The sequence below is a fragment of the Dreissena polymorpha genome, chromosome 8 (assembly GCF_020536995.1).
Source record: "Dreissena polymorpha isolate Duluth1 chromosome 8, UMN_Dpol_1.0, whole genome shotgun sequence".
Lineage (NCBI taxonomy): Eukaryota > Metazoa > Mollusca > Bivalvia > Myida > Dreissenidae > Dreissena > Dreissena polymorpha.
In genome coordinates, this window is record NC_068362.1 from 67,597,004 (window position 1) to 67,741,182 (window position 144,179).

The 144,179-nt window shown below is 35.3% G+C and overlaps 1 protein-coding gene, 1 long non-coding RNA gene and 2 pseudogenes across 2 annotated transcripts; 3 read left to right on the top strand and 1 right to left on the bottom strand.

Annotated features, from left to right (window-relative positions):
- The first annotated feature begins 4,863 nt into the window (after positions 1-4,863).
- LOC127841510 (uncharacterized) lies at positions 4,864-118,840 on the top strand. The gene is made up of 18 exons (XM_052370381.1): positions 4,864-4,903; positions 25,437-25,565; positions 30,120-31,178; positions 41,403-41,801; positions 63,191-63,243; positions 65,669-65,741; positions 66,605-66,657; positions 66,962-67,198; positions 68,521-68,745; positions 70,243-70,309; positions 76,186-76,314; positions 81,633-81,764; positions 84,124-84,252; positions 95,314-95,455; positions 100,767-100,833; positions 101,384-102,077; positions 112,573-113,082; positions 118,517-118,840. The coding sequence occupies exons 2-18, from the start codon at positions 25,520-25,522 to the stop codon at positions 118,684-118,686; spliced, it is 4,185 nt and encodes a 1,394-aa protein (XP_052226341.1). The 5' UTR covers positions 4,864-4,903; positions 25,437-25,519; the 3' UTR covers positions 118,687-118,840.
- On the top strand, positions 5,323-5,520 carry LOC127843310 (small nucleolar RNA snR44; annotated as a pseudogene).
- LOC127843307 (small nucleolar RNA snR44) lies at positions 6,092-6,265 on the bottom strand (annotated as a pseudogene).
- On the top strand, positions 50,625-52,567 carry LOC127841523 (uncharacterized). The gene is made up of 2 exons (XR_008031048.1): positions 50,625-50,981; positions 51,127-52,567. It is a non-coding gene; the product is annotated as an uncharacterized LOC127841523 (long non-coding RNA).
- Positions 118,841-144,179: the final 25,339 nt, after the last annotated feature.

Sequence of the window (144,179 nt, forward strand, 5' to 3'; positions counted from 1 at the left end):
TGAAATGATGTTAATATGTATTTATCATCATCATTATCATCGTGTGTATTATGCATGAGTGTGAGGTTTTGTTGCGTTATTGCTTAATTTGTATATGTATTTATTGAAGGTCTCGTATAATTTGAAATCAGAATTTAATGTGTTCTATCGTGTGTTGCGTTTAGTTAAAATATACGATCATATGCCCATTAATGTTCTAATATAGGTGTGCCTTATAGTAATGGATACACGAGTATGAGATTAATCGGCTACCCGTTATATATATAACGTTACGTATAGAATTAATTTCGTCATTACGCGTGGTAAGCTGAACAGAAAAAAAGCAAATGGCTTAAGCATGGTAGAAGAATATTATTGCATTATACTTATGTTTATAGTTTGTTAAGAAAACAAGACCTTTACTTGAGATATGCCGATAGGATGGCATAAAAATTGTAATATAATGAATGCATAAAAAACATGTCTGTCTCACCACAAAGCAAACGTAATTGATTGTAATCGATAAAGTGTATTAAGTCACGTTATAAATAGATAACAACAGCTTATTGACAACAACAACTATAACAACGCATTCGACCTGAACAACAACTTCGATGGGCAATGGACAACGCCTGACATCACAGCCAAACACCAACTTCAATGTTAAAGGGGCCGTTTAACGTTTTAGTAAATTGACAAAATTAAAAAAAAAGTTGTTTCGGGTTCGCAAATTTTCGTTTTAGTTATGATCTTTTTGAGGAAATAGTAATACTGACCATTTACCATGCTCTTAAATATCCATTATATCCATCTTTTGACGATTTGAAAACCTGAAAATTATAAAGCGTTGTGCGAAGCGAAACGATTGAATAGTTTGGAAAGTTCTGTTGTTGTCCTTATATTTTGGGAAACTACGAGGATTGCTTATATAGGTAAAAAAATACATCCGCTCTATGCATGAGCATGGATGGTCGAGTGGTCTAGGCGGGAAACTTTTTACTCCAGGACTCCAGGGGTCAGTGGTTCGAGCCCTGTTGAGGGTTACCTTTTTTTCCTTTTTTAAAATTGTATTCTTGTTGTTTTCTTTACTGAAGATGTTTAGGTCCAATGTTTAAATTTATCAATATAAAGCATTTAATGGCAAGCTTCAATACATGCCGAAATCTGTTAAACGGCCCCTTTAAATTGACAACACCTGGCGTTACAGCCGGACATTCGATCAACGTCATTGGACCTTTGGTGTGATTCCACGTAATGTCAATTGACAACTACATAAGATGTATTGTATTATATAAGTATGTGCCTACCCCTTAAAAAAACATTAAGGACTTGCCGTCACGTTATTGTTGTATCAGCGATATACTGGGTCAGTTAAGAAATTATTTGTTTTAATAGATTACTAATATCATAAAATTTATATTTAAAAAAATGATGAAAAGAGGTATGTGTCACGTAATAGGTAAATTTATATGATAAAGTTGCCTAAAATGCCTTCATGGTGGATATAAACATCATAATTATGAAAACTTACGTTTATTAATGAATAGTTTAGATATTAATTTATGAAATATTACGAAGTTAGCCATTATAGACACTCACGATTGTTTGAGTTTTGAATTGGGTTACATGTGGAATTAAATGTATTGATAAAAATTTAAAAGCATCCGTATTGTATTAATAAGAATATTGTGAGGACTTGTTTAACAGCAAAATAAAATCTCAATGAAAACTTCATCAGACTTGTATATGCATTTTATCCCCTCGAGCTATGCGTCAAAACTGTCCGAAATCGAATTCCCACAACAATGGCTTAGTAAAACAAAGTAGTTCTTGCTTATCCGTGACACATTTTTGACATGCCTTTAAAATAAGACAACTGCTAGAACAAACTGAGCATACCCTTACTTCAACGTATTAGAACGTACTGATGCGTACTTTTCCTTCTTCGAATTTTATAAATTTGTACAGATTCTTGGGCACTTAACACAATACTTTGTACGGAAGTGCGGTTTCAACGCGTGTCATCGAAGGATACAATATGATTTCCAACAATTTGTGCGTTTGAATTGACCTATTTCATGCGGTTACCCCAGTTTTGATCGTGCGTTCGTTGTGCACGTGTGTATCTTATATAGTACACGTTAATTGTGTAGTACTGTTTAAAAATTGATTCCTGTCCAAAAATAAAAGACCGCGTGGCACAGTAAGCTTTCTTTCCTTCAGGTGCAGCTTAAGATTTAATGTATTCGTATTTTGTCTGGGAACAGGACTATTTTATAACGCAGTATTAAGGAAAGATGTTGATAAGTCACATTTCTCAAATGATTTAACGTTTCACCACGCTCCGTCTCGACAAAATACGGAATAGTAAGCCCACGAGGATTATTACGAATTTTTAAATAATATGTGTAGAATTCCATCAAAATGTAAGACAAATTACAGGCATTACATTATTATCAAACTAACAAATATTTTCAGTTTAAGAGCAAGGCCAATGTAGTATGTGTGTCGGCGTTAAGGTAGGCACAACACACAACATGAAACATCAATTACTGGTGCTTGGCTTAACATAAGGCCGTGCATGGGGTACTCTATCTTCATATACGTGAGATGGTGGACGAGGGACTGCCATAATTCTTCAGAGACTCATACATGTTAAAATGTGAATATTCCCAAGCTCTGTAATATGGAGCAATACCTGTTACAACCAACCAAGAGCGTGCATATCAATGTTAGTCACCAACGTAAAAAGAGAGTGTCTATTCCCCTCCTCATGCACAATGTGGAAATACCATCTGTGCAAAAGGCTAAACATTTCGGTATTATACAAACTGATTCTATGCAGAACATCCAAAAAGCTAATGTGGATGAAAATTTTAAAAAAGCAAGAAGAAGCCATATAGTGTATTCGGTATTGGTTACAAAGGTCAAGCAGGACTAAATGTACTGTCAATTATTCATCTTTACAAATCTTACGGTCTTCCGGTGCTTTTATACGGATTGGAACTGTTATTACCATATGAACGCATGAGTAACTGTCTCGAGACATTCCAAAGAAAGTGTGTGAAAGAAATTCTTACATTACCAGATAACACAGCCAATGCAGCAATATATCTTCTATCCGGACTTTTACCGATCGAAGCACAAATTCACATACAGGCACTGATCTTACATACTATATGCTCGCAAGATAAAAACAGTATTGAGTGGGCGCTACTTGAACGTCAGATTAACTTTAAATCAGTTGACAGCTCATCTTAGTTCACAAAAGTGCAGCATGTAATATGGAAGTACGATTTGGGGACTGTTGCTGACCTTGCTGACGACACACCCACGAAGGGAAGATGGAAGACACGTGTACACAAGGCGGTGCAAAGGTACTGGACTGATCAAATAGACAGCTTAACACCGTTATATTCCATATTGTTCTTCTTGAGACAAGATAAGACGTTCCAGGCAAGATTCTTCCTTTACTCTCGTTGGAATACACTGCCAGGGAGTCAGAACGGTTAAAAACAAAGGCACGGTTACTCACAGGGACGTTTTATACATGCTTCAAACAAAACGTAAGAAATTTAATCAGTTTGATATTAACCCAACACGTCAGATGTGTGGTAAAGAAAACGACACCGCAGAACATTTTGTGCTAAAGTGTAGTGACCTTCATAGTGTCAGACAGTCAGAACGACAGTGGGAGCAGATAACAGATACTTCATTCAATACTTTACCTATAGACGATCAGCTCTACATACTCATCAACATTTGGCAAACTTTAAAGACTTTCCTGAAAACCCAATTGTCTACAGAATATCACGAGTTTGAGAAGCATTGTGGACGTTTGTTGTATGGGCTGGACAGGACACGTCAGTTGCTCTTAGTAACCGAAGCAAGGCAGCGACCACCCCGTACCAAACACACACAAAACTAACAAAGGACATAGGTCTTAATTAAACAGGCAATAGTGTTTATTGAACTGTGTGCGATTTTAAGGTGTGAACAGTGTAAATGTGTAATATAGATTGTTCATATTCGGTGTTGGATTATTGACTGTCTACAAACGACTGTTTGGTTCCTCTACAAAGGGGGTTAAAGAAGAATACAGAATATGGACATATTCGAAGCATACTAACAGAGGTTATTGCAGAAACATTAAATGAATTCACCGACCGCGTCGGTGTCATGGCAGTAAACAATGTCATTATGATAGTAAGTAGAATTATGTACTGGTTGAGGTGTCTTTTTCAAATATGTGCCGTGCGGGAACTCAGTTTGATTGGAACATCCCACTTACTAAAACACTGAAATGTTTTGTGAAAACATCTGGGTTATGTGTGACGTTTTTGCGCCATAAAACGGATATGGTTTCGATTGACTGTTTTAAATCGGTTATTGGTGTATTAATTTTTAAATTATTTGTTTGTGGTGTGACTGTATGAACTAAGTGTCTTACTGTCGGGCAATTTTTCATTTGTTTTCAACACAGGACATCTTAAAGATGATATCCCTTTTTTTGCCAAGGGAGATTGACTTTTTTAATATTTAAATGTTAATGGTATCCTAAAATATTTGTCAGTGTTGATGGAAACAAAAAAAAATGGTTGTAAAAAGTATTTATTAAATGTCTTTAGAAAATATGTTGTTTTTTTTCGCAGCCGGGTACCATTCTGCGAATGGTGAAGTTTAACCTATGACGTCATTAACGCGTAATCAACGACCACAAACCGCAAGATAACATTGTGTCACACCGGTCTTACTGACAATAACGTAGTGACGTCACCATCTATGTATAGAATGGCAAGATAATGGAAGGAGGCAATCGCACATTCTCGGCCCTTTCCGTCAAACATCGGATAAGTTAAGATAATCTGCGAGGGGTACCGAATGGGAAGGAGGAGCTGAAATCGAAAGTTCATTTTATTAAGTGGTAAATATTTTCGTTGGCTTAATAGATTATGTCAATGTTTTGAATAAGTGTAGTGTATTTATTACTTTCTTCAGATTTTTCAATTTTGACAACGCCACTTTCCGCTTTTGCTTCACAAATTTATTTGTATGATCCTGCTAATTTCGAAGGCTACTTTCGTTTTCGATAACAAGCTGTAATAATTGAAAGGGAACTCTTGATAAATTGGTGGGGCTTTTTGTTATTTCCTTCGTTACACATCATAACTTATTATAACTTACTTATGCTTATTGTATATAAATTGTAAAGTTTTCGCAACATTACAATATGCAAGTCGGTCCTTACTCCTTAGTCAGTTAGTTATGGTGTACGAACTGGTCCAAAACTATTCTAAACTGTCCGGGACGGTTTATAAACCGTCCGGGACGGTTTGTAAACTGTCCCGGACAGTTTACTAAACTGTCCCGGACAGTTTCTTACTTTTGAACCGCTCGTGCGTCTGTAAACTGTACCGGGCGATTTATTTTGTGGATTACAAACCGTCCGGGACAGTTTAGGAAACTGTCCGGGACGGTTTCCTGGAAACTGTCCGGGACGGTTTCCTAAACTGTCCCGGACGGTTTACAGGCATAAATTTTAGTACGGCATTGGTTCTTAAGAGGAGTCAATCAATCAATCAGAACACTCGTAACACTTCGCATTTGTGTGCCATTTCGAAAGTGAGAATTTCCTTTTTAAAAACGTTTACTCGAGTGATTGTTCGATAATTTATCATTGTTACGCGAATATGGACAGAGATCGGTTTTTAGAGACTTGTCGGGATGTGTTTAATTCCATTACAAGAATTTTAGAGACAAATAGGTCCCTTGAGGTGATTAATTCTTCACTGACAAGATTGGATGCTCTGGCTAGAAATGTGAACAGAATGACCACATCATATCCCGAGTTTACACCTACTCGACATTTTCAGGGCAGCGACTGTAAAAGAAGAAGTTCGTTACCAATGTCAGAAATACTTTGTGGGCAAATACATTTATTTCGAGTACTTAAAATATTCATTTTTAACTCTGGCGTTTTTGGCAGCAATTATTGATTAAATATTTTTAAAATCATGTTTTGTCCGAGAAAAATAGCGTCGCTCGAGATGACAACGATATTACATTACGACTTCTAAAGAAAAGCATTATTGTAAGGAGTGTTCTGATTGGCTGATATAAATAATACCGTATCGGACAGTTTAAACCGTCCCAGACAGTTTACTAAACTGTCCCGGACAGTTTAAACCGTCCCGGACTGTTTATGCGCACGAACGGTCCAAAACTTTCCTAAACCGTCCCGGACAGTTTGCAAACTGTCCGGGACAGTTTAGTTAACAGTCCGGGACAGTTTAGAAACCGTCCGGGACGGTTTATAAACTGTCCCGGACAGTTTAGAGTAGTTTTGGACCAGTTCGTACACCATAGTTAGTGGTATTTAGTATGACCGGGCGATGGCTTCTAAGTTCTTTCAGCATATGCCTATACATGTATACTCAATGCAGCTTGTATTAAACACTTAAAAAGCATTGAGCATGACCTAAATGTTGTTATTTTTGAGCCATTTTCATAGCTTATCTCTAACTAGCATCATGTATTGGAGGGTTGGAGAACAATATCCTTATACTTTCATACTTTAAGTGAGTTTAAGGAGCACCCTAGCTACCGGTCCCCCTAGCTACTGGGTGTGCACAATAGTGAAGATCCGTTAATGCTCAGAATTAAAAAATACTTTGTAATATAAAGTAAACCCATAAAAAATCAGTATTGCTTATAGCAATAGCCAGAATTTCAAGTTCAACGCTAGATTTGGTCTGGTAACATTGTTTTAAAAAGATTAAAAATGGTTGTTTTTATTTTTTTGAGACAATATATATTCCATTAGAATTTCCCCCGACAATATCCCAATGTTTACAAGAAAAGTGGGATGCGCTTGACACTTCAAGCAGCATCAAAAACATGACGTTTTTGTTTTTCACTAAAAAGTTTGAATATTAAATAACTTTACAAGTATGAACATGTCAAAGGCCAAATTCATTTTGAAGATGACGAAGACATGTGGTCCGCAAGTGGTTTGTAAACACAGTTGTATTTTGGGATATGATGACACCAGCTGCAGATTGTATGCAAATTAACGCAAATCAAATGAATCCAATCTGACTTAGCATCCATGTAATGAAATGTGTTGCAGAATGTCTGTATTTTAAAGTTTTTACACCAATGTTAGTTGTTTGAGGGTTCTTTCTACCTTTGTATGGAACTTGTTGTTGTTTTTATATGCATATCCAGGGCCCTTGCTACACTTTGGGGGATTGGGGCCCTTAGAGGGGGAAATTTCGCGTTATTTTGGGCGAAAAGGGGAATTTTAGTAGATCTTTTCACCAACCATTCAACACTTAAAATTGCTATATTTTAATGTAATTTACATAAATATACATTAAATCAAAGGTTAATAGTGTCACAGAGTTACAAATATTATTATATTATTATTTGATTTTTGATTGTGTACATTATAAATTCATACAATACAATAGTTACAGTTTCAAAGATATTGAATTGATTTCTGTGAATATGTTTGAATATGATTTCTTTGTCTACTGAATTGCAGTAGAAGGTTGCTTGGAACCACATGTTTAACTTGATATTGATTACATTGTATTAGTTACAGTCTTGGAAGTCTTCTCATGTTGAATTCACACTCAAGGTGCAGACTGTATGCTGACTGTATGCTTATCAGCTCTAGCTATAAATAATGACTGTGACTTAGATTCTTAGACTAGGTGCTAATTAATTACAGTCTTATAGAAGTAAGGAAGTAAGGTACTGTATGTTGGATGAGAGATAGATAGGATTGGTCAGTGAGATGTGTGGGTGTGACTTGGTTCTAAGGATATAAGGGTTTCAATAGAGTGACAAGTTAGTTTTATGAAGGAAGGAAGTGGAGGTCAGTAAGAAAAAGTTAGAAAGTGAGTTACAAGTTAGAGAAGGACAGTTGGAAATAGGAGGATGGAATTTGTTAAATAAGATCTGATAACAATGTAATAGAGTTAAGAAGGAATGCTTAAGAATGCAATATAGGAAGATGGAATTTGTCGAAAATTATGTGAACTATAAATGAATAAAAGAGTAAACGCAGAAAGCGAGTTATGTTATGCCATTAATAACAAGGGCATAGATTTCCCCCGGTCCGGTTACAATAGCACAGGGTTAGCTGGCAACATAGGTATAAAAGTAAAAAAAATCTGAAATAGGGGAAAAAAGAATACTATTTTAAGTGGGCATCGGCCCCAAAAACGGCCCTGATAGCATAATAGGTTTGGGCAGTGTTTACAGATCTTTAGATATTTGTTTGGCTATTTTTTTTTCGATTGTCAAGTAACCAGTGATTATAGGCAAAGTAGGTGGAGGAAATTCCTGGCCCCAAGCTCGCAATGAGACCACAGGTATTGGGCACGTGGCCAAGTCATTTTGACCAAAAGAAAATAAAAAATTCTGATATAATATATATATACAAGGCAGGTTTCTCTTGACACAGGAAAATCACCTACATCAATATTTTTAAACCATTAAGCAGGGGTTTTTATCTGATTTTGGGGAAAGGGCCTGGCCTTTTTTAAGGGGAAAAAAATTGCGCGTAAAGCCGGATTTTGGGGGAAAAAATCACACGAAACGCCGGATTTGGGGGGAAAATAAGGAAAGTCTTAAATAATCAATTAAGCATATTTTACTGTTTTTAAAACAAATTCAAGGAAACAGAAAATTAAATTATGCAATATTTTTCTTTTTTCTACACTGGACCAGGTTAACTAATATATTTAAAGGTTTAAAAAAAAAAAAAAAAATTTTTTTTTTTTAGGGGAAAATGAAATCTAGGGGAAAATTTACCAGCTGAGGGGAACAAAAAACTGATCTGACCGAACGTTCAGTGCCGATTTCACAAGAGTAAAACTATCGAAATACCCCAGCTACCGAACATAATGCGCATTAATGCAATAAAAAAAATACTAGTTTATCAAATTACAACACAGATTCGTCCTTTTGTTTGCGTTATACCGTTGGAATCGTTGTAAATCGGGAATTACGAGTCCTGAGCTCCATGTCGATCAGACACTTTATCGTTGAATAAATAGCATAAGGTGAAGGACGTTTTGCAAGAGCCTGCCATGACCCTGATCATTGTACATGATTGACATAAACATTCAAAGATAACGATTATATTAGTGTTTGGTGTGAACAAAAAGACAAATCTGTGTTGTAAAATGATAAACTCGTATTTGTTTATTGTAATAATGCGGATTATGTTCGGTAGCTAGCATATTTCGATAGTTTTCCTCTTGTTTAATCGGCACTGAACGTTCGGTCAGATCGGAGCCGACCTAGCATTTCTTCGACTTCGAGAAGTGTTTTCTTGTAGTTTATGTTGGCAAGTAGCCGTTTTGGGTCATTTTTCATCATGAGGCAACCTTTCCCAATAAAATGGTACATAGTTTACGAAAATCGACTGCCATTTAGGCACTTAATGGTTTAAAAATGTTGATGTAGGTGATTTTCCTTTGTCAAGAGATACCTACCTTGTATATATATATATATATATAGGTTTTTGGTGGAAGCAAACCGTCTTTGTGTTCATTTTAACTCTCAACAACGCCTCAACCGTTTTTACACCAACAAAAACAAAAGGACAAAAGAAGTCTATGGATGCTTTACTCGAATTATTTTTCTCTAATGTTAATAATCATATTTAGTTTTCTTCTTATATACACAGATTAAACTGAATTGTGAATTGTCAGGCGCTGTATTGGGGTAGTGTCAAACTGTCATGAATAACAACACTTTGTTTTTATTACAATAACACAAGACAAGATGGGTACCACTTTTACTGTTTGTTGCGATGTTTTTTTAAGCATGTATCCATGCGCAGTTTGTTACTTGTCAATTGTCGCGGCTTAATTGGAGTAGGGTCAAACTGTCATGCATAGCACCTCGTGGTTTTTAACTTAATTGGAGTAGGGTCAAACTGTCATGCATAGCACCTCGTTGTTTTTATTACAATTTAACACCCAATTACACTAGACAGGATGGGTTTCACTTATTGGACTGTTTGTTGCGATTTTGGTATATTGCACATTCGGATTATCCCGCTATTTATGAACTAAACATTGAATGTAAAAGGCTCATTAATGACGTAGAGTTAATTTTACAAAACAATTGTTTTGTAAACCGTTTCAAACAAATACAAAAATAAACACATTTTCAACATTTATTTCATTATAATACAACTATCGATAGCAATAAGCGACCACCATGGTGTGAATGCCTGATGAAATCAATAATTAGCCGATAAATCGCTGATAAGGTGTCATAAACAACACTGGTACACACGATAAGTAGAATCGGATTGTTAATTGGGGGCAATAAAGGGATTAGCGGGGGTAAGTGTTAGCGAAACAGAGCTTGAATAGCGAATTTTATTGGGAACCTATAGACCTTACATCGTTTTTTACGAATGTCGGGACAAATCGTCTCATATTGGGACGGCGGGACAAAGGGCCCAAAAGCGGGACTGTCCCGCCGAGATCAGGACGTATGGCATGTATGTATATATATATTATATCAGATTTTTATTTTTTTTATTTTTTGTCACAATGACTTGGCCACGCGCCCAATACCTGTGAATGAGACTACTGACTATTAAAACAAATCAGTGTTGTTTTTTTGCTGAAAATTACTTCTTTAACTTTCGGTTATTGCCCAAAGGTTGAACCTTAATGAAAAACTTTGCTCTTAATTAAGAGGCCACATTTATGAAACTTAAGAATGTGCATCTTAAACAATAACTTGTAATAACCATCTCCCTCCCTTGAGGTCAGACTGAAAGGTCAAAAGTCAATTTTGGACATCAAAAAGCTTGAAAATTCCTATTTCTATAACTTTGCCATATATTTGTGGATTTTTAGCTCGAATATATATAAAAATAAATATATATATATATATATATATATATATATATATATATATATATATATATATATATATATATATATATATATATATATATATATTATAGTGGAGCTATCCTTCTCACCCCGGCGTCTGCGTTGGACAGTGTAAAAGTTTGTGTACCACCTCAAGTATTTTCTATGTCCCTTGACATATTGCTTTCATATTTTGCAGACTTCTTTAACAACATGAACCCAACCTATAAACAAGAGCAGACAACTGTATCAAGCATTTTGTAAGAATTATGGCGCTTTTTTCACTTAGAATATGCATATTATTGATAATTCTATGTTAAAGTTTGCGTACCACCTCAAATATTTTCTATGTCCCTTGACATATTGCTTTCATATTTTGCATACTTCTTTACCAGCATGACCCAATCTATAAGCAAGAGAAGACAACTGTATGAAGTATTTTGTAAGGATTTTGGCCCTTTTTTCACTTAGAAAATTGAACATTTGGTTAAGTTTTGTAATTGAACAATTGGTTAAGTTTTGTGTTTAGGTCCACTTTTATCCTAAAGTATCAAAGCTATTGCTTTCATACTTGCAATACTTACTAAATATAATATGGGGACTGTGCAGGCAAAGTTATGTTACTCTGACTGGCATTTTGACAGAATTATGGCCCCATTCATACTTAGATAATTAAACATTTGGTTAAGTTTTGTGTGTTGGTCCATTTTACTCATAAAGTATCATAGCTATAATTGCTTTCAGACTTGGAACACTCGCTATCATGAGGGTACTGTACAGGAAGAGTTGCATAACTCTTGTTGGCATTTTAACGGAATTATGGCCCTTTTGAGCTCACCTGAGCACAACGGGCTCATGGTGAGCTTTTGGGATCGCCTTTTGTCAGTCGTGCGTGGTCAACATTTTGCCTTGTGAACACTCTAGAGGCCACATTTCTTGTCAGATCTTCATGAGACTTGGTCAGAACATTTGTCTCAATGATACCTCGACAGAGTTCAAAACTGGATCATGCTGGGTCAAAAACTAGGTCACTAGGTCAAAAAAAAGAAAAACCTTGTGAACACTGTAGAAGTCACATTTGATGCCCAATCTTCATGTAACTTTGTCAAAATGTTTTTCTTAATGATATGTTGGTTGAGTTCAAAAATGGTTCCGGTCTGTTAAAAAAACATGGCCGTCAAGGGGCGGGGCAGTTTTGCTTATATGGCTATAGAGAAACCTTGTGACCACTCTAGAAGTCACAATTTTTTTATGTATCCTCATGAAACTTGGTCAAAACTTTGGTTTTATTCATATTTCGGACAAGTTTGAAAATGGTCTAGATCGGTGAAAAAACATGGCCGCCAGGGGGCAGGGCAGTTTTCTCTATATGTATATAGTGAAAACATGTGAACACTAGAAGTTACATTTTGGTCCAATCTTCATGAAATTTTGTCAGAACCTTTGCTTCCTGGATACAACAGTTGAGTTTGAAAATGGTTCGGATCGGTAAAAGAACATGGCCGCCAGGGGGGGGGGGAGTCATTTTCCTGATATTTACATAGTAAAAAAAGCTTGTTAACACTCTATGAGTCACATTTGTAATCAAATGTTCATGAAACTTTGTCAGAATGTAAGATATCTCAGCTGAATTTGAAAATGGTTCTGGTCCGTTGAAAACATGGCCATCAGGGGTGGGGGAGTTTTCCTTATATGGCTATAGTAAAACCTTGTTAACACTCTAGAAATCACATTTATAGTCCAATCTTCATGGAACTTGGTCCGAAGATTTGTTCTAATGATAGCTCGGCTGAATTTAAAAATGGTTCCGGTCCGTTGAAAAACATGGCTGACAGGGGGCAGGGCAGTTTTCCTTATATGGATATAGTAAAACCTTGTAAACGCTCTAGAAATCACATTTATAGTCCAATCTTCATGGAACTTGGTTCGAAGATTTGTTCTAATGATTGCTCAGCTGAGTTTTAAAATGGTTACAGTTTGTTGAAAAACAAAGCCGCCAGGGATGTTGCAGTTTTCCTTATATGACTATATTAAAACCATTTTAACACTCTCGTTGTAATGAAGATGTTGGTGCACAATGATGATTATGATGATTATGATGATGATGATGATACTGATAATGGATTCAGACACATTAACATCAACCCAAATATTAAATTATAATTATTGCATTACTCAAATAAATTATTGCCATGACTTCAGATTGTTATCTTTATCTCTTGCAGAAATTCAACATAGTAAATAAAACCAATAAAACAACAAGAATTGTTACATATGAATGTTATTTGTCGTTCCATTCCCTTATCCTAATCTCTCTTATACCTGTGCTTGCAGTCTTCCAGTACAATAGTGTTGATTGATGACTTTTTAATTAGCCATTGTGTAACACTCTTGGAAATTGGCCCCAATTAACAGGGCACTCCTAAGACCTTTTGATGTCAGATGGACACCATTTATAAGATTACAATTTGAAAGGTTTTAGGCCTACAGTTTTTAGTAAGTCAGTAGTTTGTGTGTGGTTATCAAAGATTTGTGATTTTAACAGGCTTTATTGTTGTTTCAATTGGAAATATCATTGCATGGTGATACTGAATTGTTCCAGTTGTTTAAAAATACTATAATGTAAAAAATGTTAACAATTTGGTAGTAAAAAAATACAATATTATATCACATCTTTTAAGAAGCACAAACTATTTGGTTAAAAAGAAAAGTTGTTTTGGCAGTTGTTTTTGCAAAAATTATGTATTTATGCTACAGATTTTTTGTGCATTTAAATAACTAATAGTTGTTTTGATATTATAATTTTTCCAATGTCTTGTGTGTATTTACTTCTATATTTGCACACATTTGTAACTATGAGATAGGTCAAGTGTTTTTTTTTCCTTAAAAGAAGACCAATTAGAATTTCTAGTACATATTCTCATACCCGTTTTACTTCTTTATAACCGACTTTGATATATGATAAAAATTTAACATATTGTATTTAATTATGCAAAATCTATTTCATAAACTATAAATATATTGATAAAATACAGTTGTTTTCGGTATCTAAAGCTGTTCTTGTAAAACAGGTTGTAAGTAGTCATCCCCTATAACATCAAAAGATGCTGAGATGCTTATCTCATGATCTCAAAGCTGGACAACGATTTGTGAAAAAAGTACTTCTATTTTATTTTGCTGATGCACATTATTAACCAGTTCCCACTCAGAAGCAAAGTAAAAATGGCTATGTGCAAACTGCATAAAACCAGGACAGCATGCCAGTAACTTGTAGTCTGTTCAGGTTTTATGATGTTTGCTGCTCATCAGTGTCTAAGGTTTGGAAATGAAGCCTTTAAAACTTGAATTTGGTAAGAAAGGTATTTAATTAAATGTTACTTTCTAAGGGACTACAAATGCGTCAAAATACATATCTAAGTGGTAAAGGGTTAAATAACTGTCCTCATATTTTTATCCAAAACATAGCTTAGTTGCAACAGGTCTATTTTAAAAACATAAACACACACACAAAACTACTTATAACGCATATATGTATGTATCTGCCGAAGCAACAAACCCTTTCTTTTCACAAAACAACGTTAACAACCTTTGTTTAACGTAAAAAGTACTCAGGTGAGCGACCCAGGGCCACCATGGCCCTCTTGTTTAACTTAGTCACTGAATATTTTGTTAAATTTTGTGTTAAGATCCATTTTACTTCTAAAGTATCAAGGCTATTGCTTTCGAACTTCAAATACTTTCTTATTATCATGAGGGTACTGTACCTAGCAAGTTGACTTTGACCTTAACCTTTGAATGACCTTGACTCTCAAGGTCAAATTAATAAATTTTGCTTAAATTGCCATAACTTCTTTATTTATGATCAGATTTGATTCAAACTTTGACAAAACAATACTTACCTGAGAAACCACAATGGACTTCACCCAAACCATCTCCCACCCCCCACCCCAGAATCCCCTCCCAAATTTTATTTTTTTCCCTTTTTTCTTCTTATTTTTATGCGCCCGTTTTTAAAAAAGGGACGTATTATAGTTTCACCCTTGGCGGGCGGCGTCCACAGCAGTGTACGCTCTCTAATTCAAATAGTCTTCATCCAATCTTCACCAAACTTGGTCAGAAGTTGTGTCTAGACAATATCTAGGTCAAGTTCGAATATGGGTCATGCTGGGTCAAAAACTAGGTCATGGGGTCACTTAGTGCATTTCAAGGATTAAGCATGGTGTCCGCTCTCTAATTGAAGTAGTTTTCACTCGATCTTCACCAAACCTGGTCAGAAGTTGTGTCTAGATGATATGTAGATCAAGTTCAAATATGGGTCATGCCGGGTCAAAAACTAGGTCACGAGGTTACTTACTGCATTTTAAGCATTTAGCATGGTGTCCGCTCTCTAATTGAAGTAGTTTTCATCTGATCTTCACCAAATTTGGTCAGAAGTTGTGTCTAGATGATATGTAGGTCAAGTTTGAATATGGGTCATGCCGGGTCAAAAACAAGGTCACAAGGTCGCATAGTGCATTTCAAGCATTAAGCATGGTGTCCGCTCTCTAATTGAAGTAGTTTTCATCTTATCTTCACCAAATTGAGTCAGATGTTACATCTAAATGATTTCTAGGTCAAGTTCAAATATGGGTCATGCAGGGTCAATAACTAGGTCTCGAGGTCACTTAGTGCATTTCAAGCATTGAGCATGGTGTCCAAAACCTTCCAACGGGCCTATCTTGTGACAGTTTGGCACTCTTGTTGAAAGATAATCTAATTAATGACCCCCTCCACATTATACCCCCCTCTCCACCCCCACCCCATTCCCCCCCCCCACACCCAAAAAGATTTTTTTTTTAAACATGGTAAAAAACCCATTAATATTTATTTATTTCATTTTTGAAGGACCATCCCATCCAAGCTATTGCTTTCAAACTTGAAATAAAATCTTATTACTTTGTTTTAGGTCTTAACAAATGTTCAATAGACTGTGGAAAATATACCTGAACTCAGAATCCTAAATAAAGTACAACTTCTTTAAAATATAAGCGATCAATATGTTTCAATTATGGTCCTCTTCCACTTAGATTATGACAATATTACCTTGACCTTATTGAATATGAAAAATTTCCCAATGATGGCTTACATTATTCTGTTAAGCGCTTGAATAGTCGAGCGCTGTCTTCTGACACCTCTTGTTAAATGTCTTTCCAAATATATTCCATCCTAAGACAAAAAGTCCAGTTTAAAAAACTTTTCTCCATACATCAAAGGTCAGACTTAAAAGTATAAAGATAAATTTAAAGAGGCATTTCATGTTTAATCTGCTTACCCAGCCAAAAAGGTCAAGGGCACACTAAGAGGTCACAAGTCAAATTTGGTCACCAAATAGCTAATGAGTCCTGTTTCATTTTAATCATCTCCATATAAATATGGATTTTAAAGTACCTTAGCACAAATGCAAAAACATCACAAGACAAAGTGTAGCACATTACAGTTGTCTATCTACATTGTATTTCAAACACTTCAAAGATTACGGTTTACCATAAAAAGCTTTTTCTTGCTGTAACTTTATCGTTCATCTTGATATTGTAACATAACTTACCACTAATGACAACCTTGAGGTCTTGGCATTTTGTGAGTACAACGTTTCTCCCTACCTCAGAGCCTGAGAGGTCATAATCACACATAGTGGTCAAAGTTGGCTATAAAACTGCTTTCAAAGTTGTAACTGTTTGAGTTTAATTTGAATACAATTTACCACAAATAATTTAAATAAAGAGACTTAAAGTTACATGTATCACACCGTTCGATTACATGTCATGCGCAATTGCGGTAATGACGTGAATCATATTAACTGAAGTTTATTTCATCGGGAAAATTGCAAGTCGGTCCCGTTCCCCTATTGTCAATTCATCAGTATAATAACGTGGAATGAAATATACAACAACAAAGCCTTAGATGAATTCCAGTTCAATTTAATATCCATTTCAATTTCTGTATACATGACACATGTAGTTCATTATCTCAAATATATACAATTCTACATTCGCAAATTCAACGGATCAGTGAAACTTCCACAAAACCACTCACTTGTGGGTATTACGTCACAAGTTGCACGTATGATTTTACTGCAGGTGTTATGCCGCTTTATAATCGCGAAGCATACGCTATATTAGGAGACATGCGGTGCGAGTGGTACGCTGTAGAGAAAAGAGGACAACAGTTTAAAGTCACACTTTATTCTTTTGCAGCTACATTTCTTTCTTTTTTTATTTCATATAACAAATACAACAGAATTATCAAAACATATTACAATTCCAATAATTAAACATTTTCTCATAATTAATCTATAATTGGGGAAAATAAGCTTTTTTGGAGAGAACTCACTTTGCTGTGAAAAGTAATTTTGTCAAAACAATATCTTATACTAAATATTAATCATAACAGCTACAATAATAACAGACGCTACATTTGTTTGCTAAAATAAAACAATTACATTAATATATTTTATATCAGTAATATTTTTGATATGCAAAAAGTAAAAGTGTAGCTTATTTTCAATACAAATAATAAATCTAAGAATGAACATTTAATAACAGTATTCATAAAAAAAGTTACATTAATGAACAGTGAAAATGTAATATTTCCCATTGTTAATTTTGTTTACTTTCACATAAATATTGTAAATATAAAGATAATGCACAGAAATTACTTTGCATAACTCTAAAATTGCCAAATAGAAAAGTAATCATTCAACCCGTAAAATAATAGTAAACATATTATTTTATCTCAAACAAACAAAAATACAATTAAATGTCTTACCTGTAGAGAAAAGAGGACAACAGTTTAAAGTCACACTTTATTCTTTTGCAGCTACATTTCTTTTGCTGCTATGTGACTTTATGTGTCCTTAAATAGTAACTTTCCTCCCAGAAACATATTAGATAAAAATCAATTTAGATAAGATGCAATAATTATTATTGAACAAACACTATTGTCACAATAGACATGTTTGCCAAAGGGATTTTTTTGACAACAGAGGATGAATGGCTTCTTTAAGGTGCCTTTGAAGATAAGATACTTATATAATAAAAATGCCAATTAACATAATCAGTTTCTTTAACTCACCTAAGATGACAGTGTAAATATTAAACAATAAAGTTTCATTCAACTTCAAATACAAAGGTTACTATTTCAAAATCAGATAAAAATGACATTTCAAAGATATGGTCAGTTTTCAACTGGCCTCAGGTGAATACTTAGGCCACGACTTTTTTTTTTATTGGTTTACAAAAATTATTTTGAAAATGGTCCATCGGGCGGTCGAAAAAAAAAAAAAAAAAAAAAAAACATCGGAAAAAAAAGTTAATACTAATAACATCAGAACAAAGACAACATATCTTTTATAACCTTAACACAGAGACAAAAAAATCAAATTATGCAATGAAACACATCTATATCTTCCAATGAAATGAGTCCTAAAAGCACCTTTTGTAACATCAGGCAATTTTAAACACTCCATTACATGACATGCGTTCTTCTCCCATTAAAACGAAAAACTGCGCTTCATTTCCATAATTCGATGCGCTTCATTACGCAATGCAATGCCCGTTGCATAAATCTTATATAAGATAAACTACTCATACACAAATTACCCGGTATGTGTTTGCTCTTACTCGACTTATGAGATCGTACATGAAAAAAAATCGAGGTAGATCGATCCATGCGTCGTCGCGGTAATGTTTGTCAAAGTTATTGTTGTCATGAAAACTCGTTGATTTACAACGCAAAACGTCTTATTTGAACTGATGCGAATTAATTTAATCATATTTGTCAACTTCGCTTTTGCTTTATTTTGATAATTTAATCCAAAGTTTAATGTTAGCAAGTGTTTTTTTACCGGAATTGTAAACAAGGAGTCAGTTAAAGTCTTCCGAAAATGTGCAGTCTGTGTGAATTGACAGTTTGACGTCATCAAAGGAAAGCCCCTTTCTGTCGGAAGCAATAAAGCGACAAATTTCGCGCCGAAAAAATTGGCTTCCTTTGTCTAGCAATCAACATGCCGAACCAATCGTGTGTTTGTTTCTCAATTGCAATCCTCCAATTTAATAAAAGCACGTGCATAGCTCCGCCTTCGAATCTTTTGCCGAGAACGGAGGCGGAGTTTAATGGTTAATTGAGCTAGTGTTTTACGCAAGTTGAGTTCCGATTTGCCGAAATTACTCGGCCCTAAGCATTGAAACGACCAATACATTTATCAATGATTTTCCGAGATATACCGATTTGTTCCGATTTCCAAACTTTCTGTACAGTTCCTATAAACTATGGCGGACGTGTTTACAAAATTCCTAAACACATATATCGTAAATAATGGGAGTGTTTTATTGGATTATTTATACTAATTATCAAATACTTTTTTATCTACTATAATATCGGGTTTGTTTAATATAATTAACATGTTAAACAATATAGTTGCGTCACAGACTCGGAAATAAATTTTGATGGGGTCGACATTCTACTGACGCTGATTTTCTTATTGTCTGTAATTTTTACCCGAAATAAATTTTGAGAAGTGCCCTTAAAAGGACTGGTACATAATGTGTCACATTGAAAAATATCCCGATCTCTGCAATATATGTGAACCAATCGTTGATTGTACTTACTTGATTTTATTCGCAACCGTACTCAAACCGGATCGTTTTTTTTCTCGTTTCGCTCGTTTTGCAGTGCGGTCGGGAATAAAATATTTAAAAAAAAGACGATTTTCCGATTTTATTTTTTTTCCCTTTTTCCAAAAATTAGGGTCGGCGGTTTTGTAAACCAAGAAATATAAAAGTCGTGGCCTTAAGGTACAATGGACAATTTACAATTAATGGTCTTTGTTTGTAAAATACAATTATTTGTCTGGGAATAACAATTATGAACCATGGAAATTAACCAAACAAAAAACGATTAGTTGTAACAATATAAAATTACTAAACAATGTAAAATTAGCTAATTAAATTATTCCTTTTCACACATCAAATTATTAATAAATAATATTTTATATGGGGTGCATAATACAGGTATCGCCTGGCTATGAGTGCTGTAACTCATTCAAAGCAGATGCTCTCATTGGTCAATATATATTTTCCAACACAACAACACTCTGCCTTAAGGAGGGCTTTCGTTGAGTAAAGAGATTCATGTAATTTACAGACAATCATAAATTGAATCTAAAAATGTTTGGCAAAGAGGATGTTACTTTGATCTCTAAAACATTCTCCTGGATATCGTGCATGGTCTCGCACATATGCTGAAAATGTATGTGATACAGTACAGCCAAGGCGGAACAAACATTATCCGCGGCTTCGCCACGGCAAGATAATTAGTACGCGGCGGCTGAATCGTGTGTTCACGCGGCGAATCGCCGCGACACTCGGCATCGTTCCGCGCAACGATGCCGAGCCTGTATCAACCTCGCGTACTTTCGCGGAGTGAATCCGCCGCATACGTACGCGGCGGATCAAGTGAATAGATATACATCTACATGTTCCTTTGTGTAGCATAGAAACCTAGATTTACGCCACTTTCATAGTTATTAGTTTCATGTTATAAAGTGATATCATGGGCATCGTACAGTTTATATGTGCCTATCGCAACCGTTGTTTATTGTTTGTGTTTTCACTTATATACACTTATATTTGTTAATGCAGCATCAACATACTAAAACAAAATCACGGAAAGAGGAAAATAATGCATTTGAATATCAACTGTACTTTGACAACTGGCGACAGAAATTATTCGATTTATGAGGTAAATCTCGGTTTAGTACAGATTCGTTCATACGGCACAAAGACACTATTTTGTTTTACGAATCCTTTTTGCTTAGAGGACTGGATGATTCATGTAAAATATCGACTATAACAATTTTTTTTTATAAACAACTGGTAGCAAGATGTGTTGCAGATAATAAGTCAGTAACCACATTTCAACAAACTATTTTGTACAAAATTATGTGACCATGTTAATGTGTGAAATACATTCCTTACGGGCAGGAAACTAACTTACTTGCCAGGCACACTAAATATGCTTATATGATAATACCTGTTGTCGTAAAAATAAAACCAAAAACAAATATGTTTGTTGATCATTTAAAGTTTTCTAATGGTCATCTAACAGTTAATTGGTGTCTATCGCAACCGTTATTTATTGTTTTTGTTTTCACTTAAGATACACTTATATTTGTGAATGCAGCATCAACATACATACCAGGAAAGAGAAAGTTATGCATTTGTATATCAACCGTACTTTCGTTTTTCCCAAGTTACGACAGAAAGTATTCGATTTACGATGTGAATTTAGTTTTAGTGCAGATTCGTTCAAACGACACAAAGACACAATTTTGTTTTACGAATCATTTCGGCTTAGAAGAATGTCCAGTCATAAAAAATATCTAATTTTATAAACAGCCGGTAGCAAAATGAGTTGCAGCTAATTGTCAGTAACCACATTTTCACTAACTTTTTTGACCTGTTTGTTCTTTTCAGTTCAATTCAACAGTGAAAAATGCCCATAATATCACTTCAATATAAAATAATAATGAAACGGTGCAGTTAATAGATGCACACAAAGTAACTTAAACTACTTAAGCCGATTCTAAAAATGACAAAGATAAATTATTATTGAAATTGAATTAATACATGCCCTTGATTATCTTGTTTTGTTTTGATGACTTCAATTTTTGTTAAATTTTCAGGATTTTAACAATTTGTTTATAAACGGGAATGCACTCACTAAAAACACAACAGCACGCTTTTTTATTAACTATGTTATCTATTTTATTTTGAATCTGCGCACATTAAATAATAGGATTTGACATATTATTATAAATGTTCTTTTATTCTTTTTAATAACTAATCATTTAAAAAAGATTGTTTATTTTATAATACATGTACGCATCGACTCGGCGTCATGTCGCGGATCGAGGCTTGCCACGGCATGCCGCGGCGGACATATGCAAAGCTTCGTGGCGAAATTTGACTTGCCGCCGCATACTTACGCGGCTTCAACAGCTGACGCGGCTAGGACTCGTTTCGCCTTGCCGCCGCGGATCGCGAAATATGTTTGTTCCGCCTTGGCTGTACTGTATATGGAAAAATAGGGCAAATTAAAGCAGTCTAGAACAAAGAGTGTGAGCACTCTTGAATTGAAGGCTAAAATTTGTTTAAAAAACCCATTGCATTACAAATTTAATTAAGCTCATTTTAGAGCTCAACAAAACATTTACAGAAGTGTGTAATGATTTCCATGATAATTTGTTTAAACGCTTTACCTTCCGAAAAAACTTTTCAACAATAGTATGCATGGAAATAACAACTTTTGCCAGGATAACACCTGGTTCCCATCATCAGTCTCTTAAGTATCTACCCATGATTTTATGATTGAGTACACTCTAAAGACCAATTAGTGTGGTAGGTGTCACAAAGCCAACAAACTACAACTTGAACTAACTTCACTGAAATTATTAATTGATAGTGACACGCGGTTAATCATGAAAAACTGATTCACAGCTGTTCCCATCTTCACTGCTTTGGTGCAATAAAATGTCTCATTTGAAAACAATTAGGGGTTTGTGATGGATTTTATAGTGCTTATATAGAGACTGTTCAGCAAAAACTAGTTACCTCAGAGAAAATATGTGAGAAAAAAAATGGCCAAGATGTGGTTGATTCAGAGTTGTAGAATATTTCCTATTTTTAAACTGCGACTTGGACCCAAAATAAAAAAAATAAGATTGTTTTGTTTTCTTTGATGTGTTCAAGCAGAATAATTATTGGCATATTTTTCAAATGCGCAGAAGTTCGGACATTCTTATCTCGCAAAAGCATTAAGTAATCCAAGGAATTTTTCATAATTTAACGATGATTTTTAATTAGTCTTACACAAAATCAAGGAGTCTGAGTCTCATTTCCATAAGTATGGAACACAGATGATCTTCCAGCTTATTTATTATATTTATTATGAACATCCCTGGAACATAATGCAGCATTTACCATGAGCCTCCATTGAACAAATATTTCAAATGAACATATAATTATTTGATCACAAAACTTGATTACAGGACAACTTTTTGTATCAAAAACCTCTAATTTGTGAGTCAGGTACCCTCTTGATTTAAAAAATGCATCCCATTGGATGCATGATTTGCTGAAATTACTGTTCAGAGTATCATGTATGCTATATACAAAATTATTAAAAAAATGTCTCAATTGGATCTTATTGATGCAAAACATAAACATAGATAGTCCAAATTGCAACAATGTTTAGGGAATATATCCTATATAATGAGCCGCTGTCTGTGAGAAGTGGGTTTAATGCATGCGGGTAAAATGTTGTCCCAGATTAGCCTGTGAAGTCTGCACGTGATTTTTGAAAGAAGAGACTTTCTTGAAACGAAAAATATCATAAAAGGTAAAGTGTCATCCCTGATTAGCCTGTGCATACTGCACAGGCTAAACTGGGACGACACTTTAAGCATATGCATTTAAGCCCTTTTCACAGAGCACAGGTTATGTGGGTTATGTGAGCATACACATTTTTATGAGGATTACAAATCAAGAGTTTGTATTGCAAAAGTGATGATTGAATTTTCTAAAGTGATGAATTACTTAATTATGCATAGTAACTGATTACTGAATTATGGATAGTTACTGATTACGGCCTTGTATATTGTGACTCCCTACTGAATTGTGCTTAGTGACTGATTACTTAACAATGCATGCTCATTTATTCCACCAGAAAAAAAAACATAAGCAAAAGTCATAAACATAGGAGAAAAAATACTTAACAATGCTATTTACATGAAGAGCTGCAGTCAGGTTAATGCAACAGCTGTTCACCAGCAGCCAATTGTATAAATATAGATAACTTTAGCCAATCCAAAAGATAACCTTTGGTTAAATTTAAACGTTTTTGGATATGTTATCCAATGTGGTTATCCGAATGTATAAAAGTGCAAGTCGCATTGGATATCTTTATCCGGATTGGTTAAAGTTAGCCAAACAGGTGTAAATCTAAATTGTAGTTGTATCTCTTCAGGTTCGTCAGTCTCCGTAAATCTGTCATTTCGTCGAAATTGTCTTGGTCGTCTAGCGTTTGGTATGTCAATGTCAGCCATTTTGTCAGTTCTTCGTTCGGATAATGATAACCGAAGTCAAATACCTTGGCTAAATCTTATCCAAAACTTAGCCAAAACGCACGCCTGCTGTTCGGATAACTATTTTTTTATACAATCGCTAACCAAAAAAGATATCCTAAAATTGAAGATAACCGAAAGTTATCCACTGGATAAGAGTTATCCATGTTTATACAATTGTGACGTAATAACCCCGTAGAAATAAATAAATAAATTAGTTATCTTTATATAGTATAACAAATGATAGAAATTAATATGTAACAGCATACGCATATCAGTTATTCATATAGCATATTGTTTATTCTTATGATAGAAATTTAAGTACAGATAGATTTAATAATAAGGAAATATTTTAATAATATGTTTGAGTAATTGATTAATAAAATAACTGTTATAATTACTGATATGTAAGAAAATGTTAAAAGTTTATTTACATCAATATTTATATCTTATATTTAAGAAGATGTTAAAAGTTTAAAGTGGTCAAACTATTTGAGAGTTCATTTCGTGCATGTAGAATCTAGTTAAAAATGTGGGAAGGTTTGTCAATAAGCGAGTAAACATGGACATAGTGTGAGTAAATAAATTAAAAAGTTGAATACAATATACTAAGATTAGAAAATCGAGAGACCATATATCTGACAAACATTTGATTAACGAAATGGTCAACATATTGACATATAGGATTGTTATTACCTCATATGGTCATGGAAACAGACCACATGAAAGGGTCGATGGAAAGCCTTATTTGTATAGGTCATAATTATAAAATATTGCACCAGAAATAATAACTTGAAACTTCATGTCAACACCGAATAATGAGATTATAAGCATGTAAGAACTCGAACAGTTTAGTTTATCAATTCCCAAGGTGCAATGCAACCAATCCATAATAAGCACGGACCTTAGTGACAAATAGAAGTTATAAGTAAATTTTATGTAAATTATCCTGAAGACAAAATGCAGGGTTTTAGTTAGTAGTGGGCAGTCTGCGGTTAGAGTTGTCATGTTTTCTTGTCGTGGCGGCCATGTTTGCCGCCACGCTGTAAAATTGTATTCCATGAACATTAGCAAGCGTTGTGTTAAAAAATATTCAACAGAAATAAATCGCGATGAAAAGAGAAATGAACTTGGTTGTTACTGTGTGTTCTCCACGAACAATACGTAATTACCTGCCACAATTGGCTGCAGTTGTCAAATTACTGCTAGCTAATATGCATGCCATTAAGCTATAACCACTGAGTTTTGTAAAGGCTTAGAAACACAGAAACATATAATAAATTTACATCTCTGTTATTGAGGTCTACATAGGATAAAAACATAGTCAAAATTGATATGGTAATTGAAATTCTTTTGAAAGTTTTGAATTACTAATCTGTTTTCAGGAGATGTCCCTGAAAAAAAGCTTATAGCAGCTTTGGAAGCTCTGAAAAGGGATCACCTTTGGGTATCAACAAAAAACAACAACATGGAAAAACATTTTGCCCACAAGGGGTCTCATAATGCAACTTATGGTAAAGGATTTGTTGTTATATTTATATAAATTGTATCAGTATGTGTAAATGTACAATGACAATGCTATATTAACAGGTACATGAAATTAAAAATAAGAATTTTAGAAGTATAAAATGCTGCTCATTGGAGCAAGAAGTGTTCAGTGTCTGTACGATATTTTTTAAAGGGGACCCCTCTGACGGGTAGATTAGGGGTGGCGTCCAGGAGAATAATGTCCACTCAATAACTAAAACAATTTTAAACGATATCATCATGAATCTTGTTAATAATTTTGTATCTCGGCAGCGTGCAATAACCAGCCAGATCACATAAAGCACTTCCAAATTATGGTCATTGATTTATATTAAAGAGCAGACCTTGTCTGCTTGCTAACTCAGACAAAGGTAACTTTTGGTAGTATTTGTGGGCATTTTTCTACACCAAGATTACAGTAATAACCAGCAAAATTGCATGAAGCATTTTTAAATAATGGCCCTTGAATTATCCTCCTTCGGTTAAAAGCCAATCTTGAGGAAACTTAAAATAAAGTATTTTAAACACCTAGCACGGATCTAATTTGGGGCTCGTTGGGTGAAGGTCAGTGATATAAATAGAATAATTGTTTGTGCTCAATAAAATTGGAGGTATACTATATTGCGCTCAAATATTGTGTGTAGGTAACTTAAAAGAAGACCTAGCATTGGATTGCGTTTTGGGCATAGATTGTTATAATTAGATCTAAACAGTGCCCCATGAAACCGCTGTCCCATAATGCGCTTTACACTTAACACTGCTGAAAAATGGTGTATGTGAGTGTTTATGAAGTTCTTAAACACATTGTCAAAAATGGCCAGAGTAATTCTTTTGAATGTTTTTTTAAAATTCTATTTGATTATCTGATGTATATGCACATAAGAAATGCAGTATGTATACAGTTATGATACAGTAAGGTTTATATGTATGGGTGTGTAAATGAAAACACAACATGGCAACACTTTATGAATTAATGAGCTAAGAACTACAATGCAAAATTTACTGTTTTTAACGCTGTCTTTTGGCTTTGACCCTGTCATCTGAAACATATTGAGTTACAGTGAAGTTCAAGGTCATTGTAATACAGAATAGAGTAACGGTTTTCATTTGTTAACTTAAAAATTGTATTGTGTTAAAGATCAACAGACATGTTCAGACTTAAAAAAACATATTGTATAAAGGAATACCATATGCTAACATTGAAATGATTAAAAAACAACTGATTTAGAGCTTAAAAAACAATGATTTTGATAATCTGTAATTTCTGTATTACGTTCGGCAATGTCGGCCTCTATTTTCCTGGATAACATAGTTGTTCACCATTGCGTATACCCAGGGCAACCTCAATTTAAAATGACTTAATCTGACACTGTTTATTGGTGCTTTTTACTAATTCACCAAATTTTCTCCATAACAAAAGTAGTCAGGCAAACAATATCTGGACTTGTGGAGAGTTTAAAACAATAATTAAATTGTGTTGTTTTTATATGAAATCAAAACAAGACTAATTATTTTAACAAATTATTGAGAGCAGAAATGATGTAATACTCACCTCCGAAGTTAATGGTGACAGCTACGTGATCAATTTAACATAAATGAAAAATTGTGTGCATGGACAACATCGGTTGTCAACAAAATGGCCATGTCAGATTAAGAGCAAAAGAAATTAAATAAATACACATGTATTCTCAATTATTCAGTTTTAGATGACTAGACCATTAACAGAAGAATATATTATTTCAAATCAACATTATTTATTGTGACTTCATTGTGTTAAGGCTGAACCGATTATTAGGTCCTGCATTTGTTCATCGATCAGTTTCTGGTTATAATTATTACTTATCAATATGTGTCATTAATAATTTTCTGGATTTAATAATAATATGATAATGAAATCTATTTAGATACGTTGTCCGTTGTTTGTAATAAGAAAAAAAGGTACTTTTATGTCAAGCTTTACAATGACAATAGCTGATAGTGAGTCTTTTGTTATTGACTCAAAGCAAGTCATGAACGACGATGTCACTTCCGGTTTGAACCAATACATGTGTATGTTGATTCGATCATAAAGTGCGATAATTCTGCATAATTATTGGCTGACTACTCGCTGAATATGATGGTTTTGATAAAACTTTTAATGGAAATGCATGAATGAGAGCCACATTGTTTGCTCAATCGTTATGAAACGTGCATCAAACTTTTGTCTATGATATCTAAACCCGAGTTTGAAACTGGGAGACATGGTATCAAAACTAGGTCACTGAGTCAATTGAACTCAAAAGCCTTTGAATTTTTATTGTTTGTTAAATCTTCTTGGAACTTTTTCAGAATATACTTTGATGATATTTTGGCTTAGTTCTAAAATGGTTATCAAAACATCACTTAAGCTAATAAGCACAGTTCAGCGTCTTTGGGTCTCAATTGAGCAAACTAGGGCCTTTGACCCTCTTGTTTTAGCTCTTTTAACACCATGCTCATGGTGAGCTATTGTAATCACCTTTTGTCTTTCGTACGTCTTGCTGAGAACATTAATTTTGTTCTGATGATGTCTCGGCTGTGTTGGAAAATGGTTCCCATAAATTGAAAAGCATGGCCGCCATTGCAATGCAAACATCATAAAAGCCAATTTATGAATGAACTGATCCTTCTTTTCTCAGTTGAACAAGCTACTGCCTTTGCCCTCTGGTCACTCAAAAATCACCAATCTTGCAAAGCTTGTCTGTATCCATAATACTATTTTTCGGCGTAAGCTGAATTAAGCCAGCTTTTCACCTCTCCTGACCTTTGTAAGTGTCCAATAAAATTCAAATAAAATTTCCCGCGGCTAGGTACGAATGAATACACTTCATTTATTCCATTCTCAATTTGGCTGATTTGAGTATTCCACCAGAACATTGGAAACATATCCGCGTCTTTGTAACACTGTTTTACTGCATGAAACAATTTTATTTCTAATGAAAAGGCTTAATAGATAGAACAGTTTTACACTCAATTCTCGACATAAATACAGTTTGTGCGTACACCTTTTATTTTCAGAGAATTACCAGCGCAACGCGTTTATATTTAAAGGCTATGTTCTCATATTTAGTACTTACTTCCATATTCTTGTCAACATGTTAACATGTAAAAGTATAAAGAGCAGTGGAAGCGAGGCCTCACTTTAATACATTGCATTTCAACCCGGGTCAATTCGCGGCCAGTGTATGAATGTCAGAGTTTATATACAGGTCATCTCCGGAGTTCGCGGCCAGTAAAATAATAGTTATATAATAAATACGCTATCCGTGAACTAGGTGACCTGGAATTTTCTTTAGACCAGAAATATGTAGATTCTTAATGTGTTTTCAACAAAACAATGATAAATATTATTTTTGATTAATTTAACAATAATTATTCCACCATATTGACCAATGTATTAAGCATGAGCGCGATGATTATCGATACTGTTAATAATCGAATCAAACCACTAAAACAGGTTTGTTCGAAGAACGCGCCTATAAATACGGATACTTCTCGTGTGGCCGGTTGACTCGTATGTTTTAATTTCACTTCCATTCTTCTTTTGGTTTTCTGTTTTGTATCTATAGGTTTATGACCAGCAATATGTAAAAATGTAAAATAAGCCGCGAAAACTCCGCGTAACATCCCGTACTGCGTGTGATGCAGCTAAGAACTGCACAGAAAAAAGACATTCGCTATCCTTGATCTCATTCATTGAACTATCAACGCCGTATATCTTTTTTAAAGATATTTCTTGTTAATGTTAATTTCAAACAAGGCACTTACAGGGCCGCATCAATTTTATTCCTCTTTGTCCAAAGATCTAAGACATTATTTAAGAAAGAGATTAAACTTGTCATCCAATTATCACTTCATTTGCCCAGTTTTTAGAAACCATAAGTCTTTAATAAAAACACTATCAAGTCAAGAATGATGACTCACTGGAGTTATTGCCTTTTGTGTCTTAATTAAATTAAAAAAAAAAAGTTTTTATTGTACGAACCTAATGTTCGAACCTATCTTCACTAATTGTTCACAGTTCTGTGTCCATAAAAATTACATAATAAATATAAGCAACCTTGAACCAGATACCAAAGAATGGTCATTATTAGCTCGGTTCAAAACTGTGCATAGTTTGTAATGACTTGTCAATCTTGAGAAAAATCAGTATTTTTTTTGAATTTGAACCATTGATGACTTTTCATTACCCAAGTTGCATGTATATGAATCTTTTAACAATTACCCAAAGAAGAGTTCTAAACAACCTTTTCAAATGCACAATTATGATCAAACCTGTCCCAGCATTATAATGATCTTCATCTAATTCTCTACTCAGCTGAGCGCTTTATATGAACCTGGCTCATTTGTTAGAGTTCATGGTTAATGTGATACTGACTTTATTTACATTATTTACATTAATCACATTAATCACATTGGTTAGGATATATGCTGCTCTTTTTCTATGACAAACAATTAATATACTTTCTTTTAATTCATTTTAACCCATGTTTGAATATGTTTGCTTTTTCTCTTTATTTCAGGTGCCACCTTTACATTGACTGATGTTGGAGTTGAAATTCCATGGTCAGTTTTATCTCATTTTAATATTGTGGAGTATCTTAAATCGGAGAATATAATTGTTGAAGAGAACAAGGATAATACTGACGATGCATGCATTATTAGTACAAAAGACAGGAATGATGTAAAAGAAATTATCAAAAAATTTGTGACAAACAATATTCACTCAAAACCAGTACAGTTCCAAAGTACTTTAGCCTTCAAGTTATTGCTTGTAGATGATACCGGTAAATTAAACCAAAATGTTAAGGTCTTCTTGCAACGTTTATGTGGAGAATCTGTTTTGTTGTATGTTGACATTAAATCACAAATGTGTTATTTATATAGCAATGTCAAAAATGAATTGCTGAATTTACAACAAACACTAGAGTGTGCAATTGTTGAAAGGGTCTATACACAGTCAGAAATTAAATATATCCATGCATACATTGAAAGATGGTATAAAGTTGCCAAGCTGATTCCATGTTGCACAAGAAGGTTTGCAACAAAATTTGTAGCTACCCGTGATGTCATTAATGATTTAGATAGTAATGCAATCTATGAGCATTATGTGCAGGTTACTTTGAATGAAACTGAATTACTGGTGAAATGTCAAGAACTTTACAATCACTTGATTGACCTTTCAAAGGATCTATCTGTCATTGTGGTTAGCCTTGAAAAACAGGAAAACCTTCTGATTTTGAAGGGGACAAAGAAAAGTGTAAGAGAACTGATGTCGAAGTTGAGAAATATGTACATTCAAATAGAAACATCATTGAGTGCACCTGTGTCAAAAGTACATTTGATAAATGATGAATTACTAAAAGTTAGCAATGCAAATTCATTTTCTGTGAACTTAGCAGTAAATTCACCAAAAGAAGAGGTTGATGTTAATGGGGAAGTGATCGCTAGCTGGCTTAAAACCAATGGACATGGTGTTTATTTAGTTCAAGGTGATTTCTTGACATTAAATGTTGATGTCATAGTGATTCTTTCAACAACAAACTTATTCCCTTTGTACCATTCAAAAGAAGTATCATCAGGTAAGAATTTACATTGTTCTTTACTATTTCTTCTCCACATATTGATTAGAAGCATATTAATAAGCTGCTTTCTGTTGGTTGTTGGGTAAGTTAGTTTAGTTTGTCATACTTTGTGTCTAGCCTATTACTTTTTTGCAAAAGATGTTAGTTTAAAAGAATTTGCTACTTATTATTTTCATATCAAGAGGTCATGTCACTTGAAAAGAACATGACGCACAAACAGGTAAAAACTTCAGTGGACTCTGGAATTGTTTGCATATGTTAATATATGAGCCGTGGCGCAACAAAACCTGTATTCGTGACATCAGTCATGACGTTGGTAAATTCTCTGTAAAGTGGTGTCACCAATTTTTGAAATTTGCGCGATTTTGTTATCACTGAAACATAGCTGTTTTTGAAAGTTTTGTATTTACGAAACATCTTTAATATGAAATGACGTGATATGGATAATGAAATAGAAGTAAGTAATATATTTATATATATTTTATTATTATTAGCTTTTTTGCAAAATTGGTTTGATTATTAATAGACTATTAATATATAATAGAACATAGCGAACTATATGTGTTAATTACAAAATTAACCACCACGTTAAACGTTGTTAAGATATTCAGTGAACGAACATTTTATATTTACTGTAGAACTTGTCAGACTTAAAAGTTTGTTATTTTTATTTGTACATGAAGACTTTATCCCAACCTTTAATTGCAACCATGGGGTTACACATAAAAAGGTGTACAAAAGTTGTTGTTTTTTCCATTTTCCCGACCGATTCTAATATGTTGTGCCTATCCTAAAGGCTAAACAGTTTTTTTAATTAAAAGCAAAATAGTATTTGTTATTTGTTAGCATTTATCCCCACGCTTTTCTGAGAAAAAGTGGGGATATTGTGGTTATCTCCGTCTTCCTTCCGTCCGTCCGTCTATCCTGGCCACTATCTCCTACACTATACGCACAAGAACATTGAAACTTACACACATGGTAGCTATGAGCATATGTGCGACCCTGCACTATTTGGAATTTTGATCTGACCCCTGGGTCAAAAGTTATGGGGGTTAGGGTGGGGCCGGGTCAGAGATTTTTACTCATTTTGTTTGGTTAATTTACTACAGTTCAACCCCTACTTCCGGTCACCCCTCATCGCCGTTCGCCCCGTGTAGGCGGCCGGTCTGTGCCGCGACCGTCGATAAACACTATATAATTCATCCCTCTTAAGCGGTAACCCCGTTTCTCCGGCCAGCGGCCAGCAATTTTGCATCCCAAATGTTAAATTTCCCCCATATGAGTGGTCTCGCGCGAGTAAGTCAGTCATGTACATTAGCAAAATTACACCGACGCAACGGCGATAAAATCAATACTTACATCCAGTCTGCGGTTTAGGCTCTGTAGTACTGAAGCGTGATGTAAGATAAACATTTTGACAGCCAGTTTGCAAATTGCAATTAATTAGCGGCGGATTATCGGGTTAAAAGCAATATGCGATCGTTTGATCTTTTTGTTTCCGCATGTGCTAATATCACCTATTATTACTGGAAAAGAGATTATTAATTTATAATTTATTATTTGTAGTTGTTGCGTCATACTATTTCAAGCACACATTATGACAATTACCGGCCAATTAAAAGTTAAAAAGAACAACGAAACTTTTAGCCAAAATCAACTGATCTACATGTTCTCTGTGCTACAAAGTTTTATCCAAAAATCAATACACGCACGCTTTTCACGTGACATTGTAGATTGGTGCATAATTTTCGCGCGCTTTTGTCGGGACAAAGGAAATACATGAGCCTTTTTTGATGCTAGAATTTGTAAACGTCTCGTTAACATAAAACAATCGGGAGTGTGTTTCGGATAACAAATTATTACGGTATTCTCATAAGGTAATTAAACAAAGCATTTATATTTGTTTTATATTTACAATGATTTCAATATATTAATTTTGATAAAACCCTTTACGCGGCGAAAAAATGTTTTTATAATTTATGCATGAAAAGCACGATTGCCAGGAGGATTACACCCGGTTGCTATTATCAGTCTCTTAAGTAACTGGTCATGATTTTATAGTGGAGGAGATCACTGTCGGGACCAATTTGTGCGGTAGGTATTACAAAGCCATAAAACTGCAATAAACCAATTAAATTATCGATTGATAGTGACACTGGAGTTATTCACGCATAACTTATTCACAACTGTTCCCATCTTAAATGCATTGGGGCCATGCAACGCACATTGTGTAAACAATGAATCGTGAGAATGATTCTTTTTCATTGACTTGATTCTGATGATGATGATGATGATGATGATGATGATGATGATGATAATAATATTGATGATGATTAGAAAGATGAATATTATTTTTTTGAATGAAAATGATGTTTTATAGCTGATTTTAGAAAGGAAGAAATACAATTATTTTCTTTACATTGTTAAGTATATGCAGGGATTTCAATAGACGCAGAATCCTGCGTTTTGACGCGAGCAAATTAAAAATGACTCGTTTTTGACGCAACCCTTTTTTCTGCCGTGCGTCATTTTGACGCATCTAAAATTTGACCCGTGCGTCAGTCAGTTAACATCTTGAGTACCATGGTAATAAATCCCACTGTGCTCCTAAATGAAATTAATGTTTCAGTATTTGAAACTCGGTCTATAATCGAGGGAATACCCCGGGCGTTGTTTATCTTATCTCATCTGCTCCAATACACATGTCACCTTCAAAATAGTGCGTGCGCACTAACTGGGTAATTAGCAGCAGCGATTACGTGATAATAGATTGACCATCCGATAATTGCAGGGTTTTTTGCAAACTTGCAGACGGCACGGTTAAAGTAAGTCGGCAAAAGTAATTAAGTAAAAACCAAATTGATCAAAGGTCTATTAATTACGTAGATCCACTATTAAGTCCAGCGAATTTTGTCAGTTTGTTAATCCACCGATAATTACGAGTTACACTCATCTTATATAAACTGGAATCACAGTTCATTTTTTATACTAATATATTTCGGACATGTGTAGTATTCGGATTAACAGTAATAGATATACTAGATGTTCCATCCATTTTGAGTGTGTTTTGTTAGAAAAGCTATCATAGGGATGATGATTAATATAATGACGATAAATATGTGATGAAAAGGTGCTACCGATACATATCTTAAATTACTTAAATGTGTTAAAAGACTTAAATGTTTTAAAAGGAAGTAGATTTTAATGTACCAATTCATTAAAATATGTTGTGTTTTTTATCATGGTATTGTTATTTAATAAAGCAATATAACTTTTAAAGATATTATGTTACTCTTAGAGTATATTTTTATCTAAAAAATTGAATAATACAGACAAAAACACAATTAAGGCACTTCAAAATTGACCCCAGCATTTTTCAATTTGACTCCTCAAAATTTCAGTCCAGGGGTCATTGACTCCTGGTTTTTAAAATCTATTGAAATCCCTGATATGTACACATATTTACCATTTTGTTTATACAAAAATTGAACAGTTGGCCATGCACTCATCAACTCCAGACTTCCTATGACCCAATCCCCTCTTAAGAGGCCACCCCGCTTAAGCAGCCAATTTGGCTGTTTCCCTTGACTGGCTGCTTAAGAGGGGTTGGACTGTATAATTTCTTAATTTCTACACTGATTGTCTTCAGATTGATACTGAACCACTCTTATGACAATACGGTCAATCTCAACTATGCATGGCCCCATTACCAACCCTGGGGCACCCCGCCCACATAGGCCACGCCCACCCAAAATTGCCTTTTACTATAATTTCTTCATTTCAACACCGATTCACTTCAAATTGATACTGAACCTCTCTTTTGACGCTACGGTCAATCTCAGCTATGCATGGCCACATTACCAACCCTGGGGCGCCCCGCCCACATAGGCCATGCCCACCAAAAATTGACTTTTACTACAACTTTGAAATTTCATATGTAGCTGCACCTTGATGAGTTCTACATGCCACACCCATTTTTGGGTCACAAGGTTAAAGTTCATTGTGACTTCTAAAAAATAAAATAAAAATTCTGTCAAGCTTTCATTTATTCAAAACTGCACCCGCAGCCGAACATGGCACCTGTTATGCGATGCTTTTGTTTACCTAGAAATGACGCAGCAGAGGCCGATGCGTATCCCAACGCCGCATGTTTGACCCAGGGGGCGCCCTATGGTTGGTAATGGGGCCATGCATAGTTGAGATTGACCGTATTGTCATAAGAGATGTTTAGTATCAATTTGAAGTAAATCGGTGTAGAAATGAAGAAGTTGTAGTAAAAGGCAATTTTGGGTGGGCGTGGTCTATGTGGGCGGGGGCGCCATAGGGTTGGTAATGGGGCAATGCATAGTTGAGATGGACTGTATTGTCATAAGATATGTTCAGTATCAATTTGCATTAAATCGGTGTAGAAATGAAGAAGTTATAGTAAAAGGCAATTTTGGGTGGGGGTGGTCTATGCGGGTGGGGGCGCCCTAGGGTTGGTAATGGAAACATGCATAGTTGAGATTGATCTTATTGTCATAAGAGATGTTCAGTATCAAATTGAAGTAAATCGGTGAAGAAATGAAGAAGTTATAGTAAAAGGCAATTTTGGGTGGGCGTGGTCTATGTGGGCGGGGGCGCCCCAGGGTTGGTAATGGGGCCATGCATAGTTGAGATTGACCGTATTGTCATAAGAGATGTTCAGTATCAATTTGAAGTAAATGGGTGTAGAAATGAAGAAGTATATCTAAAGTAACATAAAACTAGAAATGGCGCGGCAGGGGCTGGCGCGTATCCCCACGCCACATGTTTGACCCAGGGGCGCCCCAGGGTTGGTAATCGGGCCATGCATAGTTGAGATTTACCGCATTGTCATAAGAGATGTTCAGTATCAATTTGAAGTAAATGGGTGTAGAAATGAAGAAGTTAATGTAAAATAATCTAAAAAAATGAGTGAAAATCTCTGACCCGGCCCCACCCCAACCCCCATAACTTTTGACCCAAGGGTCAGATCAAAATTCCAAATAGTGCACTGTGGCACATACGGTATGCTCATAGCTACCATGTGTGTAAGTTTCAAGGTTCTAGTGCTAATAGTGTAGGAGGAGATAGTGGCCAGGACAGACGGACGGACAGACGGCGGAGATAACCACATAATAGATTTCAAAATCTAAACGCGGACCCTAAGTTCAAGGTCAAGGTCACAGTGGTAAAAAATTTCATGCACATGGAAAGGTCTTGTCCAGATAAACATGCATACCAAATATGAAAGCAGTATCTGAAGGGACACAGCAGGTATGAGCCTTTTTCGAATCGCAGTCGCAGATTTCGAAACCTGAACGCTGACCTCAAGTTCAAGGTCAAGGTCAGAGGGGTCAAACATCATATGTGCATGGAAAGGTGTTGTCCACATACACATGCATACCAAATATGAAAGCAATATCTGAAGGGACACAGTAGTTATGAGCCTTTTTCGAATCGCGGTCGCAGATTTGAAAACCTGAAAACTGGCCCCAAGGTCAAGGTCACAGGGGTAAAAAATTTATGCGCATGGAAAGGTCTTTTCCAGATACACATGCATATCAAATATGAAAGCAATATCTGAAGGGACACAGTAGTAATGAGCCTTTTTTGAATCGCGGTCGCAGATTTTGAAACCTGAAAACTGACCCCAAGTTCAAGGTCAAGGTCATAAGGGTAACAAATTGTGTGCGCATGGATAGGTGTTGTCTAGATACACATGCATACCAAATATGAAAGCAATATCTGAAGGGACACATTAGTTATGAGCCTTTTTCGAATTGTGGTCGCAGATCTCGAAACCTGAAAATTGACCCCAAGTTCAAGGTCAAGGTCAAAAGGGTAAAAAATTGTGTGCGCATGGAAAGGTCACATGCATACCAAATATGAAAGCAATATCTGAAGGGACACAGTAGTTATGAGCCTTTTTTGAATCGCGGTCGCAGATTTCGAAACCTGAAAACTGACCCCAAGTTAAAGGTCAAGGTCATAGGGGTAACAAAATGTGTGCGCATGGATAGATGTTGTCTAGATACATATGCATACCAAATATGAAAGCAATATCTGAAGAGACACAGTAGTTATGAGCTTTTTTCGAATCGGGGTCGCAGAAAAATCTCTGATCCGGCCCCACCGGAACCCCCATAACTTTTAACCCAGGGGTAAGATCAAAATTCCAAATAGTGCAGGGTCGCACATATGCTCATAGCTACCATGTGTGTAAGTTTCAATGTTCTAGTGCTTATAGTGTAGGAGGAGATAGTGGCCAGGACGGCCGGACAGACAGACGGACAGACGCCGGAGATAACCACAATATCCCTGCGCTTTTAGTTTAAACATATTTATTTTAGCTCGATTGCATAGAAAGCCTTAGGCTTATTTGAAACGCTCTCGAGTCCGTTTCCTGGGACTAGAACCAGTACTTGGTGTCTATGGGGGAAATCTAAAGAACGCTCCCGCAGTGGGGATCGAACCCGTGACCTCCGATCGCTAGGCGGACACCATATCCACTTCACCACAGCGACCTGCGCTTTTCAAAAAGCATTGGGATAAAAATGAGTGAAAATCTCTGACCCGGACCCATCCCAACCCCCATAACTTTAGACCCAGGGGTCAGATCAAAATTCCAAATAGTGCAGGGTTGCACATATGCTCATAGCTACCATGAGTGTAAGTTTCAAAGTTCTAGTGCTTATAGTGTAGGAGGAGATAGTGTCCAGGACGGACAGCTGTGGTAGATAACCACAATATCTCCAGGCTTTTCAAAAAGCGTCGGGATAACAAAATAATTGTGTTGTTATATTTTATTTCATGTCTTGTTTATAAGTGTGGATTTTGATGTAACATATATCTGAATGCTGTTTACATGAAAACGTTGTCAAGGTCGAAACACCTATGCAGTTCTGTTACTAATATACAAGATTCTCAGTAAGTAATGGGTATATATATCTTTAAATTTAACAAGCACAGATCAGTCTTTATCAATCTATAGAAAACAAAAAATGTGAAATTTTGTCACGAATACAGGTTTTTTTCAGGACATGGCTCATATATAGGTGCATAATGTGGAAGTACTTGTTGTTTGTGTTTGGTTGATATTTTTATGCCTATACAATGTGGGAGGTATTTAGCATTGCATTTGTCAGTATGTAGGCAGTTCTATATACTGCTTGTAAAATCATGAAACTTTATTATTTTAATTAAGTGTACAACGTTAATGATTCTGAAACTTTGAAAACTCTGGTTGTTGGGGATTTTTTTTATTGTTTTTGCCCTGTCTGTTGGTTGGTTGGTCTGTTGGTTGGTTGGTCTGTTGGTTGGTTTGCGCCAACTTTAACATTTTGCAATAACTTTTGCTATATTGAAGATAGCAACTTCATATTTGGCATGCATGTGTATCTCATGAAGCTGCACATTTTGAGTGGTGAAAGGTCAAGGTCATCCTTCAAGGTCAGAGGTCAAATATATGTGGCCAAAATCGCTCATTTTATGAATACTTTTGCAATATTAAAGATAGCAACTTGATATTTGGCATGCATGTGTATCATATGGAGCTGCACATTTTGAGTGGTGAAAGGTCAAGGTCAAGGTCATCCTTCAAGGTCAGAGGTCAAATACATGTGTCCCAAATCGCTTATTTTATGAATACTTTTGCAATATTGAAGATAGCAACTTGATATTTGGCATGCATGTGTATCTCATGGAGCTGCACATTTTGAGTGGTGAAAGGTCAAGGTCAAGGTCATCCTTCAAGGTCATCCTTCAAGGTCAAACGTCATATAGGGGGACATTGTGTTTCACAAACACATCTTGTTTAGTATTGGTATATAATACAACACTTTTCAAGTCACATTTTTGCTTGACTATTCATTAAATAGTTTGAACAATGCGTCTCATGCATTTATTGGTTTTTAAGTAATATTATGCATATGATTTGTGTGAAACAAATCCATTATCTACTGTTTCTATGTAAGGTATTCAATTGAAAATTTTACTGGCTTTTGGGGTCATTGCGTTAGTTCACCAACCAGTCCCATAACGTAACTAAACACTAAACATAAACACCCGGCCAAGGACTGTTAAATTGCTTGTGGAAAGAACTGAAATGTACTTGGGTACGGAAAATATACTTCAACATACCGGGCCAATTTAGACTGTACCCAAGTTTCATTCCCCGCCAAAAATCTGATGTCGTAAAACGCTCTATGGAATACGAAACAACATTCTTTTCGAAACAAAACCTGCCTCAACATGCTTTTTTTATGCTCCCCTTCGAAGAAGAGGGGGTATATTGTTTTGCACATGTCGGTCTGTCCGTCCGTCCGTCGGTCCGTCTATCAGATGGTTTCCGGATGATAACTGAAGAACGCTTAGGCCTAGGATCATGAAACTTTATAGGGTCATTGATCATCACTGGCAGATGACCCCTATTGATTTTCAGGTCACTAGGTCAAGGTCACAGTGACTCAATATAGTAAAATGGTTTCCGGATGATTACTTAAGAATGCTTAGGCCTAGGATCATGAAACTTCATAGGTACATTGATCATGACTGGTAGATGACCCCTATTAATTTTTTTAGGTCACTAGGTCAAAGGTTAAGGTCACAGTGACTTGAAACAGTAAAATGGTTTCGGGATGATAAATCAAGAATGCTTACGCCTAGGATCATGAAACTTCATAGGTACATTGATTATGACTGGCAGATGACTCCTATTGATTTTCAGGTCACAAGGTCAAAGGTCAAGGTCACAGTGACTCGAACTAGTAAAATGGTTTCCGGATGATAACTCAAGAATGCTTACGCCTAGGGTCATGAAACTTCATAGGTACATTGATCATGACTGGCAGATGACCCCTATTAATATTAAGGTCACTTGGTCAAAGATCTAAGTCACTGACTGGAAACAGTAAAATGGTTTCCTGATGATAACTCAAGAATAATTAGGCCTAGGATCATGAAACTTCATAGGTACATTGATTATGACTGGCAGATGACCCCTATTGATTTTCAGGTCACTAGGTCAAAGGTCAAGGTCACTGTGACAAAAAATGTATTCACACAATGGCTGCCACTACAACTGACAGCCCATATGGGGGGCATGCATGTTTTACAATCAGCCCTTGTTTAGTAGGAGTTTTTATATTAATGAGGACATTTTACAGAATATTGACATAAATATAAACACTATACATTAAAAAAAAATTAGCAGAAAACGACCAGTTAAGCATTCAAATTTTCGGGTACGTTTCAGTATATTTTTTGTACCCGGGGTACATTTAAGTAGTACTCAAGCTGACAACAACCAATCGAGCAACTATTCTTGAACAACGGATCCCGTGGTAAAGTGTCGTTAGTTAAAAAATGTGACAGTGCATACCATATTTCAAAGGTAAGGACATGAAGCTAAAATGAATTATTGCCGGCATCCTTCAAAGGGATTGGATCACAATGGTTGATCACTTTTTACCTTGCAACAATAATTTATATGTTTAATGTGAAGTTAAAACTGTTTTTCATAATAAATCTAGTTATGAAGGTTAAGAAGTTGTTTATTTAAATGTCTATTTGTCATAGCATTATGCATGCAAATCACGTAGTAAAAATCAGTCCACAGAATTTTCCTCCCCTCAGACTTCACCTCAATCACACCCCTGTATATCGTCACTGACAAAGGATTATAAATCTGATATGTAATTAATCATATTAATTCCCCTTTTATACTTTAACAAATTTTGGTTATCGTAAGGATTAACTGATACATTCCTTGAAATTGCATATATGATTAAGAATCTTGATTTAACTTTATAGCATAAAGCAGGCTTTACCCAGTATTATGGTCACAAGGATCAATGTAAAGATATAGAGGATATTTGTTCATGTCAGTGTAAGATCGTTTGTTATTTCACGAGTGATAATAGAAAATATTATTTTTCTATGATCACGAGAAATGTTCCTGTGAAGCTGTTTAGTTGTTTAAGTCTGCCGCAAATTGTTCCAGACCAAAATTGTTGCTATTGTAGTAAATGTAATTTTAATAATTTTTTAGCAAAAAAAACCACAAAACCACTAATAAACCAATTTTAGTCAAAACAACACCATTTTATTTCCAATTTAAAGGGCTCAAGCCCATTTCCAAAATGGCAAGAAAAGCGTTGTCATCTCTAACAATTCTGAAGAAGTTGACGTTTACAGTTTCTGCTCTACCTCATTTTTCAGAACTTTTCAAGATGACTGCTTGGAAGGATTGGTCAATCGGAGAATGCATTTTCTCTCAGAACAATCCTCAACGATGTATGATTCCTGTACATGACAACAGGAATAGAAGGAATGATGCAGTGTGGGAGGATCAACTTCATAAATGCTTTAGCAATAGCATTTGTCAAATTATTAAAAAGGGTCTAAAGACAGTTGCAATTCATGCATCTGTCATTGACGAGAATCTTGCTCCTCACTTTCTGCAAACATTTATTGAGACATCAATTGAACATGATTTGAAGTCCTACATATGCTGCGAAAGCTATGAAGAAATAACCCGTGTTCACAACATTGTGCAAGAGAGCCTTCTGCTTGGTGGACAAGTGTTAGGAAGAAATCTTCACTATGGCAGTGTTCAAGGTTGTATAATTGTTTAAGTATAGCATAATTTTGAACTCGTGTGTCAGTAAACAAATACAGAAAGTCTGCTATAAAAATTAGCAGCAAAATGCACTTATCAGCTCAACTTTTCATTGAATAGTATGAGCTGTACAATTAATACCCAATTGCTAGGGTAATGTTGACCTTAGCGTAATGCTACAGTTATAATGATGTTTGCATATGACATTTCTGTGTCACTGTTTTTACAACAGATATTCAATTTAAACTTCACACAGGTATTTGAGGTCATTGGTCATCATAACTCAGACCTTTCATATTTTAGAATTATGTCCCTTTAGTACTTATAAAATTAAAGTTAACATTTGAGTGCATTTCAACTCCATATCTTTTTAATGTATGTCTACTATTGAGGCTGATACAAATTGATTAGTTATCCCCCCGCCAGAGGCGGAGGGATATTGTTTTGGCTTTGTCCGTCCGTCCGGCTGTCAGTCCGTCCGTCCAGCACTTTTGTGTCCAGAGCCATATCTTGGAAGTGCTTTGGCGGATTTCATTGAAACTTCGTATGAGTATATATATGCATAAGAGGATGATGCACGCCAACTGGCATTGTACACCATCTGTTAAAAACAGAGTTATGGCCCTTTGTATCTTGAAAAAATGCTTTTTACTATAGGCACTTTTGTGTCCGGAGCCATATCTGGGAAGTGCTTTGGCGGATTTCATTGAAACTTCGTATGAGTATATATATGCATAAGAGGATGATGCACGCCAAATGGCATTGTACACCATCTGTTATAAACAGAGTTATGGCCCTTTGTATCTTGAAAAAATGCTTTTTACTATAGGCAATTTTGTGTCCGAAGCCATATCTTGGAAGTGCTTTGGCGGATTTCATTGAAACTTGGTATGAGTATATATATGCATAAGAGGATGATGCCTGCCAAATGACATTGTAAACCATCTGTTATAAACAGAGTTATGGTCCTTTGTATCTTGAAAAAATGCTTTTTACGATAGGCACTTTTGTGTCCAGAGCCATATCTTGGAAGTGCTTTGGCGGATTTTATTGAAACTTGGTATGAGTATATATCCCCTGCCAGAGGCGGAGGGATATTGTTTTGGCGTTGTCCGGCTGTCCGTCCGTCTGTTACTTTTGTGTCTGGAGCCATATCTTGGAAGTGCTTTGGCGTATTTAATTGAAACTTGGTATGAGTATATATAAGCATAAGAGGATGATTCACGCCAAATGGCATTGTACACCATCTGTTATAAACAGAGTTATGGCCCTTTGTATCTTGAAAAAATGCTTTTTACTATAGGCACTTTTGTGTCCGGAGCCATATCTTTTTTAACATAACAGATGTTGTGTTCACTCTGCAACACTCTGAAAATTGAGTGTATATAAACATTGAATGTTTTTGTTGAAAACGCACGACTTATTAATTCACCTAAATAAATTTTTAAGGCTCAAGAACCTTCCTCTGTCTTAGTTTTGAGTTATTGTCCTCCGTCCGTCCATCTGTCAGTATGTTCATCCATCCGATTTGCACCCATCCTCAAACAAAGCATATGTTGCGGGTGATATCAATTCTACGAATTTGCTTGTTGTTTGTTGGATTCGCTTCTCCTCCAATTCATACAAAAAATTATGTTTTTGTTTCTTTGTGTCTGCATGGTCCATTTTGCCCTTTGTCTTTGAACAGCAGATTCACAATTTTTTTTTGCCTATTCATTTTGATAAATCCAACTGATTTTACAACATGGGTTGTTATTATTCATTACAGGGATAATACACGTTTTCAAGGGCATGATCATCTGCGGGCGCTCGAAAAATCCGTTCCTGCCCGAGTGCGCAGGAACAGATTTTGAAAGCGCCTGCAGATGATCATGTCGGAAAAAATGTGTATTTTCGTATTATTGCATAAACAAATCACACATACGAAAATAAATTTAAATAACAATATGTCTTGTTCATTCGACATCAACAAAATAATTCAATTATTTCATATGATGTCATACAGTTCAAGGTTGTGTTTTACATATGCCTCACTCTGTCATCGTCAGAAATGATGAGGCTTTACCTTCTGAGAGGCAGTTTTCTATTAAAAATGTGTTTAAACAGTAGATTAATTAGTCCACATTTGAAATGCAGCAGCGCAAAGTTAGAATTCACAGAGGAATTATTTTGTAATTTACTGGTCATGACGGATAAATATATCTTCAGAATAAGTAATTGTTTTCATAGATGTTTCTTTCGTACAGGTCTATCTTATTTCGTTCCAAGTAAAAGCTTTTGTGACCGGTCTTTGTCCGTCGTCCGTCCGTCGGTCTGTTAACATTTGTTCATTAACACTCTAGAGGCTACATTTATCGTCCAATCTGCATGAAACTTGGTCAGAAGCTTCATCCCAATGAAATCTCGGTCGATTTCGAAACTGGGTCGAGCCGGGTCAAAAACTAGGTCACTAGGTCAAAAAAAAGAAAAAACACTGTAGAAGTCACATTTCATGCCCAATCTTCATGTAACTTTGTCAAAATGTTTGTCTTAATGATATGTTGGTTGAGTTTAAAAGTGGTTCCGGTTTTTGAAAAAAAGGTGGGGATATTGTGGTTATCTCCGCCGTCCGTCTGTCTGTCCGTCCGTCCTGGCCACTATCTCCTCCTACACTAAAAGCACTAGAACCTTGAAACTTACACACATGGTAGCTATGAGCATATGTGCGACCCTGCACTATTTGGAATTTTGATCTGACCCCTGGGTCAAAAGTTATAGCGGTTGGGGTGGGGCCGCGTCAGAAATTATCACTCATTTTTTTAGATTATTTTACATTTACTTCTTTATTTCTACACCGATTCACTTCAAATTGATACTGGACCTCTCTTATGACAATACGGTCAATCTCAACCATGCATGGCCCCATTCCCAACCCTGGGGCGCCCCGCCCACATAGGCCACACCCACCAACAATTTCCATTTACTATAATTTTTGCATTTCTACACGGATTCACTTCAAATTGATACTGAACTTTTGTTATGACATTAGGGTCAATCTCAACTATGCATAGCCCCAATCCCAACCCTGGGGCGCCCGCCCACATAGGCCACACCCACCAAAAAATTCCATTTACTATAATTTTTTCATTTCTACACGGATTCACTTCAAATTGATACTGAACTTCTCTTATGACATTAGGGTCAATCTCAACTATGCATGGCCCCATAACCAACCCTGGGGCCCCGCCCACATAGACCACACCCACCCAAAATTGCCTTTACTATAATTTCTTCATTTCTACACCCATTCACTTCAAATTGATATTGAACTTCTCTTATGACAATACAGTCAATCTCAACTATGCATGGCCCCATTACCAACCCTGGGGCGCCCCGCCCACATAGACCACACCCACCCAAAATTGCCTTTTACTATAATTTCTTCATTTCTACACCGATTCACTTCAAATTGATACTGAACCTCTCTTATGACAATACGGTCAATCTCAACTATGCATGGCCCCATTACCAACCCTGGGGCCCCGCCCACATAGACCACACCCGCCCAAAATTGCCTTTTACTATAATTTCTTCATTTCTACACCGATTCACTTCAAATTGATACTGAACTTCTCTTATGACAATACGGTCAATCTCAACTATGCATGGCACAATTACCAACCCTGGGGCGCCCTGCCCACATATGTCACACCCACCCAAAATTGCCTTTTACTATAACTTCTTCATTTCTACACCAATTCACTTCTAATTGATGATGAACTTCTCTTATGACAATACGGTCAATCTCAGCTATGCATGGCCCCATTACCAACCCTGGGGCACACCTAGGTCAAACACCTAGGTCTGCCGCGCCATTTCTAGTTGTGTTTCATTTTTGTGTTAATTGTTATTCAAGGTTGGATGTTTTTATGCCCCCTTTGGAAGAGAAGGGGGCATATAGTGATCGGACTGTCCGTCCGTCTGTCTCTCTGTCTGTCCGTCTGTCCGTCTTTCCGTCACACTTTGCATTTAGGTTTCCAAAAATGCTCATAACTTCTATGTCCCTTGAGATATAACCTGCATATTTGGCCTTTCCTTACGCACACATTTTTTTAGCCCTGTGACCTTGACCTTGAACTTAGGGTCCGCGTTTAGGTTTCAAAATCTGCGTTTAGGTTTCGAAAAATGCTCATAACTTCTATGTCCCTTTAGATATAACCTTCATATTTGGTATGCATGTGTATATGGACAAGGCCTTTCCATACGCACAAATTTTTATACCCCTGTGACCTTGAACTTAGGGTCCGCGTTTAGGTTTCGAAATCTGCATTTAGGTTTCGAAAAATGCTCATTACTTCTATGTCCCTTGAGATATAACATTCATATTTGGTATGCATGTTTATATGGACAAGGCCTTTCCATACGCACACTATTTTTAACCCCTGTGACCTTGACCTTGAACTTAGGGTCCGCGTTTAGGTTTTGAAATCTGCGTTTAGGTTTTGAAAAATGCTCATAACTTCTTTGTCCCTTGAGATATAACCTTCATATTTGGTATGCATGTTTATATGGACAAAGCCTTTCCATCTAAATCTGCGTTTAGGTTTCGAAAAATGCTCATAACTTCTATGTCCCTTGAGATATAACCTTCATATTTGGTATGCATGTGTATATGGACAACGCCTTTCCATACGCACAAATTTGTTTACCCCTGTGACCTTGACGTTGAACTTAGGGTCCGCGTTTGGGTTTCGAAATCTGTTTAGGTTTCGAAAAAATGCTCATAACCTTATGTCCCTTGAGATATAACCTTCATATTTGGTATGCATGTGTATATGGACAAGGCCTTTCCTTACGCACACAATATTTTACGCCTGTGTACTTGACCTTGAACTTAGGGTCCGCGTTTAGATTTCGAAATCTGCGTTAAGGTTTCCAAAAATGCTCATAACTTCTATGTCCCTTGAGATATAACCTTCATATTTGGTATGCATGTGTATATGGACAAGGCCTTTCCATACGCACACAATTGTTTACCCCTGTGACCTTTACCTTGAACTTAGGGTCCGCGTTTAGGTTTCGAAATCTGCATTTAGGTTTCGAAAAATGCTCATAACTTCTATGTCCCTTCAGATATAACCTTCATATTTGGTATGCATGCTTATATGGACAAGGCCTTTCCAAACGCACACAAATTTTGACCCCTGTGACCTTGACCTTGAACTTTGGGTCCGCATTAGGTTTTCGAAATCTGCGTTTAGGTTTCGAAAAATGCTATAACTTCTATCAAAGCGTATATAGGGGGCATATGTCATCCTATTAGCTCACCTGATTGCTCAGGTGAGCTTTTGTGACCGGTCTTTGTCCGTCGTCCGTCCGTCCACATTTGTTCGTAAACACTCTAGAGGCCACATTTATAGTCCGATTTTCATGAAACTTGGTCAGAAGATTTGTCCCAATGAAATCTCGATCGAGTTTGAAACTGGGTCATGCTGGGTCAAAAACTAGGTCACTAGTTAAAAAAAAAAAGAAAAAGCTTGTAAACACTGTAGAAGTCACATTTAATGCCCAATCTTCATGTAACTTTGTCTATATGTCTGTGTTAATGATATGTTGGTTGAGTTTAAAAGTGGTTCCGGTCCATTGAAAAACATGGCCGCCAGTGGGCGGGGCAGTTTTCCTTATATGGCTATAGAGAAACCTTGTAAACACTCAAGAAGTCACAATTTTGCCCAATCATAATGAAAGTTAATCAAAACATTGGTTTTATTGATATAGTTCGAAAATGGTCCAGATCGGTGAAAAAACATGGCCGCCAGTGGGCGGGGCATTTTTCTCTATATGTATATAGTGAAAACATGTGAACACTCTAGAAGTCACATTTTTTGCCCAATTTTCATTTGTTTTCTTGATATGAGAGTTGAGTTGGAAAATGGTTCCAGTCAGTTGAATAACATGGCTGCCAGGGGGGGGGGGGGGGCAGTTTTCTTATATTTATATAGTAATAAAAAGCTTGTGAACACTCTAGAAGTCACATTTTTGCCCATTCATCATGAAACTTGGTGAATAGATTTGTTTTATATATATCTCAGATGAGTTTGCAAATGGTCCCGATGGGTCAATAAACATGGCTACTAGGGGGGGTGGGGCAGTTTTCCTTATGTGACTATACAGAGAGAAACCTTGTGATCGATCACTATAGAAGTCACATTTTTTGCCTAATCATCGTGAAACTTAGTCAATACATTGGTTTAATTGATTTATTGGACAAGTTGGAAAATGGCTCAGATCGGTGAAACACACTTTTTAGCTCACCTGATTGCTCAGGTGAGGTTTTAGGATTGGTCTTTGTCCGCTGTCCGTCCGTCCACATTTTGTTTGTAAACACTCTAGCATTCACATTTCTCAAGCATTCTTTATCAAAGTTGCTGAAAGATTTCAGTCAAGTTTGATGATGAGCAAAATCACATAATTAATGCCATAATTAGATTGTCCAAATTTTCATTATATTATACAAAATCCTTGTAAGCAAAGTTTGATGTTTGGGGGGTCAACTCAAAATATATTGTCACCATTTCAAATCTTACAAAAACAAAAACACTCCCTACGCCAGAGTTTTGGTTCAATAATGATGAAACTTGACCAGGATGTTTGTCTGGTCAATATCTAGGTCATGTTAGACATTAGGTAAAGATTGAATGAACTGACTCCTCTCAGGTGAGCGAACTAGGGCCATCTTGGCCCTCTTGTCTAAAAATTCATACTGCCAACATATTGTCACTGAGGCCAAAAAAAAAAAAGGTCCGTTTGGGGTCTCCTTGGATCTCCTTTTTTTGTCTTTCGGGTACTAGAATGGAAGGCTACTAAAGTTTATTATAAGAAATACAGGTATATATATGCTTTGTTTGCTTGATATTACATCTTATATGAACGAAAATGAACAATTGTTTTTATTATTTTATTTAATTTTTTTTTGCGACCCCAATACAAAGTTGAGGGTCGGCGCCAATATGAGAGACAAGTTCTGGAGACCTGAAATGGACCTATTTTTGTTTTTGGCCTGAAGTATTTCAAGCATGCAGCAAGAACGTTGAAGGAACATAAAAACTTTACAGCATAGTCTTTTAAAAGTGTTGAGTAAATAAACTTAACTTCATTGACATTGCCAATAAAATATAAAAGCTGTTGTCAAGAGAGTGCAGATGGTATAATTATGCCCCCCTTCGAAGAAGAGGGGGTATATTGTTTTGCACATGTCGGTCGGTCCGTCAGTCAGTCCGTCCACCAATGGTTTCCGGATGATAACTCAAGAATGCTTAGGCCTAGGATCATGAAACTTCATAAGTACATTTATCATGACTGGTAGATGACCCCTATTGATTTTCAGGTCACTAGGTCAAAGGTCAAGGTCACAGTGACTGGAACAGTAAAATGGTTTCCGGATGATAACTCAAGAATGCTTAGGTCTAGGATCATGAAACTTCATAGGTACATTGATCATGACTGGCAGATGACCCCTATAAATTTTCAGGTCACTAGATCAAAGGTCAAGGTCATAGTTACTCAAAACACTAAAATGGTTTCCGGATGTTAACTCAAGAACCCTTAGGCCTTGGATCATGAAACTTCATAGGTACATTGATCATGACTGGCAGATGACCCCTATTGATTTTCAGGTCACTAGGTCAAAGGTCAAGGTCACAGTGACAAAAAACGTATTTACACAATGGATTCTACTACAACTGACAGCCCATATGGGGGGGCATGCATGTTTTACAAACAGCCCTTGTTTTCTAATTGAATTCAAGGTCAATTTTACACAAGGGGGTTAACAATAAACATTTTGAATTGCCTCCCTTTATCAGACTTTTTTCAACTGAAAACCTGGTGGTTTTGTGACAATTTTGTCCCTTGTTCAAATTGAAATCAAGGTCGCCATGAGTAAAAATAGATAAAATGTTACACAAGGGGGTAACAATGCACATTTTGAATTGTCTCCCTTTATCACACTTTTTTTCAAATTGAAAACCTGGTTTTGTGACAATTTTGTCCCTTGTTTATTATATCCCTTTAAAAATATTACTTCCCTTGTAAAAATGATATGTATGTGCCAAATGATAAAAAAATAAAATAAATGAAAGCGGCGCAATAGGAGGCATAAATGTTTCTGAAAAACACATCTCTTGTTTATTCTCCTTTTGTCCTGTTCTTTCTTTCAATATTGGCAATACAACTTTAACATTCTATTATGTAAGGTGATATTAAAAGTAAAACATAGGGGACATTTTAGCAGTATACGATTATTGTGCTTCTTAAAACGTCATGCAGGTCTAATGGGTAATACTAATTGGAATACAGGACCAAGGGAAAGGGGTATTACAGCTTTTAAAATGTAAGGACCTCCCCCTGATTATAGGACTTATACGAGTTTTTTTGTAAAATGAGTACTTAATTTACATAGTATAGGGGCAAATAACAAGAAGTGTCATTAGAGGCTAATTATCGCCCTATGCATATTGTTGGATCGACATGAAATACCGGTACGTTGGGAAACATTAAGATGTCAAAATTATAATCATTTCCATTTGGAAAGATACATTACCTGGAAAAACAACTGAAAATATCCATGTCTTCTTCCCTTACTGCATGTCTTTTCCTACCCCAAAAATGCACGAAAGAAGCCATGCTGATCATAATAATTGATTTATTCTTATGTAAGGGAAAAAAATACGTGCTAAAGCCACGAATGAGTTACCTCCCCAAGACAGCAGCACAGAGCAAAGATCTATAAATAAACATGTTTATTTATAAATCTTTGAACAGTGCCACTCGGTTTATGTCTATGACGGGACGTATTATGGTATACCCCGCGTCCGTCTGTCCGTCCGTCCGTCTGTCCGTCCGTATGTCTGTTAATGTCGTACGCTACGTCAAATATCCTTTGACAGATTTTCTTCAAATTTTAACACAATCTTAATATTGATAAACCCTGATCCCCTTTCGTTTTTGACGGAATTCTGAATTGTCGTTCCAGAGTTATGGGACTTTGTTCGTCAAAATTTCGTGATTTCATTGAATGTCCTACTGTAGCTATATAAAAATGTTAAAGTTGTTATAACTTTGGTATGCTTGGACCTAGAGTCTTGAAACTTGACATGAAGGTTGGCCAGAACTAGTAAGTAACCACTGGACATTTCAAGGTCATTCATTTGAAGGTCAAGGTCACTGTGACCTTGAATGTAAAAATGTTAAAGTTGTTATAACTTTGGTATGCTTGGACCTAGAGTCTTGAAACTTGACATGAAGGTTGGCCAGAACTAGTAAGTAACCCCTGGACATTTCAAGGTCATTCATTTGAAGGTCAAGGTCACTGTGACCTTGAATGTAAAAATGTTAAAGTTCTTATTTCATGTTATAACTTTGGTATGCTTGTACCTAGAGTCTTCAAACTTGAAATAAAGATTGGCCAGTACTAGAAGATGACCACTGGTCATTTCAATGTCATTCATTTGAAGGTCAAGGTCACTGTGACCTTAAATGTTAAAATGTTAAAATTGTTATAACTTTGGTATGCTTGGACATAGAGTCTTCAAACTTGACATGAAGGTTTGCAAGCACACTTAGATGACCACTGGTCATTTCAAGGTCATTCATTCTAAGGTCAAGGTCACACAAGGTCACTGTGACCTTAAATGTTAAAATGTTAAAATTGTTATAACTTTGGTATGCTTGGACATAGAGTCTTCAAACTTGACATGAAGGTTTGCAAGCACACTTAGATGACCACTGGTCATTTCAAGGTCATTCATTCTAAGGTCAAGGTCACTGTGACCTTAAATGTTATTGTTGTTCATGTATCCTACCGTAGCTCTAGAGTCTTGAAACTTGACATGAAGGTTGGCCAGAACTAGTAAGTAACCCCTGGACATTTCAAGGTCATTCATTTGAAGGTCAAGGTCACTGTGACCTTGAATGTAAAAATGTTAAAGTTCTTATTTCATGTTATAACTTTGGTATGCTTGTACCTAGAGTCTTCAAACTTGAAATAAAGATTGGCCAGTACTAGAAGATGACCACTGGTCATTTCAATGTCATTCATTTGAAGGTCAAGGTCACTGTGACCTTAAATGTTAAAATGTTAAAATTGTTATAACTTTGGTATGCTTGGACATAGAGTCTTCAAACTTGACATGAAGGTTTGCAAGCACACTTAGATGACCACTGGTCATTTCAAGGTCATTCATTCTAAGGTCAAGGTCACACAAGGTCACTGTGACCTTAAATGTTAAAATGTTAAAATTGTTATAACTTTGGTATGCTTGGACATAGAGTCTTCAAACTTGACATGAAGGTTTGCAAGCACACTTAGATGACCACTGGTCATTTCAAGGTCATTCATTCTAAGGTCAAGGTCACTGTGACCTTAAATGTTATTGTTGTTCATGTATCCTACCGTAGCTCAAATATCCCCCGATGGATTTTTTATACGCCCGTCTATGACGGGACGTATTATGGTATACCCCGCGTCCGTCTGTCCGTCCGTCCGTCCGTCCGTCCGTCTGTTAATGTCGTACGCTACGTCAAATATCCTTTGACAGATTTTCTTCAAATTTTAACACAATCTTAATATTGATAAACCCTGATCCCCTTTCGTTTTTGACGGAATTCTGAATTGTCGTTCCAGAGTTATGGGACTTTGTTCGTCAAAATTTCGTGATTTCCATGCTCATGTACTTATAAAATAAACCATGTATTCAAATACAAATAAACTGAAGTAAAAAAATGATTCAAAGGGTTATTTATTACCTTACTACTTCATTGGCGAACGACGGGCGTATCATGCGCTCATGGCGCAGCTTTTATTGTTTTTATGTTTACCATGATATCAAACCAAGAATGGTAAACGGAACCAAGTTTTAATTATTGATTAATGAACATTGAAACAAAATTTGAAGAGGTAAATACATTTCGTATGTTGTTTTATAATAAGAACAACGAAAAACGATATAACGCAGACAATACCAAACTTCCTCGGACCGACGGACATATCTGACAGATTATGACAAGGTCGGATCGATTTTGCAATTCCGTCGGGCCAAAATGTCCGACTCCAAAAAATATAATAAATATCTTTAATATTCATCGTCTGATGCTCCGTGGGATTCCAATATTTGCCATCAAAACATGTAGAACTAAATACGTTAATACCAGTGTCGTTTTTATGTTTTCGATCTATTTGTGTCCTCCAATAAGAATAGCTTGCACATGTTCGGTTATATGCGTTATTTTCCGAAAAAACTCGGATCACGCGATACTTTATTCGTAAAATATTCTGAACGTAGAGACGGAATTTGCCGAGTGTGTTCCAATGTATCTGAAATACAAACTGTTGCAACTCAGTATATTCCGTGACAGCGTCTGGACATTTCCAAACAGATATTTATAAAGTACTAGTTCCGCGCTCATATGTGCATGTCAATTCGCAAAATGCGAGAGCCGTGACCATGCAGCAAGGTGCTCGCATATGTCAGAGGTCAATTGTCTTCAATGTAAACAGCATTGCGAAGCGAAAAAAACGTTGACGAATAATTGTTTTCAGGTGATTTCCTTTTCAAAATATTGTTGTCTTCTTTCCAAAAGATTATTTCACAACTAATTTTAGTGTCTTTATTAGCTCCACTGGCCAGAGGCCAGCATGGGCTTATGTCATGGTCCTGTGTGCGTCCGTCCGTGCGTCCGTCTGTGCATCCATCCGTGCGTGCGTTAACTTTTTCTTTAAACATCTTCTTCTCCTAAATAACTGGTCTAATTCTGATGAAATTTCTCAGGAATGTTCCTGGGGTGAACCTCTTTCAAATTTGTTCAAATTATGCCCCTGGGGTCAAATTTGACCCTGCCCCGGGGGGTCAAAAAATTGAAAATTTGCTTATATAAGGCCTATTTTTTGAAGACTTTAAAAATCTTCTCGTCCATAATCATTAGGCCTAGGGCTACCAAATTTGGTATGTAGTGACATCTTATAGTCCTCTACCAAGTTTGTTCAAATTATGCCCCTGGGGTCAAATTTGACCCTGCCCTGGGGGTCAGAAAATTGAAAATTTGCTTATACTAGTATAAGGCCTATTTTGTGAAAACTTTAAAAATCTTTTCGTCCATAACCATTGGGTCTAGGGCTACAAAATTTGGTATGTAGTGACATCTTATAGGCCTCTACCAAGTTTCTTCAAATTATGCCCCTGGGGTCAAATTTGACCCTGCCCCAGGGGTTCAAAAAATTGAAAATTTGCTTATATAAGGCCTATTTTGTGAAAACTTTAAAAATCTCATCCCCAACCATTGGGCCTAGGGCTACCAAATGTGGTGTGTAGTGACATCTTATAGTCCTCTACCAAGTTTCTTCAAATTATGCCCCTGGGGTCAAATTTGACCCTGCCCCAAGGGTCAAAATATTGAAAATTTGCTTATATAAGGCCTATTTTGTGCAAACTTTAAAAATCTTCTTGTCCATAACCGTATGGCATAGGGCTTCCAAATTTGATCATTCCCCAGGGGTCACAAAATTGAACATATGCTTATATTGGGCCCATTTCGTGCAAACTTTAAAAATCTATTTGTCTATAACCATTGGGCCTATTTCTACCAAATTCGGTATTTAGTGACATCTAATAGTTTTCTACCTAGTTTGTTCAAATTATGCCCCTGGGGACAAATTTGACCCTGCCCTGGGGGTCACAAAAATGAACATATGCTTAAATAAGGCCTATTTTGTGCAAACTTGAAAAAATCTTCTTGTTTATAATTATAGAGCCTAGGGCTACTGAATTTGGTGTGTAGTGATATCTAATAGTCCTCTACCAAATTTGTTCAAATTATTCCCCTGGGATCAAATTTGACCCTGCCTCAAGGGTCACTAAACTGAACCTATGACGTTTACCAGGGGAGATTACTGCGGCCGTGTGTCTGTGACCAACAACAACAACATCTTGTAAACATTAGATAAAACCCTGTCATTTAGTGCCATTTTAGATCAGATGGTGACTGCAGCTTACAAAGGAATTGAAGTAAGAAAAAGTGTTATGAATGTTTTTCTTATAAACTGAAAAAAGTTGGGTTTTATTTAAATATGTTGAAAGTGAACATATATCCGGATAAAAATATTTCGGATGACATGTTAATTTCATGTCTTTTTTGTAGTGTTTAAACCAGTTTAATAATATCTAATTGATTTTTAAAACACAACTTCCATGAACATAATTATTTAAAGAAAAGTCAATATATGATACTGCATGGTAAACTCAAACTTTGTATCCAAGAGAAGGTGTTGGAATTAATGAAGTGCAATGTTCTTAACTATCGTATATGCTGCTTTTTAATAACTAATGATTCATTATTTCATTTGTGAATCGTGACTCATGAATTGTGGATATGATTTTCAATTGCTCAACGATCCATAGATCTATATATTTCTGACCATTTTATAATTTTCTTAAAATAAGTTATGAATTGATCTTAGAAGTCAAATGTATTACTTAATTATAAACATTTATAAATATAAAGATATAATCTTTAGATTATCATAATATTCTCAGGCCTGTTGGTCTTAGGGATGTGTGGGTTGTTAATTATATTTTGAGATGATTCTTTACAAAGAAAGATGCTAGTATTGTATTTGTTATAAATGTGTGAAAGGCTCTTAGAAGGAACCAGAGATTAATTAAACCTTAACCAAACACTAACAGGATTTTACGGGTTTGTAGCTGACAACTTTATAAATAATTGTGATAAAAGGAGAAATTGCTCATTCCTTCCTATTCCATTACAATTTTCATTGTCGTCTGCAACCTCTTTCAAATTGGGAAAGTCCAAAATGTGTCGTTTGGTAAAGGGTTGAGGCATTTTGATTCCTATGGGTCTTGTGAATCTGTTTCAAATCAAATGTGTAGATTTGATCTTCAGCATCTAAAAATATGTGAAATAGAAAGAACGACAATATGTTTTGGCAAGATAAATGTACCTACGTTATAAGCAAAGGACCTGTGAAACAATTCCCGGGCTTTTTAGTCTGTTTAGTTAACACGGTAGTAACTTTTTCCATATATAAAAAAGCTCACCCTACCAACTTTTAAGCGCCCAGTGGGATGAGGGATAGAAAGAGAAAGTCAGGCCATCCTTAAAAATTCTTTTGTTTGGCATAACCCGACCGACCCACTAAAATCGGCCCGACTGAATTTTGTTTTTTTGTTACTTTTCAAAGAATTTTTTTTTTTGCATGCCGAAAATTCTTTTCGCTAAATTTTTCCTTTCTGCTTTTTATCCTTTCCAGTTATTTGCGTCATTTAATTGAATGCTCTTTTAAGGATATCTGGAATAGCAATGAACAAAACGCGTACCGGTACTTATTCGAGTCGCCTATTTTTATGCGATTAATTAGACTTTAAATACAATTAAACCGCTCCTGTTTTTCTTGTATCCCTTTAATTAAAATACGTTGCTGTCTTTCAGGATAGTTTGGGAGTAAAAAACAAATTAATTAATTATCACCGTTCAAATCAATTCGGCAAATCGGCAGAGATGTGTAATATTATCGCCATATAACTAATTATTTAATTATCACTCTTTAATTCAGATTGGTAAATATTCGGTCAGCTTAGACATATGTATTGACAGGTATTGTCACGTTTTTGTTTCATTTGCTTATTTCTTTATACGAATTTGCGACCGGCCGCTATTTTGAAGGCAGACGGCAATATTAAATGTGTTTTCAAATTATACAACATCTGCGCATGAATGACCCAATATTATCCGATAGCTCCACCCGTTCTCACGTTTCATTCGACAATGTCATGTCATGTGTAAGCGAGCTCAATGTTGATTGGCCAGCTACCATGTGCACTTCAATAACAATAAGGTCAAGCGATGTCTAATCGAGTACATACCGGGTTTCGTTAACCGTTCGAATTTCGAATACTTTCATTGAAACAAAGAGACAAATATAGAAAACCAGTCCGGATTAAAATGGCGGATGTTTTCAACGAAATTTTACCAGATTTTCGCATTTTCACAATTTAGATATTTCTTGAGCCAAATTCCCAATATTTTCGCAAATGGGGAACGACAGCGGGAGCATTGCGATCATGTTATTACTGGAATAAATGCTCACTATTACAGGGCTCACGCTGTCGTTCGCCATTTGCGAAAATATAGCAAATTTGGCTGAAGAAAAATATAATTTGCGAATATGCTAAAATCTCCTTAAATTTCATTGAAAACATCCGCCATTTTAATCCAGATTGTTGTTTTTTTAACTATTTTTCTCTTTGTTTCCATGAACGTTTTGAAGCCCATATGGTAGCTGGCCAATCAACATTGAGTTCGCTATCGGGTAATATTTGGTCATTCATGTGCAGATAATGGAATACACAGTTTATATTGTCGTCTGCCTACAATATAACGGCCGATGGCAAAAGTCGTATAAAAATAAGCAAATGAAAAGAGGTGTAACACTCAATTAATTATTTTTAAGCTGATCACTTTACAACTTTCTACCGACTATCTATCTGAATTAAAGGATGATAATTAAATAATTAGGTACATGTTGAAGATGTTATACCTTTCTGTTCTTGATTAAAATTAAAATGTTATAATTACTTTGTTGTTTTTTACTCACAAACTATGCTATTGTAAAGTAATATGTCAACCAAATAGTATATTAGTTACGTATTTGCTAAGTTACTTGTTTTCATTTTCTTTCAAACGATATGCAATTATTATTTCATGTGCAGAAAGCGTACAATTTTTCGGACTGTCGTTTTCGTATAAAGTATTTTTCGTCGATTATATTATATTTTCGATGTTCTTTATAGAAAAAAATAGACTTACAAATACACATGCCGTGATACGGACATTGCAGAAAAATCTTTACCAATTTCCTTTCATGAGGCAGAAGACTTAGAGCTTTATTTGATAATTACCTTTCAGTTTGGTATATGTCGGAGTTCAATGTCAGAAAAAAAAAATACAAAAAAAAAAAATCCCTACCTACCTACCCACCCAAATTTACCTGGGTCGGGTTATGCCAAACAAACATATTTTTAAGGATGGCCTCACATGCTTGAGTACATTTCAACCCATGTGCATTGCACGTTTTTTTCGCACAAAAAAACAGTGGAGCGATACAGGGCCATTATGGCCCTCTTGTATTTTGTATTGTGAGATTTGCCTGATACGCTGAGGTTTCTTACCAAATCTGGTACTGATACTATTATATTGAGAATATTGGCAAAACAAATCTGTCGAGACTCAGGTGATTGATCATCTGTTAATTGAAGGTACCCCAGATGAGCAGGAGACTGCTGAACCTGATAATGTCGTAGACATGCAGAATCTCAACAAATCAATTATCAATACTGTAAAGATGACAAGATTGATTACTGTTCAGATTTTCAGGAGGAAGGAGACAATGAGAAGAAGATAATCAATTATTTGAATTCCAATCTCTATTCTGATATCTGATAATATCTAGTAATATATAGTAACATACTTGTTTTATGATATTACTAGATACAACGTAACTCCAATATAACGCGCTCCGTTATAACGCTGAATCCAATATAACGCGGAGGGTGCTTGGATCCCATTTTTTCTCCAACCTTCCATTTGATTTCTGATTCAAATCCGTATTATGCAACTTCATGTATTTTCAGACAATTTAAAGATGGCGGCAACCACATGTTGATATTATTGCTTTATTCAACCGTCCGTTGAGCCGATTATAATCGTCTCGAGGTTAAACAACACCGACAGCTAATTGGTGTTAATCTGTTGTGTAATGTCAATAAAGGTGTGAAAAACTCGCGTGTCAGTGTTTATTACATGTATTCCTCATCAGAGCGGTTCAGTGCGATAATTTCCATAAGTTAAAAGCAAGCGGGATAGTTATACAATTAAAGTAATTCAAAACGATTGAAACATTCTTACTTTGATATGGTTGCAGTTTCACTATATTAAATGAGCGGCTGTGAAATATACTGCCTACAGTATAAAACAACTTTTTCTGTCATTTCATTATCATTGTAGTATTATGTCATTTAATCTTTCAGTTCGTGTATAAGAAATTAAATAATGCAGACGATTTAGTTACATGCAAACGCAGTGTACCGGTAATTGCTAACAGAGTTTCACTTTCACTTTCGCGCGGTATCAGAAAGTCCCCGGGAAACACGTGTTTTGCATGTGTATGACGCAATAAAACAATTTTTTGTACATGAGTCGTATTGCATTCAATCTAAATTTAAAGTCGCTCGTCCAATGAAAGCTCTGCCCCATAATGCACTGTACTCTTAACACTTCTGAAAATGGCATATATGCGTACGGTTGTGTTTACGAATTTCTTAAACATATATCGTCATTAATGTTCAAGATTATTATTTTTTAAGTGATGTTGCAATTTTATTGGACTATCGGATAAATGTGCACATAAGAAAAGCGGTATGTATACTGTTATCGATACGATTCGGTTTATATGCATGTATTTGCGTCAACACAGCATGGCAATATACATGACCTATATTATAGGCTATTCTATACCTGTTTTTTTTATAGCGCCCTGCAGTAAATGAGCTCAAAACCTATAACGCGGATCCGTTATAACGCTGTTTCGCGGCTTGGACCCCATTGACCGCGCTATATTGGAGTTACAGTGTAGTACATACTTGATATATGTCATTATGATATAAATAAATACTATGTTTAACCGTCATTTCATTTTGTGTTTTCTCTCTTTTTGTTTGGTCTGACAAACACTCATCCGGTCTGACAGAATTTGTCAATCCGTCTGACCGAATGTCTGACATCAATATGGAAGTTTGGTATTGTCTGTATAATGAAAAAGAAAAGATGGTATATACATGGACCTATATAGCTACTATACATTCTTAGCTCATCTGAGCACAATGTGTTGTCCAACTTATTGGAAACCATGATGTATGTCATTCATCTGTGTGTGCTTGTGTGAGTCTATCAGTCTGTGTGCCAACTGTTTTTTCAAACAATATCTCCTTCGTGCTGCTGGAAAGAATTAGCAAAAACTCAACGGGAATTAAGTCAGCTATGAAAATAGTTAAAATGTTATCAGTTGGTTAATTCATTAAGCCTCTGGGCGCTAAATGGAAGTTTTAAAAATTGAAACTTAAAAAATCTCAGAAATTGTTAAACCTTGAGATTTAATATTAAGTATGTAGCATTGTATCGTATTGTTGAAATTCTGCAAATTTGGTTAAAACTTGCCCACCTAACGGGTCAAAAGTTTAACAGGGACTTATACAGAGAATATTTCTTAAATTGTATTTGTCTGAAATAGAAAATCCTCAGGCTTCCATTTTTATGCCCCCAGAAAGAATGATCGGAGGTATATTGTTTTTGGCCTGGCTGTCTGTCATTGTATGTGTGTGTCCAAAAACTTTAACCTTGGTCATAACTTTTGCAATATTGAAGATACATGTAGCATTTTGATATTTGGCATGCATGTGTATCTCATGGAGCTGCACATTTTGAGTGGTGGGTGAAAGGTCAAGGTCATCCTTCTAGGTCAAAGGTCAAATATATGGCTTCAAGCAGTAGGGGACATTGTGTTTTCGCAAACACAGCTCTTGTTGGTACATGGATCTAGAGGGCCTTTTCAAATAATGCTCGAATAAAGCGGCAGAGTTCAAGAAATGCCCTGCCCCTGAGATCACTAATTTTGCATAGATTAATAAAGGGAAACTTTTCTCTATATATATCTGCAAAGCTCACCCTGTCATGTTTGGCATGTGGTATATATATATAGAAATCCTGTAGGAATTTTGTTCTCAAGTTATAACCATGGGGTCAAACTTTTCCTCATCTGGTGGTGATCAGTTTCTCATAGACTTATTTAAGGAAGAACTTCGTGTCTGAAACTGCAATGCCTAAGTTTTTTTTAATCAGTATGTAGCATTGTCTACAGATCCTATTTAAAGTTATTTCAAAGCATTCTGTTTTCCGGAGGTTTTTTACGCAACACATTAAGGTATTGAGCTGATTTTTGGTAAGTGAGTCTACATACATGCCCTACAGATGAAGTGTGAAATACTTTTGAATCATTGATTTTTTACGAAGTTATGGGCCTTGGACTTATAAATTTTCTCTATGTTACCATTTTCGAGGTTGTTTACGCCACCCTTTCAGATATTGAGCTGCTTCTTGGTACATGAGTCTACCTACATGACCTACAGATGAAGTGTCAAATTTTGTTCTGGTCCATTGGTTTTTGGCGAAATTATGGGCCTTGGACTTCTATTTTTTCTATAATAACTGTTTTCCAGAGTTATTTTCAGCAATACTTTCAGATATTGAGCTCACTTTTATGTATCCGGTAGGGTGGCATATAGCAGTCAAACTTCCCTCTGTCAGTCTGTTGCATGAGTTGTAGACGAAGTGTGAAATTCATTCTGGTCCAATGATTTTTTGTGAAGTTTTGGGCCTTGGACTTAGAATTTTTTATCTATAATAACCGTTTTCCAGAGTTTTTTGCGCAACACTTTCAGATATTGAGCTGACTTTTATGTATCCGGTAGGGTGGCATATAGCAGTCAAACTTCCCTCTGTCAGTCTGTTGGTCCATGTGTGTCCATCTGTCTGTATGCCGTTTTCTGGAGGATTTTATGCAAAGCTTTCAGATATTTAGCTGATACACTGTGACTCCAATATAACGCGTGGCAGGAAATTAGAACGATGTATCTTGGTGTTTTTAGAAAAACAGGTTCAAAATTACATGCATCAAGTATATTTCTATATCTTCTAAGACAAAACAAAGACGTCAATATCAAATCGCTTGAAAAAGATATTGACATTACATGTGGTAAAGACATGCAGACAGTTTTATTAGATGATTATTTTGTCAAACTAAATGCCACATACATTCCAATGTAAACAAATAAACAAATGGATTAATTCAAGGTCTAAATGTGTGTAACTATATCATTTACCATTGTGTTGACAAGTATTAACTTTAAAAAAACACAAGACAAAAGTTTATAAATAATAACCAGTAATTGGTGAGCAATTTGATGTACTTTGGTCTTTAGGGTTTTATAAAAATACAGAGTTGTGAAATTTGAACTTGATTTTTAGCGAGGCTGTTTTCGGAAAAAACCAGAGCTATTGTCATAGCCAGCTCGTCGTCCGCCGTCCAACGTCCGCTGTCCGCCGTAGGCGTCGTGCTAAAACCTTAACATTGGCCATAACTTTTTAAATATTGAAGATAGCACCTTGATATTTGGCATGCATGTGTATCACATGGAGCTGCACATTTTGAGTGGTAAAATTTCAAGGTGAACATCATCCTTCAAGGTCAAGGGTTGAAAAAACAAAGTCAAGGGAAGTAATAAGCTTTAAATGGACATAGTTATCTGACCTGCCCACGTATATATTTTTGTTAAGTAAATCAAAGCAGCGCAGTAGGCGGCATTGTGTTTCTGACAAACACATTATGGTAAAGGGTCAAGGTCATCCTTTACGGTCTACAGTAAAAAATACAGATTTAAGGGAAGTAATAAGCTTTAAAAAGGGAGAAAGTTATTCAATATTGAACATAGCCACTTTATATATTTGGCATGCATGTGTATCTCATGGAGCTGCACATTTTGAGTGGTGAATCTACAGTCACGGTAGTGGCTTATAATTATTTGCCACTTAAAATAGACATTTGTTACAGACAACTATTTTTAAGGGAAGTAATTTATATAATTATAAATCTCATATTATATATTTCCCTTAACCAAGAATTGAAGTTCTTTTAACAGTTACTGTACAGAATTATTATTTTGATTATTTATAACCCAAATGATTGATTTGTCAAAGTTTTTGTAAATGATATAATTTTAATTTCTTTGATGTTCATTACATACCTGTGGACTTATGTCCATAGATACATAATCAACTCTGGCTATGATCTCTTTAAAACCACAGGCCTTGGTTGTCAGTGATTGTCAGTGATGTCTGACATGGTCATAATTGACCCCCCCGTTGGATTGGACCAAAATTCAAGGGAAGTAATAACCTTTAAATGAGATGATTTCTATACCTGCCAAATGATAAATAGAATTTTATTTCAATGCGGCGCAGTAGGGGGGGCATTGACAGTTTCTGACAAACACATCTCTTGTTGGGTCACTAGGTCAAAGGTCACTGTGACCTCTAAAAAAAAAAATTCTGACAAGCTTTCGCAGCCTAGCGTGGCACCCGAGTTATGCGGGGCTCTTGTTTTAAATTTGCATTATCAAAGTTGTGAACAGCTATTTTTGTGTTTGTCTGCATTTGATATTCGGCTTCTTTATAATATCTTTTTCAAAATTATTTTATGATAAAGTATTTCTATTACATTTTTCAGGACTCCACAGAATTGCTGTAGAAACAAATGAAGATTCAATTGTTACGCAAATGGTATATTTCCCATTTTAGTTAAAAAAGTTTTTAGACTTCATTGGTATGTTTACATCTATTGCTCAATCTTTATAAACTATCTCCAAAACAATTCTTTGTTTCTTTTAAAGATGCTCATATGAGTAACTTGATAATTCACACATGTGTATGTAAGTTGTCATTGTGTGAGTTCACTGACCAAGTTCCATAACTTTCACCTGCAACAAGGCTGAGTTATGCATGTAGATTTCAAATTCTTTGTTTGCCTACCGGGTTTTCTGTTTGTCCTTCCATCTGTACTTGTGATTGTCAAAGGAATCACTGCTTGAGCTCTGACATTCAAGTAACAAACATATTAGACAGCATGTGACCTTGCGTACCTCCATATTTTGGTTTTGATTTTGTTAAAAAAAATGTAGCAGACATAATAGTGATTGGCCAATCTGTCAAACAGTTTGTGCATTTTGCCATCCACCTGTCAGTTTGTGGTTAACCTAAAATGATAGGTTACATGTAATTTGGGTCAATGGATATTTGGACCATCTTATGATGTAGCGAGGCAAAATGTCAAAGATCATATGCTTTAATGGTTTGGAAACAAGTTTTTAAAACTGAACTGTCTGAACCCTCACACTCTTGCAACTATGTCATAAATATACACGAATAGCATGTTAGTGCTCCTTGCTGATGAACATATGTGAGCTGGCAGTAACTCATTTGAATATTTTTGGAAACATTGTTGTAACAATTATACAATATGTAAAACATGTGCAATTGAAGCCTGATATATAATTAAGTGAACTTGAACAGTTCCATTTGGCTGTAACAAGCACCACCTGCTCAAGGTTACTTTTTGTTGTTATTGTTTAGTTTTTGAACATAATACCATTCAACATATTAAACTATGGTTAAAAAGAAACACATGCTACTTATCAGTTTTGAAAGATTATCTTATTGAAGAATGTCAGACACATGGTCAGACTTAGACTTCTGAATTCCCACTTAAAAGCATATTGGCTGTCCGATTTTCCAAGACATAAAACTCTTTTGTTACTAGGTGTGGATGAGTACCAATATAGGGCAGTCTTTTCAAATTTGAAAGTGTTCTCTTTATTGTTTACCATTAAACAGAAGAAACCAGAAACTGACATATCACAGTGAAGTTTCATCGCATTAACAATACATACCCACTTGATTATGCAATCAATAATTTATGTTATTTTCATGCCAAACCGGAACCTTATTTTTATGCCCCCCTTCGAAGAAGAGGGGGTATATTGTTTTGCTCATGTCGGTCAGTCGGCCCGTCAGTCGGTCAGTCGGTCCATCGGTCCGTCCACCAGATGGTTTCCGGATGATAACTCAAGAAAGCTTACGCCTAGGATCATGAAACTTCATAGGTACATTGATCATGACTCGCAGATGACCCCTATTGATTTTCAGGTCACTAGGTCAAAGGTCAAGGTCACGGTGACTTGAACCAGTAAAATGGTTTCCGGATGATAACTCAAGAACGCTTACGCCTAGGATCATGAAACTTCATAGGTACATTGATCATGACTCGCAGATGATCCCTATTGATTTTCAGGTCACTAGGTCAAATGTCAAGGTCACGGTGACTCGAACCAGTTAAATGGTTTCCGGATGATAACTCAAGAACGCTTACGCCTAGGATCATAAAACTTCATAGGTACATTGATCATGGCTCACAGATGACCCCTATTGATTTTCAGGTCACTAGGTCTAAGGTCAAGGTCATGGTGACTCGAACGTAAAATGGTTTCCGGAGGATTACTCAAGAACGCTTAAGCTAGGATCATGAAACTTCATAGGTACATTGATCATGACTCGCAGATGACCCCTATTGATTTTCAGGTCACTAGGTCAAAGGTCAAGGTCACAGTGACTCTAAATAGTATAATGGTTTCCGGATGATAACTCAAGAATGCTTACGCCTAGGATCATGAAAAATAATAGGTTCATTGATCATGACTGGCAGATGACCCCTATTAATTTTCAGGTCACTAGGTCAAAGGTCAAGGTCACAGTGACTCGAAACAGTAAAATGGTTTCCTGATGATATCTCAAGAATAATTAGGCCTAGGATAATGAAACTTCATAGGTACATTGATCATGACTGGCAGATGACCCCTATTGATTTTCAGGTCACTAGGTCTAAGGTCAAGGTCACAGTGACAGAAAATGGATTCACACAATGGCTGCCACTACAACTGACAGCCCATATGGGGGGCATGCATGTTTTACAAACAGCCCTTGTTCATTGTTAAAGCTCTGGTTATGTACTTAGTTAACATTTTGGAAAGGCATTTAATAAGTTAAATTACACACTGGAATTTACTGCTCTGTTTACCATGTCACCAGAAACGTTAATATAGATTTATTTACCTTTTTGTTTTAAAATGATTTATGTTTTTTTATTGTCCAGCAATTTGTTAAAAAAAGAGATGAATTATTTGACCAACACCACACGAAAGTTAAACCTGAGCTGCTTACTCATGGTAAGTTGAAGAACCTTTACATGATGTACATGTATATAATCCAGTTTGAAATTTTTAATGATGTTCCATCATTTGGTCAAGTTCAACTGTCAAGAATTAATTATTGATAAAGCATTTGTAGAACTTTACAAATATCAAACAAAATAGTATTTGATTTAAACTGATTGATGAGTTAAACCCCAACCAAACTTTCACCAGCATTGATGGATTTTTTAATAACTTTACAAAAGTGATTTGCACACTAAGACATAGTGCCAAGGTTGCGTAGTAGGTTTCTATATCCATTAATGTATTCAATGAAATTTTGGAAAGAATCCTTATATTGCAGCATTGGATGCATTTTGAACTGAAACAATATGATGTAAGTACTATCAAGTGCAAAATACCAAGTTCCTATTCCTAAAGCTTGTTATTTAAGGTCAAAGTTTAAATTAAGAAGATTTAGGAAATGATGTCATTCACACATGGTTTATCATTGATGGCCATCTGACATTTTATCTAAATTTAGACAGATTCTCAGCAGTCCATGTTCAAGGTAACAATTCTAGGTCAAAGTTGAAATTTAGGATATGGGCATATAACACTTTGTCCAGGGCATAATTAACTTTGTCCAACATGGATTGATTTTCATAAAATTTTAAGTAGAATTGAAATGCATGATGAACCAAAGTGTCGCTCATAACACCCAGGTCCTTAGATCCAAGGTCAATGCCACATTTCAAAGTCAAAGTTCCAGTGTAAGAGTGTCATCAAAGCACTTGTTTAAAAAAAAAAAATCAACAATTTGAAGATATGATGTTATGTGATATTTGCATACACATTATAGACAGATTATATTTACAGATTTTATTTTGTTTATCCAGGTCTTCATAAGATGGAAGTGAAAATTAGGAAAGAATCCATTTTTCAGCAAGAGGTATATTTAACAATGGTTGATTCATAATTTAAATAGGCAGATATGCATTAATTGATTTTCTATACGGCATGTCTATAACTAAAACTTCTTACAAATGGTTGATACCATATTTTATGACTAAGTAAAACTTTGGCTGCCACAGCATGAATTTATTTGTATAGCGTAAGGCTTTTTAATTAATAGCAAATTCCACTTCCCTGTATGACACAGCAAAGAATTGCTAAAGACTACACAATCACGTTCTTCAAACATAGTTTAAAGGATATTGCTAACTTATAAATGTCTATGTCATATATTGCTTTAGGTTGAAGTGCTTGTCAACACAGCAGATACTTCTCTTGACCTTCAAAAAGGACAAGTTTCCAAGTTGTTTTATGAGCGTGCTGGTAAACAAATACAGGACGAGTGCCATCAATTATGCCCAAAAGGGCTACCACCGAGGAATTGTACAGTTACCAGTGCTGGGGACTTGGCAAAGAGTGGTGTAAGGATAATTGTGCACTGTGTGTTGCCAGTTTTTGACAAGACGCAATTTCAAAAGGTTTGTGTCCATGTTTTCATCAGTGTAATCTTCATTTTATATCATCATTTTTGTGAAATGTAACTAGTGAGTCTTGAGCCAAACTACCTCAAATCTATTGTATTAAGGATAATACCAATGGGCAACAGTCTTTTAAGTGAGCATACAAGGATACTCAAGGTTCTATTGTTAATTCTGGACTATTCTGAAAATAGTCCAAGCTATTCTACTTACCTATTTAAAGGCACCACAGACCTCCTCTCCATGGATGTCTGCTCTGGTTGAGGTAAACATGCAACATCTCACCATTAATGTTTACCATGGGCATAAAACTTTACAAACTTTACACATCTGTTCAGAGATGTATTGGAGATCATTGACAAAGTTTACTAGCTCTGACCTGCAATACTTAGAGACTTATTTTTCTAAAAACACAATAATTCAATCCCATTACACCATTAATTATATATTCAGTGAAATAACAAGAAACTGTTATCATTGTTATATGCGCATTGAGAGTCTATTGTTATGTTCAATTTTGGAACATGCATCAGATTACAAAGGAACTGGAGTTAACCCACTTTCAAAGAAACACTGTTTTTCACAATTGTGGAATTTACATTCCTTTAACTAGTTGAAAAAAATTATGTTTATGAAGTTTCAAATTTGCTCCTGAACGAAGGGTCAGGTTTACAGGTTATCAGCGATCTTGTTTTTGGACATTTAAACATTTACTAAAACTAATAAGATCAACAACTTAATGGTATTGAAAGAAAAACAAACATATTAAAGACCTTAATGATTAGTGCAACACCACAATCAACAATTTCCTTGGAGCTTACAGCCCTTAAATGCCATCTTAGGGTTATTATTGCATAATAGCGCACAGAAACTTATCATTAACTTTTAAAGGAATCTTTTTTTGTGTTATGGCCACATTTTTTTTAATGGCCTAAATTGTTTGGTCTTATTTTGCAAAAAAATTGCTTTGTAGCTATTACAGACATTCACCAGAAAATATGTGTTTACAATCATCATTATATCAGGTGACTGACGGAAAATGTACATTATACTGCCAAAGTGGAAAAATACTTAAGTCTTGGGTCAGCTCTTGTTTCTATCACCCGTTTATACAAGTACCTTTATGCAAAGTCAGGATCAAATTTGTCCTGAATATTTATCAGAATGCTAGATCTAATAAGAGGTATGATTTCTACATATATATGCAGTATGGATAATTGTTAATATTATACAGCCACCCTGTATGTATAGTATCCACCAATATTCAAAAAGAATTAATGTTAATAGTTGGATAAGACAGTGTTTATCTCTATCTATTCCAGGATGTGAAAGACATTGTGAAACTGTGCTTAATGTATGCTGACGAGAAACGGTGCAAATCAATTGCTTTTCCATCTATTGGCATGGGAAAACTGGGATATCCAGTCCTTGAGACAAAATATGCCATGCTACAGGCTGTCGAGGAGTATCGAGGTGAGGCTGTATGCTCTACTATTGAAACAGTGGTTTTTACTGTGTATGGACAAGAGCAAGATCTGATGTTTGAGGTAATTTATTTTCTTTGTTTGCCAACGTTGAGTTATATATCTCTGAATTGTAGTTTTTCATTTGGCAAATACCTGGCCCCCCATTTGACAAGAGCATAATTTTGGAAGCTTTAAAGTAAATTTAAGTTCAATAATTGGCAATATTTATTGACAATCCTGTTTATTGTAAACCCAATTCCTAACATTTCTTTGAATAAGTTAAAATATAGGGCTATAAGAGTGTAATCCATATTTTACTCACATGAGAAAAAGCTATTACAAGTCACCATCAAAAGTCTGTCATCCTGCATTGGCTGAATTGACTTGTTGGATTTTAACTAGACATGGCAGCTATGTTCTTTAGGTGGTCCTTTACCAAATTTGTACTTTGAAACGTCTTTATGAATATAGTTACCATGGAAACTAAAAAAGCAACATGTAAAAAAAAATATGTATGAAAAATTATTTTTCTTGAGTGACCATTAACCAAATACCCTAAAAATGGTTTAATAGTTTACAAGAATTAGCTGCTAGAATTCCTCGAATGTAAAAACTTTGAAAGAGATCACTAGATTTCAAAATGAGTTTCCTTGTGTAATCCTCAACCACTATCTGACTGGTATTATTTACTACTTTCTTCCTTAAAACATATTTATATTCAATACAATCACAGTCATGTAAAAATGTTCATTATATAAGATAACTATGTATAAAACTTTGAAAATTATATAAACTGCTGACCTGTTTTCACAATAATGCTGCAGAAATTTCAAACTCTAAAGGAAACATGTATTTATTATTGTAGATTCATTATATAGAACATATTCTTTAAGAACATTTGTACTGTTGCATCAATATCCATGGATAAATGCTAATGGTAAAAATGGCCAAACAATGTTTATGTCATGACTGTACCTTCATCATTCATAAAGCCATTTGAAAATAATTGCCCCAAATGTTCACCATGTGAAGACAACATTTATCTATCTGTAGTGAATAACTAGAAGTCAAAGGGTCACATAGAATGCAACGGCTTGTCCAAAAAGAACATTTTGAAACTAAATTTCCTCAAATCTTGACAACATGTTTATTGCATGTTGCCTGTTCTATTGTCTCTAACTCAAAGGTCAAGGTCACATTTATAGCTCACATGTCCAAATTTGCCATAGTACAATGTGTCTAATAATGTGTTTTATTATTATTTACCTAAAATAAGACAAGCTTAAGGTCACCTTAAGGTCAAAGATCAAACATATGCAGGTGCAGATTGTTAAATAGTTTCAGACATTATTGACAAAAGGCTATGTATTGTAGCCATGCATCTTCCTTGTTTTAAGTTCTTCAGAATTGTTACACTAACTGTTTATAAAACTGTTTGATAAAAGTACATATTATCTGATGAAGTGAAAATTTAAATTTAATTTAATGGTATATTCTGAAGTCTACAAAATACTTTATTTAGAGAATAAGTTCAGTCCAAGAAACATATTTTTGATAATGCTTTTACTTTGTTTACAGCAATTTGATAGGGTACGGAAAGATGTGTTGAGTTCAAGGAAGAAGACAAATAACCTTCTCAATATTGGTGAGTTGGAAACAAGTGTATTTATGCTTGTGATCAACAAATACATCTGGTTTTCCTTTACTTTGAGTGTAGTTGCAGATCCACAAAAAAATGCTAGTCTGTTGCTATAGATCTGAATAAATATTACCATCAAATTATTAATCCTTTAATGTAGATTGGCATAAGACCAGTAAGTATACCCATAGCAATGTCATGGACAAATTTTGTCCATGTACTGTCATCCTGACTTCTGTTACAAGCAAATTTTCAGTGCTTAATGATACTTATGCATGGTTACTGGGTATATTAAGATTTTATTGCAAGTTGAATACATCAGTTAAACCTCTGCACAACAAAGCTGTAGTGCATACTGTTTTCAGTTTATCTTGGGGTGTACCTCAATAACTTAAAGATTTATCAATTTTAAAAATTCATATGCAGATAGTTGCTAAGTGCACAAAATTGCTTCCCAGAGTTTTTCCTCACCACTGTGGGAATGGTACCGGTACCAGTCAATTGGGAAAATTAGCAGCATCCTAATGCTTACAATATGCTGAACACTTAATAAAACATGTACAAATAATAAGTTGCATGTAAACATTAAAGTGGTAAAAGATTTCCTGCAAAATGCTGTTTCTATCAGCATTAAACAAGGAGTTTATTAAACCAAACAATCTTTTAACTGTGCTTGAGAGTATCAACTGTCTAAATCAGGACTCGGAGCCTCATGTTCTGTAGGATACCCTGCCTCTGAATGAAGCAGGTTTGCGTCAGTAAACTCGACCATCAATGAAACTTTGCTATAATCAACATCTCACAACAATGCACTGTCTCTATATTTGATATATAATCCCCATTTGAAAAGTTTAAATGCGCAAGCAATTTGTTTGGCTGTTTTCATTTTACACCGAACTTGGTTACATACTACTCAACGCTTAGTATAAAAGTACCGTAATTACTCTATGTTTTCGGACACTCTAAGTTTTTGGACACCCCTTTTCTTAGCAAAAATAATTATTTTTCGTGACTCTTAATTTTCAGACACACGAGTATTCGTCCATAATTAATGTCTCTAAGTTTTCGGACAGTATATTTTACAGCGCTATTTTACCAAAATTCGGTCCTGTTATTGATATCTAATGACACTTCGATCATGGGGTTTTACAACCAGATTAACATCATAAACATGGCACGTCAGGGCTGAACATTAACAGTTGTCCTTTTTCCCCTGGCAAGTAAAAGTTGGGTCCGGGCAAGTAATTAGCTTGGCTGTTTTCGGAAAAAACCCGAGCTATTGTCATAGCCAGCTCGCCGTCTGCCGTAGGCGTCGTGCTAAAACCTTAACATTGGCCATAACTTTTTAAATATTGAAGATAGCAACTTGATATTTGGCATGCATGTGTATCTCATGGAGCTGCACATTTTGAGTGGTAAAATTTCAAGGTGAACATCATCCTTCAAGGTCTAGGGTCAAAAAAACAAAGTCAAGGGAAGTAATAAGCTTTAAATGGACATAGTTATCTGACCTGCCCACGTATACGTTTTTGTTAAATAAATCAAAGCGGCGCAGTAGGCGGCATTGTGTTTCTGACAAACACATTGTGTTTAAAGGTCAACGTCAACATCAAGGTCATCCTTCAAGGTATACAGTAAAAAATACCCATTTAAGGGAAGTAATAAGCTTTAAAGGGAGATAATTATTCAATATTGAACATAGCCACATTATATATTTGGCATGCATGTGTATCTCATGGAGCTGCACATTTTGAGTGGTGAATCTACAGTCACGGTAGTGGCTTTTATTTGCTGCTAAAATAGAGATTTGTTAGAGACAATTATTTTCAAGGGAAGTAATTTATATAATTATAAATCTCATATTATATATTTCCTTACCAAGAATTTAAGTTCTTTTCACAGTTACTGTACAGATTTATTATTTTGATTATTTATAACTCAAATGATTGATTTGTCAAAGGTTTTTTTTTTTAATGATATAATTATCATTTCTTTCATGTACTTAGTTGTTAACAGTATTGTTCATTACATACCTGTGGACTTATGTCCATAGATACATGATGAACTCTGGCTATGATCTCTTTGATAAACCACAGGCCTATGATCTCTTTGATAAACCACAGGCCTTGGTTGTCAGTGATGTCTCCCCCGGTTGTATTGGACAAAATCCAAGGGAAGTAATAAGCTTTAAAGGGAGATGATATCTATATCTGCCAAATGATAAATAGAAATATTTTTTCAAAGTGGCGCAGTAAGGGGGCATTGTGTTTCTGACGAACACATCTCTTGTTGAGTCACTAGGTCAAAGGTCAAGGTCACTGTGACCTCTAAAAAAAAAAAAAAAAAAAAATTGGACAAGCTTTCGCAGCCGAGCGTGGCACCCGTTATGCGGTGCTCTTGTTTAAAATCTAGTTGTCCACCCAGACAAGTGCAAAAAAGATCAAAGAGCATTTAATTTAGACTTTAATTAGACTATAATTGCTGTAATCATTTTGTTAAATGTGCAAAAATAAAAAAGGTTTTGTGGTGTGTTATTTTGATCTTTATTAAAAGCTCTGGATGCAGCTATTGCACTGAAATTTTGTGTCTGAGAAGCTTACATGCTGCCCCAGCTTAAAATAGCATATTGAATTTTGTGTCTGTTATTTAAGGTCAATGTCACTGTTTCTATAAGTTGATAACCGATTTCCTCTTATAGGTGTGGAATTTTAAGAAGACATTTATCTGACATTTTATGTTTGCTCGATTTCACATTTTAAAAAGAAGTATATCAATTAGAAAAGAATTTTAAACTGGTTTTGTGGCGCAGCAATGTTTCTTAATAATTTGAAATTTGATTGAAGTTTATATTAAAAACTACAAAAGATTTCAAATGGAATCTGCATGGGTAGATATACCTCATACTTTTCAAGTTTTTGTCATTTGCTACTTTTTTTCCTGACTTTGCCATGAAACTTTACGAGGTATCAACTTGGAACATCATGCAATGTAGGTAGATAGATCTTACTTAAATATATATAAATCTTATTATTAATGATCACTTAACATGCGCCATGCAGCTTGCTTCCATATTTTCAGAGAATTGTCTCTTTGTTAATTTTTACATTCAAATCTGTTTTGATAACTTAAAGAGGAACTTTACAAGAGGTATCTAGTTCAAACCTCGACATTTGTAGAGAGATCACATTGTATGGAAGTGCAGTATTCTTGAGTCATAACTCTTGCTTTGTTATCCCCCGCCATAGGCAGAGGGATATTGTTTTGGCGTTGTCGTGCCTCCGTCTTTCCGTCCGTCCGGCTGGCACTTTTGTGTCCGGAGCCATATCTTGGAAGAGCTTTGGTGGATTTCATTGAAACTTGGTATGAGTATATACATGGATAAGAGGATGATGCATGCCAAATGTCATTATACACCATCTGCTAATAAAGGAGTTATGGCCCTTTGTATCTTAAAAAAATGCTTTTTTAGCTGAGTGTCAAATATAACACTTTTGTGTCCAGAAGCATATTGGTGGGGGATATCAATTCAACGGATTTGCTTGTTATTTTAGTGTTATTGACCTTTGCTATTTTTATTAATAAATGTTTTCTTTAAATAATAATATCTTATCAGAGCATATCTTGAACACATCATGCACACAAACCACATGTTAACTTTGAAGTTTTCACAGTGGACATCCTTGACAGGTCGTTCTGGTCCAATAATTTTCCAGGGAGCTGTACCCTAAGATTATTTATGTGTTATTTTTAATGGATTTTGGTTTTGAAATCTCTGGAAGTAATGGTCCAAATTTCATGAAACTTTATATTGACTTTTCTTTAAGGTTGGATATGTGTTTATTGGCTAGTCGTTTTGCATATTTTATTTTCAAGCTGTTTAAATAATAATTTCTATCGGCATTAGATCTCCAATGCTCATGATCTTAATTATATGACTCATAATTATATATATATTGGTGGAAATATTTATATTTACAGCTTGTTCCCTTCCCTTTTTTTAGCTCACCTGAGCACAACGTGCTCATGGTGAGCTTTTGATATCGCCTTTTCGTGCGTCGTCCGTTGTGCGTTGTGCGGCGTCAACATTTGCCTTAATTGTTAACTCTCTAGAGGACTCATTTATTGTCCAATCTTCATGAAATTTGGTCAGAAGATTGGTCTCAATGATATCTTGGATGAGTTACATTTCCTTGAAAAACATGGCTGCCAAGGGGCGGGGCATTTTTTCTTATATGGCTATATATAGCTATAGTAAAATCTTGTTAACACTCTAGAGACCACATTTATTGTCCAATCTTCATGAAACTTGGTCAGAAGATTCATCCCAATAATATCTTAGACGAGTTCGAAAATGATGCCGGTTGGTTGAAAAACATGGCCACCAGGGGGCAGGGCATTTTTCCTTATATGGCTTTAGTAAAACCTTGTTAACACTCTAGACGCCACATTTCTTTTCCGATCTTCATGAAACTTGGTCAGAAGATTTGTCCCAATAATATCTTGGATGAGTTTGAAAATGTTAACCTTTGCTTGAAAAACATGGCTGCCAAGGGGCGGGGCATTTTTCCTAATATGGCTATAGTAAAATCTTGTTAACACTCTAGAGACCACATTTATTGTCCAATCTTCATGAAACTTGGTTAGAAGATTCATACCAATAATATCTTGGACGAGTTAAAAAATGATGCCCTTTGGTTAAAAAACATGGCTGCCAGGGGCGGGGCATTTTTCCTTATATGGCTATAGAAAACCTTGTTAACAGTCTAGAGGCTGAATTTCTTTTCCGATCTTCATGAAACTTGGTCAAAAGATTTGTCTCAATGATATCTTGGATTAGTTCGAAAATGGTTTTGGTTTCTTTAAAAACATGACCACCAGGGAGCGGGGTATTTTTCCTTATATGGCTATATATGGCTTTTGTAAAGCCTTGTTAACACTCTAGAGGCCACATTTATAGTCCAATCTTCATGAAATATGATCAGAAGATTTGTCTTATTGATATCTTGGATGAGTACAAAAATGGTTACGTTTGCTTGAAAAGCATGGCTGCCAAGGGGCGGGGCATTTTTCCTTATATGGCTATATATGATTATAGTAAAATCTTGTTAACACTCTAGAGACCACATTTATAGTCTGATCTTCATGAAACTCGGTCAGAAGATTCATCCCAATAATATCTTGGATGAGTTAAAAAATGATGCCGGTTGGTTGAAAAACATGGCCACCATGGGGGGCGGGGCATTTTTCCTAATATGGCTATAGTATAACCTTGTTAACACTCTAGAGGTCACATTTTTTTTCCAATCATCATGGAAGATGGTCAGAAGATTTGTCCCAATGATATCTTGGATGAGTTGGAAAATGGTTTTGGTTGCTTTAAAACATGGCCACCAGGGGCGGGGCATTTTTCCTTATGTGGCTGTATATGGCAATAGTACAACCTTCTTAACACTCTAGAGGCTACATTTATTGTCCAATCTTCATGAAACTTGGTCAGAGAATTTGTCCCAATAATATCTTGTTATCTCAGGTGAGCGACTTTGGGCCTTTCAGACCCTCTTGTTATAGTTTTATTGCCTTAAATTTTGATAACAAATTGACAATTTTATCATAAATTATATGTTTCTGTGACAGGATCTAATGATCCATGTATAATGAATCTTTATATGCAGTATCCTTACAGGGTGATGGGCAAAATTTAAAGTCTTTCCAATCCTGTTAGTTTTCATGGAGTTATTGCCCCATGAACAATAGTTTATTGCACACAATTAGCCTGTTAAATCCACGAAGCTTATCACTGGGGAGTCTTACTGATATTCTTGTTTTACATTCTTCTGTGTGTTAGGTTATCATACAAGTCATGGCCTCTGTTTGCATTTCAGGATTTCCAGGCATATGCAAAATAATCGACACTGTCAAAATATGTGTCACTTCAAACTCAGTGAGGACTTGTTTACCCGAATCAGCTATAGAATTTAATGTTTCTGTAAATGATCAGGGCGGTGAAGTAGGTAAGTACCATATAATACTGCGTAAAAAATTCTAACTTGCTTTTTATCCCCCGCCATAGGCGGAGGGATATTGTTTTGGCGTTGTCCATCCTTCTGTCTGTCCGTCCGTCCTTCTGTCCGTCTGTTCGGCACTTTTGTGTCCGGAGCCATATCTTGGAAGTGCTTTGGTGGATTTCATTGAAACTTGGTATGAGTATATATATGGATACGAGGATGATGCACGCCAAATGGCATTGTAAATCATCTTTTAATAACAGAGTTATGGCCCTTTGTATCTTGAAAAAATGCTTTTTTGTGTCTGGAGCCATATCTTGGAAGTGCTATGGCGGATTTCATTGAAACTTGGTATGAGTATATATATGGATAAGAGGATGATGCACGCCAAATAGCATTGTACACCATTGGATAATAACGGAGTTATGGCCCTTTGTATCTTGAAAAAATGCTTTTTTTGTGTGTGTCCAGAAAACTTTTGTGTCCAGAAGTATATTGACGGGGGATATCAATTCAACGAATTTGCTTGTTAAAATGGGTTTTGATAACCATGTGTTTTATATCAGAAAATTATACAATAAATGTTTCTTTTTTCATACATATAAAATCCCTGTTTTATGTTTCAATATGATAAACTGTCAAATAAACTCATTACATCATAGAACAGACCAACATTAATGTCCAATTACAGACCTTAGTTTTCAAATGCAATTTTGATTTCATTCGATATTATGTTAATCAGTTTAATAATCATTGTTAAAAGGGTAACATTGTAACATTCAAAATTCCATGTGGAGCACTTTTGAAATGTAGCAGTGAATGAGTATATTACTTCGGTGCCTAAAGGTTTAATTCTATTCAAATTATCTGTATTTTTTGTTGCAATTGAAATAATGCTCAATATATCAAAAAATATGAGATTATATTACACAAAACAATTTGAAAATATAAATTGCAATTTTAATTTCAATAATTCATGTAATTGTATATTGTCAAAGATTCAACCTTGTATTATTTTTTCAGAAGTTATTGCCCTTTGTTTAAAATTACAGATAAAGGCATTATGCGCGTGCCTACATATGCTCGCAATATTTGTAAAACTTTAAATGTTTTTTGATTTGCAAGTGCTATAGCACATATTCTCAAGGTATTGCAATGGTATAGTTTGTAGGTATATATTGCCCTTTATTTGAAGGTACTTGTATGTAAAAGACCATCTGTGCCAAATAGCAAATTTGTTTACCTTTTAAATATAATACAGCTGTGGGGGAAACACTCTGTGTGACAGTTTCTTGTATAATAATCAAACCTGTGTGAATATTCATTTTTTCAATCAATCAAATGTAGTAAAATTCTCATTTGTTAAAATTCTTTTGAGAAAAAACGTGCACCAAATACAAGCAAACAGAGTAAATCTAAAGACACCAAACGGTTAATACATATCAATGAGAGTTAAAAGCAGTGGTCCTTACTAACACCTAAACCAAAGGAATATACTTGACATAAAATAAAATTAACATGAACGACATAACAAAATTCCCCTCAAAACATTGACAAAACCTAGACAGCAAGGTTAATTTGAATAGAAGTTAAAGGCCAAAACATAGTCTTGTCAATTACAAAAATGTTCAGTCTGAAGTTACAAACAGTCAATGAAGGAATATTGCTGGCAACATCAAGGTTACTTACTTATAGTCTTATATAATAAGTAGATTGTGAATGTGCTTCTTTAAGTCTGAGATAAAAGATGAGAACTAAATTTATCTTTACCTTAAACAAGAAATAATTTCTTTATACAAAGATATACGGTGTAGATTGTTGTCGGTGTTGATGACCGATTTAAGGTTATATCTATGAGATCAATGATAGCGAATACCTTTTTTCCACGCAGTTCTTAGCTACATCACATGCAAATCAATTACCGGGTGTTGCGCCAGCGCGCTCATGGTGAGCTTTTGGGTACCTTATGTCTGTCGTGCGTTGTACATCGGCCGTTGTCAACATTTTTCCTAGTTAACACTCTAGAGGCCACATTTATTGTCTGATTATCATGCAACTTGGTCAGAAGATTTTTCCTAATGATATCTTGGTTGAGTTCGAAACTGGGTCACGTAAGTTCAAAAATAGGTCACTAGGTCTAATAAAAAAACAAACTTGTTAACACTATAGAAGTCTAATTTATTGTCCAATCTTCATGAAACTCTGTCAGGACATTTGTCCCAATATATATCTCAGCTGAGTTCGAAAATGGTTCCGGTCAGTTGAAAACATGGCTTCCAGGGAGCAGGGCAGTTTTCCTTATATGGCTATGGTAAAACCTTGTTAACACTCTAGAAGTTTTTATTTTTAGTCCAATATTCATGAAACTTGTTCAGAACATTTGTTCTAATTATATCTTGGCCCCCAGTGGGCTGGGATGTGTTCCTAATATGGCTATACTAAAACCTTAGTTAACACTCTAGGAGTCACATTTATACACATGTAGTCCAGTCTTCATTAAACTTGTTCAGAACATTTGTTCCTTCGATAGCTCAGCTGACTTTGAAAATGGTTCCGGTCTGTTGAAAAACAGGGGGACACCATGGGGCGGGGCAGTTTTCCTGATATGGCTATACTAAAACCTTGTTAACACTCTAGAAATCATATTCATAATCCAATCTTCATGAAACTTTGTGAGAACATATGTCCCAATAATATCTCAGCTGAGTTCAGAAATGGTTTCGGTCAGTTGAAAAACATTGCCGCCAGGGGGCGTGGCAGTTTTCCGTATATGACTAAAGTTAAACATTGTTAATGCTCTAGAAGTCTTATTTTTAGTCCAATCTTTATGACACTTGGTCCGAACATTTGTTCTATTGATATCTCGGTCGAGTTCTTAAATGGTTCTGGTCCTTTTAAAAAAATGGCGTGCTGGGCAGTTTTGTTTATAATGGCTTTAGTAAAACCTTGTTAATACTCTAGAAGTCGCATAAATAGTCCAATCTTCATGGCACCTGGTCAGAACATTTGTTCTTATGGTAGCTTGGCTGAGTTTTAAAAGGGTTGTTACAAGAATTGTTACATATTTATCTTATTTGACCTTTCATTCACTTATCCTACTCTTTATAAAAATTCATTTATACCTGTGCTTGCATTGTTGCAGTACAATAGTGTTGATTGGTGCCTTCTTAAATAGCCATGTGATGATTGTGTAACATTCCCTGGAAATTGGCCCCAATTTACTGAGCACTCCCATAAAAGACCTTTGTCTTGATGTCAGATAGACATCATTCATAAGGTAGATTACAACCTGAAAGGTTTTAGGCCTACAGATTGCAGTCAGTCATTAGTTTAATTTGTGTGTGCATGATTATCAAAGATTTGTGATTTAAACAGGTTTTAAGGTTGTTTCAATTTGAAATATCATTGCAAGGCGAGTCTGAAAATTGTTCCAGTTGTTTAATAACACTATATCAAAAATGTGAACAATTTGGAAGTAAAAAAACAACAATTTATCACATCTTATAAGAAGCACACAAAAACTGTTTGGTTAAAAACGAAAGTTGTTTTGGCAGTTTTGTTTGCAAAAATATTGCATTTATGCTACAGGTTTGTTGTGCAATTAAATTACAAATAGTCTGACAGTTGTTTTTATATGATAAATTCACCAAATGTCTTGTGTGTGTTTACTTCAATATTTTTGCACGTGTAACTAAGAGAAAGATCAAGTGATGTTTTGTACCTTAAAATAAGATCAATCTTAAATTTCTTGTACATATTCTCATACTCATTTACTTTTTTACAACCGATTTTGATATATATGATAACAATTCAACATATTGTATTTAATTATGCAAAACTATTTCATTAACACTCACTCTTTTGAAAAAATACAGTTGTGTTCGGTATCTAAGGCTGTTGTTGCAAAAAAGGTTGTAACTAGTCATCCCCTTTAACATCCAAAGATGCTTATCTCATGATCTCAAAGCTAGACAACAATTTGTGAAAAAATGTACTTCCATTTGTATGCCTCCAGTAGGGTGGCATTTAGCAGTTGAACTGTCCGTCCGTCTGTCAGTCAGTCCGTCCGTCCATCCGAAAACTTTAACATTGGCCATAACTTTTGCAATATTGAAGATAGCAACTTGATATTTGGCATGCATGTATATCTCATAAAGCTGCACATTTTGAGTAGTGAAAGGTCAAGGTCAAGGTAATCCTTCAAGGTCAAAGGTAAAAAAAAAACAATCCAAGGGAAGTAACAAGCATTAAAGGGAGAGTAATATTTTATTTTTAAAGGGATTTAATAAAAAACAAACATATTCAAATCAAAGTGGTGCAGTAGGGGGCATTGTGTTTCTGACAAACACATCTCTTGATCAGTATTAAATTACAGTCCTCATATTTTTCTTTTATCCAAAATATAGCTTTGTCGCAACAAGAAACAAATGCCTATTTAAAAACACACACACAAAACTACTGTAAAGGATATATGTATTTATCTGCCGAAACAACAAACCCTTTCTTTTCACAAAATAACTTTAGCAACCCTTGCTTAACGTTAATATTACTCAGGTGAGCAACCCAGGACCACCATGGCCCTCCTGTTAGTTCAACTGAGCACCACCTGCGTGCGGTTTGATTTTGAGGTCCCCTTTCATCTGTCATTCATTGTCTGTCGTCAACATTTGTCTAGTGGCAACAATATCTTTATTCAATATTGTCAGACAATATCCCATCAGAGTTCAATATTGGAGGATTTTGTGTAAAAAATTACAATCAATAGTCATATTAATTAAAAAACTTGTGAACACTTTTCAAATCACATTCTTTGCACATTTTTTTCTAAATAATAGAGAAACTAGAGTAACACAAACTAAAATCCGACTGGGTTGACATGATATCAGGGCTGAATTTACAAATGGTTGTGGATTGTCATCTCAAAAACATGTATGCTAGGTGTTGGAGCAGTTACCCTCATCAGTCTATTGGAAAACCATCTTGATATTACCTGCTCAGAACATTTTAGTTCCTTTTGTTCTTATGTAAGTGCCTTAAGACCTATGGCCGTCGTGTTGTATTTAATTAAGTAAAATAGTATTGAATTGATTCCAAAATCAAAATGCTTATATTTATTGAAAGGGGGTAAACGTTAATGTTTATTTAGATACAAAAAATGATATCAAATAAAACAAATTACTTAGTTTCCATACAACATACATAAAATTATTAACAATATATGTACAATTGTTTAATTCCTAATTATGTTGCCTAGGAAATTCTATCCAAAAGACAAACACAAAAAAAATTGTGATATGTATTTTAATCTTCCTTTTGTTCAATAGATATACATCTGTCTAAGGGACACATTGTATTACCGTCAACCACCCAAAACTTCATGGTTGAACATGCAGTTAAGATGGTCATCGAATCCAAGGTTATGGATGTCGTGTTCTGCATTTGGAATGGAACAACTGGTTTGAATTATCTGTATTTGTTAACTAATTAAACAAAAAATAAATGAAATGGACATTTACACTTAGATTTACACAAATTTGATAGATCAACATGTGCTGACAAACATTATAAGAAAGATGTTTTTAAGGTGATTTATGTTTTTGTTGTAGTTTATTTTTTTTTAATAATTATACCCCCACAAACGAAGTTTAGGGGGGTATATAGGAGTGAACTTGTTGTGTCTGTCTGTCGGTCGGTCCGTATTAAGTGTCAGCTCTCTAATTCAAGTTGTTTTCATCAGATCTTCTCCAAACATGGTCAGATGTTGTATCTAGATTATGTCTAGGTCAAGTTCGAATATGGGTCATGCCGGGTCAAAAACTAGGTCACTGGGTCACTTAGTACGTTTTAAACATTGAGCATAGTGTCCGCTCTCTAATTCAAGTAGTTTTCATCGGAGATTCACCAAACTTGCTCAGAAGTTGTATCTAGATGATGTCTAGGCCAAGTTCAAACATTGGTCATGGCAGGTTAAAAACTAGGTCATGGGATCACTTAGTACGTTTAAACATTGAGAATGGTGTCCGCTCTCTAATTCAAGTAGTTTTCATCCGATCTTTACCAAACTTGGTCAGAAGTTGTATCTTGATGATGTCTAGGTCAAGTTTGAATATGGGTCATGCCGGTTTAAAAACTTGGTCACGGGGTCACTAAGTGCGTTTTAAACATTCAGCATGTTGTCTGCTCTCTAATTATGCCCCCCTTCGAAGAAGAGGGGGTATATTGTTTTGCACATGTCTGTCGGTCGATCCGTCGGTTGGTCTGTCCACCAGATGGTTTCCGGATGATAACTCAAGAACGCTTAGGCCTAGGATCATGAAACTTCATAGGTACATTGATCATGACTGGCAGATGACCTCTATTGATTTTCAGGTCGCTAGGTCAAAGGTCAAGGTCACTGACTCGAAATAGTAAAAATGGTTTCCGGATGATAACTCAAGAATGCTTACGCCTATGATCATGAAACTTCATAGGTACATTGATCATGACTGGCAGATGATCCCTATTGATTTTCAGGTCACTAGGTCAAAGGTCAAGGTCACAGTGACTCAAAATAGTAAAATGGTTTCCGGATGATAACATAAGAATGCTTACGCCTAGGATCATGAAACTTCATAGGTACATTGATCATGACTGGCAAATGACCCCTATTGATTTTCAGGTCATTAGGTCAAAGGTCAAGGTCACAGTGACTCGAAACAGTAAAATGGTTTCCGGATGATAACTCAAGAATGCTTACGCCTATGATCATGAAACTTAATAGGTACATTGATCATGACTGGCAGAAGACCCCTATTGATTTTCAGGTCACAAGGTCAAAGGTCAAGGTCGCAGTGACACAAAACAGTAAAATGGTTTCCAGATGATAACTCAAGAATGCTTACGCCTAGGATCATGAAACTTCATAGGAACATTGATCATGACTGGCAGATGACCCCTATTGATTGTCAGGTCACTAGGTCAAAGGTCAAGGCCACAGCGACTCGAAACAGTAAAATGGTTTCCGGATGAAAACTCAAGAATGCTTACGCCTAGGATCATGAAACTTCATAGGTACATTGATAAAGACTGGCAGATGACCCCTATTGATTTTCAGGTCATTAGGTCAAAGGTCAAGTTCACAGTGACTCGAAACAGTAAAATGGTTTCCTGATGATTACTCAAGAATAATAAGGCCTAGGATCACGAAAATTCATAAGTACATTGATCATGACAGGCAGATGACCCCTATTGATTTTCAGGTCACTAGGTCAAAGGTCAAGGTCACAGTGATAAAAAACGTATTCACACAATGGCTGCCACTACAACTGACAGCCCATATGGGGGGCATGCATGTTTTACAAACAGCTCTTGTTCAAGTAGTTTTTATCCAATGTATTCACCAAACTTGGTCAGAAGTTTTATCTAGATGATCTCTACCCCAATTGAATATGAGCCATGCCGGGCCCAAAATTAGGTCACTGGGTCACTTAGAACGTTTTACACATTCAGCATGGTGTCCGCTCTCTAATTCAAGTAGTTTTCATCCAATCTTCACCACACTTGGTCAGAAGTTGTATCTAGATAATGTGTAGGTCAAGTTCGAACATGGGCTATGCCGGGTCTAAAACTAGGTCACGAAGTCACTTAGTGCGTTTTTAACATTGAGCATGGTACTCGCTTTTTTTTGTGAAGACAACATGCAAAATATTCTGTGTCAATGCGGCATGTGGGGGTATTTGTCATGTCTGTGACAAAGCTCTAGTTTGATTTAAAGTCAGACAGGATCAGAAACTTTTTTTGTCTTCCTGCAATGTTCTTTGCTCTTTACATTTTCAGACACTGTTGTTAGAATTATTTCTGCAGTTGAGAATTCTCAAAACAAAAGAAGTTTACGCAATGTGTACATACTTCTGGCATCTCAAGAACTGTTAGAAAAAGCACAGAATAATTTTTGTTCGTGGCGAAGTAAGTATGAAATTTACTTTTCATGTATTGTGACTGTTCATGATCAAAATGTATATTCTTGTTTAAAATAATTATATTCTGCAGTAAATTACAAAAGATCAACTCAACCATCTTGAATAAACTTTAGTTGTTTTAACTAAATTTTTATTTGTTCCTATCTTATTATATAGTATAGATATAAAAGTTTGCGTTGGTCAGTATAAAGGTGACTCACTTGCAGGTATCTTGAATAAATGTTTGTGCATGGTATCTTGAATAAATGTTTGTGCATCTGGTTATAGCCAAGTAGGATTGTCATGTTTCGATGTTTAACTCCTTTAAACACAAATTGTGTATGCCTTCCTTTGAAGAAGGCGTAATGCAGCAGCAGCATTATCTGCTGGTCTGTGTGTTTGTTCAAAACGTACGTCTGACATTGCACATTTAACTTCACTCTCTCTGTCTCTAAGTTCCTGCATTTGCTAAAAGTTTGCCAGTTGTTGATGTGTTTAAAAATTTCTTGTTACATATGTCAATCGTCATGAGAGGTCGTGTTGATTGTAACACCCGTCTACATACCTCAAAGGCATGGGTTAACCTTTAACGTCAAAGGTCAAAGTTGACCATACAATGGCTTCTTTTTATGCATAAGTAGAGTTTTTATACAAAATGTGAATGTGGGGTCATATGTGACCTTTGGACACATGTCTTGCGTATGGTTAGATATTGGGATACCATGATGCAGTCATACATTGATGTGATTGTCAACTGGTTCTTCAAACAACATCTTCTTGACTAATCAGCATATTTCAGCAAACTTCTCAATTCAAGAAATGTTCAGGAGAACCTCTCCAAAATGTGTTTAGTATTGCTTGCAATTGGTCAAACAGATTGGGTCAAATGATGTATAATAGTTCTTCTTGTATATATAGTAACTTTTACAACTTTTGTAGCCACAACTCCCTGAGCTTTGATATTTGGTATATGCTATCAGATAATGATGTTGCACAACATTTGTTCATGACCCTGGGGTCAAAACTAGCCACGACCCGAGGTCACATGATTTATAAACACTTGTATTGTAAACAAACTTAAATATAATACATATATTTGTATTTCAAATTTAATAGCTTCCGCGAAACCAGAAGGTCCATTTAGTGATGTTAGTAATGTGACATCAGATTGTAGTGATCTACAGTTAATTAGATCATGGCCCAATGGTCATATTTATGCCCCCCTTCGAAGAAGAGGGGGTATATTGTTTTGCACATGTCGATCCGTCCGTATGTCTGTCCGTCCACCAGCTGGTTTCCGGATGATAACTCAAGAACGCTTAGGCCTAGGATCATGAAACTTCATAGGTACATTGATCATGACTTGCAGATGACCCCTATTGATTTTCAGGTCACTAGGTCAAAGGTCAAGGTCACGGTGACCCGAAATAGTAAAATGGTTACCAGATGATAACACAAAAACGCTTATGCGTAGAATCATGAAACTTCATAGGTAAATTGATCATGACTCGCAGATGACCCCTGTTGATTTTAAGGTCACTAGGTCAAAGGTCAAGGTCACGGTGACCCGATATAGTAAAATGGTTTCTGGATGATAACTCAAGAACACTTATGCCTAGGATCATGAAACTTCATAGGTACATTGATCATGACTCGCAGATGACCCCTATTGATTTTCAGGTCACTAGGTCAAAGGTCAAGGTCATGGTGACTCTACTTAGAGGTTTCCGGATGGTAACTCAAGAATGCTTTCGCCTAGGATCATGAAACTTCATAGGTACATTGATCATGACTCGCAGATGACCCCTATTGACTTTCAGGTCACTAGGTCAAAGGTCACGGTGACTTGACACAGTAAAATGGTTTCCGGATGATAACTCAAGAAAGCTTACGCCTAGGATCATGAAACTTCATAGGTACATTGATCATGACTCGCAGGTGACCCCTATTGATTTTCAGGTCACTAGGTCAAAGGTCAAGGTCACAGTGCCAAAAAACGTATTCACACAATGGCTGCCACTACAACTGACAGCCCATATGGGGGGCATGCATGTTTTACAAACAGCCCTTGTTTTAATTTAATTTTTATTTTTGACACTATGAAATTAATTATAACTGTGCTCTCTAAAGCCATTATATCTGCTGGTACAACATTTGGTATGATCATGTACAGAATTTGTGCCCCTGTTGTCAAAACTGGCAATGCCTTGGGACGACATGTGTTATATGAGCACGTTTTTTCTGTCCATCTCACTTAAATGTATATCTGAATGTTAAAATATCTGTTCTAGTGTAAACCATGTAATACAAAATGTGTTTGTCAAAGAAAGAATATTACTTGCCCTAATTATAAAACAACAAAATGTGTTTGTATTGCATGCCTGAAGCAAGAAAAAAAAATATTGAAGTTGAAGTTTTTGACATTTTGGATGGCTTTTGAAGAAGAGGGTTTGAATTCGTGTACATGAAAAATTTAGTTTGAGACCTTTAAAATCTTAAAGTATTTTTCCAAAGGCTCACTCTTTCAGCCTGAGGCTTCACATTCATCAGTTCCATATTATTTCAAATAAAATCATTTTGAAAAGTTAACTGGTGATGAAACTTTTCTCGTCCAACCATGGAAAATAACATTTTTAAGTAACTTCGCATTTTACCGTGAACAAACGGGCGCTTATTTGTGATTTGGATGTGAGCAGCCGAGATATAATATTCGCAGGAATAGCAGCCATTTTATTTAAAGATGGCAGAAGGCCAAAGTGAGCTGGGGTAAGTGTTATAACAAGTTACATCATAAATTTAGAAAAATGGCCGATAATTAATTGAATAGCAGCATAAACCACCTAACAAACCGACAGAACAATTACTGTATCTACATACAGTTTGCTTATGCAGAACTAGATGCAACTTAGCCGATAACCCTTTATCAAAATACAACATCGAGTACCCCACCCACTGTCACAACATACATATTCTGAACTCTGATAGATATGTAAATAACGGATTGTTTAAGTTAAAAATCTTAAGTGGAATCACTTTTGATTGAGATTTGAAATCAGGTTTTATGCAATTCTTCCAGAACGAGACAAACATTTATGACAGAAATATGATAAATGTACAAGATGTAGCTGGGACGACTGAATTTTACAAATCACTTTGTGTCACTGTTACATCCTTATTTTTCCATGGTTACATCTTATATGAAAATAATGTAATAAGGCTGTAGAACATTAAATTGGAAAAAGTTTTTATATTCACTTGTTTAGTCCCTTCATTATTGTCCCCTACCGGTTTCACCGGAGGGGACTTATGGTTTGCGCTCTGTCTGTCAGTCTGTCTGTCAGTCAGTCAGTCAGTCAGTCACACTTTTCTGGATCCTGCGATAACTTTAAAAGTTCTTAATATTTTTTCATGAAACTTGCAACATGGATAGATGGCAATATGGACATTATGCACGTCATTTCATTTTGTTCCTACGTCAAAAATTGTGGTTGCTATGGCAACCAAAAAAAATAATAATCTGAAAATGGTGGAATTTCTGACAATGGTGGAGCCGGTAGGGGACCATATTGCTTGACAATAGCCTTGTTAATTTTTAACATGACTGTGCAACAAATTATAATGTTTGGGCAAGAGAATATGGTCACATAATGTGTCGTATTGTACCTTGACACAAATTTTGGTTGTCCATGTTCCAGGAGCAGCTCCATTTTGCGTCTCAGATGGATCTAGGTTGTATTCTGGGTTTTTATATTTTTTTTAAACAACATACGGGGAACATTTGAATTTTCAAGATTAAGGTTATCTGTGTTTTGTTTTACAGAGTATACCAGCAATAGAATCAAATGTGTTTAGAACAGAATGTTTTTGACAAATGTTATGTGACGTAACTTGATGCCAAATTGTATTGTCCATGTTACTCCATTTTATCCAAATTACATCTAGTACATTATTATTTAAAAAAATGAATAATGCAGGGGATGGGTTAATTGTAAACACACCATAAAAGAGTTATTTTCCCATGTAACATAGTTTTTTAAATAAAAAAATGGAAAGATGTAACATTGACATTATCATGTTTGTTGTCCATGTTATCACAACTTGTGAGTTCTCTTGTCCATTGTAACAGCTTAACCCTTTACCAAACAATAACATGATTTAGATTTTACAAGTTTGTTGCATACAACTCTAGAAAGCATTGGGGTGAAGGAGAAATTGGTGAGCATTTTTCTTTTCATCTTTCAAATAAAACCCAGTTGAACAAATAATCATTAAACTTTTAAGTTCCATAATATTCTATCTGACTTGTAGAAGAATTTGCATTAAAAATTTAATTATTGTGTTTGGAACAGGTTTTATTCGCGTTATTTAATTGATATGATGTAAATTAGTCTAAAAGTGTTGTTGTACATGTTACACTTATTATACTTAAGTGCATCTTTATTATTTTTGCTAACTTATAATGCTGTTTTTTTATTTGTGCATGCTCTGCTTTTTTCTATTCATAAATATCTAAACTGATGATTCATTCTTTCGGGACTCTGTAGGGCCATCACTTCAGGGTTCTAGGTTATTATCATGGGATAGACCTTACAGAGTACTAGTTTCACTTGATACACTAGCAAACTAAGGCCAAAGTTGAGCACTTCTTGCAGCTGTGGTCCAAGATGTCTGCTAACGATCAGTCGCCATCCAAGTTCAAGGGCTCACTTTAGACCCAGCTTAACAAGGGACGCTTCAATGCGCCAAATATATGATCTTGTATACAGATGATTCCTGGAGTCAAGAGTATAACAAGGCAAGAAAACAATGGAGCAGCACATGAAATAAGTTAATTTGTTATTAATAAATGTTCGGGCTAACAACTTCAGCAGGATATAATAGCAAATAACCATAAACACATTCAATATTGTTATGCCCTTGGATCGAATGATTGGGGGTATATTGTTTTTGGCCTTACTTTCTGTCATTCTGTCCCAAAACTTTAACCTTGGTTAAAGTTTTATAACTTTTGCAATATTGAAGCTAGCAACTTCATATTTGGCATGCATGTGTATCTCATGAAGCTGCACATTTTGAGTGTTGAAAAGTCAAGGTAAAGGTCATCCTTTAAGGTCAAAGCTCAAATATCATTGTATTTTTCTTTCCTAAAACTTTTACCTTTGTTAAAATTTGGTCATAACTTTTTTAATCTTCAATATAGCAACTTGATATTTGGCATGCATGCGTATCTCATGGCGCTGCACATTTTGAGAGGTGAAAGGGCAACGAAATCCTTCAAGGTCAAAGGTCAAATTTATGGGTCAAAATTGCTCATTTCATGTACACTTCTGCAATATTGAAGCTAGCAACTTGACATTTGGCATGCATGTGTATCTCATGGAGCTGCACGTTTTGAGAGGTGAAAGGTCAAGGTCATCCTTCAAGGCCAAAGGTCAAAAAATATATTTTTATGCAGTTATATTGAAGAAAGCAACTTCATATTTGGCAGGCATGTGTATCTCATGGAGCTGCACATTTTGAGTGTTGAAAAGTTAAGGTCAAGGTCATCCTTCAAGGTCAAAGCTCAAATATCATTGTATTTTTCATTCCTAAAACTTTGTTAAAGTTTGGTCATAACTTTGTATGCCCCCGGATCGAATGATCGTGGGTATATTGTTTTTGGCATGTCTATATGTCTGTCTGTCTGTCATTTTGTAACTCTGTCACTCTGTCATTCTGTCCCAAAACTTTAACCTTGGTTAAAGTTTTGCAATAACTTTTGCAATATTGAAGATAGCAACTTGATATTTGGCATGCATGTGTATCTCATGGAGCTGCACATTTTGAGTGGTGAAAGGTCAAGGTCATCCTTCAAGGTCAAAGGTAAAATATATGGCCTCAAAGCGGCGCAATAGGGGGCATTGTGTTTCTGACAAACACATCTCTTGTTTATTAATGCGTCTCTACTATTTGTATTTAGTAAACCGTTAAATTCAACCATTACAGATGTGCACTGGTCCCACACCTTGGGCCAATTGACTGCAACGGGTATCAGGAAGCCCTGCTAGTGAAGTTAAGCGCTGCCTTCCCAGATTTCACCACAAAATATGGCATTCCACAGGTGCTGTGGTAGACAACCCTGAAGAAGAGTAACTAGATAAGGGAAATAGTGTTCAGCAAAGAGCGTGGGATGCAAAACATGCGCATTCAGATGCCGAATATAACTCGGCACACTTTGATTGCTTGGTATTTCTTGACGAGAACATTTATACATAAATATTTTCATCATATTGTAATATTATATTAACATTTATAATCAATTTATATATCACTTAATTTCTTTGATGATATTTATCAATGAACATAAGAAAGGCATTTCAATGATTCTATAAAAATTATTGTTTTTTAAGAATATTTGTCTGATTTCAGGTTCAGCGCTCGTGGAAAGGCTGGAAGAGGACCTTGCTTGAACAGGAACTCACTTTACAGTTGGCTCCACTGCTAGCGCCCGAGTCAGTGAAAAGGCCAGTTGACCTTAAAACCCCTGACTCACACGAGATCTCGATTCAGTGTAGCATTAAATGGTGAGCACATAAAAGTGCAAAGAACAATTCTTGCACCAGAAGTTGTGCAAGCCAAAAGTGCTGGTGCCAATTTTGCCAACTGTTCGATTTTTAATTGCTCCCGACCCTGACCTGGCATCCATTTCGTCAATTTGAGCCCCAATAGAACCTAACCCACCGCACTCTACCAAGCACTACCGACAGAGGAATCTGGAGGCTGAGCAGGCAAGGGAGTTTAGGGGACATTACAAAAAGAAGCTGTCATACCAAAGCTTCAATAAGTGATTTGAGGACAGGAACATACCAGAGACTAGAGGAGCGGATAGATCCCATGAAATTGAAAGACTGGAAACAAGAAAACTTCATTAATTGAAAAGATAAACAGTTTGACATTGATCATATTTAAAAAAAATCTGATATTTATAACCTTAACAACAACAGGATTAAGATCAACTAAAGTGACAAAAAAAACATCCTTTACGCTGCCAAGCTTTAATTGAGTATTGCTCAGTGAATTATGCATTTGTGTTTTGCTTAAACCATCTACCCTAGAACTATGTTACTAGCATCATCAGAATAGCACAATAATAAAGAAATCATTTAATCAAACGTTGGAAAAACTAGGTGTGTTTTTTACGAGTTTATTGTCCAGTTACATCACCAAAGTTTAAAGTACAGACTGTACAGTATACCCCTTTATTTTCTGATAATAAATATTTGTTGTCTAGGGGTTTATTACAATAAAAGAAGGTTTGTATCAAACATAAGTATCGAAAGTGGAAAAGAAAAATTCTTTTGTAAACAACCCTGTTTTCAGTGTGTCTTCCAGTTTTACGTCACTAATTTATGTGAATATAAAAAAGCATATTAAACTACTGTTAAGTTTTCCTTTTTCCTCCTGAAAATGTAAGTAATTGACATGAGCCTGACACTGCAGTAGAAATTTATTAAATCAATGCATGTTTATTTTTCAATAAAAGTTGGACACCCAGAGATTAGGGATGTAACAAAAAGTGGCTTGACAGAAAAGGCGTGCTCATGAGTCATATTAGATAGTTGTCCACTACAATATTTTTTGGAATCATACCCCTGTTGTTAAAACTAGTCGCACCCTGGGGCATCATATGATTGAAAACAAACCATATTATATTTCATAACAAAGTAAAAGCTTTTTACTGGAATAACCATTGATGTCCATTTGTCTCGCTGCATGTCCATTTTTAGCTCGACTATTATATATAAAATATATATAGTGGAGCTATCCTACTCACCCCGGCGTCGGCGTTAGTGTCTGCTTTAGCATGCAAATGTTAAAGTTTTCGTACTACCACAAATATTTTCTATGTCCCTTGACATATTGCTTTCATATTTTGCATACTTGTTTAACATCATGACCCCAACCTATAAACAAGAGCAGACAACTGTATCAAGCATTTTGTAAGAATTATTGCCCCTTTTATACTTAGAATATGCATATTATTGATAAATCTATGTTAAAGTTTGGGTACTACCCCAAATATTTCCTGTGTCCCTTGACATATTGCTTTCATATTTAGCATACTTGTTTACCAACATGACCCCAACCTATAAACAAGAGCAGACAACTGTATCAAGCATTTTGACATAATTATGGCCCCTTTTATACTTAGAATATGCATATTATTGATAAATCTATGTTTAAGTTTGACTAAACAACACTTACCTTACATACCACAATGCACTCCACCCAAACCATCCCCCACGCCCCCCCCCCCGCAATTTTTTTTTCTTATTTTTGAAAGATAATCTATTAAATGATCACACACCCACATTATACCCCCCTCTCCCACCCCCCCCCCCAAAACAATTTTTTTTTTCTTATTTTTGAAATATCATCTTTTAAATGATCACACACCCACATTATAACACCCCCCCCCTCTCCATGATGGCTTACGTTATACTGTCAAGCACTCAAATAGTAGAGCGCACTGTCCTCTGACAGCTCTTGTTCTCTTTTCTTGTCTGTATCTGTCTGCCCGTAGACAAAAATTTGTCTGCTGGGTTGCTTCTTTACTTTCAAGCAATCAGCATTCAGAAGTGAAGGCATTGATTTTTAGCTCATCTATTTTTTTTAAAAAGATTATGAGCTATTGTCATAACCTTGGCGTCGGCGTTGGCGTCGGCGTCCGGTTAAGTTTTGTGTTTAGGTCCTCTTTACTCATAAAGTATCAATGCTATTGCATTCAAACTTGGTACACTTACTAACTATCATGAGGGTACTGGGCAGGCAAAGTAAGATAACTCTGGCGTGCATTTTGACAGAATTATGTGCCCTTTTTATACTTAAAAATTGAAAATTTTGGTTAAATTTTGTGTTTAGATCCATTTTATTCCTTAAGTATCACAGCTATTGCTTTCATACTTGCAACACTCACGAACTATCATAAGGGGACTGTGCAGGCAAAGTTATGTAACTCTGACTGGCATTTTGACAGAATTATGTGCCCTTTTTATACTTAGAAAATTGAAAATTTGGTTATGTTTAGTGTTTAGGTCCACTTTATTCCTAAAGTATCAAAGCTATTGCTTTCATACATGGAACACTCGCAAACTATCATAAGGGGACAGTAAAGGACAAGTTGCATAACTCTGGTTGTCATTTTTACCGAATTATGGCCCTTTTTTGACTTAGTAACTTTGAATATATGGTTAAATTTTGTGTTTAGATCCACTTTACTTCTAAAGTATCAAGGCTATTGCATTCAAACTTCAAATACTTTTATGCTATCATGAGGGTACTGTACCTGGCAAGTTGAATTTTACCTTGACCTTTGAATGACCTTGACTTTCAAGGTCAAATTATTAAATTTTGCTACAATTGCCATTACTTCTTTATTTATGATTAGATTTGATTGATACTTTGACAAAACAACTCTTACCTGACATACCACAATAGACTCCACCCAAACCATCCCCCAAGCCCCCCCCCCCCCGAAATCCCCCCCCCCCCCCAAAAAGTTTTTTTTTTCCTTAAAGATCATCTAATAAATGACCACCACACCCTAACACTTTACCCCCCAACCACCCCCCCCCCCAATTTTTTTTTTAAACATGGTTAAAAAACACAAATATTGTTTTGTTTTATTTTATTTTTGAAATACTGTCCAACCATCCCACCCAAGAATCCCCCCCCCCCCAAAAAAAAACAACAAATTGCATTTTTTTTTTGCATTTTTGGAAGAAAATGTAATAAATGACCACACACCCACACTATACACTCCCCCCCACCCCAACCTCCATTTCACCCCTCCTTCCTTTGTGATTGAAATTGAGATAGGTCCCTTCACCTTTAAAAAGAAAAATAGATTAGCGGTCTGCACCCGCAAGGCGGTGCTCTTGTTTAAGCTATGAAGTTGTGCATGTACAAACATTTTCATCCTACCTAAACAAAGAAGAGTTTTAGAACATCATGACTATTAATATACACCATTAGCAGATCATTGTCTCTGGAATCTTATGACCCATTGTTGTTATGTTTGGTATGTAATATTATATGGTAGTCCTCCACAATTTTGTATCAAATTATGCCCCAGGGGTAAAAATTGGCACTGCCCTAGGTGTAACAAGTTCAAAGTACACATGTAAAGCAAAATAGCTCAAACGTTAATATTTTTTTATGCAACATCTGAATGTGGTCCTCTCCAAAAAAATTCAAATCATACTTGGATCAAAGATAGCCACTTTCCAGCTGCATATACATATTAACGTATATACACGAATAACCCTGACACTACAGTGCACTGTGTAGTATATACAATTGTATAATGATGCTCTAAACACTGTTCAAATTTGCCGATGGGTAATTTTTTGTAATCAGCATGTTTTGAAATGCACGTCAGGGGTATTCTTTTTCCCTATTTTGGCAAGCTCTATTTTTATCCAAAACTAAAATATTAGTAGGTGTATTATTATTATTTAACATTGTTGAGTTGTCATATACTAAGTTTGTTCAATTATGTCAGTGAGGATCCAAATGTTCTAAGCCCAGTTGTCACATTATTTATAAAGAATGATCTGAATAAAGCAAATTTCTCTCTGAAAAAAAATTACACAGGTGAGTAATATAGGGTCATTTTAGTCATTTTGTTAGGATTTATTTCCCTTTGTTGTGAATAGAATAATAGTAACTTGAGAATCATTATCAAGAACGACAGTAAAACCTGCTTACCGTAGTCTTTTATTAATGGCAAATGATCTATGGCCTTTACAGTACAAGAAACCAGCTGTCAAGTTTTCTTTTAGATCATGTGCATATAAGGTTAAGGCATTAATAACTGATTTTGGCTAAGAATCACTCTTGTTTAAGTAACTTAACAGAATGTGTACAATTTATGCACCATACTTCTTATATCGATCAAATTCATCGAAAATACTGTAATGTTAAAATGATTTTGCATCCTGAATTGGCTTTGCATATAAATTATATGCAATTTAAGTAATTGCTCTTGTTAGAGGTGTTTACACTTGATAAACTTTTAATGTTTAAGGTTTTTTTACTGGTTGGACAAAAACAAAAGATGATATTGTCCAGTGTTCAATGAAGATGATGACATTAAAGAAAGAAGCCGAGGACGTGTTGAGTAAATGTCAAAAGGTAGTGGCGTCTGCAGTAAATGAAATACATAACAGGTACGTTGTTATCCAATATTATTCTTAAGCTCCCTTAATAAGGGCATATGGCATTCACACTGTCCATTTGTGGATGGTTGTTTAGTTGAAGTTTTTCTTCTAGATTTAATTTCTGCTCTTTTACGTTTTAAGGCAGTGATTTGTATTATTTTTCTTTTAATCAGACCATGTATTGTGAACAAATCACATGATTGAGAGTAAAGGGTCAATTTCACAGTCACATATTATACATTGTTGTTTCCGCTTTGTTACGTTTGATTACCTGGGAGGATTTAAATGTTACTTAAGCAAAACTCTAGATAGCTTTTTTTTGTTATGTTTGATTACTTGGGTGGACTTAAACGTTACTTAAGCAAAACTCTAGATAGCTCAAGGCCACAAAACAGGAATAAAGCCAATAATAATACTACCATGGTGATAACATGGATTTTGTTCTAGGGAGAGCATATAGCTTCAGCTTTGTCGAATCATCATTTTTCTTATTTGGATGGCTTTGATTTTGAAGGGGTAAAATTGAATGTTCTCAATAATTGTTCCCTTCTTATAGGATGTCTGTCCGTCATATAATTCTTCTCGGCGTGAGATAATTCAAATTAAGGATTAATGATCGGTTCAATCCTATAAGGTAAACTGTATTCAGTATCTGTATAGGGTAGACATGTGCATTCTGTCAGGTAATTCTGCTAAATGATTTTTCTAGAAGTTATACCCCATGGATAACCTTATATATTTCAAAAAGAAATTTTAGGAACGTTTCATTTCTACTTAAAAATCTGTCTTAAGATCCGCATTTGATGAAACTGTATACATTGTCCATTTACCATGGACAATCACGTATTTTAAGGATCTTCAAATCCAATGATTGGTAGGAGTTAATAATTTCATTTAAATAATGATATGAACATTACTGTACATGATCTATACGATTCATCAGTCAATATTTATTGCATATTTTAGGCCAGTGTTCTACCAAATGGTCATTTTCTTGTTCCTTATAATTTCAAGTAACCCATAGATTGACAAAGCAAAGAGCATCCATCAGTTTCACTGATGTACTTGTTCGCTTATCTGAGCACAGCATGCTTATGGTGAGCTTTTAGGATACTGCCTTCCTTCGTCCGTCCATGCATGCATTCGTCAGGGTGTCTGAAAGCTTTTTCTTCAAATGAGATATATTGAACCTTGGGGCAGAATTAGATGAATCTTCACAGGAATGTTCCTATGATGGTTCTGCATCAAAAGTGTTCTTATCTTTCAATCTGTTTAATTATAAGATAATCAGGCCTTAACAGAGATTTTAAAAAGAATACTGGGCCCTAAACAGGGTTTTAAAAACGATAACTTCTAAAATCGTGTGAAACTGCTATGCGAAGAGGTATAATACTGTTATGTTGCATCGTATATTGTTGTCCTTTGCAAGTTTGATCAAATTATGCCCAGAGCATCATAACTGGCAATGCCGCAGGGGTCATCTGTTTTTCATAGACTTATTAAGTGAATACCTTTACAAAATTTTGATCAGCGGCATAATCTATAGGTTCCGTACTAATTTTGTTAAAATCATGCCCATTGGGGAAAAAAGTTTACCAGGCCTCAGGGGAAACTTTTTCATATGTACTTATTAAATAAAATAAAGTTAGCATATACCGGTAACATCAGATTATTATCACCTACGAAGTTTCCCATGGGGTCAAAATTGGACATGCCCCAACTTTCATATATAATTTTGTCTTAATTAGCAACATAACTTTAAAAGTTTCTTCTCTAAAAGGAGGAAGCCCTTAGATGTTATATTTAGTATGATACCTCAGATGGTGTTCATCTACTAAGTTTGTTTGAAGCACTCCTAAGGTCAAAACAGGCCACAACCATTAATTATTTTGTCCATGCTTCGTTATATTTACAAGTATATCAATAAGACTTTTTAGTAAGATACGGTCAACATATATCTCTGTCATAAAAAGTAGCCTCAAAGTAGGCGTCTCAAGTATTACACAATGAGCTACAATTTTTCAGGTGAGCATTCAAGAATTGTTAGGGTCCGCTTTAATATGGGTTTTTTATTTGAAAGCTTTGTCAAACTAGGTTGTCGACTCAATAACTAAAAATTGTATAAGAACATTTCATACAAATAACTAATATCAATGATTTAGTGGGGTTTTCTTATTGGTTGTTTTTATGTCCTTGTTAGGGTGGCATATAGCAGTTGAACTGTCTGTCAGTCCGTCTGTCTGTCTGTCCGTCCGTCGGAAAACTTTAACATTGGCCTTAACTTTTGCAATATTGAAGATAGCAACTTGATATTTGGAATGCATGTGTATCTCATGACGCTGTACATTTTGAGTCGTGAAAGGTCAAGGTCATCCTTCAAGGTCAAAAGTAAAAAAATACAATCCATGGGAAGTAATAAGCTTTAAAAGGGAGATAATTTCTAAACCTGCCAAATGATATATTGAAATTTTATTTCAAAGCGACGCGCAATTGAAGTAAACAAATACAATCCAAGGAACTGATAAGCTTTAAAAGGGAGATAATTTCTAAACCTGCCTAATGATTTATTGAAATTTTATTTCAAAGCGGCGCAATAGGGGGCATTGTGTTTCTGACAAACACATCTCTGTTTTGTAAAAGTTACATTGACTTAAAAAAGAACCATATTTGACTTTTAAAAAATCAGGCACACATATCATATTATATTATGCATTACATAATAAAATTGAACAACACAGTAATGTTTCTTGGCTACAGTTTCAGTGTTTTTTTTAAATTGGTTATGTTAGTTCATCTATTTTTTGAAAAAAAATTATGAGCTATTGTCATCACCTTGGCGTCGGTGTCGGCGTCTGGTTAAGTTTTGCGTTTAGGTACACTTTTCTCATAAAGTATCAATGCTATTGCATTCAAACTTGGTACACTTACTAACTATCATGAGGGGACTGGGCAGGCAAAGTTAGATAATTCTGGCTTGCATTTTGACAGAATTATGTGCCCTTTTTATACTTTGAAAATTGAAAATTTTGGTTAAGTTTTGTGTTAGGTCCATTTTATTCCTTAAGTATCAAAGCTATTGCTTTCATACTTGCAACACTTACCGTACTAACTATCATAAGGGGACTGTGCAGGCAAAGTTATGTAACTCTGACTGGCATTTTGACAGAATTATGTGCCCTTTTTATACTTAGAAAATTGAAAATTTGGTTAAGTTTTGTGTTTTGGTCCACTTTTTTCTAAAGTATCAAAGCCATTGCTTTCATACTTGCAACACTTACTAACTATCATAAGGGGACTGTGCAGGCATAGTTATGTAACTCTGACTGGCATTTTGACAGAATTATGTGCCCTTTTTATACTTAGAAAATTGAAAATTTGGTTAAGTTTTGTGTTTAGGTCCACTTTTTTCCTAAAGTATCAAAGCCATTGCTTTCATACTTGCAACACTTACTAACTATCGTAAGGGGACTGTGCAGGCAAAGTAATGTAACTCTGACTGGCATTTTGACGGAATGATGGGCCCTTTATACTTGAAAATTTGGTTAAGTTTTGTGTTTTGGTCCACTTTACCCGGACAGTATCATAGATATTGCTTTCATACTTGGAACACTCGCAAACTATCTTAAGGGGACAGTAAAGGACAAGTTGCATAACTCTGGTTGTCATTTTTACCGAATTATGGCCCTTTTTTGACTTAGTAATTTTGAATATATGGTTGCATTTTGTGTTTAGGTTCATTTTACTTCTCAAGTACCAAGGCTTTTGCTTTCATGAGGGTACTGTACCTGGGAAGTTGAATTTTACCTTGACCTTTGAATGACCTTGACTCTCAATGTCAAATTATTAAATTTTGCTAAAATTGCCATAACTTCTTTATTTATGATTAGATTCGATTGATACTTTGACAAAACAACTCTTACCTGACATACCACACTTGACTCCAAACCATCCCCCACGCCTTTCCACCGAATTTCCCCTTCAATCCCCCCCATTAATTTTTTTTAAATTAAAGATCGTCTAATAAATGACCACCCTCACACTATATCCCTCCCCCACCCCACCTCAAAAAAAATTTATTTATGCCCCAAGTAGGGTGGCATATAGCAGTTGAACTGTCCGTCAGTATATCAGTCAGTCTGTCTGTCAGTCCGAAAAAAACTTTAACATTGGCCATAACTTTTTCACTTTTTAAGATAGCAACTTGATATTTGGCATGCATGTGTATCTCATGGAGCTGCACATTTTGAGTTTAACAGGTCAAGGTCATCCTTCAAGGTCAAATGTCAAATTATGGTGTCTGTCCATCTGAAAACTTTAACATTGGCCATAACTTTTTCAAAATTGAATATACATGTAGCAACTTGATATTTGGCATGCATGTGTATCTCATGGAGCTGAACATTTTGAGTGGCGAAGGTGAAGGTCATCCTTCAAGGTCAAATGTCAAATATATTGGCGTCTGTCTGTCCGAAAACTTTAACGTTGGCACTAACTTTTTTTATATTGAACATAGCAACTTGATATTTGGCATGCATGTGTATCTCATGAAGCTGCACATTTTGAGTGGTGGAAGTTCAAAGTCAAGGTCATCCTTCAAGGTCATCCTTCAAGGTAAAAATAAAATAAAATTCAAAGCGGCGTTCTCATCTCATAAAGCTGCACATTTTGAGTGGTGGAAGTTCAAGGTCATTCTTCAAGGTCAAGGTCATCCTTCAAGGTCAAAGGTCAAAGAACAAATACAAAATTTCAAAGCGGCATTATCATGAAGCTGCACATTTTAAGTGGTGGAAGTTCAAGGTCAAGGTCATTCTTCAAGGTCAAGGTCATCCTTCAAGGGCAAAGGTAAAAATAAAATAATTTCAAAGCGGCCTTCTCATAAAGCTGCACATTTTGAGTGGTGAAAGTTCAAGGACAAGGTCATCCTTAAAGGTCAAAGATAAAAAAAATAAAAATAATTTCACAGCGGCGCAATAGGGGGCATTGTGTTTCTGACAAACACATCTCTTGTTTTTTTTCAAACATGGTTAAAAAGCACAAATATTTATTTTTATTATTTTATTTTTGAAATACCGTCCAACCATCCCACCCAAGAATCCCCCCCCCCAAAAAAAAATAATATTTTTTTTGCATTTGTTTTGCATTTTTGGAAGATAATGTAATAAATGACCACACCCCCACACTATACACCCCTTTCCACTCCACCCCTCCATCCTTTGTGATTGAAATTGAGATAGGTCCCTACACCTTTAAAAAGAAAAATAGATGAGCGGTCTGCACCCGCAAGGCGGTGCTCTTGCTTAATTTAGTTTTCTGATTATAGAACTGACTGGAATGTTGATGAATCATTTGAAATAGTGGGGTCTGCAGAGGAACACGATGTCAACGTGGTAAAATCTTACAATTTATTTATTTAAATCCTCATTGTTGTTTTGCCACAAACGGTGTCCTATTGGGGATAATCTCTGCAGAAAATAGAGTATGTTTTCTTAAAATTGCCATTTATGGTTGACACTAACACGGTGGCCGTTGTTTGACATCCTTTTAAGCACAATTAAACTTATGACAACAGTTCAAAAGATTAGCTAGTACCATGTATTACCTATTTTCGAAAGTAACAGCTGATTGTTTGTTGCATTTAGGCTCATTATGGTATTTAAAAAAAAAAAAAATATGTTTGCACTGTTCCCTTTACACAAGCTCGGAAATTCATCAAAGTCTTCAAATAAAAAGATACAGGTAGTGGTTTTTCATACTTAAGAAGTGTCATGGTTGGTTAGGGAATGAAGTAAAGTGAGGTGTTGGAGACTTATGGACCCATCAACTTCGATTGGTGTTCTCAAAAATAAGTAAGTGTTCATATATTGTGTATTTGCGAAAAATTAACCAAAATTGTAAGTTTATATATATATATATATATATATATATATATATATATAGGAAACATTGGAACTATCAGCACAGATCAACCCCGGTATTGTTAAGTATTTGCGCGGCAGTGGCGGCTTAGAAACATGGTTAACAGCTATACAAGAGGCGTTTAGCGTGTTTGTAAAACCTCAAGAGTCATCAGAAATTATTGTGAGTGGAAGTATTGCAAATGTCACATTATTTGAGCAGTATTTGTTAACTGGATTTCCCAACCCGCCATCACCATTGAAGCGTCCCAATGCAAATACTAAAGAGGGTAACATTATTCATAAAACAGATAAGCTATCAAATCGTGGAACAAACAATAAGGATAATGTGATAAATGACTATGAGTTTGGAGAATTTACAGTTACTGTATGCCATGGAAACATAGCGGACAGTTCAGAAGATTGCATTATTTCACCAACACACGAGTACATCAATAAGACTTCTGGTGTTGCTAAAGAATTGTTTGAAAAAGGAGGGCAAAAATATAAAGAAGCATGCAAGAAACTTGAACTGTACGGACCCATGTACGTAACTGAATGTCGCGTTTCGGATGGGGGTAATCTGAAGTGTAAGAAAGTCATCCACGTTCGCATCCCTTATTTTGATCAGGTGAATCTGGACACTTTAAACTTGTTGGAAAAGGCTATAATCAACTGTTTAGAAACTGCAGCCGCCTATGGACTTTCGACTGTTGCCATGCCTGCAGTTGGTACAGGTAATATTAGTTTCGTTAATACGAATGCAAGAAGTTGTCCGTGCCACTAAAACTGTCCAAAAACTATTTATATATAATGATAATAGCAAATCTGAACAAAAAATATTATTAAAGAGTTTTGATACTAACTTATTTATGTTGAAACAAAGATCTATATTGATAGATCTTTGATTGAAACGTATGATCATTATTGTATCATATAGGCTTGCGTATTGTGTATATACTGCACAATCAATTTTTACTGTCTTAATAAAAAGCCACAGACTGTGGTTGTTGTTTTTAGAACTACGGATGTTTATGTGGCTCATCTGAGCACAAGTGGTGTGCCATTGTGTTTAGTCAACATAAGTCATTTGCCACCATGATTGCTTCAAACTTAAAATATTTTCTTCAAACCATCGCAACCCCTTCTCAGAACATATCTTCCCCACATTCACACGAATCTACGTTTTCACCTTATACTTGAGAATTATTAAAGGATATTTAACCAAAATGGATATCGCTTATCAATACCTCGCACTGCATATTGAGCGGTTGGTTCAATGTATTGGCTACTTCACAATGTTTAAAATGCTATCCACGAATAAAAATAAATTGATTCGTTGAACTGAAACATAAATAAGCATCTTTTATAATAATTTGCTGATTGCAATGCGTATGGTAAACAAGAAATACTGTATCTTTAAAACAGATATACAGCGTTGATTGTGGTTGGAGTTTATGAATGGTAAAGAGTTCAATGAATGAGATCAAGGATAGTGAATGTCTTTTTCTGTGCAGTTCTTAGCTGCATCACACGCAGTACGGGATGTTACGCGGAGTTTTCGCGGCTTATTTTACATTATTACATATTGCTGGTCATAAACCTATAGATACAAAACAGAAAACCAAAAGAAATATGGAAGTGAAATTAAAACATATGAGTAAACCGACCACACGCGAAGTATCCGTACATATTTTAAATATTTATACGCGCGTTCTTCGAACAAACCTGTTTTAGTTGTTTGTCGGGCATTGCTATTTGATTCAATTATTAACAGTATCGATAATCATCGCGCTCTATACATTAGTCAATATGGTGGAATACTTCTTGTTAAATTAATTTAAAATAATATTTATCATGGTATCGTTGAAAACACATTAAGAATCTATTATTGACATACCATAATTATATCGCTGGATATCTTCATTTAACATCTTTCAGGTCTAAAGAAAATTCCAGTTCACTCTATAGCGTTTTATTATATAACTATTATTTTACTGGCCGCGAACTCCGGTCAGCACATAAGGTAGTCGTGAAGACGCAGCGATGACCTGTATATAAACTCTGACATTCACACACACTGGCCGCGAATTGACCCAATACCTCGCGGGTTGAAATGCAATGCATTAAAGTGAGGCCTCGCTTCCACTGCTCTTTATACTTTTACATGTTAACATGTTGACAGGAATGTGGAAGTTAGTACTAAATATGAGAACATAGCCTTTAAGTACAAACGTTCTCGCGCTGGCAATCCTCTTAAAATATAAGGTGCACGCACAAACTGTATTGATGTCGAGATTGAGTGTAAAACTGTTCTATCTATTAAGCCTTTTTCATTAGAGATAAAATTGTTTCATGCTCTACACGCAGTGAAACAGTGTTACAAAGACGGGGACATGTTTCAAATGTTCTGGTCGTATGCTCAAATCAGCCTATGGGATAAATGAAGTGTATTCATTCTGACCTAGCCGCGGGAAATTGTATTTGAATTTTATTGGACAGTTACAAAGGTCAGGTAAGGTGAAAAGCTGACGTATACAGCTACGCCGAAAAAATTGTAGTGCATCCTTATGAAATATTTCTCGAACACTATCGACCAATTCACGCGAACCTGCGTGTTTACATCCGGATTACTATGGTCGGCAAAAGAAAGACACACTCAAAGAAGAGAAATAGAGCGTGATAGTTTATTTTTATCAAATACGATTATATTTAGATTTTATTTCTTAACATGCCTACAAGTTTTCATAGGATACTGAAACAATAAGGACCACAGTTACCGTGTATCAAGCTGTTAATGAAACAAGTAAAAGAATATCTAAATTGGTGCAAACCATGAGGCAATAAACGATTTACCTGGAAGTATTTAATTCCCGTTAAATCCATGTCAAAATTGTTTATTTACAGCCTGTTTAACAATGCAAATAATTCCATACACAAACGCAAAATCATCAACTACGCGCGTTGTTTACCTGGCCCCGTGTTCACAAAACATTTGTATGCCCCCGGATCGAAAGATCAGGGGTTTATTGTTTTTGGCCTGTCTGTCTGTCACTGTGTCAGTAAGTCAGGCAGTCAGTCAGTCATTTTGTGTGTCCCAAAACTTTAACCTTGGTCATAACTTTTGCAATATTGAAGATTGCAACTTGATATTTGGCATGCATGTGTATCTCATGGAGCTGCACATTTTGAGTGGTGAAATGTCAAGGTCATCCTTCAAGGTCAAAGGTCAAAATTAATGGCTTCAAAGCGGCGCAATAGTGGGCATTGTGTTTTGACAAACACATCTCTTGTTTGCAATCGAAAATCGATTTTGCTTGTCATTGAAAATGGATTTCCAGTGTAGTTGCAAAAATGAAAATCGATGTCAGTTAAAAACTTAAAATTAATTTTCGATTGCTAAATCGTTTTGTGAACACGGGGCCAGGTATCGAGACGTCATATCTGAAAAGTGAGAGCACTTGATTGCAATAGACATAAGGCCAACTAAACTTAAAAAATGTGATTCACTGAACTATTAAAAGATTTAACATATAATAATAATCGTTCTATCTTAATGGGGGTATTACCACTGAACACAAGTATATCGCCTGACGCGATGTGCGTGCACTGTACCTAGAGTCTATGATGATTTCATGCAACATTTTCTGAAAATCGAGAGAAAGTGAAAGTTATGGTTTTTAAGTGTTCCGTTACCACTATGATAGTTCAGTCGTCAGCTTCACTTTGCAAAATATGTGGAAATATGTTTATATTCATTTTGGTTGTGTTTGTATTTATGTTCAAGCGTAGTAATATTAGTAAATAAATTACTTGGAGCGCTTGCGTGAGAGCCCCGTTCTTACTGTAAACAAAATGATCGATATCAGCTAGGAGACGCTCGGTATCAGGTTATCGTACACAAATAACTACATGTGTAATCATAATGGTATTTTCTTGGAAAACTTACACTTTCGCGCATTAAATGAATATTTAATTTTAATACATTTTAATTGTTTTGATTTGATAGTGTGCATCAATCGTAAAATCGTGTAAGCCTTTGTATTCCGATGATTAATTGCCGATTGTTCAGCACAAACCGATTATCATATTTTGATCTGATCTTGTTTAGACTTTTCAATATACATAAATACACTGTTCAATTTGCATCATGTAAAGTTGTGTTTTTCAGTTGAATGTTAATATTCCACAATAACGCTATTCACTGCACAAAACTGATCCAATTTAAATGAAAATGACCATAACATTTAAATACTGTCATGCACTTCGCTTTTTATCTTGAACTGTCCGTCAGTCTGTCCGTCCGTCCGTCTGAAAACTTAAATATTGGTCATAACTTTTGCAATATTGAAGATAGCAACTTGATATTTGGCATGCATGTGTATCTCATGGAGCTGCACATTTTGAGTGGTGAAAGTTCAAGGTCGTCCTTCAAGCTCAAAGGTCAAATATATGGCGTCTTTCCGTCCGTCAGAAAACTTAAACATTGGTCATTACTTTTGCAAATATTGAAGATAGCAACTTGATATTTGGCATGCATGCGTATCTCATGGAGCTGCACATTTTGAGTGGTGAAAGGTCAAGGTCGTCCTTCAAGGTCAAAGGTAAAATATATGGCGTCTTTCCGCCCGTCCTAAAACTTAAACATTGGTCATACTTTTTGCAATATTGAAGATAGCAACTTGATATTTGGCATGCATGTTTACCTCATGTAGCTGCACATTTTGAGTGGTGAAAGGTCATGGTAAAGGTCGTCCTTCAAGGTCAAAGGTCGAATATATGGCGTCAGTCCGTCCGTCCGAAAACTTAAACATTGGTCATAACTTGTGCAATATTGAAGATAGCAACTTGATATTTGACATGCATGTGTATCTCATGAAGCTGCACATTTTGAGTGGTGAAAGGTCAAGGTCATCCTTCAAGGTCAAAGGTGAAATATATGGCTTCAAAGCGGCGCAGAAGGGGGCATTGTGTTTCTGACAAACACATCTCTTGTAACAGGACTACGTTGTACACTGTACACATTTGCTTTCAATGAACCCATTACACTTTCTATCACTTATTTTTTAGCTCCACTGGCCAAAGGCCAGCGGGGCTTATGTCATGGTCCTGTGTCCGTCGTGTGTGCGTCAGTGCGTGCGTGCGTGCGTTAACTTTTTCTTTAAACATCTTCTTCTCCTAAACTACTGGTCCAATTCTGATGAAATTTCTCAGGAATGTTCATGTGGTGAACCTCTTTCAAATTTGTTCAAATTATGCCCCTGGAGTCAAATTTGACCCTGCCCCGGGGGGTTAAAAAATTGAAAATTTGCTTATATAAGGCCTATTTTGTGCAAACTTTTAAAATCTTCTTGTCCATAACCATTGTGCCTAGGGCTACCAAATTTGCTATGTAGTGACATCATATAGTCCTCTACCAAGTTTGTTCAAATTATGCCCCTGGGGTCAAATTTGACCCTGCCCCGGGGGGTTAAAAAATTGAAAATTTGCTTATATAAGGCCTATTTTGTGCAAACTTTAAAAATCTTCTTGTCCATAACCATTGGGCCTAGAGCTACCAAATTTGCTATGTAGTGACATCTTATAGTCCTCTACCAAGTTTGTTCAAATAATGCCCCTGGGGTCAAATTTGACCCTGCCCCGGGGGGTTAAAAAATTAAAAATTTGCTTATATAAGGCCTATTTTGTGCAAACTTTAAAAATCTTCTTGTCCATAACCATTGGTCCTAGGGCTACCAAATTTGCTATGTAGTGACTTCTTATAGTCCTCTACCAAGTTTGTTCAAATTATGCCCCTGGGATCAAATTTGACCCTGCCCCGGGGGGTCAAAAATTAAAAATTTGCTTATATAAGGCCTATTTTGTGCAAACTTTAAAAATCTTCTTGTCCATAACCATTGGTCCTAGGGCTACCAAATTTGCTATGTAGTGACTTCTTATAGTCCTCTACCAAGTTTGTTCAAATTATGCCCCTGGGATCAAATTTGACCCTGCCCCGGGGGGTCAAAAATTTGAACATTTGCTTATAAAAGGCCTATTTTGTGAAAACTTAAAAAATCTAACTGTCCATAACCATTGGGCAAAGGGCTACCAAATTTGCTATGTAGTGACATCTTATAGTCCTCTACCAAGTTTGTTCAAATAATGCCCTTGGGGTCAAATTTGACCCTGCCCCGGGGGGTTAAAAAATTAAAAATTTGCTTATATAAGGCCTATTTTGTGCAAACTTTAAAAATCTTCTTGTCCATAACCATTGGTCCTAGGGCTACCAAATTTGCTATGTAGTGACTTCTTATAGTCCTCTACCAAGTTTGTTCAAATTATGCCCCTGGGGTCAAATTTGACCCTGCCCCGGGGGGTCAAAAATTTGAACATTTGCTTATATAAGGCCTATTTTGTGAAAACTTAAAAAGTCTAACTGTCCATAACCATTGGGCAAAGGGCTACCAAATTTGCTATGTAGTGACATCTTATAGCCCTCTACCAAGTTTGTTCAAATTATGCCCCTGGGGTCAAATTTGACCCTGCCTCGGGGGGGGGGGGGGGGGTAAAAAAATTGCAAATTTGCTTATATAAGGCCTATTTTGTGAAAACTTTAAAAATCTTTACGTCCATAACCATTGGGCCTAGGGCTACCAAATTTGGTATGTAGTGACATCTAATAGTCCTCTACCAAGTTTGTTCAAATTATGCCCCTGGGGTCAAATTGGACCCTGCCATGGGGGTTAAAAAATCGAAAATTTGCTTATATAAGGCCTATTTTGTGCAAACTTTAAAAATCTTCTTGTCCATAACCGTTTGGCATAGGGCTACCAAATTTGGTATGTAGCGACATCTTATAGTCCTCTACCAAGTTTGTTCAAATTATGCCCCTGGGATCAAATTTGACCCTGCCCCGGGGGGTCAAAAATTTGAACATTTGCTTATATAAGGCCTATTTTGTGAAAACTTAAAAAATCTAACTGTCCATAACCATTGGGCAAAGGGCTACTAAATTTGCTATGTAGTGACATCTTATAGTCCTCTACCAAGTTTGTTCAAATAATGCCCCTGGGGTCAAATTTGACCCTGCCCCGGGGGGTTAAAAAATTAAAAATTTGCTTATATAAGGCCTATTTTGTGCAAACTTTAAAAATCTTCTTGTCCATAACCATTGGTCCTAGGGCTACCAAATTTGCTATGTAGTGACTTCTTATAGTCCTCTACCAAGTTTGTTCAAATTATGCCCCTGGGGTCAAATTTGACCCTGCCCCGGGGGGTCAAAAATTTGAACATTTGCTTATATAAGGCCTATTTTGTGAAAACTTAAAAAATCTAACTGTCCATAACCATTGGGCAAATGGCTACCAAATTTGCTATGTAGTGACATCTTATAGCCCTCTACCAAGTTTGTTCAAATTATGCCCCTGGGGTCAAATTTGACCCTGCCTCGGGGGGGGGGGGGGTGGGGGGGGGGTAAAAAAATTGCAAATTTGCTTATATAAGGCCTATTTTGTGAAAACTTTAAAAATCTTTACGTCCATAACCATTGGGCCTAGGGCTACCAAATTTGGTATGTAGTGACATCTAATAGTCCTCTACCAAGTTTGTTCAAATTATGCCCCTGGGGTCAAATTGGACCCTGCCATGGGGGGTCAAAAAATCGAAAATTTGCTTATATAAGGCCTATTTTGTGCAAACTTTAAAAATCTTCTTGTCCATAACCGTTTGGCATAGGGCTACCAAATTTGGTATGTAGCGACATCTTATAGTCCTCTACCAAGTTTGTTCAAATTAAGCCCCTGGGATCAAATTTGACCGTTCCCCAGGGGTCACAAAATTGAACATATGCTTATATTGGGCCCATTTTGTGCAAACTATACAAATCTTCTTGTCCATAACCATTGGGCCTATTTCTACCAAATTCGGTAGGTAGTGACATATAATAGTTCTCTACTTAGTTTGTTCAAATTATGCCCCTGGAAACAAATTTGACCTTGCCCCAGGGGTCACAAAAATGAACATATGCTTAAATAAGGCTTATTGTGTGCAAACTTTAAAAATCTTCTTGTTCTTAATTATAGAGCCTAGGGCTACTAAATTTGGTATGTAGTGATGTCTAATAGTCCTCTACCAAATTTGTTCAAATTATTCCCCTGGGCTCAAATTTGACCCGGCCCCGGGGCTCACAAAACTGAACATATGACGTTTACCAGTGGAGATTACTGCGGCCGTTTGGCTGTGACCAACAACAACATCAACATCTTGAAAACATGAGATAAAACCCTGTCATGTAGTGCCATTTTAGGTCAGATGGTGACTGCTTACAAAGGCGTTGAAGTAAGAACATGTGTTATGAACGTTTTTCTTACAAACTGAAAAAAGTCGGGTTTTATTTAAATATGTCGAAAGTGACCATATATCCGTATGAAAATATTTTGTATGACATGTTAATTTCATGTCTTTTTTGTAGTGTTTAAACCAGTTTAATAATATATTATTGATTTTAAAAACACAACTTCCATGAACATAATTATTTCAAGAAAAGTCAATATATGATACTGCACGGTAAACTCAAACTTTGTATCCAAGAGAAGGTTTTGAAATTAATGAAGTGCAATGTTTTTAACTATCGTATATGCTGCTTTTTAATAACTAATGATTCATTGTTCCATTTGTGAATCGTGACTCATGAATTGTGGATATGATTGTAAATTGCTCAACAATCCATATATATTTCTGACCATTTTATAATTTTCTTAATATAAGTTATGAATTGATCTTAGAAGTCAAATGTATTACTTAATTAAATACATTTATAAATATAAGGAAATAATCTTTAGATTATCATAATATTCTCAGGCCTTTTGGTCTTTGGGATGTGTGGGTTGATGAGCAATTTCTCCTTTTATCACAATGATTTCTACCCTAGATAGAAAGAGAAAGTCACATGCTTGAGTACATTTCAACCCATGCGCATTGCACGTTTTTTTGCAAAGAAAAAACAGTGTAGCGATACAGGGCCATCATGGCCCTCTTGTTTTTTATCACACTTGCGTACCTATACTTTTGAAAATTATAATTTTATAATAAGGTGTATTATTATAATTGTAATTAATTGAAGTCCTTCTGCAAGAAATAATACGGCTAATGCATAGCTTTGTTGTGTCAAATTGTCAGTGTTTCGATCTTCAGACCATCTAACCTTTGAATCTAATGACTAATGCGTATTTTTTGAAGATGCAAATAAATGTAAAAATAAACTATATTGGCACTAAATATGATCTATTTGAACTAATATTTAATGTTGTTTTTTTTAATTTCTTTTTGATTTATTTACTAAACACGTGCTGTTATCCATATGTGTAACAAGTCCTTTTGTCTACCTGTGTATTGCAAATGTGTGAACATCCGGGAAAACAACAATAACAGAAAACAGTGTAACTCTTGTTATAGACCTTAAAGATCCATAGCTACTGCCCAATACTATTAGCATGTCTATCCGTAGTATCGGCCCTCTAAATGAATACATACGAATTTTGGAAGCGAACAAATACAAAAACACGTATGTGTTATATGTCAATCTATAATTAAATGTGTACCCTTGGACATAACAACGAAAACTGCATTTAAATCGGCAATGTTTTGGACAAAATACTGGCTAGACTTATCTCCCTGTAGTAATCTGTTTCATGTTCAATCGTCTCATAGAATCGGCCCTTCTGATTGGTTGCTACGATTTGTTACTATGCGCATGTGCTTGTTCTTGAAAAAGAAACTTAATAGAAAAAACGAAACTCTTGCTCATTTTGTTTTTAAAATATTTTTTACATTTTATTTACAAATAAGCGGCATATAACACATTTGATAAAGCTACTATTAATCCATAAACAAACTAACATAATTGTGTGTTACGTACTTAATAAACATAGCATCACCCTGGAATAAATGACCTTCTTTCCAACGAACACCGGAATCATGAGAATGATCGTCGTTATAGTCATGGATAACCATCAGATAAATTACAACTTCTAAAAATTGAAAAAAACATTAAGTTTCTAGCATTTCTTGAAGGTTTATCGTTAAAGGCTCGATACTGTGAGGAGGGCCGATACTATGAGAGTAATAGATATGCTATATAAAAACTTCCGACAAAAAAAAGTGCCATACGAAGGTTAATAACAATAGGAAGACCCTTCAACAAAGAACATTGTTGTTAAAACGTTAAACTACAAACATTCTGCAACCTTTTACCATCTAAGTTTCAGGATGTCATCTTTTTTGTTTAACGGATGATATCTAGTCAAAATCAATTTTTTTCGGTTTGCATTAATTTGCATAATTTGGAGCGCACTTCTCCGTGCTTTCTGTTAGGTCCGCGCGCTATTATAAAAGATAACGGGTAACTTCAAAATCATGGGAAAATTCCATTCTTTCCTTGACGAAGTTAATTTTTTTGGCTGAATTGCTAAGAGCATGACGTTCTCTTTTGAGCTCCATTAATTAATAACATTATGATTATTCATGAGAACTTCGTCAAACTTCCGACGCTGCCGGAAGCCAATCTCACGTTCGCTTGAAAATGTTCGGATATCGTCGCTGGAAATTCAAATGGAATATATTGTTCCACAAAACAATAAAAACCTTCATTTTGTATCTCGTTAAATGTATGTTACCAGATGCCATCTAGCGTTGAAATATAAGATATTGCTTCAAGGAACACTAAATTCTTATCGGTTATTTTTAAAGAAGTACTCGTTTATTTTGATTGTTAATGAATCTTTATTACATAGAGTCTTTATGCATGTATGTAGAATCTAGAATTCGCTGACCATTGAATGTACATAGAAATGTCTATGACCCTGGTAATAAAAAGAGGTAACATTTCTGCCCGAAAATATAAACACATTTGAACAAGTTGGTTATCACATGAACTCAACACAATGAATTTGTATGTTGATATTCTTTTTCATTTACACCACATTGCTTTCTCAACTGTGATAGTTTAAGTAACATACGCAGGGACCTAACCTAGATGGCTAAGTGTGCTTAATCATATTCCCTTCTGTCGGTTGCATATGTTTAGGAAACAAACGACATGGCTGACATATATTTAGGTTATTCGTGGTTTATTTAATCTGATTTATTTCTCTTACACCACAGCCTCCAGATATATATTTTTGAGCCTCTTATAGCTTTACGACTTTCTTCAATTATTTTGGCAATTAATATGATTTCCTGTATATTTTTCAGGTAGCGGAGCTCTAAGTGCACAACTGAGTTCAGAACAAATCAGCAGAGCTATTCATCATTGTCTCAAGGAGAAGAGGAGGCTTGTCACGCACATAACTATTGTAATTTTACCCCAGAAAACATCAGAGTCGTTTAAGATCCAATCCACTTGTGATGCCAAAATACGAAAAATACCAACCTACTTTGGTGTAGCATTCGGTAAGATTCAAGTCTTCCTTAAACCGATGACCATGCAAACACCTATCGACGCCAAAGTTGTATATACTGAAAGAAATCAAGAAAACCTACTTGTAAAACCTGCCGGTGACGAAAATTTATTGAAAATTGATAAATTGGATAAATTTCACAGCAAATTCATTATTCATTTCAACATGCCAGTCTGGACCCCAATAGACAATAGAGACATTACACAGTTTGAGACAGAAATATTTTGCAAAACAGAACAATTGATGCAGGAGATCAATGACAGGAAGTGGAATTCTGTTGCTTTACCATTATTTTGTGAAAAAGGTAAGAACTTGAATGTGTGCGCATAATCTTTGCTTTTGGTTAATTCTTTATTTTTTTTACGTACCCTCCCTGCATAAAACAAAAGTTTATTGTCCAGAAGGAATCTTGAAAACATAATCAGCCTGAAACTTATAAGAAAATATATCTCATTGACAGGCAGTGCGTAAAGAAAGATTCATTACTCTTGCTGCATATTTATAAAGGTATTTCTGATCCCCAGCAAAAAGGCGTAGGACTATGGAAATGGTAGGCGTAAATCCGTCGTTTAAGTGCGTCCTTCAATCTTCCTTACGAAGCTCATCATACATTCTACATCCGGTTTTTCGTCAAACATTTTCAGAATGGCTTGAGTTGTATGGCGCATAATGCATGCGATTCTTTATTTTCAATTATTTCTTGCATTTTTAGCTCACCTGAGCGCATTGTGCGTATGGTGAGCTTTTGTGATTGCCTTTTGTCTGTTGTGCGTCCCGTGGTGTAAGCATATGCCTTGTTTACACTCTAGAGGCCACATTTATGTTCCGATCCCCATGAAATTAGGTCAGAAGATTTGTACCAATGATATTTTGGACAAGTTCGAAAATGGTTCCGGTTGATTGTAAAACATGTCCGTCAGGTGACGGAGTATTTTTCCTTTTATGGCCATAGTTAAACGTTGTAAACACTTAAAAGGCCACATTTATTGTCCGATCATCATCGAACTTGGTCAGAAGATTTGTCCCAATTATATACTGGACAAGTTTGAAAATGGTTCCGGTTGCTTGAAAAACATTGTCGCCATGGATCGGGGCATTTTTCTTATATGGCTATATATACGGCTATAGTAAAACCTTGTTATCATTTAGAGGCCTTATTTATTGTCCAATCTTCATGAAACTTGGCCAGAAGATTTGTCCTATGATATCTTGGGCGAGTTTGCAAATGGTTCTGATCTGTGGAAATGCATGGCCGCCAATGGGCAGGGTATTGACTAATATGGCTATAGTAAAACCTTGTTAGCACTCTAAAAGTTACAATTAAGGATCATTATTCATGAAACATGGTCTGAACATTTGTTCTAATATCTTGGGCTGCACAGAACAGTTCGTTTTCATGTATATCTCAGGTGAGCGACTTTGGACCTATCACGCCCTTTTGTTTTAATTTCATATCCAAAATATGAAGGCTTCTGTGCATTTTTTTGGGTCTTCACAATTATAACAATTAGATTAATAGCTAAAACGTTGAAAGAACTTACTTAGTGGAGCCACTATGTTTATGATCCTGGGTGAAAGGTCAATGTCAACACATAGATTGTAATCGGTCATTAATATTGTTTCACGTTTAGCCTTGTTTAGTTTAACTGTTAGAAACTTGTGCATAATGTTTGTTGTTATTAAATGTATACATATAGTGATTTCTCTCCCTACCGCTTATTCAAGTTCAAGGCGAATGAAATTTACTTGCGTAAGTGTGTGAATTTAGCATTTGAAAAAAAAGTTTCCTTGGAAAAGTGTTAGTTGTTTAACTATAATAATAATAATATATACTAATAATAATAACGTCTTAATGCCGGGCTAAGTCTTTATTTGTCAGTCAGCATTTCGCTGAAACATGACTGGCATGTATGTGCCCCGACCCGGGATCGAACCCGGGACCTCTGGATTTCAACGCAAGCGCATTATACACTGAGCTACGGAGGCACTGACTGACCTCAATCTTCCCGAGCGAATGAAACCCACACCACTATTTCCTTGTATTTAATTTTATTGTGCCATTTTTATACGCTTGTTTGCTAAACAGCCATATTTTGGGGGGTATATACCCGGTATTTGTCTTGAGCATAATTACATGCATGTGTGCAGTAACTGAGCTGAAATAAGTAGCACAATGAGGCAGAGAATCATGGGGCCCTAGTTCGAAAATTAATTTCAAAGTATAAGGTCAAACATCAACATTCATGCTTTTTTTTGTTTTATCCAACATGCATTGACTTTCAAATCCTATGTCGTAAATTATAAGCACAATGAACCGAATTATGGCGCACAAAAACCTGGTTCATACGTCATACGTCAAAGGGTCGGGTCAGAATTTAAGTTAAAAAAATTAAATATTACCTTTCACTGCTGAACACTTTGTCCCGAGAATAAGTGTATCAACTTTATATTTATTTTTATCCCACTTTTACAGCGAATTCGGTTGATTAAAGCCCCGTTGATTAAATTTCTGCTATAATCAACGGCACGACATGACGTCATTTTTTCGACAAAATGACGTCATAAATCAAGCGAAAATATCCAGTTTTGTTTAAATATAAAGGTTTTCTGAATAAAAAGTGGGATTAATATATAATTAACAAGGCTCGTGCTTTTTGTATTCTAAGCCTCGCAGGATAAACCTGATCTATAATCAACACTAACCTATTATCCTCTATGTAGATAATTTGTCAGAAGGTTTAACATTGAGGGTCAGAAAGTCGCGGTAAAGAATCAGAAGTTAAAAGTTAATATCATAATTCAATTTAAATAATGTTCAAAACATAGCACTCAAAAAACTGGCAGAACTGAAAAATATCAGACAGCATCTCACGCGAAATAACCAGCGGCCTTTGTACAAGGTCACGGTCACTATCAAGATCAATTGTCAAGTGTAAGGAAATTGCCATCGATTGCTTTGTTTCATAGCATTAATGTGTTCTTTATGAATGTTAGGAATGACAAGCATTGTGAGTGTCAATTATAGGACCTTGTCCTTAGGTATATATTCAAATTTGACAGTGAACAATCAATTGATGACATAACTTTGTCCAGTATGAATGGTTGTTCAACTGTCTTGACAAAATAGACCTTAAAGATGCTACATGTAAGAGTTAGTGTATTACGCCACACTTGTCATAAGAGTTTCACACTAAACACTGTGTGTTCATTGTAGCTTTTTACAATTCAGATGAATATTTAAATAGCATTACAAAATTGACGTTCATTACATTGTGTTACGGTGAAGACCCTGGTCAAGTCCACTCTTTTAGAATGAAGATAACATTTTTGAAACTAATTTGAACTTTTCCAATATTAACCGCAAAACAATTATTTGATGGATTATTTTTGCGAAAGTTTTCTTTTGTTATCATACACTACGTCTAGCGCGATTTCTGCCATCCACCACACTCCCACCGTGGACAATTTTTCGTGAGCGTGGAAAATCACCGCGATCGGAAGGTGTTTCCATCATGATAGATCGCGTCGACAGTGGCTGAACACCACGGGCGTTATCGGGAAATCGATCTCACGGTGGACCACCGTGATCGCGGTGAACCACCGCGGCCTCGGTGGTTCGCGTTGAATACAGATAATGTGAATGAACATGTATATTTCCATATTGCACACCGTATAATTTTTGCAAAGTTCTAGAATGTTTTGTTACATTTGTATGCACATTTGTATACATTGTAACTTGATTGTTAACAATCGTCATTATTTCTATTGTTTACCCTCGTTCCAGAATCCTTTGACATGTCGTACATCGAGCATGATGTACTTTATGTTTTGTTTCTACAGTTTCTGCGTGAACATTTACTTGTTGTTTATTTAAAGAATTTTTTGTTTTTGTTAAAATTTCGGAAATGCTTTCTCGCACGTATAGCTTGCCAACACTTACATATCAACATGTTACGTGAAATTTGATTCTGACTATTTTAGTGACTCCCATGTAGAGTTGATAATTACTTTATTTATTATAAAAGATCTGTTAATTGGTAGTTAGTTTCTGTGAATGTCAAATTAGAGTTTCTTTATTAATCAATTAACCTATTTATATCAAATGTTTTATCGCCGTCTTATCGAGTAGATGAGAGTGTGAATATTTGTTTTGATTGTAATAGAAAATACCGACAGAAGTGAGAAGATGCGTTGAAATACCATCTGTTCTTTTATGTGTATATAAATGTAAACAACAAATTCTCCATTTTATTTAATATAGTAAGTTCATGTAGACATCAAATTCTCCATTTTATTCGATATAGTAAATGGATGTAGACATCACATTCTCCATCATTATTTCGTAAGAAAACAAGCGTTTTATTCGAAGTGTAATACGGCACATGTACAATAAATAGACATACATATACATGTTTAACAAAAACATATTTATAACATAATCAGTATTTAAATGCATGTTTATAATATTAATAATAAAAAAACTCGTCAGCGTTGTTACTATGTTCATTATTTTCCGAAAACCATATTCTTGGTCGTATCTGAAAAAAAGAGTAAACCAGTTTTTAAAAAGCTAAATGTGAAATTATGACTCGTTAAATTCACCGCGATTTCTTAACAACACTTCTTATCGATACTTTATATATTTGATATACATTGAATTTGCTCAATGCACAACATTATTGTAACACAATAAGTAAATCGATAATTACCATAATATTACGATTTCTATTTTACGTTATTTTACATACAGTTTATGTTTCAAAATGAACTTGTTATTGAACAAAGAACAGGTACACAAATAGTCACTCACCAACATTACAACTGATCTTTTCGCATGACTATGATATTAAAATATCGCGGAATTTAATACTAACTGCGGATGTCTCGAATTTGTACATGTACATTTATTCGATCCAATACATGTTACAAAAGAAACAGGAAATCACAAAAATAGTCTGATATCAAATTACATGTACATGTAACATGTATGTATGTTATTGTTGGCGAGCTATATATGTACACAAACGAGCAAGGGATTTCGAAAAGGTTAACAAAAAACAAATCTTTAATTCAGAACAACAAGGGAAACTTCATCCAGACACAATTGAAACAAAACCTGAAGCATGAAACGCAAACTATAGTCACGCTCGATGTAAGACATGTCAATGATTCTGTAAAGAGGGCAAACACGAGAGAAAAGAGTTGAACATTCGTTGATTTTATTATGAAGTGCATGTAATACATGTACATACAAAGTTTAAAAAAACAACATTATACGATCTGCAATGTGAATGCACATGTACATTTCGATATTGCAGACCGCACATTTGTATAATGTTGTTGTTGCACATGTATTTCACCGCGAACCACCTAGACCGTGGTAGTCCACCGCGATCACGGTGGTCCACCGTGAGATCAATTTCCCGATAACGTCGAGACTGACACCGCAATTCGCCACGGCGAAATCACCGTGTTCAACGGTGTATCGTGGTGAGATAGAGATTGTCCACTCTCGGCTGAATCACGGTGATGCGATGTGGATGGCAGAAATCGCGCTAGACGTAGTGTATGTGTTGACGTATATATTAAATTGTACCGTGTGATTAAAAAATATTACTGAGCAATGCATGTCCATAAATGCTTTAACCCGATATTTGTTCTGTATCAGTTTATGCATACATATTGACTTGTTTCACTCATTTATGTGATTAAAGTGATAAGCATTGCCTCTATTGCAGATAATCAAGACTCATTCAAACCCCCACTACGCCGTATATGCGGTGCCATGATTAGAGGATTGAGGTCTGTGAAGAAGTGCAAAAACATTATTTCTCTTAAACTGTATATAATCAGCAGCAATAATGAATATTTAGAAATATTTTATGACTTGTTGGAAAATGAAATATGATTGTGTTATACAATCATTAACGAATGAATTTACAAATATCTCAGCTTTGACAAAGAAAGGTCTTTGTGATTGATACTGGAATAACAAATACAATTAGACAGTGTTAAAGTGGATAACATGTGTTCTAAAATTGAAACAATTAAATTTATTTAATATATATATATATATATATATATATATATATATATATATATATACATGTTTTGTAAGTAGAATATTGTGATTTCAATCACATTATATTTGCGAAAGTCATTATGTTAAATAAGGGACTGAGATATTTTTGCTCACCTGCACACGTAGTGCTCAAAGTGAGCTATTGTAATCACGGCGGTGTGTGTTGTGTTTCGCAAACGTTTCGCTAGTTACCACTCTAGAGGCCCTTTTTTATCAAATCTGGATAAACCTTGGTCAGAATGTATATGAAACTCAATTCTAGGTTAGTTGGAATTTGGGTCACGTGCGTCGAAAAAAAGGTCACAAGGTGGAACGCTTGAAACGCCTTGTAACCACTCTAGAGGCCACATTTACAATTAAATCTTTATGAAACTTTGTCAAATGTTCATTCAGACCATATCATCAAGACAAAGATTAAATCTGGGTCTCGTATAAAAAAATTAGTTTTCACTTAAGACACAAGTTGATGATTCCATATTGATGAAACTTTGTCAGAATGTTTATCTCGACATTTTCTAGGCTGAATTCTGGTCAATTTGCGTCCAAAAACTAGGTCTTGATATCAAATCTGAGATAAACCTTGTTACCAGTCTAAAGGCCACATTACATTTATGACCTAACCTTTACGATTCTTTGTCTAAATGTTTTTCTTGAACGTATTATGACCAAATTTGAATCTGGTTCACTCGAATATAGACAATCGGTCTTGAAGTTGAAGTAAAATCTTTTAAAACAATCTTACCACTATTGGGTCAATATTTTTGACTTGGTGCAACTTTGTCAAAAAGTTTATATTCACAATATTTAGGCCGATTTTGAAGCTGGTTCAGATGGGTATAATAATTTGACCTGGTCAAATCTTTAAAAAAAATAATAACCACGCTAGGGTCACATTGATGGCTAAATCTTGATGAAACTTTGTCATAATGTGTATCTTGACATTCTCACACTTGAACATGTTTGAATCTGGTGTGTGTGGTACAAAACTGGATCTCTTTGTCAAGGATTAAGGTATTGGTGTACATAAACACAGTTGTGCGCTTAAGGGCGATCATGGCCGTCGCGTTTGTATTTGTATATTGTATTGTTTTGTTTGATCTTGAAGAACGTTTGATTGTATTATGTGTCAATTTTGTTTTGAATCGTGTTTTATTTATATATATTGTGTACAGTCGGGTAATAAGCCATTTTCGGTAACTAGTTACTGATTTACATGGTATGTACATTTTAAAATTTCTTATCTTATGACTGAATTTAAGTATTGCTTGTTTTTGCTAATGTCGTGATTTTGTTTCTTCCGTACAAGTGTTAATTGTTTCCGTTTAATACTGTTATTATGTTTCTCAATTTTCATGGGAGTATTGAATATTGTAAATTTTATGTTAGCACATTACCAATATGACTAAACGTGTCGAAGAGGGAGTATATTGTTTTGCTGGATGTCTGTCTGTCGGTCTGTCGGTAGACCAGTTCGTTTCCAATCAATAACTTTCATGGATTGACCGATTGGCTTGAAACTTCGCATGTGCATTGGCCTTGGACAGTAGATAATCCCTATTGGAATGTGGTTCAACGGTCAAGGTCACTGTCACAATAAGTGTGAAAATCATTTCCAATCAATAACTCGTCAACGAATTGACCGATTGGCTTGATACTTTACATGTGCATTGGCTTCGGAGAGTAGGAGACTTCTAAAGAAATTTGGGTCACTAGATCAAAGGTTAAGGTCACTGTCACAATAAGTGTGAAAATCATTTCCGATCATTAACTCGTCAACGAATTGACTGATTGGCTTAGTACTTCAATTGTACATTGGCCTTGGACAGTAGATGACCCCTATTGAAATTTGGGTCGCTAGGTCGAAGGTCAAGGTCACTGTCTCAATAAGCGTGAAAATCGTTTCTGATCAATCACTCGTCAAAGGATTGACCGATTGGCTTGATACTTGGCATGTACATTGGCCTTGGACAGTAGATGACCGCTATGGAAATTGGGGTCACTAGCTCAAAGGTCAAGGTCACTTTCACAATAAGTGTCTAATGGTTTCCGATCAATAACTCGTCAACGATTTGACCGATTGGCTTGATACTTTACATGTGCATTGGTCTTGGACTGTAGATGACCCCTACATAAATTGGGGTCATTAGGTCAAGGTCAATGTCTGAATTAGTGTCAAAAGCGTTTCTGATCAATAACTTGTCAACCAGATGATCCTTTTTAAATTGGGGTCACTATGTAAAAGGTCAAGGTCACTGTCACAATAAGTGTGAAAATCGTTTTCAATCAATATCTCGTCAACAAATTGACTGATTCACGTGTGCATTCGCCTTGGACAGTAGATGACCCCTATTGAAATAGGGGTCATTAGTTCAAAGCCCTGTTTAATGGGGGGGGGGGGCAAATGTCTCCGACTGCGGAACTCTTGTTTCTGGAGATTTTGTAAGAAACGGCTCCAAATTAAATGAAACTGTATGAGAGTATCAAGATAAGGAGTCCATTGAACATTGACAGTTATGATCTTGTAATGTGTTTCTTATTTATTTTGTTATCTTAAAATTAAAAATATTATAAATTAATGTGTACCGTTAGACCACAAACACATTTTATGTGGGCCCTTGAGCTTGCACAAAAATGAAAAAAAAGTGTGTGCTTGATATGCCACCCAGAGAGTGGGAGGTATAAAGCTATTTACTAATATGTCTTGACTTTTCGAAACGTGTTTTCAACACATGTTTTACTACTGGGTGGATCTTGATCAAACTGAAAGATCTTTATAGGTAGATGATTTCAAAGAAAGTTGATTCGACTGTGACGAGTTTTGAACAAATGTAATTTTCATATAGTTTTTTTACATGTTTAGGATATAGCTGTTTTGTCAGAGGTAATACGTAAGTTCTTCTAAATTAGGACTTGTAAAAAGTATGAAGCAAACGTTCAAAATATATAAAATTGCAATAAAACAGAATTGAAGTACAAGGCTGTTTCAATATTTACAAATATCTTTAATCGTCACACATAGATTTAATATAAATACTATTTATCACACCCGTATTTTGAAGAAAAAAACACTGAATTATTTGTGCATTTTTCACAATTAAATTGTTAATTTGAATATCTTATATTTTCTAATATGATTGCTTTTGCTTTACAAAGCGCATTGGATACCATCTCAAAGCACATCTACCATTCTATTTATAGCAACTGTATACTTTTAATTGGTTATCTAGTTGGTTGTTTGTAAATAGTTATTTTAGTCCCTGGAAATTTATCTGAAACTATAATGTATGTTTTAAAATGAAACAAATCGTGTTCACCTAACCAGTGTACATTTTTTTCCGTGGTAAAGTAACCAACTTGAGCACGTTCACCATTTATAGAATTATAAAGTACAAGCAAAGAAGATGCAAAGAACATACATAAAATTTATATTGACATAAAGGACTGCATCAGTATATATTTTGAAATACTTTTACACAAATCAATGAAGAAAAGTTTCATGCTTAATGCTCAAAAGTAGAAGTATTGTGCGTTTTTTGTTTCCCAATAATTTAAAATGGTGGACTGGAGTTGTGAACGTATAATAAGAGGTGGCATACACTTATTTTATATCCGGTTCCAGTATTTAGTTATGGCACTTGTTTATATCCATCTTGTATTATCATGCTTAAAAAGTGTGTCAAAAGCACATAAATACAGTGTATGCGTTGTTTATTTAGTACAATGTATTAGTTTTAACATTGATTGTTCAGTTGAGCGTTATTGATTTGTCTTGCCATGGTGTAAATGTATCTGTAGATTATTTATGCTTCTTTCGTAAAAACAACATTATTTTTTACAGAAAACCACGAGATATAAATGGTAATTTATATAATGTTTTATGGCTTAGGGACCTTATATGTTCACGAAGACGCTCAATATTTTGGTGTTTTGCGTACATTTGATGTCTACATGAAAAGTGCATGTCATTTCAAATAATAATAAATCTTATATATAACGGACTTAAAAAAGCATGGCTATCCAATGTCTGAAACTTGAACTAGGTTCTTATTACACGATTATTGTTTTCTTATTCTGTTTTACGTGTCTGTTGTATGTCGTTTATCCCAAAATGTTAAGGATACGGAACGGCACAAATTATAAAAAAAATATGATTGTAAACATGTAGATATTGAAGGTTTGGAAACGTACGTGTGTAATTGTTTACTATTTGCTGAACATTTATTTTAATTATGTGAATGTCTAATGTTATTTCATAAAGGCTTTGTAATTTACAAATAACTACGCGAATTAAGTATGCCATTTTGTTTGTATGAATCTGTAAAAGCCATATTGAAAGCGTATTGTGTTGGTGTGTTGTTTTGCTCTTGTGCTTTACTTCGGGATTATGTTTCCGCTCTTTTACTTTTCATGAATCTGAATAATCTTAATATAACGTTGATTAACATTATAATTTCACATTGTTACGTAATAATCTTATCTTGTTAAAAAATTTGGGAAATCATTTATGTACAAATAATAACAAGTTCATGGTGTGGCCTTATGTGTACATTAACGGCGATTGTATGGTGTGGAATTATTACATAGAGGATATTTGTCGGATTCGGTGGATTATCGATTTTAATTCACGAGTGATCATAAAAAATAATATTTAAATATATATTTTCTATGATCACGAGTGAATTAAAATCGATATTCCACCTAATCCAACAAATTTTCTTTTTCTTTTATGCTTTTTTTTCACAGTTTATACACATTGTTAAAGCGTTTAACTAAAGAATTTCGCTGGGATAATGACGTCATTTCGTCAAAAGAATGACGTCATTTCACAGTAAACAGTGAAAATTATCGATAATTTTCACTGATAAATTTCACTGTTTAAAACAGTGAAATTATCAGTTTTAATTCACCGATATTTCTCTATAAACCACAGGAAAGCATAAAATAAAAGTTATTAATTAATTTACTCAGACGACTTCCCGATGTACTGCCAATCCGATAGGCAAAAAATGTAATTTATAAATACATCCCTTTGTTAATTTACTGATCTTTTCCAGTTATTACATACTAACGTCTAGTGTTTTATGGGTATTTAAGCAGTAACTTTTTGTATAAAAAAGTCAGTACACGCTAGATAACGGTGCAGATAGGTCATAATGTCTTGTTATCGCGGGCGAAGCCCGTTAAGGGTCTGGCATGTATCTGTTCATTATTATACTATTGTACTTGAAGAGCGTTTATGTTAAACTTAAAGAAGCAAAATAAACATATATGAAAACTTTATGGACTTGTGTTCGTTATTGTGTTCCGCCGCCTATACGACAGCGTTACCTGGCGATGGATCGCCTTCAGTTACTATGGTTTTCGGTGAAAGGCCGACACTTTGAACATTACGAATATTATGGATATATTGTACCGTTTGATCACAATCACATTAGTTATTAGCCCTTTGGCAAGCACAGAAAATTATAGAAGCTTGTTTATTGCATGCCTGTTTTATCACAAAGAGATTGGGAGGCATTAAGCTCTGCACTCGTACGTATGGACTTCCCGAAGCGTGTTTTCAACCCCTCTTACTATTGGGAGGATTAGGATCAAAACTGAATGACCTTAATATGTAGATGATTTCAAAAAAAGATGATTTGATTGTGACGAGTTTTGGCAAAATGGTGCATATATTTGTTTTTTTCCACATTTTATATATCTTATTTGCACATTTTTTTTCTTCATTACACATAGATCTAATATAAATATTGATTAACACACCCGTATTTTGAAAATACAGCATTATTTGTGCATAATTCAAAATACAATTACGCATTTATGTTATTAGGGTGTGCATTAATATATCAAAATTCTGACAGTACATTCAGATAAACTGTTCTGTATACAAGTTTCATATATGTAAATTTGAATTTCTATGGTGAAAATAATGTAGAGGAATAAGAGTTATAGTTTGTATGCACATCCCCAAATAAGTTCTAGCCTAAACTTTGATACCTCTCTTAATTGCGTTAGATATGCTGCGGATAAAACTTCAGAACACAAATAACAAGGGCCATAATTCAATGCCCCTTACTCCAAACAACATGTGGGGATGTGGCTGGTTATTGACTAAGGCTTTCATATTATGAGCATTTACATTTTCAGACATTTGGCATACAACCGTGGACAACTGGTTTAATTGGAGAGTGGGAACCCAAAAATGCGAGCACACAGACGGAATGATTGACAGTAAATAAATGCCTCTGTTTGGGGGCATAAGCATTTGCTATTTTATACCACCCGCATCCCAGATATCACAACTTTAAAACGTCTAATGCGATAGTGCAATCAAAATCTTTAAACAAGTTGTAAACAGGGGCGTAGATAACCTCCAAACATTGGGGAGGCGGTCCAGTTTTTGTACTGGGAATATAAAGGGGTTCGTTTGAGAGGGTTGTCCTCTCCAGTGGTTCCAAAAAATTTACAATTACAATTAAAATGGTGCGTTTTGGGGGAACTTTCATGTTGATATAAATGCCTGATTTTTGCCTCACTCTCAGTTTGTCATGAAATCAGTTTGTCCGATGCCGCAGACGACGACCCAGAAATCTGAACGTTTTTTTTTTCAAAAACTCGTGCTAATTAAAATATAAAATAAAGTAAATGTTTATGTATTTTTATGACGGAGTTTACCAAGTGATATGAGAAATAATAACATTAACATTACATTCACAACACAAATATTTTATTACTGATGGACATGTTTAACACCTGAAATGGGAAGACTGTAATAAATAAAAAATAAAGTATTGTTCTGTTCTGACAACAACCAATACAATACACAAATATTTTCAATCAAATTAATGTTTTTCACGCGCATATTTACTCAAAATTGTTTTAAGTGGCAGTTACCTTTGAATTAAAGCGATCAATTAAAATTAAAAGAATAGCCTGTCCTTAATCAAAACACCGACAGTGCAATCACATAAAAGAACAATAAAACAATTAACGCAATGACATTTACCCGGGCCCCAGGTTTATGACACCTAACAAGGGATATTTACACATCACTATTGGCAACCTCGGAGAAAACGGAGAGGGGACACATGGCTTCTGCACTGACGGCGCGTGATTATAAAAATACTGGTTTTGGGGCTGCGATTTTTTGGAATTTTACTTTACGTTTTATTTATACAACGACGACTAGCCGAAATATTGGGGAGGCGGCCGCCTCCCCTGGCTCCCCATTACCTACGCCCCTGGTAAATCTTAAAACATCATGTTCAAGTGCGAAAGCAAACTTGGTTAAATATAAATAATTATAAGGGCTAATAAGGCGTTTAAAAAGGATGAAAAACGAACAAATCAAGTAATTCATCAAAATTACACAATGCGCATGCTTTTTCGGATATTTCAGGTATTTGTATGTTATTCAATTTAGAGTAAAAGATTCTAATCAGGTATTATGTAAAGTAACAAGTAAGATGACACTATTAAACATTTTCGATATGTTTTACGAAAACCAATCAATGCTGTTTACATTATACTGTACTTCACATCGAAGATTGCGTAAACATTGAATCATTTCAATTCACAGGTGAATGCTATTCAGGCGATGGTGCAAAATCAAATCGATACAGTAATGAAGCGTTGGAGATGATCGCAGGCTTGTTGGGTTCGTACTTGGCTTTATTTAGACAGCAGGCCTCAGTATGGTCTGGCCTGTGCCAAAGGCTTATTGAACTGCTGCGATAAAAAGATGTAACTTAATTATATCACCGCATATGTATAATAACATGTTGACACAGATGGTCCAAATGATTCAGCGGAAAACGAAATATCTAGACCTGGCTTGAAAATAGCTTTCACTAAATTATACCCTGTCTTTGAATTCGATTTCTAACGCTTTTACGTACTACGACCGACAGTTCGTCATTATATGCGAAGAACGGATGTAAGTTAAACTCACTGACGTTCTAACGTACGTAGAAATGACAATTTACAACCGGGTATAAACGGATGTATTAAGATTAAGCTTCTTCCTTTCGAAAATCGGGGGCGCAGCAATACTAGGTGATCTAAATTTGAGGCAAAAGTAAATTGAATGGACGCGAGGAAAGCGGTAATGTTTTAAAAGTGTCTCGTCTTAATATTTTCACATTCATATAATTATATTTGGAATGTATCTTTAATAAAATTAGAATATTGTTTTATTTCTTGTAAGAATTGAAGCGTGGTGACAGATGCTTATTTATACTAAATATAGATATAGTGTTTTGTTGGGGTGTTAATTAATATTAAGTCCATGTTACTAATCTAAATATTTATTAACACACAACAGTTATATGTATCTACTTGATGAACGTGAGTACTATTGTTAAGAGAGACTGGTAAAATTGAACTGCCACGCTGGTACATTTTTTGTTCGTCGACGTACAAAATTGTACGTCGACGTACAATTTTTACCGACCCTTGAGTGTTGGCCAATCAGAAGACGCCTTACATCTGTTGCTTTGATCATTAAAACATTCAGTGCGGTGTTGTAAACAATGGCGGTCTCCATAATATCATTCGGCTCTGGAAAAACAACTGTTTCCCAACAATTTTAGTCCAATAAACTAATGCCTGTCAAAGAGAACATGAGGAATTATTCTTTATATCGGGCTCCTTTACTTATCGGTAATATCATAGTGGTTCTCAATTTAAATAATGCTCTATTTTACAAAGTTACACTTCGTCCAAAAATTCCCAATCCGAAATCGTATACAGTCAAGTTACCATTACCGGATCAGTAACGTAATGAAGTTGTTCTGGTGAAAAGCAAAACATGTTTTGAGACTTCTTTTACACCAGTTTGATTAAATATTACCTTCGCTTACTGATTCAGCACATAGTCTTATTTTTTAAACGCAGGCACAATGTATTTGTGATACCTTTTTTCGTCGCATAATTCATGCATTAACGGATCAGTTGTAGCCATAACGGATCACGTGACTGAAATCATTCAGGGGGCATCTAACACGCTATTTGACCTGTCGAAACATGAAATGTGGTGTTTACAATCACCAAGTTACATTGCCAGTTATAAATTATATTCATTTTTTTGTTATTAATTGTTTTCTTTATGTGATCTTGTATCCACACTGTACGCATGGTGTTCTTGTGTGAATTAGCTGTTGAAAATCCTAAAAACTTTAAAAAGATCGACAAGATATTGCCGGGCCGTCGTGGGCCGTCGGCCGGTCAGGCTATAGCCTGACCACTTTTTGACCAAAAAAAGAGAGAGAGAAAAGAAGGCTGACTGCTGAGCTAGGAGATGAATTGCTTAATGTCCTCTGGATCAGACATATTTTATCATGCTTCCTTATTTTATAAAAAAAACACACCGATTTTTAATACAAAACTGATGCATGCTGTTGCAAAAGTGATAAAGTCCCGGTAGTTCTATTCGTTTTCTATAACTTCGTTGTTTTCCGATGGCGCCACCGTACACTCCAATTTTCCCGGATGTTTATACCGGAAGATGCAGACGAATTTTTTCCAAGAAACGAGGAAAGACATCAGTAAAATGATGACATCGCTATGTTGCAATAATAAAAATACATGAAAAATGCTATATGCCCTTTGTTCATATATTGAAGAAAATGAATAGTCCAAGAAACCCCTACTTATAGATGAACCTAAGAAATGTAATATTGTACCGTAACTAGGACGGGAATGCATGTGCAGATGTTGATTTCTGCCTGACGTTCAATTAAAGGTATGAGACAGATCATCTTGTATAAAATCCTAAAACAAACGAAAAAGGGCTATATCATAGTGTCCCTCTGCACAAAATATCAAACTACGGAAGCCCATTCGTTACATACCATCTTTTTATAAATCCAATTTGCTCATTTCTACTAAGCATAAATCTTATTATTCTGCAAATAATGAATCCCAACATTGTCAGATATTACCACAGAAGGTGCCAACCTAAGTTGGCCAACCGATATTATTTGGCCAACGTTGGCCCAACGTTAGCATGCCAACGCCAACATCTTGCCAACGTGATGCCGACGTTGGGCCAACGTCGGTCTGCTATCTGGGGTATTTTTTATTTTCTTTTGCAAATCCAAGAATAAACATACACGAAAATACTCAAAGAAAGCCGAAGGATTTATTTAAGTCAATACATTTTCATTGGATATCAAAACAAAAATAATTAAAGAGGCTAAATGAGTTAAGATCTATATCATCTAGTAAAATTCGTTGCCATTACAGCGTAGGTAGCCCGTAGACAGGGGTGTACGGTCAATCTGTAGTATATACACTTTGCCCCCCTTCCTCAACATTAGTGGCAGAAATTGTCGTCCCTCTATGCGCCATACTGAGCAAAGGTTTGCAGCACCAGGACCTGTCTGTATCAGAAGGCAAATCAATGGCCATGCTGACTATTGACACACTGAAAACATTAAGAAATGAAAAGGCAGTCAATCAGTTCTTCGATGATGTGAACCAAAAGACAGAGAATCTGGATGTCGATGAACCATCGATGCCAAGAAAACGAGAAGTACCCAAACGGTTTCAGTTGGGAGATACCGATCAATTTTTTCCCAGATTCCGTGGCTGACCACTACAGACACACCTACTTTGAAGCTTTTGATCTGGTTATACATTGTGCCCTGGACAGGTTTGATCAGCCAGGTCTAAATGTACTCAGAAATGTAGAGGACCTTATTGTTAAGGCTGCATCGTATGGCTACGAGCATTAGAGTGAAGAGTTTCTCTTTGTGACTGAATTTTATTCAGATGACGTAAACAAGGACGCGCCGAAAGTTCAATTGGAGACCTTGAAAACACACTTTTCTAAACAACACAATGACCAGATCCGACTGTCACACGTACTTAACTATATGCGCAAGGTTCCACCTGCATAGCGGGTGATTTACTCAGATGTTGCGGCTGTTATATGAATCTTACTGACAATGATAATGCCAGCTACACATGCCACAAGCGAGAGGACGTTCTCTGCGCTTCGGAGAATTAAGACATCTGACAAGCACAATGTCCCAAACTAGACTCAACAACCTTATGACTTTGCACGTTCATAAGCAAAGAACGGACGCTCATGACTAAACTAAAATTGCAGAGCAGTTCGAGGAGGAACTGCTCGAGGAGAAAGGCGCAGCTGTGTATTTGGAAAATTGTAAAGGTGTAACAGCACTGCAACTTAGCAAATAAACAAACAATTTCAAACTATTTTCCCTAGTTTATCGCATTTGAAAATAATATGGAGCCTGGTGCGGCGCCGTGTAACTTAATAATATCGTGCACTTTGGCCTCAAAACCTCTCAGATGTCACGATTTAGCCTTTATATTTTAATTTTTGTTATTTATTTTTTTTTTGGGGGGGGGGGGATGCCCATGAACCCCCCTAGTAGCTTTGCGCCTTCGGCGATCGCAGGCCTCAGGCACTTAGAGCCTGACCACTTTGAAAAGTCCGACGACGGCCCTGTATGGGCATCTTATAAACCATGTAAATTGTTTGAATCATATCTAATAATCGATATTGAACATGGAACATAAATAAAACATTAAGATTGAGATCATTTATTGTAAGAATCAACAAGATTTGCATATACTTAAATATAATATTTTATCAATACGCATATCATCACGCTTGATCCGTTATTGCCCTTATTCTTAATTTCATTTAAGGTGTTGCAAAATCTTAAACACGAATCAAAAGTGAAACGGACTTTTGCAGGCGGAAAGACTACTAAATGGCCTTTCAATTAATGCGTAAACTTCCTACTTTCAAACAGAGTTATAGCATGTGACCGTGAAAAATGTTCAACCTCAATGGCAACCTCAATATATCTTGAAAATGAATTTGTAAGAGTATCATCTTTTCACTCCAGAACAAGATTTAGTACATATAACTTTAAAGTCCCACTATCGTCTGGCTCTGAATCTGGAAACTTTTTATTCCACGGCCATACATGACTGAAATGCCTTGCCAAAGCGATCAAATCTAAGCAGGGGTTCCAACTTGAGGTTAAACGGTACTTAAACAAGTCTGCACGTGATAGAGAAAACTCTGATTATATTTATTATTGAATGTTGTATATTATGTATTTATTGCTAGTTTTAGTTCGTTTGTCTGTGATAAATATTCAGGTGCAGGATTACTATATCGCCTAGTTCTTATATTATATTAATTTTTAAACAATGATCTAGTTTTAATAAACAGTGTTATGTGCTTAAATATTATTGACAGCAAGGTATAATATTGGTGTGCGTGTGAGACCATCCGTTCCGCACCTTTATCTGCCTTGTGTTTCCAAATTTTTATTTTTTTGAGATGGTGTCTTAAAAACTTGTTCACACAAGTATTGTGGTTTTTCACTTCTGTATATTGTAACATTGTACTTCTTGTTTGCTTAAGATAAGGGACCCCAATGGAAATAAGTACTTGTACTTTATTGGGTTATCCCAGGTCCGCAAGATCAATATATATTTGTACACTGTTATTTCTTTACCATATCTGTTTTATTATAGGTTCTTATCTGTATTATTGTTATTTTGTACCTTGATCTTGTACCTGAATTAATTTGACTTGACTTGAACCTCAATTTGGAAACGAGACGGAAGTCAACAATGTCGTATATACATGTCAGCAAAACATACCGAAATGTTTAACAAAGAGTAGCTCCGATTACGATTTAATCAATGCGTTTTAAAGAACAGTCCTTGGAGATGCTTTAGGCAGAATATCATCTAAAAATGTCAACTATTTATCGCGATATGCAGTCTTGAACATCAATGTGATCCGCTATGGGTAATGATCCGGTAATGGTAACTTGACTGTACTCGAGTACTGTAAAGTCAGATGTTTAATAGGGACCTTCTATCATGACGAATATTGCACAATGCACATACTATTTAATTATTGTCCCCTACCGGTGAAACCGGAAGGGACTTGTGGTTTGCGCTCTAGCTGACTGTCAGTCTGTCTGTCACACTTTTCTGGATCCTGCGATAACTTAAAAGTTCTTCATATTTGTTCATGGAACTTGAAACATGGATAGATGGCAATATGGAGATTATGCACGTCATTTCAAGGTCAAGTTTGAATCTGGGTTATATGGGGTCAAAAACTAGGTAAAAAACTAGGTCACTAAGTCAAATTATAGAAAAGGCTTGTAAACACTCACATAACGTGTGACATTTCTATGCCAAAACACTATTTGCTGTGGCATTGCATTTGACAAATGCAGTCTTGTTGAACAAAGCACTCAGTAATTACATTTTCGCTTTAACATTGTCTGAAACATATGAAATTTGATTAACAGACAGTGATCGATTATCTTTTCTAAATAGTTTAGTTGCATGTACATATGAAAACTCAGCTTTCTAGCATTAAGATTTGTTTTCAGTCTGATCATTAGCTTTCAAGCAATACATAACCTTTTTTTATTACAGGATATGATGAATTTATTGAAAAGAGGTGCCTTGAAATGCTTGATAAGCAGTTTGCTGTGTCAAATGGATTACAATTACTGTTTGACAATTTTATTATGGGGTAAGTGTGATTGTGTTAGTTAGCTCTTTATAAATGCTGCTGGCAAGCTGTGCTGTAGTAGCAAAGATTACATGACATCATTTGCATAGTTAAGGCCTCATCATAGATCCAGCATAGTTACATCATCTTTGTCTTTCTTCATCATCATAGTTAGTCTGGGCACCTTTGCCAAACATAACTGTTATTGCGACAATAATTGTTGGTCGCTGAACGGCATTGGGTCCTGCTGTTGATTACCTAGTAGGTTCCTTCATGTCAGCAATTGGTGGATTTAAGACCAAAAGAGACTGTGAAAATTTGTTTTACTTTGGCTGATGAAATGTGGGCAAGGTTGTCGCCCTGATCTTCATGAAAATTTGTCAGAATGTTTATCTCAATGAAATGTAGGTCGAGTTTGAAAGTGGGTGATATTCGGTAAAAAACTAGGTCACCAGGTCAAATCATAGAAAAGGTCAGTTAACACTCGAGAGGTCACATTTTCTTTCTGATCTTTATTAAAAAATCGAACAGAATGTTCTTCTCAATGAAATCTAGGTCAAGTTTGAAAGTTGGTCATGTGCGGTCAAAAACTAGGTCACCTGGTCACATCATAGAAAAAGTCTGTTAACACTCTAGAGGTCACATTTTCTTTCTGATCTTCATGAAAATTGGTCAGAATGTTCATCTCAATGAATATTAGGCTAAGTTCGAAAGTGGAACATGTGCAATTAAAAAAAAGGTCAACAGGACAAATCACAGGAAAAAGTTAGTTTACACCTTAGGGGTCACACTTTCTTCCTGATCTTCTTGAAAATTAGTCAGAATGTTCTTCTCAATAAAATCTATGTAGGGTTTGAAAGAATTAGGTTATCAAAAACTAGGTCACTAGGTCAAATAATAGGGTAGTATGTAGCCGTAAAAACGTAAACAAAGAAATTTAATGAAAATATTTTTTGTGTATATTCTACACCACCTTTTAACAATTTTAAAACAAAATATCTTTATTTTGGACATTCCAACTTGAGACACAGTATGCCTGAAACTCCAACTACTTTCCAACAAGAAGAAATTATCAATGTAATGTGTTTTCGCGAGGGAAGGTAAACTGGAACATCTGCGATAAACAACAACATACACACGACTTTTGAAGCCAACAACCTAAACAATGGCAAGACACATGTATATAATACTGAGAACAATATTCATATTATCTGTCATACAGCATTCAGATAGACAATCGCCTGTGTATGAGACTACTATTAGTCAATGTCATGGTATTTCGGACAACGGTGTTTCGGATAACGACATACTCAATAACTTCACATGTACTTTAGTACCAGAACAAACTTTCAACAAATGGACCATAATTTTCTTCGCTATTAAATTTAATAGAACTGTTCCATTATATATCCCTGTTCGACTAATCACGCGACAACATGCATGCATGCTACTGCTCGTCTGTGGAGATATAGCACTGAATCCAGGTCCTGGGAGAGACCCTTGTGGGTCATGCCACAGGCCAATACCGTGGAATGGTAGAGCTATCTACTGCGATGCGTGCTATACATGGAACCATATCTCATGTGAAGGGATCAGCCCAAAAGACTATATAAAGCTTGGTAAATCTGACGATGCGTGGACCTGCCACTCTTGTTCGCACTTTCATTTTTCAAATTCTTATTTTGAAGATTCATTCCACTCAGAACTACTTGTTGACTCGAACCTTTCAACAATGGATACTCCCAGTATATTTGACACTCTCGTTCAGCTACGTAAAAAACAGCCAAATCGTTTTCTTTGTGCATCTCTAAACATTAACAGTGTTCGAAATAAGTTTAAGTATATCAAAGAACTATTAACCAAAAATATTGTTGACCTTTTGTTTTTATTAGAAACCAAGATAGATGATTCCTTTCCAAATGCACAGTTTGCGGTGGATAACTATCACTTGTGGAGAGCGGACAGGACAGCCAGTGGTGGAGGAGTAATGGCCTACTTGCGGTCAGATATTGCTGGGGATAGGGTATGTGATATGGAATTTAAAGACATTGAATCAATTCCTATAGAAGTAAATTTAAATGGGTCGAAATGGATAATATGTGGAGCATATAAACCACCGTCTTTATCTGATACAACATTTCAAGACGATTTTAATATGACTATTGATAAAATACTGTCTAAAACTGATAATTGTATGGTAATAGGGGATTTAAATTTTGATATGTTACAGGCCGAGAAATGTCAGCCTATTTTCAACTCATGTGATATTTTTGATCTCACAAATATTTTATAGAACCCTACTTGTTTTACAAAAAATGGTAAACCAACACTTTTAGATCTTATTTAAACCAACAGTAGTTCTTTTATTAGTGGAACATGTAATTTTAATTGCGGTATAAGTGATGTTCATAATATTATTGGAGCTCAATTTAAACATGATGTACCTCTACTAAAGAAACGTTTTTGTACCTACAGAAGCTTTAAAAAATTTGATACTGATGCTTTCAATAGAGATCTTTCACAAGCTATTTGTACCCTTGAACCGTGTGACAATGTTAATACCAATTATGTTAATTTTAGCAATATATTTATTAAAGTGGCTGACAAGCATGCCCCTGTTAGAAGGAAAAGGTTTATAGATAAGCCAGCCCCTTTTATGAATAGAGTGCTGAGACAAGCAGTTTACAAAAAGAGAATGCTTTCAAATAAATATAACAAAGACAAATCTTCTTTAAACTGGGAAAATTTCAGAAAACAAAGGAATTTGGTTACTAAAATATCTCGAAAATCTATGAAAAAATACTTCATTGACAGGTGTGTTGGTGGCTGCCAATCCAAAAAATTCTGGCCCACTGTTAAACCTTTTCTGACTAACAAGGGAAGTAACACTAATAAGGATACAATTTTATGTGAAAATGATACTCTTTTGAATGACCAACAAGCTGTATGTGATACTTTTAATGACTTTTTTGTTAATGTAGCCAAGAATATTGGAAATGATAGTATTTCAGTAAATAAGGAACACCCTAGTATAATTGAAATAGCTCAGCATAAGAAAAACATTGATGTAAATTTTAATTTTGAACCAGTACAGATGGATTTTGTTGACAAACAAATAGATAAATTAAATTGTAAGAAAGCAACGGGTATTGATGGCATTTCAAGTAAACTTATTAAATTGGCAAAACCGACAATAGTTGTTCCATTAACAGACCTCATCAATCAATCTTTTTCTACTGCAGTTTTTCCAGATCAACTAAAGTTAGCACAAGTGACACCCCTGCATAAAAAGAATAGTACTTTAGATAAAGGTAATTATAGACCAGTAAGCATTTTGCCTGTTGTGTCAAAATTATTTGAAAGAGCCATCAATACTCAGATATCTGACTTTTTTAATGTACATTTTCATGCTTTCCTGTCAGCCTTTAGACCTGGTTATGGTTGTCAGTCCACGCTGCTTAGGGTAATAGAAGACTGGAAAAGAGACCTTGATAAAAATAAGTATGTAGCAGCAATTTTGATGGACCTGTCCAAAGCATTTGACTGCCTCCCTCATGATTTGCTGCTACTAAAGCTTGAAGCCTATGGTGTCACAGGAAGTGCCCTTGAACTTATTGACAGCTATCTTTCAAACAGAAAACAATGTGTAAAGTTAAATGATACTAAAAGCTCATTTCAAAACGTGTATAAGGGCGTTCCACAGGGATCTATTCTGGGGCCCGTCCTTTTTAATATCTTTATTAATGACATTTTTCACTTTGTACAAAATAGCAATCTCTACAATTACGCAGATGACAATACCCTCTCTTTCTCTGACAAAAATTTGGATACAGTAAAACAAACATTAGAAAATGATAGCATGACATTAATTCAATGGTTTTCGGATAACAAAATGGAAGCAAATCCTGATAAATTTCAAGCAATATCACTTGGTAAGAAAACACATGATTCTAATATTTCTTTTACTTTGGATGGCTCTGAAATTAAATGTGACGAGGAAGTCAAACTTTTGGGTGTCACCATAGACTTCAGGCTTAATTTTGATACTCATATTTCCAATATTTGTAGAAAAGCATCAAGACAATTAAATGTGTTAAAAAGACTAGGGAACAAACTATGTAAATTAGGGAAGATAAACATATATTACTCATTTATTCTGTCAAATTTTAATTATTGTCCGTTAACATGGCATTTCTGTGGCAAAGTCAACACTAAAAAAATTGAGAACATACAAGATCGTGCACTTCGTTTCATCTACTCAGATTATACTTATACCTTTTGTGAACTATTATCCAAATCTAAATTACCATCTTTGAATGTACGTCGTTTAAGATCTATAGCTTTAGAATCTTTCAAAATAATAAATAGAGACACACCTTCATACTTACATGACCTGTTAACTGTTAAACAGACTTCATATTCTTTCAGGTACTCCAATACTGCTGTTATACCTAAGGTAAGGACCACAAGATACGGCATCAGCTCTTTCCGCTTCAGCGCGGCCAGGCTTTGGAATTCTCTACCGCAAAACTTCAGAGACCAATCGAACTACAGCCTTATTTATTTACTAAATTTAGTTGTAGTTTTGTTTGCATTTAGTTTAATTTGTACTTCTTTTTATTTATTTTTGCTTTCATTTCCCTTGTTTTCTTCTGTTTGCTTTGTTTGTGTGTGTAGTTATCATCCCTTTCCAGTCTCTATAACCCTAAGAGCGTGAGTCCTTTTGTTATTGCCTAATTTGTGTGCATGCATTTGCTGCTTTTCATGTCTTAACTATGAAATATATTCTAATTTGTGTTATGCACTTGTGAGGAAGTTGCTGATCAGTTCTTTCCAAATCTGATTTGGGGGATATATGTTTTTTAGAATTGTCTTATTTGGTGCACTTTTGTGTTTATTTTCCTATTCAGTTTCTTATTTATTTTGTTTTATTGCAGTTTTTAGACCTAGGTCAAGATCAGCAACACAAATTTTAATTTAATGTATTATTTCTGCCAATTGTATTTGTGATGTTTGTAGTCTGCCAGTTCTATAAAAAATTTCTCTGCATGAATATATTTGTTTTAAATACCTCATGTCTTAATAGTCTATAGGATTGATTATGTATCATTTAATGCTGATGTTTGTTTTAAATATGCATGTTATTTATTGTTATTATTGTAAATGTCGGTTAATAGCTATTCATAGCTAATGTTTCTTTGTTACACATGTACCGACTTAAAATAAAATTTGATTTGAAATCATACAAAAAGTATGTTGACCGTATAGAAGTTGACGTTGAAAAAAATGAATTTCAGGTGAGCGATACAGGGCCCTCTTTTTTAGCTCACCTGTCACACAGGTAAGGGGACTGTACAGGGCAAGTTGCATAACTCTGGTTGGCATTTTAGCAAAATTATGGCCCTTTGTCTTAGTAACTTTGAATATTTTGTTAAATTTTGTGTTTAGATCCACTTCACTTCTAAAGTATCAAGGCTATTGCTTTCAAACTTCAAATACTGTCTTACTATCATGAAGGTACTGTACCTTCAAGTTGAATTTGACCTTGACATTTGAATGACATTGACTCTCAAGGTCAAATTATTTAATATTGCTTAAATTGCCATAACTTCTTTATCCATTACCAGATTTGATTCATACTTTGACAAAACAACACTTACCTGACATATCACAATGGACTCGACCCTAACCATCCCCCCATGCCCCACTCAAGAATCCCCCCTTCCCCAATTTTTGTTTTCCTTATTTTGTATTCTTTTGTCTTATTTTTGAAAGATCACCTAATGACCACGTGACCCCCACATTGTATTCCACTCCCACCCCATCCCCCACCCAAAAAGATTTTTTTTTTAAACATGGTAACCGTCCAACCATCCCACCCAAGCTATTGCTATCAAACTTGAAAATCTTATTAGTTTGTTTTATGTCTTTACAAATGTTCAATAGATTGTAGAAAATATACCTTAACTCAGAATCGTCTATAAAGTACAACTTCTTTAAAACATAAGCGATCAATATGTTTTAATTATGGTCCTCTTCCACTTAGAATATGACTATATTACCTTGACCTTATTGAATATGAACAATTTTCCCATGATGGCTTACGTTTTACTGTCAAGCACTAAAATAGTCGAGCGCGCTGTCTTCTGACAGCTCTTGTCATGAAACTTTAAACATGGATAGATGGCAATATGGAGATTATGCACGTCATTTCATTTTGTTCCTACGTCAGGAATTCTGGTTGCTAAGGCAACAAATAATATAAAAAAATACTGACATGGTGGAGTTTCACCGGTAGGGGACTTTTATTCAACAACATAATGGGAGAATGTAGAATATAATTATTGTACCTTTCTGTTGGTGCATTGGTTTTTAGAGCCTTGCATTTTCTTTTAATTTATAAAGGACAATATATTTCATATGTAATATCATAACCTGAGGATCAAAAAGAGTCCCACTTTTGTCAACTTACCCTGAAAATTAGGTTAAACAGGAAGATTACACATGTTTTAATTTATTAATGTGTCATATAATGAAAAAAAGCATTCTATTTGCTCCATTATATTATTTTGTATGAAAAGTTGTTTGTCAGTGTCATAATGTGATTGTATATTTATGATGCATAACACATGAATACTTTTCACTGTCAAACTATCGTTCTTGCAATTTTATTTTCAGAAATAGTATATTTTTGTGAACACTTAATCTAGTGAATATATGCTTTTCTTATTACAAGCAAATGTTGTTTTTTAAAGTAAATTAGGAATGATTTTTACTTTATTTCCAGACTGCCGAATGTTTTGTCAGGAAAAAGCATCCCACAATGTTGCGACAGCCCCATGTTTCAGTATTTCGAGACTACGTGAGACGCAGACTTCTGATTCATGGAGTGCGTCAAACATATCTGTGCGACTCACTCCACTGTAAAGACCAGCACGGCATAATAAAATGGTTTTCATGCGATGTTTGCAAACGGTGGCTGCATGAGGTCTGCGTCTCAAATCCTACATCCCAAGATAGCTTTGTGTGTGATGTTTGTATAACGCAATATATTCGATGTATTGAAACTATAACTAAATCAAGGTCAACTACAATTTGAAAAAAAAACATACTAAAACTTAAAATAAAACAATTAAAATACTAAAAAGTAAATATGAGCACTAAACTTGTGTGTGTACATGGTTTACCTGCATAAATAGTTTGGAATTGCATATTAATTTAAATTATAGAACAACAAAGTAAATGTTGAAAATGGTTCCTGATAGTTCTATGTATATTGTTAAATCACTCATGTTAGGGCAATTATAATTTTTTGTTTAAAAAGGCAATCTTACTGAACATTTGCGGATTTTAGGTGATATTGATACTGATTTTAAGGTGGTGCCATGTTTTATACAGTTAACTTGAATGTACCGATATTTTTCAATTCATTGCTTTGTAACTGAATTCATGTGTTTTTTACCACCTTCCTGTAACTTTTAATTTAGTGTTTTGTTGGAAATTGAGATTTTCATGTTAACAGTATGCATTATTCAAGATAGATTAAATGAAAGACAAATGTTGATACCTGCACATTGATAATATTTCATTCACTATGTGTGTAATTTCCTATCCTTGACATGAATAAGTAATCATGTAAGAAACAAAAAATTGTTTGCAGCTGGTTGTTACTGCATGTGTAATTTCTATTCAAAATGATGGTTTTAATAACATGTGATTCAATGAGAAATGCATTTCTCATTTTGACCAGTTAATAATGGATAATCAGAGGAAATATAAAAATCATCAATTTACATAATAACGTGTCATAATAAGATGCATATTAATAATGACGTTCGGTATCGGAACGTGTTCAAAAGTTTAAACATGTGCTGATCGCAACGACAATCAAGACAACAGCTTTAAAGTCACATGCCTATAAATAATCCCACCATAAGGGAATTTTAATCACAGCATAAAGAAATACATTTCATGCATAATGTGTCGACAATTAAGGCAACAGCTTGACATCAATTTTTAAAGTTTTCTTTTTGCGGATGGCGTTCTTGACCGCTCTGCTCGTTTTCTTTTTCGTTGGCAGGGTTTTTTACTATGACTCCAGGTATGGCATACCTAAAAGAATGGAAAAAAACACTTCTGAATGCGTGTGTATAATTGAAAGGGATACCAGCACGATAATATGAGTCGCGTTCTGATAAAACTGGGCATAATGCATGTGCGGACTGAACAGGCTAATCTCGGACGACACTTTATGCACATGCATTATTCCCAGTTTTATCAGAACGCGACTCATATAATCGGCTCTACGTTGAAATGCTTTAACACAGAAATTTGCTAGCCGTATCATATTTTCTGGTCTCATTTAATAATAATTGTAAACATAATCATTATCAAAACCCTGATCGTTTGTCAAATTGCTTAAATAATTGTATGTCCTCTCAAATCAAAAGATTTCATAACAACAAAATTACAGTCCAAAATTATTAGTGCGAATAAATATAAAATGTACAATTAAAAAAAAATGAGTAACGTAAGCAAAGGATATAATTCCTACAATACTCAATATCCTTACAAATATTGCTCAAATTTCTATTTTACTATAAAACATCTGGCATTTCACATTCATTCGCATGTAACATACCGCAATTACTCTTAAGTATTCGGTTAATATTTTTGGTGATTCTTACTTTTCGGACAGTACATTTTAAAGCGCTATTTTAGCAGATTTCTTCCCTATTTTCACGTATCAGTCTGGTATCACTTCGATCAACCATTTTTATGACCGGATTAAGATAATAATGCAGATAAATCCCTTAGGGCAATGGCACATTACAGTTGCGTAATTGGATTACAATAACATGTATACCGGTATTAAACAATGGTTTCACACCTGACAGATAACTGTGACAAGACACTCCAAAAAACGTAATGAACCCTATATTTATACAAACAATTGAAAGTGTTTAACAACGACTGACGAACAAACAATGAATTCATAGGTTGCATATTTTGTTATTTTAAAGTAACAACTTTCTGTACAATAATAAATTATGTAAAATTTTTACTAAAATGCAAATAAATTAAAAGTAAATATAGAATGTGAAAGTCTTAGAATATTTTATAGTCAAGTACGGATGTCAGTACCGCGCAAAATTCTTTGCTATTGACAATTTATTATTAACGCATGAAAAATAAGTCGTTGTTGAATTACACAATTATAGGAAAAATACGGACCATAAATATTTAAGTATATCTCTTACCTCACACAGAATACAGCTATCCGTACATATGAACGAACACACGTTACACTTGTCAATTGCCATTGTAAGTCACTCACACGTTATCACAATGAATTTGAACAGTATTAAGATGGATTCAATACTGAACTTTCAACTTTTTATACCCAAATAAGTCGGTCTGATTTGAGTAATTCTTTTATGATTGCTTTAATCAATCTACACGAAAAACAACAATGTTTGTTGAAACAATTAAAATTACGATTATGGAAATGTGATAACAACAAACAAATTATACCAATCATGTTCTTTAGTTTTTCTCTAATTACAATCCATTAATGATCACAGTTTGATATTTTATAGAAAATGCAACACAAAAGAACACACGAACCGCTACTTTAATCATACATTGCCGACTTTGTAAACTAATATATTAAAGCGATCAATTATAACACCCATTTGGTATGCTGTTTGTGGTTTCTTGAAATAGTAAATTTCATTACAAATGAATAAAATAGTATTGGTTATGTTTTATCGATATCTATTTCTTGCTAACATGTTGAATACATGTACATACTGTTTTCGTATATTTGTTCACTGTTTTCGGGCGTACATTTTACCGTTTTCGTATATCAAAAAAAGAAAATGAATGTGGATTTTTTTATTAATATAAATTTTATTAAAAAGTTTTAACATATACATGTTTGTTGAAATATCTTTAAACTACTATTCTTTTTTAAACCATGCATAGGAAAAAGCGATGTTTTAGTCTTAATATTCACTGTTTTCATATAATAATACACTGTTTTCGGGCGTACATTTTACTGTTTTCGTATATCAAAAAAAGAAAATGAATGTGGCTTTTTCAATTAAAATCATAGTTTAACGCCACTATCACGATGTAAAGGTGGGGAACTGTTTTCGGTACATGTTACTGTTTTCGGTATTATGTCCTCGTATTAAATAATTCTTTCATTTAAAACAGTAATAACATGCTTGTCGTAGAAAAGTACTAATTAATATAAAGCATCATTTTGCGTTCTGTTGTAAACATTCATCAAAATCATAGTTTAACGCAAAATCATAGTTTAATGCCACTATCACGCTGTTTAACGCCACTATCACGACGTACAATTTTTGTACGTCCACGTACATATTGTACGTCGACGTACATTTCTCATTTTACCTAGTAGGTCTTGTTGACTTTCGACCCAAATCGTACGCCATACCTGTCGAAGTACAAAATTGTACTTCGACGTACAAATATGAAATACACTTCGAAGTATATATTTGTACGTCGAAGTACAATTTGTTCTTCTACGTACATGTTTGTACTTCGACGTACACATTTTATGAACAGCCAATCAAAACACTCGTCTCCTGAACCGCGTTTCCTTCAGATTTATTCATAATAAATTTTTAAAATCTCTTTTTTTTTAATGAGGACAACATTAACAAAAATATCAAAATTGAAAAAAAAGAAGTTACGAGTATTTAATGCATTGAAATAGATCATATACCAATTTGAAGAAGATTAAAGGTTACCTTTTTTTAAATTAAAATTATCAAGCATATTGTGAGTATTTATTGACCATGCGGGGCGGAGTATCACGGTCCAGCGCATTACCCAACGGTAACCAAACAGTTTCCAAACGATTACGGGATTAAAAATGTATAATAACCTCCCTGGTTTGGTCGTATTTTGTGATTACCATTATTTGCATAAGTCAGGGGTTAATTCTGCCACGCCAGTGGTCAATAAATACGCACACTATCTATGACTTAGCGGTCGATAGTCGCATAATTTGGTATAAATAATAATGTTCAATAAATACGCACACTATCTATGAGTTAGCGGTCGATAGTCGCATAATTTGGTATAAATAATAATAATAATGTTCAATGTCAAATATCTCTAAAAGCAACAGATGTAAGGCGTCTTCTGATTGGATAACACTCAAGGGTCGGTAAAAATTGTACGTCCAAGTACAAAAAAATGTACTTGGACGTACATTTTGTACGTCTAGGTACATTTTTCTTGATACCTAGTAGGTCTTGTTGACTTTGACCCAAGTGGTATGCCATAGTTACATGCCAAATATCGAACATCTGAGCCAGGGTACTTTAAAAAAGTTTTTTTATTTTTTTATATATACAGATGAGGGAAGGATGTTACCCCACGTTGGCGACATTTTACCGTAGGGGAATGCTTTTGAATACACTTGGAAGGCTACCGTGCAATACCCATACTCTTTGTCGTTGTAGGGATTTATGAAGTTAGTTTGATTTTGTAGTCTTAATAAATCATTTTATCCAATTCGACGTTGTCATTTCGATCCTGGGGGAAGATTTACGATTCAACTTTGTTGAGAGCCTTTATACGATGTTATTTACCAAATATTCAAACTCTTAGCGATGCAGTTTCAAATAAGATATAAATTTCCAATGTTACAATCAAATATTTGTTAAGTGCTTTTAAATAAAATATGCAACGGACCGTAACGACTTGAACAACTGTGATAAGGCGTTAACCATGAATCGTTCCTGAACCTCCA

What these genes read in the sequence shown, in the direction of transcription:
- LOC127841510 (XM_052370381.1), top strand. Translation starts at nt 25,520, where the DNA reads ATGGAAAAACATTTTGCCCACAAGGGGTCTCATAATGCAACTTATG. An exon ending in TCACTATGGCAGTGTTCAAG is followed by an intron (nt 41,802 to 63,190) that starts GTTGTATAATTG and finishes TACATTTTTCAG; the next exon opens with GACTCCACAGAATTGCTGTA. An exon ending in CATGCCTGCAGTTGGTACAG is followed by an intron (nt 102,078 to 112,572) that starts GTAATATTAGTT and finishes TATATTTTTCAG; the next exon opens with GTAGCGGAGCTCTAAGTGCA.